Below are 143,508 nucleotides of genomic sequence, written 5' to 3'. Positions count from 1 at the left end.
ATCTCTCTGTCTATACTATAGTATACTATACAGGGATATAGGGATAGAACAATATCTCAGCTGTTTATCTCTCTGCTTACATATACTATAGTATACTCTACAGGGATATAGGGATAGAACAATAGCTTAGCTGTTTATCTCTCTGCCTATACTATAGTATACTCTACAGGGGTATAGGGATAGAACAATAGCTCAGCTGTTTATCTCTCTGTCTATACTATAGTATACTCTACAGGGGTATAGGGATAGAACAATAGCTCAGCTGTTTATCTCTCTGTCTATACTATAGTATACTATACAGAGATATAGGGATAGAACAATAGCTTAGCTGTTTATCTCTCTGTCTATACTATAGTATACTCTACAGGGGTATAGGGATAGAACAATAGCTCAGCTGTTTATCTCTCTGTCTATACTATAGTATACTCTACAGTGGTATAGGGATAGAACAATAGCTCAGCTGTTTATCTCTCTGTCTATACTATAGTATACTCTACAGGGGTATAGGGATAGAACAATAGCTCAGCTGTTTATCTCTCTGCCTATACTATAGTATACTCTACAGGGGTATAGGGATAGAACAATAGCTCAGCTGTTTATCTCTCTGCCTATACTATAGTATACTCTACAGGGATATAGGGATAGAACAATAGCTCAGCTGTTTATCTCTCTGCCTATACTATAGTATACTCTACAGGGATATAGGGATAGAACAATAGCTCAGCTGTTTATCTCTCTGTCTATACTATAGTATACTCTACAGGGGTATAGGGATAGAACAATAGCTCAGCTGTTTATCTCTCTGTCTATACTATAGTATACTCTACAGAGATATAGGGATAGAACAATAGCTCAGCTGTTTATCTCTCTGTCTATACTATAGTATACTATACAGGGGTATAGGGATAGAACAATAGCTCAGCTGTTTATCTCTCTGTCTATACTATAGTATACTCTACAGGGGTATAGGGATAGAACAATAGCTCAGCTGTTTATCTCTCTGTCTATACTATAGTATACTCTACAGGGGTATAGGGATAGAACAATAGCTCAGCTGTTTATCTCTCTGCCTATACTATAGTATACTCTACAGGGGTATAGGGATAGAACAATAGCTCAGCTGTTTATCTCTCTGTCTATACTATAGTATACTCTACAGTGGTATAGGGATAGAACAATAGCTCAGCTGTTTATCTCTCTGTCTATACTATAGTATACTATACAGGGATATAGGGATAGAACAATAGCTCAGCTGTTTATCTCTCTGCCTATACTATAGTATACTCTACAGGGGTATAGGGATAGAACAATAGCTCAGCTGTTTATCTCTCTGTCTATACTATAGTATACTCTACAGGGGTATAGGGATAGAACAATAGCTCAGCTGTTTATCTCCCTGCCTATACTATAGTATACTCTACAGGGGTATAGGGATAGAACAATAGCTCAGCTGTTTATCTCTCTGCCTATACTATAGTATACTCTACAGGGATATAGGGATAGAACAATAGCTTAGCTGTTTATATCTCTGTCTATACTATAGTATACTCTACAGGGATATAGGGATAGAACAATAGCTCAGCTGTTTATCTCTCTGTCTATACTATAGTATACTCTACAGGGGTATAGGGATAGAACAATAGCTCAGCTGTTTATCTCTCTGTCTATACTATAGTATACTCTACAGTGGTATAGGGATAGAACAATAGCTCAGCTGTTTATCTCTCTGTCTATACTATAGTATACTCTACAGAGATATAGGGATAGAACAATAGCTCAGCTGTTTATCTCTCTGTCTATACTATAGTATACTCTACAGAGATATAGGGATAGAACAATAGCTCAGCTGTTTATCTCTCTGTCTATACTATAGTATACTCTACAGTGGAATAGGGATAGAACAATAGCTCAGCTGTTTATCTCTCTGTCTATACTATAGCATACTCTACAGGGGTATAGGGATAGAACAATAGCTCAGCTGTTTATCTCTCTGTCTATACTATAGTATACTATACAGGGATATAGGGATAGAACAATATCTCAGCTGTTTATCTCTCTGCTTACATATACTATAGTATACTCTACAGGGGTATAGGGATAGAACAATAGCTCAGCTGTTTATCTCTCTGCCTATACTATAGTATACTCTACAGGGGTATAGGGATAGAACAATAGCTCAGCTGTTTATCTCTCTGTCTATACTATAGTATACTATACAGGGATATAGGGATAGAACAATAGCTCAGCTGTTTATCTCTCTGCCTATACTATAGTATACTCTACAGGGATATAGGGATACAACAATAGCTCAGCTGTTTATCTCTCTGTCTATACTATAGTATACTATACAGGGGTATAGGGATACAACAATAGCTCAGCTGTTTATCTCTCTGTCTATACTATAGTATACTCTACAGGGGTATAGGGATAGAACAATAGCTCAGCTGTTTATCTCTCTGTCTATACTATAGTATACTATACAGGGGTATAGGGATACAACAATAGCTCAGCTGTTTATCTCTCTGTCTATACTATAGTATACTCTACAGGGGTATAGGGATAGAACAATAGCTCAGCTGTTTATCTCTCTGTCTATACTATAGTATACTCTACAGGGATACAGGGATAGAACAATAGCTCAGCTGTTTATCTCTCAGTCTATACTATAGTATACTATACAGGGATATAGGGATAGAACAATATCTCAGCTGTTTATCTCTCTGCTTACATATACTATAGTATACTCTACAGGGATATAGGGATAGAACAATAGCTTAGCTGTTTATATCTCTGCCTATACTATAGTATACTCTACAGGGGTATAGGGATAGAACAATAGCTCAGCTGTTTATCTCTCTGCCTATACTATAGTATACTATACAGGGATATAGGGATAGAACAATAGCTCAGCTGTTTATCTCTCTGCCTATACTATAGTATACTATACAGGGGTATAGGGATAGAACAATAGCTCAGCTGTTTATCTCTCTGTCTATACTATAGTATACTCTACAGTGGTATAGGGATAGAACAATAGCTCAGCTGTTTATCTCTCTGTCTATACTATAGTATACTCTACAGGGGTATAGGGATAGAACAATAGCTCAGCTGTTTATCTCTCTGTCTATACTATAGTATACTCTACAGGGGTATAGGGATAGAACAATAGCTCAGCTGTTTATCTCTCTGTCTATACTATAGTATACTCTACAGTGGTATAGGGATAGAACAATAGCTCAGCTGTTTATCTCTCTGTCTATACTATAGTATACTATACAGGGGTATAGGGATAGAACAATAGCTCAGCTGTTTATCTCTCTGTCTATACTATAGTATACTCTACAGAGATATAGGGATAGAACAATAGCTCAGCTGTTTATCTCTCTGTCTATACTATAGTATACTCTACAGTGGTATAGGGATAGAACAATAGCTCAGCTGTTTATCTCTCTGTCTATACTATAGTATACTCTACAGGGGTATAGGGATAGAACAATAGCTCAGCTGTTTATCTCTCTGTCTATACTATAGTATACTCTACAGGGGTATAGGGATAGAACAATAGCTCAGCTGTTTATCTCTCTGTCTATACTATAGTATACTCTACAGTGGTATAGGGATAGAACAATAGCTCAGCTGTTTATCTCTCTGCCTATACTATAGTATACTCTACAGGGATATAGGGATAGAACAATAGCTCAGCTGTTTATCTCTCTGTCTATACTATAGTATACTCTACAGGGGTATAGGGATAGAACAATAGCTCAGCTGTTTATCTCTCTGTCTATACTATAGTATACTATACAGGGATATAGGGATAGAACAATATCTCAGCTGTTTATCTCTCTGCTTACATATACTATAGTATACTCTACAGGGATATAGGGATACAACAATAGCTCAGCTGTTTATCTCTCTGTCTATACTATAGTATACTCTACAGGGGTATAGGGATAGAACAATAGCTCAGCTGTTTATCTCTCTGTCTATACTATAGTATACTCTACAGTGGTATAGGGATAGAACAATAGCTCAGCTGTTTATCTCTCTGTCTATACTATAGTATACTATACAGGGATATAGGGATAGAACAATAGCTCAGCTGTTTATCTCTCTGTCTATACTATAGTATACTATACAGGGGTATAGGGATAGAACAATAGCTCAGCTGTTTATCTCTCTGTCTATACTATAGTATACTATACAGGGATATAGGGATAGAACAATAGCTCAGCTGTTTATCTCTCTGCCTATACTATAGTATACTATACAGGGGTATAGGGATAGAACAATAGCTCAGCTGTTTATCTCTCTGTCTATACTATAGTATACTATACAGGGATATAGGGATAGAACAATAGCTCAGCTGTTTATCTCTCTGCCTATACTATAGTATACTCTACAGGGATATAGGGATAGAACAATAGCTCAGCTGTTTATCTCTCTGTCTATACTATAGTATACTCTACAGGGGTATAGGGATAGAACAATAGCTCAGCTGTTTATCTCTCTGTCTATACTATAGTATACTCTACAGAGATATAGGGATAGAACAATAGCTCAGCTGTTTATCTCTCTGCCTATACTATAGTATACTCTACAGAGATATAGGGATAGAACAATAGCTCAGCTGTTTATCTCTCTGCCTATACTATAGTATACTCTACAGGGGTATAGGGATAGAACAATAGCTTAGCTGTTTATCTCTCTGCCTATACTATAGTATACTCTACAGGGATATAGGGATAGAACAATAGCTCAGCTGTTTATCTCTCTGCCTATACTATAGTATACTCTACAGGGGTATAGGGATAGAACAATAGCTCAGCTGTTTATCTCTCTGTCTATACTATAGTATACTCTACAGGGGTATAGGGATAGAACAATAGCTCAGCTGTTTATCTCTCTGTCTATACTATAGTATACTCTACAGTGGTATAGGGATAGAACAATAGCTCAGCTGTTTATCTCTCTGTCTATACTATAGTATACTCTACAGAGATATAGGGATAGAACAATAGCTCAGCTGTTTATCTCTCTGCCTATACTATAGTATACTCTACAGGGATATAGGGATAGAACAATATATCAGCTGTTTATTTCTCTGCCTATACTATAGTATACTCTACAGGGGTATAGGGATAGAACAATAGCTTAGCTGTTTATCTCTCTGTCTATACTATAGTATACTCTACAGGGGTATAGGGATAGAACAATAGCTCAGCTGTTTATCTCTCTGCCTATACTATAGCATACTCTACAGGGGTATAGGGATAGAACAATAGCTCAGCTGTTTATCTCTCTGCCTATACTATATTATACTCTACAGGGATATAGGGATAGAACAATAGCTCAGCTGTTTATCTCTCTGCCTATACTATAGTATACTCTACAGGGGTATAGGGATAGAACAATAGCTCAGCTGTTTATCTCTCTGTCTATACTATAGTATACTCTACAGGGATATAGGGATAGAACAATAGCTCAGCTGTTTATCTCTCTGTCTATACTATAGTATACTCTACAGGGGTATAGGGATAGAACAATAGCTCAGCTGTTTATCTCACTGCCTATACTATTGTATACTCTACAGAGATATAGGGATAGAACAATAGCTCAGCTGTTTATCTCTCTGCCTATACTATAGTATACTCTACAGGGGTATAGGGATAGAACAATAGCTCAGCTGTTTATCTCTCTGTCTATACTATAGTATACTCTACAGGGATATAGGGATAGAACAATAGCTCAGCTGTTTATCTCTCTGTCTATACTATAGTATACTATACAGGGGTATAGGGATAGAACAATAGCTCAGCTGTTTATCTCTCTGCCTATACTATAGTATACTATACAGGGGTATAGGGATAGAACAATAGCTCAGCTATTTATCTCTCTGTCTATACTATAGTATACTATACAGGGGTATAGGGATAGAACAATAGCTCAGCTGTTTATCTCTCTGTCTATACTATAGTATACTCTACAGAGATATAGGGATAGAACAATAGCTCAGCTGTTTATCTCTCTGTCTATACTATAGTATACTCTACAGGGGTATAGGGATAGAACAATAACTCAGCCCTTTATATCTCTGCCTATACTTACAGGGAGAGAGGGATAGGAAAATGAATGATACATTTATGTTCCCTTAATTCTTATATTCTTTTCTTACACTGTGAAATTAAGAAAGGTATTCTTATTTATTTAAGCGCTATGAACTTCTCCCTCCCTGATAATATACGCATATATATATCCCCTACTATTTTACTTACAACACGACATATTTATATCGAGATAAAAGAATTTGTCTAAATAATCTGTCATAAATATTAGAGGGTATCAACCAGGGAGGGAGGCTACATGGAATCTAATTTGTTTTTTGTAGGATAGAATGTTAAGACGTTTATTTTATCCCAGGTTTTATAAACTAGTAGTATCAAAACTTTATCATTTGGGTAATTTGTTTTTCATAATTCAACTTCCAAAGTCTGATCACTTAAAATCTCTTAAATCTATTCCATATTCTTGATGACAAGAAAATAATGTTTTTGGGGAGAGAGAGGACAATTCTCCAAACTAAGATTTCGTAAAAGCTTATACATAATTTAACTAGAATATTCTCTGAGAAGGAGTCTGTACAAAAATTGCATAACTCAGAATTCAAGAAACTTTGAATAAGCGGGTACAACATTTCGTTCATAAAATGTTTGAAATAGACAGGAACATTCTAACATTCTATAAAAAATTGCAATTATTCCTTTGAATTCATAAATTTTCAGGCAACTAATATTTTACCAATTTACTTATTTCTAAATTCTGTATTAAAGCTATGCATTATTTATTTATTATCTCGTCAGTATTATATTTGTACAAGTCCTACTAACATGTGGTGTTTTAAGTTATCATTAATTGCAGCTTTTATTCCTTTAATTTTATCTGCAGGTGCAAATATTATTAAAAGCGAAGCTTTTCTATAATTAGGGTCGATCCGTCCGTACGTCCGTTCGTAACGGATAGCTTTTTTCGTTAATTTAGGCATGTTAGAATTGTCCTATCGATTTCAAATTTTGTATGGTGATTCCTTTAATAGTTAGGTACGATTTAGAAAGCGTAGCAACTCTATAATTATCACAAAAATGTCCGTACGTCCATTTTAAACATGTTGATTTTTTTTACTTTCTTAACAACAAATTTTTATGTGATCTAATCATCCGATTAATCTGATTTTTGATATATTGATTCCTGGAACAACAAAGTATACTGTAAAAAGCGAAACAACTCTATAATCAAGTCCTAAAAATGTAATTATGTCCATAAACATTATCCTGAATCAAGCAGTTTTTTAACAAATTTACTTACAATTTGCTTGAATCTTATACATTTATATTATAATTATTCAGTTCTGACACTATACAAGTGTTAATGTCCGTTTGTCCTACCGTTTTAGTGCTTCTCTTTTATGGATGTTGTCATCCTTGTTTAAGTTAAAACATTTAATTGGTACTCTCCCTCAAAGTGCTTGTCGAACATTGACCCTCCTTTTTAAAGAAAAAATATAGGTGGAGGGTTATTTTTTAATTAATCTGTGCGGAGCCTATTTGGAGGTGTGAGACAAAACAAACAAAAAAACTACACCCAACCCCCATTATTTTAGATTTATTTCATAAACTGGGCTAAACAAGGCACTTTTAGGGTAAATTGCCTTTTTATTAATTAAATATTGGGCAAATATAAAACAACTAACATATCTTTTCTGTGTTCCAGAAAAGATAATCATTGCAGGTGTATCCCCTCCTTCTTTGCTTAATATATTTCTTTATATGTTTAGAACACTAGCAAAGCTACTTTACGATTTTTTTTATCTGTTATTCTGTCATTCGATTCGTTGGCAAGTCCGTCAGTCGGAAACGTTATGTAAGACATGTGATTTTCTCGGATCAAATTCAAGATAGACGGCTGATTTTTATTTGATTCCCTATACCTCTTTTTCATCCTTGCTTTTTATGTGTCGCTAACTATGGATGATATTATTCTTGTATCTTTGTTTATAACGTATATTCATTTTATTTAAGATGATGCTGGGATAAAATTTCACGAGCCAGCCATGGGCAGTTATGTTGAACAACATAAAGGTATGCTTTGCATATAGTACATCCTTGTTTAAAGAAAGTTAAGCTTTGCGTGTACACTTTCTTGTAAAACGAAAGTAGAAAGTTAAGACTTTTAATATATTGATTATTAAATTTTTGATTTTCACATAATTTTTGATGCACTCATCTAGTGGCCTGAAATAGGGAGGTGTCAACTCAACACCCCTTAAAATTTAAATTGGCGAAGTGTGCTTTCTGCTTTTTAACTCTATAATGATTTATTTAATGATTACTATTTGTAAAATGCCTTTCTTTTGTTCAGCTCGACGAAATGTAGGACCAGGAGTAGGACGACATTCAAACTTTCATTTAGACCTCAGCAAGGAACGAGAGTAAGTAATAAATTTACTAGCGGCTTCGCCCCTAGCCTCTAGGGGCTTTGCCCCAAGAGGAAATTAAAAAAAAATTAAGTACTACTGGTGCTACCGCCAGTAGTTTTATGTGAACTAACTTCCCCACAAGAAAAAAATTGTGGAAAAATAGGTACCTACGCAAGAAAAAGAAAAGAAAATGGGGGGGAGGATTTTTTATTTTTGGGGGGGTTAGGGTTGTCCCATTTCCCAGGAAGATAGCCTAAAACCACCACAGGACCAGTAGGTATATTTCCTGAAGAGTAGAATCGATTAAGTGGTTACCGAGATCTTAAGGGACAGACGGATAGACAGACGGACAGACAGACATCGTTCTACTTCGTAATATAGAAGGATAGTTTGAGATAGTTATCAGGTAGGTGTCGAGGTCGAGTTTGGATCAATATATGTCAAAAGAAAAATAGTACTACATGTGTTGGCTACAATAATTAGAGTAGAGTGAATACATAAGCAAATATACGGGCCCAAACTAGTTACATATTAACAGTTAGGACGTCAGTAGAAAGGTTTGACAATCAAAGATAAATAGAGTGTTACAATGAGGGAAGGGACCATCGCTAGTTTACTTAATTAGCAACCCTTAGTTTACTCTAAAATTCTTTCTACTATCCCTGAACAAACCCACATTAATAAACACAAATAAAGTAACCAATGGTTAACAAAACGTGATTATAAAACTTTGGTTATCTATAATTAATAGTTCATTGGGATCATGTTACTTGTAGATGCAGCGCTACACTTACAAGTAACATGTTTAACTTTGCTAAACCTACAAGTATCATGTTAAATGGAGATAAAAAAAGGAGATAGGCAGACAATGTTAGTTATATTTTTATTGAAAATACGCTTTTTAGTCATTTCTAAAGAACTTCAAAGCCCCAAACAACTTCCTTCATCTTGAACCAAACTAAACCAGAACCTTCTTACACAGTTATTTGGATGAATACATGTAAAGGGATCGCTATAATGATAATGAATTTTACAATTTATGCAACCAGATTGCTATTCAATATCATGTGTAATTATTTAATGATATTATTGCATATATTCAAAACCATTACTAATAAATGTTTAGCTAACGAATTAATCTTAATTGTTTCTATCTATAATCATATTAGTATCTCTATAGGGAATGGAGGGGGAATATTGCTGCACCTACAAGTAACATGTATGAATTTGCTGCACCTACAAGTAACATGTGATAAGCGCTGCATCTACAAGTAACATGATCCGTCTATTGTCCCCTATTTCCCTGGATTTTTTTCTGCCAAGTTGATAAATGTTTTTTTTTTGTAGGCACATAAAAGAACATATCAAGGAAGATTATCTAGACATGGATAAGTTGGATGATACTAAGCTTCTTATGCAATACTTTAGGGTAAATATCAGCATTTAAATAATTAGTATCCAGCTAAACTGCAAGGCTGGAGAGGGTGCCATGTTCACCGAAATATATTTAAATAAATAACTAAGAAGTATCAGAGACTTTTTCACTCATTGAATTTTTATTAATATTTAAATCTCTTGTTCATTATGTAATGTTTTCCAGTATGGCTTCGAAACTGATGAATATCCACTGGAATAGAAACCAGTTCTCAGCCATACTGAAAAATCATGTATAGCATCACTTCAAAGACAGTTTTCTACAAATATTAAAGTTGAAAACCTTTAAATCAATACCAGTTATGTTAGCCCGGGCCTTCTGCCTCTCAGATTGAACAAAATGTTAATCCTTTAATTTTTCACTTGATATCCGCGAAAATCTTTCCATAATACTATGCGATAAATAACTATATATAAAATATATAAAGAAATATCAAATAAATATATTATATATTTTGTAAAATATTAAGTAATTATTAGTAATAAAAAAAACTCCTTCGATCCCCCTAATGCTATAATAAATTTGCATTTAAATTAAATTTTCTTATTGCGATGCATGTTTTTTTTCTTTGAAATGCCCGCTTTATAATCATTTGATTTAGTAATTTTGTACTTTAGAAACATGATACAGATGGAAACTTTAGACTCGATGGTTTAGAAATACTAAAGGTATAGAATTTTTTAGAAATAATATGTATATTATACTAGCGACAATGCCCCTTAAGTTCATCAGTAGTTAGCGAGATCCTTCGCTGCTGACAACAAAGACTGACATCTTGTTACTTTTATTCAGGCAAATCTATTTTATTGGATGTTATTTAGGATATTATATACCGCAACTAAATTTGCCCCTAGTTGTTCTTTAAGTCATGTACAGAGAAATTAAACAAAGGAAGAGAATATAAATATGTAATTAATTAAAAGATTTAACCTATGAAATCTGACAAAACAGCATTGCATTCATATGGGTATGTCTAAGGTTTCGTGATCTACACTGAATTATAACCTGAAATTGTTAAAACTCAAAATACTTATGCTAATCGATTTATTTTTACTTGAATCTTACATTAGATTAAAATTAAAATGTGCTCTAATAAAGTAAAATTTGTATATGGCTAAAATAACTACCAATAATAACAACCAATAATTAGGTAACATTTATTCAAATGCAAAGTTGCGTAATTGTTATAGAAAACTAAAAATTGATAGTAAGAAAATCATCAAAGTTTTCAATGTTTTAGATACAATATTATATATACTAGCGGCTACTCCCCTAGAGGCCTCTAGGGGCACTTGAGGAGAAGAGAGTCAAATTTAATAATTGAATTTCTTATTTTAGATTTTAAAAGAAAAATTTTAAAAAAATTGGGGGGGGGGCAAAAAAAATTATTTTTGGGGGGGATTTTTCATTTTTTGGGGGGGTTGGGGGTTAGGATTAGGATAAAATTTTGCATTCTTTTCTTTGTAGATTATAATACTTCTACAGCCTATATACATGTCCTCTTATCCTTAACTTGTAACTTAAGAAATCAATAATTGCTTTTGTTTATGTTCCCCATTTTATAGAAGCTTAACATAGACCTTGAGATGAGATTATGCTATTTTATTCTTAAATCTAAGGCTTGTGAAGGTTTTGGGCTATTTTTCTGCTCTCCTCTATCTCCCCTAGAGGCTAGGTTTGCAGCCGCTAGTATGTGCAAATAAGTAAGTCAGTAAAGTTAACATTTCAAAAACATCCATTATAAAGTTTGAGTCTATTTTCTAGAAATCTAAAAGTGTTTTTGTCACAAAATTCTTTTAATAAAACTAATGGTTTTCCTTATTGGAAGGCTTGTAAGATAAATGTATAAGTATAGATATATAACCAGAATAACTACCTGGATCCAGTGTTGGGGACCTTTTATGTCTGCTAGCAAATTGCTTTTTTTTGCCCTGTTTTAGCGACTTAGCTGTGTTAATATTCCGGATGCTATCAGCTGATATTCAAGACTCAATAATAGTCGGGACAGTGTCCACGGGGTTGGGACATACAGTTATTTAACCCATTCCCACTCTATTGTTTTACTTTAATGTGTGTAATACCTTGGGCCAACATTTCACCAATGTCTTTGTTTAATTTTATGGTCAAGATTTTGCCGCAAATTGTCTGGTACTTTTAAAAACTGCAGATGCCATTTCTATAGAATGGTTACTATTCTCACGCTAGGATTTAAAATTTGAATATATTACGCAATATATTTTGTTTGGTTAGATAAGAGATTGTGTATCTTAGCTACACATGACTTATAAAGTATAAGATATAGGTAATTGTGTGTTTTTGTCTTTAAGATCAATAAAACGGCCAGACTGATTAAAATTGCATAAATATAATCTGATAATTAACATGTTGCAGTCAAAATCTCATATCTTCTAAATTAAATTGAAAATTGAAGGTTTCAGTATTACAATGAATGCAAAAGTATGAAACTATATAATTCAGACAACCATCTCACAAAAAAAGACCATTTATCTAACAGACGGAAATGAACTTCATTAACGTGATTTCTCAATTGGTTCTGTGTCGTATTTCCATTGTTTTAAACATTCAAAAAGTAATTTTTAAAACATTATAGTTCATATTATGCCAGTTGTTCTCTTTCATAGGCATAATACATAAGCAGGACAATGTTTTGCCCCCTTTATTCATTTAACTTATTAAATAATTATTATAAATATTATAATTAAATTTTATAATTTTTTCAACGTCATAAAAAACAATGTAGAAAATAGACATACTTATCATCTAAATAAGTTTTTGTTCACCTCTTTAGAAGTATTCTTTTACCTTCAGAATACATTATAGTAGGACTGGGAAAAACCATTTGTTATGTGGCAAACTCAATGCCAGAACAAAAGGAATAGGTTTATTTAATAATGTTTGTTAAATATATAGCTCTAAATTGAGATATATAAATGCCAGGGCTAGGCATCTGCAACTAAGCCAAACAGGCGGCTGATGTGCGGCTGGTAAGCTATGGTAGACCCATGTGTGTTTACATTTTCATATGGTTAGCTTATTGATTTTCAGCAGATTATGTTAATTATTTAGTTTCTGTCGTGAGAATTTCAAAGTATTCACACAAAAAATACTAGAATAACTGAATTAGACTAGATGAAAAGGTTACTAGAGTTAATCAAAAGAGGTTTTAAAAAATCTAACGTTTTAACAGAAACATATGAAAGGAATGGGGCAAAGGATGTTAAATATATATGTTCCCCAATAACTAATGCCGATTTTTTTTGGGAAGAATAGTTAACCATTTGTATAAATCTCTACATCTCTGCTTGCAAAAGGAAGTTGGATAAATAACCGTCATAGAGATAGAAAGTTATTTAACAAGGATGGCAACATCCATAAGTGGCGAAGCAGTAATATAAAAACCATTTTATAAATTATTCTGAAAAGTCAAACAAACGGACAGACTGACGAAGCCAAAACGGTGTACATTAATCATAGAAAACTTCACAAAAAAAGTTTTAGCTTTATACCATATACAGAAGTCGAGAAAAATGTGGTTTCCCTTTATCAGTTCGGTCAGAAAATTGTATGAACAAAATAAGTCATAGAGTAGCTTTCCTACAAAAATCATTACAATGTTTCTATGTTTTCTTTTCTGTCGCGCTGTGTGATAAAAGGAAAATTAAAGGGATTTTTTTCAGAAGGTTTTCACATTTTACAAAATCATTTGATAATTTAAATCTACATAAAGAGTATTGTATTAATCATAACTAGAGGATCCATTGTTCTAACATAACCCTCTGTCGGACCTTTATAAATCGGGAAGAGTAGGTGTCAAGAAAAAATACAAAATACGACACCCAATACCGACTTTTTAGGGTTAAGATTCAGAGGGAAAGGGGACAATGGGCTGTTAATTACTCTGGTCCGCAAAGTTTTATATTAACATTTAATTTTACGTTGACTTAACAACTTTGGGGACTTTGTAAATTTTGATTGGTCGATTAAATGTGTTCAATCGTTTCAAACACTAATTTCAACATGAGGAGGGGTATTTTATGTATCATCGTTGGGGTTGTACATCAATTTATCGGCCAATGTCTTATCCCTTTATATCCTTGGTTAAGATTCCAGATTAATTAAACCCATTTGTAATATGGTTATTAATAATTAAAAGCAATTAAAAAATGTAATTTGTACATTTAGATTATATTTTGTGATAAATAAATAAAAGGTACAACAGGTTTTCAATTATATTTTTCGATGGAAGTTTATTCCAAAAATATTTATTCATTAGAAATCTTTCTTTTAACATTAATTTGACATATAGGTCAACAGCAACAATTACGTGCGAATTAAAGGAAGCATTTTTGAGTTATAAATATTTAAATTGTTAAGAAACATGAATCAATTAATCAATTGTGAGAATGAAAATATGTCGATATAATCATTAGAATATTAATGAACTGGCGGATTGACGGACGGACAGACAGGCCTACATAGAAGATTTGAAGCGTACTTAATTCTTTTCCGGGGTGGGGGAGGGTGAAGTGAGATTCCTGCTATTTTGGAAACCATAATCTATAATACAAAGTAGTTTGATGTCTGTCCGTCTGTCTGTTTGTCTGTCCGTCTGTCCGTCTGTCCCTTAAGATCTCGGTAACCACTGAACCGATCGGATTCTACTCTTCAGGGACTATACCTACTGGTCCTGGGGTGGTTTTAGGCTATTTTCTTGGAGGTGGGACACACCCCCCCCCCAAAAAAAAAAAAAAAAATCACCCCGCCATTTTTTTTTATTATTTTAAATAGTTGTGAAGTGTGGGATCTCCAGGTAAAAAAAGATGTAATTATACCTCTTGGGGCAAAACCCCTAAAGGCTAGAAGCGAAGCCGAAGGTAAGTGTAAAAAAAAATAAAAGTAAAGTTGCCCGAAATTAAAAACAGAAAGATTGAAAGTACACAATGGCATCGTGATTTACAGTAAATGTACAGCTTCCTTAAATGGAGAACCCAGTCATGCATTAGTCATTCAAATCTTCATCTTCAGAGTCTGGAGTGAAAAACTTTGTTATTGTATATAAAACTAGGTGCTAGATTCTTTCCCTCTATGGAAGGACGGGGGAAGTCAGGAAAATAACTCAAAACCACCCCAAGATATTTATAAAGCCGTTCCAAAAAGCATAACCAAATCGTATTTTCCAGAATTTAAGCTTCAGACAAGAAATCCTATTACTTTATTAAACACTAGCTGGTTCGCCTCTAGCCTCTAGGGGCTTTGCCCCAAGAAGTAATTTTTAAAAAAATCAGTACCTCTGGTGCTGTCACCACCACATTTTAAATTAATTGCCTAAAACCACCACAGGACCAGTAGGTATATTCCCTAAAGTGTAATCCGATCGGTTTAGTGGTTACCGAGATCTTAAGGGACAGACGGACGGACAGACATAATTCTACTTTGTATTATAGATAGAGCGATCTACAGAGTTTATTTAAACATAAAATTTTTATTAAAGTCTAATACACAGTGTTTCATTGTTTAATTTTAACAAATCTTTAGTTGGTTTATAAACTTAATACATGGTGTTTGAATGAGTAAAAAATATACTCATCTTTTATTTAGGCTATAGGACGTATGTCATCCGAAGATGATCATGATCACCATGAAGGAGATGGGGAGGGTGAACTGAATGCAGAGCCCCTGGAGCCTATGCCTGTTGAGGATATCTTTGGGGTTGTTGATGCCATTCTTGAACAGGATGATAAGGTTTGCACAAAATTTTGTTAATTATAATCAAAATTCAGAATCATGGAAACGTCTGAACTTTGGTTTTTACTTGCGAAGATACTCTATAATTCGAAATTTCCCTGGAACCCATTTCTGTAGAGGATATCTTCGATGTAGTTGATGCCATGCTTGATCAAGATGATAAGGTTTGTTAATAACTAATTAAATTTAATAATCTGTCCTAAAAATATTCTTCATGATTTTTTGTCTGTTTCTGTATTTTAAAATTATTTTTTGAAAAGTTAGAACACTGCAATGTTAGAGAAGCCAATCAAGATTTGGTAAAGAACCTAAATTTGTAAAGATATAGAATGATAAAGGTATTTTAGAATGTTACTAGTACTAGTATGATATACAGTCCAATTTCCTTTCTATTCCTACACAAAAAAGAAACCTTATTAATTTGTTGAAATAATAATTAATGTATTCTTGACTTATCCAGAACATTAGATAACTTAATTTTACTCAATTAGAAGATATATTTAGGCGTTTGGAAAAACTGACTGACATGCATCCTGTTAGTTTTAGTTTTATATTAGGATGACTAACTAATTAAAAAAAAAATTGGCATCTTAAACAAACACCAAAGTTTTCTACTTGTCTTGAATATTTTGCTTCATTACATAAATTTTATATAATATTGATGAATCTATTATTTTAAGCAATGTACCTTTCTACAATAGTCTTCTGGTGTGTAACTATAGGTGCGTGTTGTAGTTTGTGGTTGTGTACACCCCTGATTATGAAAAGGGGAACTTTGCTAATTCAGTATTTTTTTAATACTCGTGAAGGCTTGTAAACCCCACTCAATTGAACGCAAATGTACGTTGACATTCTTTTTCAAAATTTCTTTCATTCTGTTTTTTTCACATTGATCTAATTTTCAACAAACTATTATTTAAGCTTTATGGCTGCGCCTCGATTTGACATAACTGTTCTTGTTATAGATACATCCTATTCAAACATTTTTAAAAATATTTTGTCACTTTAAACTTGTACTAGCGGCTATGCCCCTAGAGGCCTCTAGTGGCACTTTTTTTTGTTAAAGTCTCTAAGATAATTCTTTATGTTACGGATACCTCTTTATGTTACGTTGAAGTCTCCCTGATATTAAAAAAAAAATTCATTTTTTTGTCATTTCTCTTGGGAGGGTGATGGTACCCTCCCCCAAATAGTTATAATCCTTCCCAGGACCTATGAGAATCTACCCTGTTAAGGAGAACCCGATCGGTTCAGTGGTTAGCGAGATCCTTCGGTACAGACACACAGACAAACAAACAGCCTGTTACTTTAGTATAAGGATATCGTTTTTCTACAATTATACTGGTTATTGTTAATACTTATGATATACTTTGTGATAATTTAAATATCAGGGTTAATTATAATAGATTTATGATTCTATAGGAAACAAGTGAAATATGGACAAAGGGTTTAAAGGATGAAAAATAAATTCATCGACTTGATTTTTTTTCGACTTTTACTAACAATTAAACATTTTTAGTGAAATAAAACTTTGATGATATGAATACTTTTATGAAGAAAAATATAATATAAAATCATGAATTTTCAAAATCTATAACATCCTATATCCTTCAAAATATATAAACAAAATTACCCCTTCATTATCATTAATGGTGGAAAAGTTCAGACACTGATAGTACAACAACCCAATCAAGATTGTATTAAAGTATACAATTATTTGAGGTTGTACATGAGAGAGCGTGTTTTTAAAACTAACGGAACAAGCGTGATTTGCAGTCTAATTTCCTCTCCCCCCCTGAGTTTTATAGGAAGCAGCTTATAGTGCCAAATAATAAAATAACGTCATGAAAATTTTATGACGATATTGTATACAATTTGTATAGCGCCATTTTTTATTATGCACTAAAAGGAGGAGGGACAAAGTGACTAAAAAATCAGCCATGTGACGTCATAAAAATGAGGGAGATGAGAGGAGAAGTGGGAAAGAAAACCCCTAAAAAGAGATGGAAAATCACTAATTTTTATGACGTCACCTAGCTGATTTTTATTCACTTTGTCCCTCTACACTAAAAGCGGCTTCTTTTATAGACAAGTTGTTAGAAATAACAATGAGTAAAAAATTAAGTCGGAAGGGAAGCGAAAAGGGATGAACAGGTGATTGTCAACAAAAATAAGCGGTGCTAGTGACAGCTGAAAATTTAGGAAATTGTATAATTATGTTCAAAAGAAATTTCCTCAAAATTACAGAAAATCTATTCCGGGGAATTTTGAGAATATAAACTAAGATAATATCATTATAATATTTTTTTATTGTCCGTGGAAAACTATTATACAATGAAATAAGTAATTTTAAAATGAACTTGTATTTTGAATGCTCTCTGCAGCTTTATGTGCTTCTTTCCATTTTGATATTTTCATCCTTGTTACAGTTCAATAGTTGAAATAATTCTAAACCTCATATTTCATTTTTCAAATTTTTAAAGGATAAACAAATTTTGATATTTCGTTTTTTTTGACAAATAAAGGACCAGGGAGAGAGGGGTCATTGGGCTGTTTATTGCACTGGCCCTTAAAGTATTATACTAACGTTTTCTTTTTCTTTGACTTTACTATTTGGTTTTTTATTGAATTTAGTTTGGTTGGTTAATTGAGTAAGTTATCAAACGTTTCATCCACTAAATGTAATCTGATGAAGGGGTAATTTTGTGTATCCTCAATCATGATGTACATAATTTTATCGGCCATTGTATTATTCCTTTAGATCCCTGATGAAGTACAGTATATATTGTTTGAGAATGGGTATTCAGTTTCTATTTGCCGGAAATTAAATAATTCTTATCATATGAATATTCTTCTTCTTTTTTACATAATAATTGTTTTGTTAAAAGTGGAATATTATTGTTTTAATAAACGATAGTAGTAAATTATTGCATCCTATCATAGCCAGATTTCCCCGGAAGGTAAAATGAAAAATTTTGGTAAATTTTCGCAAATTTTCTAAAGATACATGATTTTTCTGTATATGGCTCATAACCGGTTTTAATACAGCGGGTATGAATCGGTTTCGAAGCTATGATAAAAAAAAAATTACCAGTGCATTGTAAAGAAGAACAATATCGGTTCAACGGTTAGCGAGATTCCTTGGTATAGTCAGAAATACAGACAATCATGCTTTTACTATAATATGAGAATCACAAATATACTAGCAGCATTAATTATCTGCTATACTGTCACTCAAAAATTGCATTATCTGTAATACAATTGTCCTATGGACGAAACTGTTCTTGTAAAATCCTTATATCAGAATGAAAATAAAACAAACAAAAGACAAAGAAATGTTTTAATTAATTAATGAAATGCAGCACAATTTCATAATTCCCTGAAGGACAGATTCTTGTGTAAAGAAATGTTTTAGGTGAAAGCTATTTCGTATCACGTTTTACACTAGTAGACAACTGCTAATAACCCCTCCCCCCAAAATTCTTACTTTTATGACAAAACTTAAGTGAGGCTAAAAAAAAGAAAATATAGAGAAAGTAATATAAATCGAAAAGTATCGGGTTAAGTCAATTAAAGGTGCTAAAAAATGGAATTTGTTGTTTCAGTTGAGATGTCTAATTAATTTTTTTTGCCAATTCCAAGCCTTTTGTGCCAAATGATTATTTAATTTTTTGCCTCCTGTTGTCATAACCTTGCAAATTTACCTAAAATTAACATTAATAAGGACCTGAAATTCAAATATCGGAAGAAATAGGGGATTGACTGAGTCTAATGTCATGTCGAGAGTTGTCATATTTTGATTTCATAAAATAGAACATTTATATAACCTTAAAAACCAGATAATCACAATTTAACTTCTTTTCAAGTTTATATTTTTATAAAATTTCTTCTAATTTATAATGTGGATTTATCAAATCGTTTTTATCCTATTATATAAAGTAGTAAGCGTTTTTTGTCTGTCCCGAAGTATCTCGCTAACTGCTCAACCGATATTGTTCTCCTTTACAGTGAAGCTTCTTATAGGTCCTGGGAAGGCTTTAAACTATTTTTGGGGAGAGTGTCTTCACCCCCCTCTCCCAAAATAAATATTTTTTTACTCTTTTAAAACTCAAATCTAAAATGAGATGAGGTAAACTTTTCCCTCTCCTATCTTAAGTGCCACTAGAGGCTTCTAGGGGCGTAGCCGCCAGTTTATTACAGGATCAAAGGAAGTTTGGCAATTAGACAAAACTGTCATATTGAGTAAAGATGTTTACACAAATCTTAACAAATCGCGTGCAGAAATCTGCGAATGGGAGGGTGGAATTAGTGTGTGTGTGTGGGGGGGGGGTTATGAACCTATACCGGAAGACCAGGGACGTATTTCTGTTCCAGAGATGTTTTACTTTTATACTGGTAGCCGAAGTATTTTAAGTTTTTTTATGGTCTCTTGAGGTGGGGGTTGGGGGAATTGACCAGACCCCCTTTTTAGTTTTTTCATAAATTGCGGGGGAAGGTGATTAAAGTCCCTCAACAGATTATGACGTCATACGACGAAATAACGAACACAGTAATAGTGTCTGACTGATTATGACGTAACAAAAAAAAATTAGCCAATGAGAGGCCGTTATTGACCAATGGTAAAATTTATAGTGGCCTCTCATTGGCTAATTTTTTTTGTTACGTCATAATCAGTCAGACACTATTACTGTGTTCCGAAATAACCAATTAGAGGCCAGTATGAATTTTACCTTTGTATACTGGCCTCTCATTGGCCCTTCTATCGTATGACGCCATAATCTGTTGAGGGACTTTAATCATCATCATTTTGGGGGTCATGTTTTAGGAGTGATTTCTCTTACAAAGTGGTGGTTCCCTCTTTTAAATTAGTTATCTCTGGACCTATGAAAAGCTTCATTGTAAAGAATAACACATTGGTTCAGTGGTAAACGCGATCCTTTGGTATAGACAGACAACTAGAGGGACCAACACTTTTAAACACTTTTGCTTTTAAATAAGGATGAAACAAGTGGATAATTATTTTTATATTTGTAGAATGGAGATGGCTACATCACCTGGCCAGAATTTGTACAGAGACAGAAAGCCATGAAGGCACAGGGATAACAACATATCATAAAGTATCGTTTTTACCAGGAATCTACAGGGATAAGACAATGACAGATAAATTGATGTACATCCACAATGATATTACACAAAATTATCCCTTCTGTAGACTTCAGTGGATAACTCGTTTGTACACTTAACATATTGAACCAACGATTCAAAATTTGATAAAACTTCCCAAGGGTGTTAAGCCAACGAATAAGAAAACGATATTACTGTGGGGACTAGTGCAATAAACAATCAAATGTCCCCTCCCTCACTGCGTTGTTACTCTATTATAGAAAAATAGCTTAAAACCACATACAAATATTTATAACACTTTCCTGAAAAGTACAACAAATTTGGACCACCAATTTTAGCGAGCTTCAGAATTGCTAAAATAAAACCCAAAGGAATATCCCGTTTTCCATGTCACTCTTTGATTAGGATAGGTTTGTACGTTTGTTTGTTTGTCAGGTTTAACTGAGACTATTTTACCAAATGATTGCTAGAGAAATGGATAAAGGATATATTGACAGTGAAAAATTTGTCATAAATTAAGCTTGCTAAAATGGATCTCATTTATAGGTCATTTCGTTCATCCAGTAGGATAGGGGAAATTGGGTAAATATGGTATATGAGGGGTACTGTTATTTTAGCCAGCTGCGAGGATCACTTTATCAGAGTACATGAAATCTGTTTCAACATTTAAGTATTAATATATTGCTTGCTAAATGGAAGTTTGAGTAAATTAATTTTCTAATGAACACATCTATGATTTGATCTTAAATATATGTTGTAATAAATTACAGGAACAAAACTAACATTCAACTATTGAAAATTATTATTGCTAATAATTATTATTATTTTTTAAATAAACATTATTCATTTATACTATGCTTTTATTATTTATTACAATTCTTTATCTTTTCCCAGCAGCCGCAATCAAGCTTCATTCTTTAAAGCAGCTAAAGAAAATTCAGTTCAAACTGCGTTAACTAAATGCGGCTAAAGGCATTTTCCGCCAACTTCTCATTTCCATACAAACATTTCATACTGTTTGATAACATAAAAAAGATAAGTTGATATTATGAGATAAAATACAGTGTGCTCATTAAAACCATATAGTATACTACTCAGCTAGGCCCTTGAGGCCTCTAGGAGCACTTTTTTATTTGCCCTGCCCCAAAATAGTTATAAACCTCCCCAGGACCTATGAGAATCTACCCTGTAAAAGAGAACCCTTCTGGTTCAGCGGTACAAACAAACAAACAGAAAGAAAGAAATCCTGATACTTTATTAAAATGACTAGCGGATTCGCCCCTAGCCTATCAGTGGTTACCGAGATCTTAAGCTTCATGCGGACGGACGGACAACTGGACGGACAGACATCATTCTACTTTGTATTATAGATATAACATATATATATGTATATATATATGATTTTAAGATATGGATTTCTAGGACAATTAAGTATAATGTTATATAAGTGAAACATCATTTTGAAGTTTTAAAATGAAAATACGTTAAAATTAAGCATCCTGTATTCAAGTAATTTTAATGAAACTTCTACAGAATGAATAGCTATTAACTTATTTGTTTCTCTAAATTGGTCAATGTTCGTTTGTCTGACTTTCCCATGAAAGACCCTGTATCCTACTGAAACTTCCGGTTAGATTTTTTGTTTTTATTCTTAATAAAAATTTACATGTGTGAATATTTGAATAATATGATAAATTTATAATACATAAATAAATATAGGTGATCTAGATAGTCAATCTGGCCCCATAATCCGTCAACTTAAAAAAGAAAAACTAACCCTTTTGTTTATTTATATTTATACTCACGGCTACGACCCTAGAGGACTCTGGGGCACCTAAATGCAACATTTATAGCTCATTATCATTCTAGTGAATTGAAAATTTAATATATCTGTACATTTTCTAACCAATAATTTGACGGATGTGTTCCTCCACTATTTCCCTATTGGTTGAATTATAGAGGATGTATCTAGATTATTATGCAGTATATATTCTGTGACAACAGGTGTCAATAAAAGTTTCCTTGTCATTGTAGTAAAGGGAAACTACACGAGGCTACTCACTGCTTCTAGATAAATTAACTGGAGAGCAGATTTAGTGACTTGTAGAAAAACTTTGGGTGCTTTCCCACAGTGGGCTTGTCGAGCAATAAAAAAACATAAAGTTTTTAGAAATCTCTTGAAAAAAGTTTTTTTTATTTATTCATAAACCCTGCAGGGAGTCCCTAACCTTGCAGCACAAATTCTTGAAACAACAAGCGACTATCTAGCAACAATAGCCGTTGTTATACTCAATCAAGCAGCTCATGCAAAACTGAAGTAGTAACTGCAATTAGCGGCACGGGTTCGAAAAAGCTAAACGGCTTGTATGAATAACAGTCGCCCTCAGTATATGCCAACCTCTGCCACCAACATCAAATGTTAATGCAGCCAATCTCTCAGACACAGCATACCAAAGCCACCCTCAAACACATCCCTCTTGTATCCACAGCCGCAACCTTGCATTCAGCAACTGCCAACCTCAGCAACAGCTGAAATCTTGCATGCAGCCGCAGGATGCCGAGCCCTAATTTTTATAGTGTGTTTAAACTTTTTGTATATCCAAGTTCAATGCAAGTAATACAAGCCTCAGATTGTCCTTCTTTTTTTTTAAATTCATACAAAGTTTGAATTTAGTTTAGTACATTGAATATAGAGTATCTTGTTATTCTTTATAATTTAAATTACAAAAATATGTACAAAAATCTATATAGATATGTTTCAGTTAAAAAAAAGTTACAATTGTGTTAATTTCAAAATTAATTACTAAATTAGTAGTGTAGTCAAGAAAAGTTAAAAGTGTACATATTTATATGATTTAATTGTATAATTATGAAATTTGGTAAGCATATTTAAAGAATTTATAATTTTTTTTATGGATATTTGGCCAAATTAATTTCTAACGAATCTCTATGAACAGAATTAACTAATTGTTCAACCCTTACAGATCGGACCCCACTTCTCACCTTAAAAGATCGGGCTCCTGTTACAGATAGAGACGTAATTTTTTTTTTAAGGTGGTTCATTTTTAGAGAAAATTACTTTTTCTAGTCGCAATGGTCAGACCGCTCCTACGCCAGCCGCTAAATATTAAAACAGATGCAGAGCGGCCAATTTTAAACTTAGGATAACCAAATTTTAGAACGAACTCTTATTTTTCATAACAAAAAAATAACTCTTTCTGACCATCGCCGAAAAATAGCAAATAACGGAAACTGCCATTTTCGGCGGTTACGGCGTTGAAACGGCGGTTGGCGGCGCCAATTAAAATTCTTATTTGTTTATGATCACAAAAAATGACATTGATAAAACTAGAGAGGGGGGGCTATTAGAGCTCCCCCCCCCCTGATCTGAAAGAGTTAAAGTGAAATATTTATCAGATCTCCATCAGAACTATCATTTTCTCTTCTTCTATTGAAGATAGACAGCTTATTTTCAGTGAAGATTCTTAGGGCATATGCACATATATTTTATGTATTTTTTCGGTCTTTCTGTCGGCCCTGCATGAAAAGACTTAAATCTTTTTAGTGTTCGTGATTTTCTTTGAGTTTTTCTCTATCTTTCTTTTCGTTGTTATGGAAACTGAACATCTGCTTTTAGTAATTTTTTTTGTGTTTTACTTATGGATGTTGACATTCTTGTTTTATAATTCCTTCTATAAACAATCGGTTTTTAGAAAAGTCTTGATGAATTTTATAAAAGAGTTTTTTAGAATTCGTAGTTAAATATTAAATTAAAGAAAGAGAGAAATATTTCAGGTTTAAAAAAACATTATTACAAACGTTTTGCGTTGTTTGATGATGGTAAAAATTACAATTAAATTGGTTGATGAGAGATGGGACACTTGTAAGTACAACAAGATACTTTTCCAACAGTAATTCTAATCTTTAAAAGATGTAATTGTGTTTATATTTTCGTCCATTGTCTTATCCCTTTAGATCCCCATATTTTATGGTACCCAATTAAGTTTACGGGCGCAAACAATATATCAAACTATTACTCACAAAATATCAACTTAACATGCAAAGAACAAAAAGGCAATGTCAACCAATTTTATCATAAATATTTTTGAAAGCAAAGCTTTTATGTAATTTGTATTTTACTTTTCATATACAATTCTTTTTTAAAAGTAACAGGATCTGTGTCCGTCTGTCTGTGTGTATCAAAGGATCTCAGTAACCGCTAAACCGATATGATTCTCTCTTACAGTGTAGCATCTCATAGGTCCTGTGAAGGTTAACAGCTATTTGAGGGGGGAAGGATCGCAGAAAAAAATCACCTCTAGAAAAAAAGGGTCGACCCTTCCTCTCAAAAAATAGTTATAAACCTTTCCAGGAACTATGAAAAGCTTCACTGTAAAGCAGACCCATATTGTTACAGTAGTTAGCAAGATCCTTCGGTTCATATAGAGAAAGAAAAAAAATTATGTAGGATACGATAGGAGATTAAAACAGGAACCGTTTTGCATTTTATGCTTGTAATATTTACAGAACTGGATTCTTTATATTTACTGTCGTGAGCCTATTGATATTTTATTTATGTTTATTTTTATTTGTTGTTAACTTTGATACAGGAATAGGTAATCTATATAAACTTTATACTATAAGGATTATATAGAAAATGGTGAAATTTTTTCTTAATTATTTGTTTTAAGTGGTTTACATTTAGGAACGTCCAATTTTTACTTTTTTTAGATGGGATGGTGGGAGGGAGGGGGGTAAAAATGTGGATTGCGAAGGGTTTATCAACCCTTTTATCAACAGTTATAATACTCTTCACCAAGTAGGTATGAATATATATAAATCTATGTTCCATTGACTTTTCCCTAAATCCCCGATTGTAAACAAAGCATTAAAACCAGGTAGTAAGGGAGGGGACAATAGGCAATTAATTCAATTTAAGAGTTTTCGCTGAAATGCAATGAAAACCAGATTTATCAAGAAAATTTGACCAAAATTGCAAAGGGATCATGGTAATATAATTTAAAACAAAATTAGTTCTAAGAAAAAAATCATTTACTTGAAAATTAAATTACCAATACATCACAATGTAGTAAACATTCTGTAATTAATCACTAGAAAAATCTTGTTTAGAACTTCGTCAACCCTTCTCATATATTTTAAACTGCCACCTAAATTCAAGAGGTTCTTAGATTGTTTAATACATAAATATCACAGTAAGGTTTCTATACATGAAATGACATTTTCTTGGAAAAAAATATTTGTTAAAACCAGCCATCAATAACAAATTTTTCTGTCTGCTATATTCAAAACTAACTCAGCTAGTTAGCGGGGCATTGATGCGCTTGTACCCAAAGTCAGTCAAAACCTGCTGAATTCGTGCACATTCCCTTTAAGCCAGTACCCAAAGTCTAAGACTCTTAAAAATTGAATATTCGATCCATTGTCCCCTCCCTTACTCCCTGATTAAAACAAAACCATTATGCAGTTGAAATAACTAGTTAAAAACTAGAAATAATGTTAACAAGAATAAATCTAAAGCATAACAATAACTAGACTATGAAAGTTCATAATAAACAGTAAAATGTTATAAAGTAATAAGAATTTAAAGAGTCATGATAATACTTATTAACCTTAATGTCTAGTTCACTAACTAGACACCACTAGGGAAACTCGGGGTGGGAAAGGGGGAGTCGCCCCCTCCCATTTTCAATTTTAGTTATTTTTTTTAATCTTGGGTGGGTCATTGTTTTCTAGGGGCGAATTCTCTTGAGAGGGTGGTAATACACTCCCCAAAAATAGTTCTAAACTTTACCATAATGATAGAAAGCTTTGCTTTGAATAAATGTTTTGCACAGTGAGCATGTTAGCCATTTTTGTCGAAAATTGGTTGATAGGCTGAGTCAAAAGCTTTTTTATATCATAAAATGAACATAAATTAATCCAACAACCTTTTTCTTCGCCTTAAATTTATTTTATTAGGCAAGTATAGTGTTCTAAAACATTACCTATTTTGAAAGGATTAGCGTATATTGATAATTTATTAATTGATGCGTCAAAATATGCACACGGAAGAAATTTCTTGCGTCAAGTTTAGCCCGTACACCACAACTCTCCAACCCAAATTAGCTCAACTTTTGTGGTTTCTATAATAGCATGGCATAGGCCTACTCAAGTTATATTTATACACGGATAGATAGATGGGTGGGGGAATATGACTGGAGAGGGGGGGGGGGGTTGAATAGAGCGTGGTTTTTCTCTGAGAGAGGCAACTACTATACTCCGATATAGACCGGAGAGGTATTCATAAACAGGTCTCACAACTTTGCTTTTTAGTTACATACAACCACTCTTCAAGGTGTATGAATATTACAAAATTTGATATATTTTTTTTTGTCATATTCATGTTAATAAAAGTGAAATAAAAAGATATGTTTATTATAAAAAATTTGAACTCTATTGTTTTATATATTAAGTTAGGTTTAACCTAGCCTAAGTTTCTTGATAATTTTCAATTGAACTTGTAAAAAATCGCCTAAAACCAAAAATAAGAAATTATTTTTTACGGAAATATTTAAATTTCTTAAGTGTAAAAATCTTGATAAAAGGTTTATTATACATAATTTAAACTCTGTTTTTTAATATATTAATTTAGATTTATCATTAGGTATTAAAAATATTATTACTGTTTATCATGTTTTACATAACCTAACCTAAGTTTCTTAAGTGGCCAATTCTAACATTTGTAAAAAATTGTCTTAAATATGTATTAGCTGAATGTTTATGGAAATATTGTATGTAAATTTCTAATGCTATACAAATCTAGTTTTTTTTTGTTGCATTTTATTTTCCCCAGAGACAAATTTAATTAAACAAATTGGACGAAATGCCTCAATAAAAGATTAAAAATAAACTAGAACATTTATTCATAAAAAGATTTCGAGGTGTGTAGTTTCAAAAATCCTTCTTTGTCCATTTTGATTTTTGACTTTTCATATAAAACTATTAATTTTTTGGTTTGATTACTAACATTTCCTTTGACTTTAGAAACATGTTTGGCCAATTTGTTTATTATTACAAAGTGGAAGCGTAGCTCCTCTATTATTTTAAACATTTGATTGTACAACTGTTAGTCAGTTCGTTCTTAATAGCATAGTGACTGGAATTTAGAAGGATTTAGATAAATTCTTTGTGAAGATTCCCTTTACAATCTTTCCTAAATCACTTTGTCTGTTTGCTTTTATTAATACTAGCGGCTACGCCCCTAGAGGCCTCTAGTGGAACTTGAAATGTTTTTTTTTTTTATTTTTAAAATATGGCTATTTTGCGTTTGACGTTTATGTTTCGTTGAACTCTCTTTCTAAAATCGAGAAATTTTAAAAAATTTAATTTCTCTAAGGAGGGTGGTGGTACCCTCCCCCAAAATAGTTATAAACCTTCCCGGGACCTATGAGAATCTACCAGGTTAAGGAGAACCCGATCGGTTCAGCGGTTAGCAAGATCCTTCGGTACAAACACACAGACACACAAACATTCTGTTACTTTAGTATAAGAATTTTTATTGATTGCTTCAATACCTACAGATGTTGCCATTCTTGTTTATGAAGTATCAAAGTTGGGTTACGTGACTCTATTAAATGGCCTTACGGAGGGAAAAAACGAAAAACAATTACTTTGCATATCATTCATTATATGCAAAATTTATTCTTATTTTTAGATATTTTGCAAAATAAAATAACAACAATGTTAAATTATTATTATTAAATGGGTTCGATTTTATAAACAAAATTATTCATAAAATATGCAGGGAGGGAGGGGAAATTGGGCTGTTTATTACACTAGTCCCCAATTTTTATATTGAAAATGTCTTAATCGTTGGCTTAACAACTTTGGGGACTTTTGTAGAATTTTGATTGATTGAATTTACAAACGTTTCAACCACTAATTGTCATCTACAAGAGGGGTAATTTTGTGTATTATAATTAAGGATTTAAAATAATCTATCGGCTATTTTCTTATCCCTTAAGATTCCTGGTATGCAGTTCTATTAATAAGTGTCTTAACCCAATAATCTATCAAATTATCAATTTCAAAATTTGAAAGAAACTACCATTTTTTACAATTTAAAGTTTTACACTTATTCAAAGTCAACCACTTTTCCGACAACTATAGTTTTCTATATTTTCAATTTTGAAGAACTGTACAAAAACTAGTGGTCAAATGTTTTGTTTAAATCAAAGCAAATTTAACCTGCGTAAATATTAAACATGCAGAATATGTTGTATAAAATCTAGGATAACCTGCTCTTTTAGTAGAAAAATGTTACGCATACCGTTAGAACCGCTATGAACTGTATTTTTTTGGGAATATAAGAACGGTTCCTGTGCTACAAATAATCTAGGAGCTACGGGGTAAAATGTCCCAAAATTTACTCGCAAGTCAAGTTTTAAGTAAGTTGGGACATTATATCATGTAGCTCCTAAACTATACGTAGCAGAGGAATCATTCTTATATTTTAAAAAAATAGACTTCTTAGCGGTTCTAACGGTATGCGTAACAATTTTCTACTATTAACACAAGCCACGCAATTTGAATTTTTAAAATGTCCGCATTTTTTTGCACACCCTTTTTATAACTAAAGATAGCTCTGATAGTTATTCGAGGCATGTTAGAATTGTCCTATCAATTTTAAACTTTGCATAACAATTCCTGTTATAGGTAAGATTTAAAAGGAATTGCATATCTATAATCATTACGTCCGTACGTCCAAAATTATATTATATTAAAAGTTTTGCTTCAAGGTGTTAGCTCAATAATGCTGTGGTAGTATAAATCTAATTTAACAATATTTATGATATTGCGCATTTTAAATTTAAAACTGCCCGTCCTTGTTTTGTGAGGTTAGAGGCACGAAATTATTTTCAGATAATGGATGTAGTATATGCGTGGATATCATGACAGGGGAAAAGTTGTCAGCAATTTATCTTGCTAACATGGAGCTCATTTGTTGGTCAGTTCGTGCATCCAGTGGAGGGGAGGAGATGGTGTAAAGGGGTTGGGAGAGTGAAATCGTTGTTTAAGCTCGCTGCGTGTTTTACTTTCTTTTAAGAATATAAAAAGCTGGTGTAAGGTCCAAGTAATAATATATCCATTTTTCAGATATAAACATAAATATAAAAATTCCACCTTCCCAACAACACAATAAGTATGAATTCAGACAATGAGGTAGAAACAACAAATGAGACTGAAATTCTGCAGGCAATGGTTCTACAACAATAAACACAATATTTTAAACAGTTTGGCTACTCTATAAGGCCTAAATGATGGCCTGTCTGTTGGTATGTAGTTTATTTGCCACAAATGCGCAAAAAAAGTTTAAAAGGGGATGTAAGACTTATTTCTAAACAAAAGAAAATGTTTAAATTTGTTTTATTTCGATCATTTAAAAGTTTTAATGGCTATTAATTAGTAATGGATATAAAATTTAGTTTGCTAATATAGTCCTCAGATAATGGTCAATGCTTTTTTTCAAAGATCAGGGTAGTGGAGTGGATTTGGATAAGTCATAAAAAAGGGGGCGGGGTATCGATATATTAGCCATCTGGGAGAAACATTTATATCAGGGTATTCGAGAATTTCTCACAATATTGTCGTATTCTATATAGGTAATTTATTTATTTTTGATTATACTAAAATGAGCCGTTGACTGTACATTTTTTGACCAGTGTCCTTCCGATAAAAAGATTACATTATATAATAGGACTAGATAAATCCATATGTAATCTTATTAGCCAGAGATATCATATGTACATAAATATTTAGGCAAAAATATTTTCCTGTACTGTACGCTTATCACCCAGGAAATTTGCGTATTAATAAAAAAAAGTGGGGTCTAGCGCAGTTTACGGTAAAATGTTCCTCGGATCGATTATCTCGAACCATCTTTGACCTTCAAAGGCTGCTAGCTGCCAAACGGCTGAACGTCCATGTTATACCCGCACATCGATAGTAGCCTGTAAGTTCTTAGATTTTTGGAAATAATCGATACTAGGAACATTTCACCGTAAAATACACTAGATCCAAAAAAGCTTATTTTGAACACATATATAGTGTTTTACATGTTACTAGCGTATTCGCCCCTAGCCTCTAGGGGTTTTGCCCCAAGAGATATAATTACATCTCCTTATTAGATCCCCCCCTATGTTAACCCTTTACAGTCGGGCCCCTTGCCGCACCTTAATCAGTCGAGGGGGGGGGGGGCGTTCAACGCCCCCCCTTATTATCTCAGTTCCTATTAGAGCTAGAGGGCTAAATTTTTTTGTGCAAGACCCCTGTTTGATAATAAATTTCCGACCTTTTATAAGTCTAAGTCAATTTTCGCTTCTTTCACCCTTTTATTTAACAACCTTTGTTTTTAGGTCCTTTTTTACTTAAAAATTTCAAACGGCTGTAATTTTCTTATTTTTGAAGCTAGAAGAAAAATTTTTTTCCAGAAAATGTTTATCTTTATGTAAATTTTACATTAGAAATATCAAAATATAAATTTCAGCGGCCGCAGCTGTACTTGGCAGCTGCCAGCCGCCGCAGTCGGCGGTTGGCGGGAAAACGGCGGCGGATCTTCATGAAATTTTATTACGTTATGTAGACATGTAAGAAAAGCTTAAGTTTAAAATTTGAAGTCTCTAAGTCGAAAATTGCGACCACAGGAGCCTTTTAAAGATTTCTGGAGACCTGGAGGATCAGGACCTGGAGGATCATACCTGGAACCTGAAAGTGACTTGAACACCTGTATTTCATATAAGGATGTACTATTAGAGGATTTTTTAGTATTTTGGTATGATAAAATGCTTTGTTTTAGTCAAAAAAATATTTTTGCTCTTTACCTGGATGACCCTGCCAGGTTTGCTGGCATCCTGTGCCCGCCAGGATGGAGATATTCAAAAAATTCCAACTCTCAGTTATGTGTCATACCCATACTTAAAAAGTCAAGCAGTTTGGGCTCTTCATCTTTCACACACAGAAAATGAGATAGAAAAAAACGGATGGGGGGGCGTTCAACGCCCCCCCCCCCCGACCGTTAAGGGTTAAATAATAAAAAAAAATGGTGGGTTGGGGTTGTCCCACCCCACAAGAAAATAGCCTAAAACCACCACAGGACCAGTAGGTATACTCCCTGAAATAGAATCCGATCGGATCAGTGGTTACCGAGATCTTAAGGGACAGACGGACAGACAGACGGACAGACAGACGGACGGACAGACATCATTCTACTTTGTATTACAGATTATGTAACTAGGTACTATATAAAGCCGTTTGGAAGCCATACTAAAAATGGAATCATTGGAATCTCCAGGCTAATAACGGCCTAACTCTTAAAACTATATAAAACACAATTTAAGAAAAGTTATAGAGTATCTTTTAACGTAACAATGAATGTAATTCTGTTTTAAAGTAAAGCTTTTAGACAACCAGGGATGGAGGAGTTAGGGGACTGCTATCAAACTAGCCCCCAATGTTTTCTAATAACGTTTTCTTATTTGTTGGCTTAATATAAACCACTGATTGTTATATACAGAAGGGGTATATTTGTATATCAGCATTAATGTACATTGATTTATCAGTCATTGTCTTATCCCTTAAAATCCCTGTTTTAAAAAACACACACAAAAATAGTTTATTTGTTTAGTTTAAGAAACTCATACAAGCTGAAACTTTAAATGGAAAATCTCTCATTTTACAGGTGGTTCAAGATTTCACTTTGTCATCCCTTTGACGTTGACAGGTTCTTTCTTACAATATGTGTCTGATCGAAAAATCTGCAAACTTTGAAATAATATAAAAATAAGACGGAATGTAGGTAGTCTTTTCGCACAACCCCTGCGATGCCTTAACACCATATTTTCATTTTCAAAAAAGAGATATAGAGCGAGAGTTCGACCTTTTAAAATAACCAAAACTAGATGTAGAATGTAGATGAGTCCAGCTACTTTATTCGACGATGAGATAGCATGCCTGCTACAGTTGCAAAATAATGAATTTTGGATCTCAAGGTTGGAGAACAACAAAAAATGTCTTTTACGTCTGTTGGAAAAATTTAATTACGTCTGTGCTTTGAGTGTTTTATATTTCTTAAACTAAAATTTAAGGCTTCGAATATTCTTTTTTATCTAAATAATTTTAGATATTTTTATTCTAAAAGCTACACTATAATCTTTTAAATAGTGATAATAAATAATGCCTAATGACTATTAATATTAAAATCAAATGTTTTTGGATAAATATTTAGCGACAATGAAATAATTTAATCCGAAAAGTAATTAAATTTTTATAATAAATAAAGGAATGTAGATGAATTTGATAGTTATATTAGTATAGACATTTTAAAGAAAATTTTTCAAATTTGTGTGTCAAATAAAAACAAGCATAACTTAGTCCATTAAAAGCGTATTATTATTAACAAGATTTGTATCACAGTCTTATGACATGTTAGGTAAATATAAAGTTTAAAAGACAAATAATCAATTGATGACAAAGAGTACCAAACATCATAAATGGAAAAACTGTTTAGAGACCGTAGAACGAATATTAATAATTACGTAGATCACTGCGAATTTTAAAAGAAAAAAAGTTGACCCTCAAAATTTCACCTTAAAGTGATACTTTTCTAATAGTTTATAGTCCACTAAGTTGTAAGTAGTAAGTATTAAAATCCATTAAGTCCCTTCTAACAAGATATTGGCAACTTTTTGCACACATTTTCGCAAACAGCAATTATTTCCTTTATTTGAAGTTTTGGTTAATAACATTTTCATAAAAGTTTTTAGTAATAATCATTTAAGATCCATTGTTGAGAAAAAATAACTGAAAAAATGTGTTTCCATGCAAAATAAGCTTAAAATTTAATGATTTTAAAAATTTGCGATTTAATGGTAAAAAAGAATATTTTTTGCTGTTTGATAGCCTGAATAAGTTTAATTTTGTTTTTTATATAATCTATTTTTGGAAAAGACATGCATATTCTTTAGGATTTGAAAAAAATTGAAAAAATAAAAAATCGGAATTAATCAAAATTAATCTATAGCCTTTAAAAAATACTTTTGATATTTTTAACCTATATAATCAATAAAATCAATGGAAAATAAAATAGTTTTATAAAACAAACTTTTGGAAAAGGTTATAGATAACATCATAAAATTAGCATTTAAGTAGGATATTTTTCTTGTCTATTTTAAAAATGCAATTTAAACATAGTTAACGAATATTTTATTAGCAAGAATAGTAATAAAATATTTCAATAACTACTTAAACCTTTTTGTGGCTATGTTATTTATTTAACCAGAAAATCTATTTTGTCAGAATTATAAAAATAATGAAGTATTTTCAATCAAGCTTGCAAAATAAACGTAATTTTATCAAACTTTCTCACAGTTTATAGAAGATATTGTTTTAAAATATTAATTATCAAAATAAAATCTTTAATTTACAATGTTTAAAACACCTAAAAGTAAATTCTAAGCAAAATTAGATTTATTCTCTAGATTTAGAGTAGCTGCGCAACTTAAAAATCAGCTGATCAAATTTCAATAGTCATAAATTGGTGGTTTACAGATATCTAAACATATGTCTTACAGATTTATTTTTAAGATGGAATGTAAAGTATATTATACGAGATGCCATTAAGTCAAATTTTAAACAAAATTTTTTTCATTAATTCATTAACAAAAAATAATGTTATAAATTTAAACTCACAAAGAGACTATTGTGTATTTTAATGATATGTTCTTTCTGCAATTTTAATCAAAACAAACAAAGTCAAACTTTTTCTCTCATTCAAGTCAGGGATGATTTTAGCACCAAAAAAATAAAACAAATTTAAATACTTTTGATTTAATTTGATATTATCGTACAATATTTTTTTTATATATATAATTAAAGAAATATATTCATGAAATATTTACCTGTCATAAAGACGACATATAAAAACAACATCCTTATAAGGAAATTAAAATCTAAATTCAAAATTTTCAAATTCATTTTATGCTTAAGAAGGGACGAGAAGGATTTGAATCTCAACATTAACTTGTTATTTTGCTTGTATATTTATCATATTTGTTTACAGTTTATTGGTAAAGTGTGGTAATACTTTATTTCGAGTCTATGCCATTGTGAGATGTTCTTGACGATTTAGTAAGGATATACACTGATACAGGTGACTGTCGGACTTACCATATTCCTAAAGTAGCTGAACTACTGATGTAAGGACAATTTTTATGAACAAGCCAATGGCCCTTTCCTCTGCCTTTGTAAAAGGATATAATTTTATAGTGGCTTCACTTCAGTTTGTAGAGTTTTTTACTTTTTATTGCAAATTCTATTCTTCTAAATTGACCTCGTATTAAGTTGATTCTTTTCCAATTATTTGAATATATCTTTTACAGTATAGGATATGAGTAGAGCCATACATACTTGAGTAGTTATTTTATTTTCCATATTGATAGTTCATCTAGCTTTCTTATTCTAGTAGTTCAATCAAGTATACATGTGTGAATTAAAGTGAACTTGCTGGTTGTATTTATGTACAGAATAGCCTTTTATACGGATAGCTCGATGAACCATAGATATTTAAGAAAAGCTTAATGATGTCCTTGATAGGTATTAGGCCATTTTAAAAGGGCTAGAAATACCCCTAAGAGACTAGACCCTAAGAAAAATGAAATTAGCTTTGATATGATAAAATAGTTACCTGATGTAGATTAGTGGAATGCTCAATATCATGTACATCCTTTTACATAAAAGTAACAGGATATCTGTCTGTGTGTGTGTACAGAAGAATCTTGATGAATTGGTATGTTTCTCCTTTTATCTCTCATAGGTTATGGGAAGATTTATAACTTTTAAAGAGGATGGTACCTCATCATTCCCAATAAAAATCGTCCTAATAAAGAACCCCCACAAAAAACTTCAATTACACCTAGAGGCCTAGAGAAAAAATGAAAAATTGTAAAAGACTGTCCGCATAATTAAACAAAATTGTCTTAAATATCACGTTTTTAATATATATATTCATCGTTCTTCCAATAAAACCAATAATACAACAATAAAAAGATATTCTTTTCATAGTATTACAATTTCTTTTAGAAGTAATGTAGAAGAATATACTAAGGTAGCCGCTAGTAGATTTTTCCCCAGATGAAATTCAATCTGGATATTAATTTTAAAAGCAATACTGATCTTTAAGATAATGAAATTAAAAGTAATTATTTTTTTTGTGTATATCATCTAAGATCTCACAAACGATTATTTGACAATTTTATTGAACTTTCATTATTGGTCCAGGGAAGGTTTGTGGCCCTTTGAAACTAATGTTTTTTTTAGAAAATGGAGAAAATGTAAGACAAATAATAATCTTTAGATTTGTACAGAAAATATTCGTATCTGACCATGACTTTTGTTGTTTTATTATGAGAATAGTATTTGTATAAATGATTATTGAGATGCTTCTGCATTAGAAGTTAATTAAAAACACTATTGAACCATGTTTAAATCTGTAGGGAGATGAGTTAACAAAATACATCACAGATATTCTTGGAGACTCAAGGAAAACTTTATAAACATCAAACTATGTTCCTATAAATTATGTAAGAATATGCTTTAACGGTGCTTTTCCACAAAGGGTCTGTCGAGCACTGAAAACACGTCATTTTTTAGGTTCTTTCTTTTGCCTAACCCCTTGCGGGGCCTAACCCGGTGCCCTAACACTGCGGAGCTACCAAGTACCAACTATAACCTAACCTATCTGACCTAAAGTAATACACAAAAAGCTACTCCCCCTTAATATAAATTTATTTTAGAAATAAGGGACAAGAGGTTTTTGTGATCAACAAGGTACCGTTGTTGGTCATAAAGTTGACGTAAATTATATTTTATTTCTAACATTAACAGTCCTTTAAAATGTCAGAACTATTATCAGCCATTCTATTATATAAAATAGTAAGAATTTATTTTTGTTCAGACAAAAATGATTGATTTAAGCTAAGTTAATTTAGGGAAGGTTATATATATTCTTGGTTTATTTATTCTTTCTGCTATTTTCCTCGCCTTCAAATACAGGGTCCTTAGGTGCTAGGGGCCCTACCACTAATATTTATATTTTCGACATATGACCCAAATCCAAAGAAATTGTTCTAAAATCTTTTTGGTAAATAAATGAATGTTATTAATGGATTGTTTTTGCACTCCATTTCAGCGCAAGCTACTCAATAACTAGTAACTGTACGTCCATCCGAGTATGCTTAAAACATTTTGATTTTATCTAAGGCTATGAGAGATAGATGATGACATTTCTGGTTTAAATTCCCTTTAATATATGCCATGTTTGGCCATTTAATGATATTGGCAACTAGGCTTCTTTTCTCTTTATCTGTAAAATAGCATTTTAATAATACTGCTAGCGCTACTTATGGGCAAAATTGTCCTTGTTTTAGCTAAATTAAATCGTCAATAAACAGAAAGTTTTGTTTATTTCTTTCTAAAAGACATACGGACAATGACCAGTCTAAAATTATAGAGTAGCTAAGCCTTTATAAACCTTTGTTAGTCTTTAAATTAAAGGGAAAATTTCCATAATTTATTAGAAAACTTGTAATCATCGATTTCCTGTTATTTTTGGCAATGATAACACCGCTTGCCAAAAACAGTGCTAAAAATTGCATCAAATTGGCAGATTCTGTTAGTAATTGGGTTGCAATGCTAATTTAAGAAAATCCTTCCTTATTAGTAACACAAATAACATATATATTGAAGGAAATTTATTTTAAATATTTTACTAAGCAAGGTAGGAAGGGAGGGGTTTCTGGACTGTAAATTTGACTAGTTCCCAAAGTATTATAAAGACGTTTTCTCAATCGTCAGCTTCAAAACATCAAAGATTTAAAAAATCTATTGAGTAAATGGTACAATGTAGTTGTGTCATAACGTTTTAACCAATAATCTTATAGAATGGTCATAACATAAACCTAGCTTCTACAAACTGAATCCTGTCTGTATGTTAAATCTTTAAAGCTACTTTTATAAGAATTATTCCTATTTCTTCATTATTATCAAAACGCGTTTTGACATAGCAGCAGTTACATATGCGAAAAAAAATACAAATTTTAAAATGTTTGAGATTTGTATACTTTTTTGTTTTAAGTAAAAAAATATTTTGCTTTTCATTTTGGAAATAAAATATTTATTCCATTAATTTTGCCATTTGTTATGTCGCTGTACTATGCTTATAGTAATTTTTCATTCCGTATTGCAGGGCTCGGCAATTGTCATTAGTAGTGCGGTTTCCTTCGTTTGCATATATTTTTAAAAAAGGATTGATTCGGGTGTTGAAAGTTGACTCAATGGCTGCTTTTATTGGCTGATTTTTATGCTTTAGCGGCCAATTTAGATGATAAGATATGTGCATGGATCAAAAGGGATAAGACAATGGCCCATAAATTGACGTATATCCCCAATGATTATTCACAAAATTATTCCTTCTGTAGATTACAATTACTTTTTGAAACTTCGCTTTATGAACCAACCAATCAAAATTCAATAAAAGTCCCCAAAATTCTTGAGCAAAAGAATAAGAAAACATCACTATAGAACTTTGGAGACTTGTATAATAAACATCCAACTGTCCCCTTCCACCCTGGATATTAAGCTGTTTTGGACCTTCATTTAAAAGATGGCTCCCCGCGGCTTGCTATTAAAAGACGGTTAAATATGACAGCTTGTGCTGAACCCCAGCTTATTTTCTATTTGGAAATAAATCATTATCTATGTATGTGGTATGTATGTTTAAGTCATTTAAAATGTTATTTCAAGTAAAAGGATAAAATACAACAATTTCATGGTAGAGGAGAGAGAATAAGAAAGAGAAAACTATTAAGAGAGCGAGGGAGACAGACAGACACAGAGAGAGAGAGAGACAGAGAGGGATAGAGGGGCAGTGAAAACGGTGGGACAGTAAATACATTTTAGTTTTTAGCTTTGGCGTCTTATATATTTTTTAAGATAGAGAAAGAGAGAGAGAGAGAGAGAGAGAGAGAGAGAGAGAGAGAGAGAGAGAGAGAGAGAGAGAGAGAGAGAGAGAGAGAGAGAGAGAGAGAGAGAGAGAGAGAGAGAGAGAGAGAGGAAAGTGACAGAGAGAGAGAGAGAGAAAGAGAGAGAAAAAAGGGAAGAGAGAGAGATAGAGAGACAGACAGACAGACAGAAAAAGAGAGAGAGATAGAAAGAACAGATAAGAAAACTTTTGTGCTTTAGAGAGTAAGTCAAGCAAAAAGTATAATTCTGGAAGGATTTTGTCTATAACCTCTTAGAAAATAGTCTCAACTCAATAGAACCTTCAAAAATATTCCCGATTCAAATGATTCTTTCTTTTAAAGATCAGACTGAAGAATTTACATGCATCCAGATACTTTAGTCTATATGGGTTTTTACTTTTTGTAACAGGATTTGATCAGCAGGACTATATGATATACTAGCAGTTGTACCCCTCTCATAAATTGGCACTTTGTTCAAATGGGTAAGAATAGCATACAAAAATATTCAAAAACTATCATTAGGCTTAAGTCTAAAAATTAAATATAGCATAAAACCATCCCAGTACCTATAATAGGCTTCCTTAATCGAGTCAGTATTTATCAAAATTTTAACACACAAACAAAAAACCTTACTATTTTATATAACAGGATTTCTCGATATTTCTGTTTCTTTCCTTTTCTCTCACTCTCTCTCCTGTTCTATTTCTCTTAAAGCCAATAGTTTACTTCATAATCATTAATCATATCATTATATGTAACTTTTAGTGGTTTTTAATCGACAAAACAAAAATGAAAGTGAAATCATTAGTTATACATTAGTGCATAAATCATGCATACCAAAATTAATTGAGAATCCCCCCACTGCTACATATTTGTACTAAATCACGGAGCAAAGCAACTCTTCGATTCATTAATCTTTATTAATAATGTGTTTTATTTGGGTTATAACAGTTTCAAAGTGAAGTTGCCAAATGAACCTTGTAGGATCCTCTGTCTATAGAATGTGATGTTTTATATGTATTGCTTCTGAAACCGATAAATATCTTTTTTAGCCATACTGAAAAATCATGTATTGCATCATATTATAGACAATTTTTTACAAATTATAAAATGCAATGCTGAAATTAATCTTATCTTTTTTTTCATTTTACCCCTTTAAAAAGACCATCAGGGGCGAGTTCTCTTTTTAGGGTGATGGTAATCTCCCTTAGAATGTATAAAAACACTTCCCATGACCTATAAAAGCTTCACTACAAATAAGAATAATATATGCGGTGATCAGCGATATCTTTCAGCTCAGACACCCAGAGATACAGACAAACAACCTACTTCTTTATATCCGGATATGGTTTACTAAAAATAGATGTTTATAAAGTTACTATCTGTTTTAGATTAGAGTTAAAAACTTTGATACCATTAACCACCATTTACATGTAAGTATATTTTTTTTATAAGCGCAGCTACTCTATATTTTTTAATAAATGTATGTTTTCTGAAAGCAAATTCAGTACGCTTTATAGTAATAAATATAGAATATACGTGGATATGATGACAGGGGAAAATTGTCGTCAATTGAGGTGGCTAATATGGAAATCACTTATTGGTCAGGTCGGTCATCCAGTAGGAGGGATGGGGATGTAAATTGGGTGAATTATTTACTTTATAAGAGTACATGATTGATAATCTGGTGTAAGAGCCAAGTAATGATAAATCCATTTTATAGTAAAAAAAATTCTATAGTATTTTTGCTTCTTTTAAAAAAATTTTGGAGAATTTTTCTGTTTCCAGTTTTTGTAAAGATTAACACATAATAACTTCGCAAAAAAACCGAATCATCCTCTTAGCCAATAAATATTTGATATGATTCATATTGCTGTAGTTTTATCTGCATTAGCTAGCACAGCTGGCATCAGGGAAATAGTAGATTTTGTTAAAAGAATTTCGCTGATTTGTTTATGTAAAACCTTTTTAATATTGTATTTTCTTTACCTTTATAAAAGTTTCTTTGCCCTTAGAATCTAGGGGAGGGCAGGGAATGTCATTCAAAAAGCCTAATTTCCCATAAGAAATCTATAAAGCAGGCAATTATGACCAGTATTTTCTGAGATCTTTAAAAAGACATTATTTAATTCTCTTCTACATTATTTTACTCTCGTTCTATGCATAAACTCGTGGCTACAAACCTTCTCACGACCTATGAGAAGCTACTCTATAAGTTAGAACCATACCGGTTCAGTGGTTAGCGAGATTCTTACATGATACATACACATAGGCAGACACAAAGAGATCCGGTTACTTTACTATAATTGGGTATACATTTGAAAGAAAAGTAGGTTTAGTTAGGACTAGCACAGTAGACACAGAATTAAGAATAAAAAACTTTTAAAATTATGTGTTTATTTACAGAACTCTTTATCTCAGAAAAATACTAATTTGCACTTTTGGGTTTAAAAGAAATAAGGAAAACAAATATAAATAAAATTCTAAGTTTATTAAAGTTTTTGCTTGCAATGAATTATATCTTTGACACTTCAAAATATTTATACATTTAGGGTGCTTTCCCTCAAAAAGACTATCGAGCACTGCCCCCCCCCCCCACTTTATTTTTTATATAAATTCAAAATAGGGAAGGAATATTTATATATTTTCATATGCCTAACCCTCCTGGTTATATACCTACCCTGCCCCAACCCAGTAGGGCTACCCAATAAGAAATATACAAATAAACAAAAATAAACATACGCCCCCCAACCTAATCATCCATTTATTTTCAAAAATAGAAGGGGAGGGAGCTTTATAGCTCAACAATATACTTTTAGGGAATGTGCCAAAAATTATTATTAGAAAAAGTACAATTTTAATGCTGCATTAGAAATGATTGTTATTAAATTGAAACTTTGCAAAATTTACTGGTAGTGACTTCATTCTATGATTTTATGATCAATATAATCAGACTGGAATTATTTAAATTTCCGTAGTTATCCTTTTAGAAATTTTTTGAAAATTAAAAAATAATCCTATACCGAATTTCCTTATTTTTCGGAAATAATGAAAATAGAAAATTAATCTAAACTATAATCTTTTAACACAGCAGTTGTTTACATTTTGCTGTTTCCGAGATATTACTGGATATTCAACTTCTTGAGTATTTTGAATCGGCAGCACTCATTGCATCATTTGAAATGAAAGGAAGGGGGCATAAAAATAGCCTAAACCCCCCCCCCCCCCCCCCAAGACTTTAATATCAAGAAAAAATAGCCTATATCATATCAGGAATATTCCCTAAAATGAACTTAATTGAATTAGTTCGAAAAGATCTTAAGAGACAAACAAAAACACCTACTAATACTTTATGCAATACTAGCGCCTACGCACGTATAGACCTGTAGGGGAACTGGAGGAGTGTGGGTCCTTTGGTACAAACAGACTCGCAGACATACTGTTACTTTTATACAACCATGTTACAGGATAAGATTTTAATTGGAATATTATTTTCAGTGTGTTTTTTGTGATTGGAGTATTTTGGAATGTTGCCACCTGTTTAGTTATACTTAAAAATGAATATATGAGGTAAGTAAAAAATTTTTTTTGAACATTTTATATTGATGATGGCGTGTGTATGGGTGACTTACGAACAGATAAAGTTACACAGACTTTCAAGTAAAACTCCTAACTGAATATAAATTTCCAACAATTTCTCTTCAATGCATTTAATAGTAATTTTCTTGAGTTTCTGTGTAAATTCCAATTAAAGGATTAGTTATAATCCATGTTATTTCTGTCTGACAAAAATGTTAATTCTTATTAAAAGTAATATTAAAACATAAAAGCGCTCCTAGAAGTGGACAAAAGTCATTAATCTTATTAAAAGCTTTACTTAAGTCAACTTGATATTATAATATTTTTTTTTTATAATTTAAATCTCTGCTTATATGACACCCAAAATGTATCTATTGGATATTTTTGTGGTGTAATATTTGCGTAAAAACTTGTTTTATACTGAAATTAAAGGGAAGTGGGTAAGATGAGGTGAAAAGAAGGAAGTGGGTTGTGGGAAAATCTCATTTATAATTATTTGTCAGAATCCTAGTCCCTTGTCCCTGGTATCTACCGTCTACAAAAGATTACAAAAATCTTTAAGATAGTATAATGAATGCTTTTCCTGTAAATTTTAATAGCTTTGTTATAAATGTTCAAAGTGTTAAAGACAATAAAGCTATAAATATCCCAGGCAGACAACAAAACAAGTCAATACTTCAATTTCTTAACTTTACAAGATTGCCTGATAGTCTACAAAATTGAATACTACAAAACAAATTAATTTTACATAATTTTCTGAAATAATAATGCATTTTTATGCATAGTACAATAAAGTAAAATAATAGAGGGGGCACGAGCTAAATGTAACTCTACTCACGGGGTGGCGTACCCTGTGTTGACTTTCAATTTGGGTCTTTGAATATCAGCCACTATAGACAGAAATATAAGCTAAGTCGCTAGAAAAGAGTAGAAAGCAATTTACTATTAGATGATAAAGGTTCCCTCCACACTGGGGCCAGGTAGTTATCTGCGTTATACATCTATACTTTATCTATACATCTATACATTTATTCATAGTACATTATCAGATTAGAATATGCAATTTAGAAACTGCACCACATGTAAATTCGAAATGGACAAAGAATTAAGGGATAAGATGTTTGTCAACAGTGGCGTGCAAAGGGATTCGGGAGTTGAAAAAAGGGGAAGGCAGGACGTCCTAATTTCAAATTTAAGGGGGGGGGGAGGGTGAAGATACCTTTCTATGCCCCTCCACAGCACGAAAATGTTATAAATAACCCTTACCTCTTTCACCTTAATACAGATATAAAGTTAGATATTTGTATTAGAATGTGCCAACAGTATAGGTAAATTAGCCATCATTATCCTTTCCCTCCCTGAAAATTGAATAATGGATATTCTTTACAGTACAGTACAATGCTATATAGAAATTCTTTTTTTTGTATTTTTAATGAGAAAATAACCTAAAAGGGGTGTACAGAAAAATATGATTTTATAAATAAAAAGCTTGTTCTGAACAATCTCGACTTCTGATTATTTAATTACAATTTGCAGTGTCTATTTTGGCATTCTAGAATTTTTCTTCAGAAGAAACTTTAGGCTTAAAAAATCTTAAAATAAAATTGAAATTTTTAAATGAATTTCTTTTGTATGTTTATGATTTACAAAAGAAGAATAGAAAATACAAATGGGTTTCTGATAAAAAAAATGTATGTACCATTCATATTTTTTTGTTGTATATTTATATAATTCTAGCTTCATAAAGGAAGTTTTTATATACATACAAAAAAATTTTAAAAGCAATATCAATTTATCATTTTAAAATTAATTAGATTCAACTTTTAATACTTTTTTTCCATTTTTGACTCTACTTGCAGATATTTTAATATCCTTTTGATACAAAAAAAAGAATAATAGAATTTACTCTTTTCTTCTTCTCAGTTTTAAATACGTTTAAGCCACAAGCTAATATATAAACTAAAATATAAAAAAAAAATTGTAAGATAGTTTAAGTTTAGTTAAGTAATAATTGGTAAGTTTCAAACAGTAGTCATGCTCCAACACGAGTTAAAAGACTTGATAAGAGACATAGGGGTCAGATCTTCTTGAATTAACTACAATTATAGTTTATTTCATGTTATTTGTATCTGTGGTGAAACAAATTAAGCTAATAATAATACCTCTCAAGGGAGAGGAGTCACTTCATGTTCTCTTTGTCTACGCACCTTCAATTATACCCCGTCTATTTGGATAGCGGTGTAAAATAAAAAACCACCAAACCTTTTTATTAAACGACTTTTGTCTGAAAGCTTTAACTGTAAATAGTAATGACTTGTGCCTGTTTATGGGCTAAGCCATTCCGCCTAAAACAGCAATAGTAGGAACATCTTCCCATCAACTCTTATGCCAGGTTTTCTTGCATGTTACATAAATAAAAAAATATCGAATATTGAAATTATCAGTGAAAGAAATATGGTCGAATAAAAGATCATAATCCTATTATATCCCCAACAAAAGGAATTTGTTTTCTAACAAATTATAGAACTGAGTGTCGTGTCCACAGTGATAAATGACAGAATTTACAGAAATGCTGCCACATTTTTCTTTTTACATAAATTTTGTATATTAGAGCGTTCCAAAAATGCATAGTCTTTTTGAAAAACGCTGCTATTTCTATATACAATGATAAATTTTATTATTTTTTTTACAATTACTTCCTTCCCTTTATATCTATGGTAATATTCTACTCGTTCCAAGTGACGGAGACCCTTTTCGTCTGCTCAATTGCTTTTATAGGGACTCAGCTGTGTTTATATTTCCAACGCCTATATTTTTTACTTTAATTTTTTCTAGATAAAAATTGGTTTAAGTTTGGAAGCTGCTTTAAAGCTTGAACCAATAAATTAAGATTTTATAAAAATACTCAAGTTGCTTAAGCTAACGGGTGAAAGATCTTGATATATTTTTTTTGGGTACCATCATAATTTGGATTCTAATATCTCCTCCATCTTTTGTGTGATGCAGTCTTTACTTTTAAATGGGAACATTCTAATGTACATTTCGTTAGAATACGGTTATAGAAAACAAATTACAAAATTATAGAACTACAGAAAAACAATCAGATTCATTTTAAAAATATATTGGTATTATCCTACTTACCGCAAGGTGAATAAAATAATCTCCCTCTTTCTACCTTTCTTTTTAATTCAATTTTTGCTGGAGACCTTGAAGATCCGGAGCTTCAGGATCATTTCTGGAAACTTGAATTGGCTTTGAAAACTATATTTTGTATTGTCGTTTAATACATTTTGGATATTTTCGTAATGAATGTAGGATTGCACTTGGATATATTGATAGGGAAAACTTATCGTTAATTTAGTTTGCTAATAGGAACCTCATTTAATAGTAAGTTTGTTCATTCATTGGGAAGAGATGATGTTGTAATGGGGTTGATGGGTGGTATCGTTATTTTATCCAGCTGTGAGTATTACTTTATCAGAATACTAGCGGCTACGCCCCTAGAAGCCTCTAGGGGCACTGGTAGGAGGGGGAAAAGTTGACCTTATCCCATTTTAAATTTGAGTTTCAAAAAAGTCAAAAAAACATTTTTTTTTGGGGGGGGGGGCTGAGGGGGTGTAGAACCCTCCCAAAAATAGTTAAAAACCTTCCCAGAACCTATAAGAAGCTTCACTGTAAAGGAGAACAATATCGGTTCAGCGGTTAGCGAGATCCTTTGGGACAGACAAAAAACGTTTACTACTTTATATAATAGGATATGAAAATCTGGTGCAACATCCTTGTAATAATATATCGATTAGTTTCGTGTTCAGGCAATATTAATAGCTTTGCTTAAGTGTAAAAACACTTTTACTTTTTACTTGGAGACCAAAGACCGACTTTAAGTTGGAGTAGCTTCGCTAATAAAAGTTTACAGATCACCAGACAAGTTACAAAAAAATAATAAAAAAAACTTTTTTGCCTTTTCAGAAACTCATCATTTAAAATTACATTATTTGGACATTTCTGTTTTCAGCATGGCTTCTAAACCGATTAATATCCGCAGGATTAGAACCGGTTCGCAGCATTCTGAAAAATATTTTATAGCAACGTATTACAACCAATTTTTACCGAATATTAGAATAAAAATCATAAAATTAATACCAGTTTTGTTTTTTCTATTTATATAAGCTGATATAAAAACTAGAAAATACTTATTCAACCTTCAATATACTCAGTGATTTAAATGGTAAGACAATGGCCGATAGATTGATATATATATATATTCCCCTTGATGTTACACAAAATTAACCCTACAGTAGATTACAATTAATGGTTGAACTCAACTTAATAAACCAACCAATCAAAATATATTATTAGTTCCCAAAGTTGTTGAGACAACGAATAAGAAAACGTTGGGAACTAGTGTAATAAACAGCCCAATGTCCCCTCACCCCCTAAATATACTTATAGACTATATGGAAAACTTACTTTTTTACTGCAGGATATGTATATTATGATACAACAGACATTGATGATCTGTATATTTATCAGTGAGGAGTTTGAGTTTATTATTATTTACGTAGGTCGATATTCTAATCTTAATAAGTTTAGAAAAAAAAATATATAAGAAAGAATGACAACATCCATATGTTGCAATGGACAAGCGGACAGAGTAAGTTAAAGACCATATGTTCAATGGTCATAAAAATATATAGTAAAACACAAATTTGTTGATTTATACTTTGGTGCACACCAACGAACTGATCTAATTATATAATTGATGTTCATAGGTAAAGTTAACTTTCAACTGAAATAGAAAAACTTTAGTTTAGTACTAAGCAGTACATTTATCTATATTGAGACATAATTCTTTATTCAACAAGAACTAAAAACTGGTTGTATTTTATGCCATACTAGTGACTTCGCCCCAAAAGGAAATAGGAAGACCTCCTGTTACATAGAATAGTTCTTAAAAATATTATTAAAAAATCTCTTATTAAATTTTCTCTCTTTCAAAATTAAACCCAGGATAAAAGCTTCTTTTTTTGTAAATTGTAAAAGTACTGAGATATTAAGCTTCAGACAGACAGACGGACATATACTGTTCTACTTTTTATCCTTATACTAAAGTAACAGGATGTCTGTTTGTTTGTGTGTCTGTGTGTTTGTATCGAAGGATCTCGCTAACCGCTGAACCGATCGGGTTTTCCTTAACAGGGTAGCTTCTCATAGGTCCCGGGAAGGTTTATAACTATTTTGGGGGAGGATACCCCCACCCTCCCAAGAGAAATCGCCCCTAGAAAAAAATTACCCCCCTCACAAAATAGGGTGGGGAGACCACTTCTCAAGTGCCCCTAGAGGCCTCTAGGGGCGTAGCCGCCAGTTATATATATTGTAAGTGATAAAAAGCTTAAGAATACAGTAATCCTCACTAATTCCCAAATGTTTATATTTACTTAGAAAAATAAGAATATTACAATACATCATTATCTTAAGGTGTCCAGGGAGAAAGCATAGACAAGAGTAATAAACTATGTTTTTAGTAAAAACATTCTGATAAATGCTTAATCCAAGAAAATATACAATCTTTATTCTATAAAAAAGCAAAGTTTTTTTTTGTCTGAAGCTTAAGATTTTAATAACTATTGAATTGCTTGATTTCTCCTTTATAGAGAAGCTTCATCTGCCGCCCTACTTACTCATTTGAATACAGAGTCCCTAGATGCTGGGGGCGCAGCCACTTTTTATTTGTAAAATAGGATACACAAAATGTAATGCATTATACAGATCATGAATAGAAATGATTCAGCCCTTTGATTGCACAACATTAACCTTTAAGGCAATACCGTAAACTGTAATGATTTTGACCTGATTTTAATTTTGACAAAGACCAAATTGTATCAACAATGATCCATGTGACGTCATAAAAATGAGGGATTATCCATCTCTTTTTTGGGGGTTTTCTTTCCCACTTCTCCTCTCATCTCCCTTATTTGTATGACGTCATATGAATCATTTTGACACAATTTGGTCTTTGTCCTAACCTTTTAATCAGTGTGGGGGAGATTATAATTTCACCGGGTAAAGGTGCAAAGACTAAACAAGTTAAAATTCTGACAATTAGAGGCTGTGTTACAATTTTTACTAAAAGACTTTAATATTCTTATTCCTTTTTCTCTAAACGTAAGTACCTTACCTATCATTCCTTCAATCAAACAAATTGTTATTAATATTATTCTTAACCAAACAATCGTATATATCATATATATTCAGAAAGCCAAATTGAGGAAAAGTCAAATTTTAATTTTGTACTGGCAAATGACGTCCACACTTTTTATTGAGTAAATTGAAAGTTTTATAGTTTAAACACCCCTTTATCCACCCATTTTTCGGTTTTGGGCTTTGCTTTTTTCTATGTACTATCTACCATTTTGTATATCATAAATATGTGTCTAATGAAAGTTTAGTGGAGAAATATATATGTATTTTTATTATAGCGTAAAAGCAATCAAAAGCTTAGCTCACTGTGTGATACTATACAAAAGAAGTTACAGGCTAAAGCAAAGATTACAATAAAAAAATATAAGCTTGTAATAAGTTTATTAATATTACATATATTAAATCAAACGTTACCTATAAGTCAAACTTACAAAAATATTACTACAAAATTTACTTTGGGTTAAATAATTTGTTATATACATATGTACTGTACATTTAGTGTTAAATTGATTCAGTTTACATGTTAGAACATGTGAGTTTTCTTTGTGGGTATTCTGCAGTATATCATGATGAACGCTAATATCTTAATATTCATTTGTTCTATACTTTTCATGGTATGGATGATATTCAATAAGATAATTATGTTAGTTTATCTGCTTGTAATGCAATTTTCATTCTGTAGTCGACTGGTGTAATTCACAAAAAAACAAGGATGACAACATCCATAAGTAGTAAAGCACAGGAATATCATGGATGGGAATAGGGACAAAGTGATTTAATTAAGCATACTGCATTAAGGAATGGCTAATACATATATATTATTGATTGAAGATAATTATTTTATCATATTCATCATATGAAAAAAATGTGTACTTAAGTTTTTTTTATACTTTCTTTAATTACCCAAAATAGTATTATAATTCAGAGATAGATGGGACAAAAGACTGTTTATTACTTTAGTTCACAAAGTTTTATGATAACATTTTCTTATCGTTGGCTTAACAACTTTGGGGATTTTTTTCAAAATTTGATAAGTTGGTTCCTTAAGTTGAGTGTCCAAACGTTTCAACTGCTAATTTCAATCTACAAAAGGGGTAATTTTGAGTTTCATAATAATATTATCTTGAGATGAAAAACAAATAATTAAATGAGTAAAATTTGTTTAATATTTTGAAACCATTTAATGAATGATTATAATATGCCACTAACATGTACAGACTGTCAAAATATGGTGATAAACTTGCAAAATAATATTATGTAAGTTTTATACTGTCACTTCTCTATACACCAACCAAAATAGTGTCGCTTTAAAAAAAATAAGACATAAGACAATTGTAAAAGTTTAAATTACAAAAAGCAAATTTAGAACATAATAATTAAAAATGACTAGATTAAGTTTTAAACTTAGCTTAAGTTATGCAAGCTTTGCCAGGGAGGGAAAAGGCATTGGGGCGTAATTTACACTAGTACCCAAAGTTTTTTTTAAAAATTATATTATAAATGATACTAATTATGTTTTGTTTTGTACAGACTATCAAAATATGGTAATAAAGTTGCAAAATAATGTTATGTAAGTTTGTATACTGTCACTGGATTAAACAACTATATCACCATCCAAAAGCATGAAAGATTTTTTTAATGCTCGAATAATTGACAAATAGTAAAAAGACTATGTTAATTTGAACACAGATCTTAAATTATGTAACTTTGCAAGGGAGGGAGGGGACATTGGGATGTATATTAAAACCTAAGTTTTACAAATATGGTCTGTCACTGGTTGTCTAAAACACTTCGGGTACTAATTCAATAGTTGACCATACTACCATACCTTCAGTGTCCAAACTCTTTAACCAATGATTCTAATCTAATGGATTGTCTTATCCATTAAGATCCCTATAACTTTATGGGCAACAACATTAAATAACAAACTTATTTTACCTTTATATGTATTTGATTCTAATTATGTTTTGTTTGTTTAGGACAGCAACAAATGTGTACCTGTTTAATTTAGCTATAGCTGATATAGCTACTATGCTCATAAGTAAGTAATTATACTTTACTGTTATATAGCACAGCTACTCTATAATCTTACTATAGCTGATATAGCTACTATGCTTATAAGTAAGTAATTATACTTTACTATTATATAGCACAGGTACTCTATAATCTTACTATAGCTGATATAGCTACTATGCTCATAAGTAAGTAATTATACTTTACTATTATATTGCACAGCTACTCTATAATCTTAATATAGCTGATATAGCTACTATGCTCATAAGTAAGTAATTATGCTTTACTATTATATAGTATAGCTACTCTATAATCTTATTATAGCTGTTATAGCTACTATGCTCATAAGTAAGTAATTATGCTTTACTATTATATAGTATAGCTACTCTATAATCTTATTATAGCTGTTATAGCTACTATGCTCATAAGTAAGTAATTATGCTTTACTATTATATAGTATAGCTACTCTATAATCTTATTATAGCTGTTATAGCTACTATGCTCATAAGTAAGTAATTATGCTTTACTATTATATAGTATAGCTACTCTATAATCTTACTATAGCTGATATAGCTACTATGCTCATAAGTAAGTAATTATGCTTTACTATTATATAGTATAGCTACTCTATAATCTTACTATAGCTGATATAGCTACTATGCTCATAAGTAAGTAATTATACTTTACTATTATATAGCACAGCTACTCTATAATCTTAATATAGCTGATATAGCCACTATGCTCATAAGTAAGTAATTATACTTTACTATTTTATAGCCAGTTACTCTATAATCTTACTATAGCTGATATAAGCTACTATGCTCATAAGTAAGTAATTATACTTTACTATTATATAGCACAGCTACTCTATAATCTTACTATAGCTGATATAGCTACTATGCTTATAAGTAAGTAATTATACTTTACTATTATATAGCACAGCTACTCTATAATCTTACTATAGCTGATATAAGCTACTATGCTCATAAGTAAGTAATTATACTTTACTATTATATAGCACAGCTACTCTATAATCTTACTATAGCTGATATAGCTACTATGCTTATAAGTAAGTAATTATACTTTACTATTATATAGCACAGCTACTCTATAATCTTACTATAGCTATTATAGCTACTATGCTCATAAGTAAGTAATTATACTTTACTATTATATAGCACAACTACTCTATAATCTTATTATAGCTGTTATAGCTACTATGCTCATAAGTAAGTTATTATACTTTACTGTTATATAGCACAGCTACTCTATAATCTTACTATAGCTGTTATAGCTACTATGCTCATAAGTAAGTAATTATACTTTACTATTATATAGCATAGCTACTCTTTAATCTTACTATAGCTGATATAGCTACTATGCTCATAAGTAAGTAATTATTCTTTACTATTATATAGCATAGCTACTCTATAATCTTAATATAGCTTATACATCAACTAATATATAGCAAAAGTAGTCTATAATCCTGCTCTTGCTATAATAAAATAGATCAATAATTTGAACGCTTTTAGATTTGAATTAAAATATTCAAAAAAAACTCCAAAATAATCAAAACAATTCCTTAGAACTTGTCAGAAAATGAATAAACCTTTCAGACTGCCAAGAAGATAACATTTGGTTTGGTAGAATCCCTTAATTTTTAAAGCCCCCCCCCCCCCTACCTTCCTGCTTAAGAATGAAAAAATCGTTACTCTAATGAAATCCTATATTGCAATATTAACTAGATTAGGTTGATATCACAAAAAAATGACAGTGTCTACCAGTTGCCGTAACTTTTCTTTGTTTTCTCTAGGAGAAATGTTTAGAACTTTTTAAGTGAAATAAATGCCAAACTATTAGATGGAAAAGTTTTGTCAAGTTTAATAAGCATGTTTATCTTTAAGACATGTAAGCTCTAACTGTACAACTTTGTTGTATAATATCATTTGAAATAAAAAATGAAACATATGGTGTAGTGTATACTTCCAGAAGTATAATTAAAACAAAGGAGTACATGTAAAAACTTTATTTTTTTAAAGGATAATAAAGGTTGTCGTATTTTAAACAAAAATTTATACATACACATCGATGAAAAACGATTTCTCTCTATTTGTACACCTTTTCTTTACAAAAAAGCATAAAAAACATTTTCCCTACATTTATTATATTTTTTTACGGTATGCTAAAAGTATAACAAATTTTAAATCACCATGATACGATTTTATTTTCAAATTTAAATTAAATGATATAGCTGAACTTATCAAATACTTATGAAACTCTCCTTTTCAACACAAGGTCTAAATATACAACATTTTAGCTAGAAACCTTTCAAATCTATAACTTTTTGACAGATTTTGAAGATATTCATCAATAAAAAGGTCAATAATATCATTTCCAGCAGCTCTCAGTATACCTATCTAAAAATCTTGATAAATCTAATCCCTTTAAACTTTTTAATCCTGAAAATTTCATTAGAAAATTGATTAAACTTGTCGTACTTTCTTTCATTGTTAAAAAACGTAATCTGTTTTAGAAAAAAAAATATAGAATAACTATTAAGAATTTGTTTTGTTATATTTTTAGACAAAAATCTGAACGATTTTACAAGAATTATTGGGAATAGTCCTTTTCGTAACATCGCCCCATATTGGGCGATTCGTCGTATTTTTAAATGGCTTTTTATAGATTATTTTAGGTTAGGTTAGGTTATATTGGGTTAGGTGATTGCCCCACAGGGTTAGAGCCCCCCCGCAGGGGCTAAAAATAGGAGAAAAGTTACTGTAAAAAATACGAAGAATCGCCCTATAAGGTGCGATGTTACGAAAGGGACTATACCCAAATCATTCAATTTAGTTTGTTGCTATGTACTCACATAATAACGAAGATAACAACATCCAAAAGCATCCAAGAACAACAAATCATGGATTTTAATAGCAGATGTTTAGTTGCCATAGATCAAGAACAAATTAAAAATGAAATCACAAAACTTTTCACTTATGTTCTTTAATTGTTTTAATATTAGTATATTTAGTAGCGAAGCTACGCTATAATTTGAAATGTCCGTCTGTCCGTCTTAGTTTGGGGGAAACGTAAATTTCACGGCTCCTATAAAAGATACAAGGCTGTTATTTTTTGACAACATTCCTATTATTAAGGAGCACAATCAACTATAAAACATCAATGGCGGTCGGACCGCTTTTTAGCAGGTTTTAGCGATATTTTCTCCATATCTTGGTGTTTATGGTCCGATTTCCAAAATTTTTTCAGTTAAAGATATAAAAATTAAATTTTCTATCGTTTAAAGAAAACAACTATGACGGTCAGAATTGCCTCTTTTCAGGTTTTTGGCTATTTTTATATTTTTTACATTTTTCCTCATATCTTTGGTGTTTATGGTCCTTTTTTTTAAATTTTTGTAGTTAAACATATCAAAATTAAATTTCCCGTTATTTTGAGCATCCACTATGTAATTTACTTTAACCATCAGCCAGTTTATCATAGTACTGAAATATAAATATTAAGAAATTAAAAACTAATGTTGAAAAGGTTTCGTGATTTTTTCCTAATATACATGCTTTTGACAACTAATATCTAAATTCTTATTTAATTGTTTGTGCTTCGCTACTTATGGATGTTGTCATCCTTGTTTTAGCCTGACTGACAGACCAACCGACCAAGTAAATAATAGTTTGTGCATTGGTATAGTGAATTTACGTTACTGACTCATAGACGGAAAGACGAAGTGAATTATAGAGTAGCTTCGCTACTAAAAAAACCTGAGGTATAGACGTACAGTCGGGTCTGATTCACGAATATAGGAGGAAAAAAATTGTATTAATCATCAATAGAGTAAATCAATTTTAAAGGTAAAAAAAACTTCACATACCATTTTTGAGATTATTCATCTTTTTTTAACGATATCTTATTGTAATAGAATGATTACAATAAGAAAAATGTTTTAAAAAATTTAGAAGACTGCTGAAATGATAAATATTTTCCAACCCAACTTTTTGTATATTAACCTATTCCATTATTTTGTGTTCATTTATTTTTTTTGGCTAGACTAGCTAAATATATATTTGTGAATAATATTTGATCAGATTATGTTACAAGCCTATTCGTCATAATTATGATGCATTTCCCTAAAAATCAGGAATAATAGATGTATAAACCCTAGATGCACTGTCAGACACTATAATTTTTCGAAAGCTATCTTTATCCTAAGAAATTCAACTTTTTATATGTGACTAAAGATTATGATAAAGTTGAAAATAATTGCCCTTTTAAAACAAAATATGTACACATTCTAACTAATTATTTGGCCGGATTGTTCCTTTAACCATGTTCATATTACTTCAATTTACTGAGTAAGAATTTACATCTAGGAAAGGTTATTTCAGTATGGCTTCGAAACCGATTAACATCCGTTGGATTATAGGCGGTTCTCAGCAATATAAAAAATTGTCTAGTATCATAATATTATATCCAGTTTTCTACGAATATAAAATGTACAATTTAAAATGGTTTAAATCTAATAATTGTACATTATTATCCGCGGAAAGCTGTCTATAATACTATATGCGATAGATAACTAATTTCAATAACTAATTTCTTTTTATTTAGTGATGCCAGGAGAGTTGTATCAGATGTGGCATCAGTATCCTTGGCCTTTTGGAGAACTTATCTGTGATGCTAAGGTACAAAGGGGGGAATTTTTCGCGTATTTTCTTTTGCAAATTTGTGTGTAACGGTGTATTCAAATGCTCTTATTAAGTCAAACTGTTCTTAATTATGACCAAACACTCAGTATAATTAAAAACAGTTTGACTTAATAAGAGCATTTGAATAAACCGCTACACACAACTTTGCCGAAAATAATGACGCAAAAATATGACCCGCTTTTTAACCAACCGTTTTATAGTAATTATTTACAAAATTTCTTAATTTCTTTTTTTATTTGCCTTTTTTAGCCAAAACTAGGAAAAAAGTAGAAAATTATAGTGGAAGTAAATTTGTTGAAGCAGCTTATAGTACCTATAAGAATTGACGTCATACAATAAATATGACCAATGATTGACAAGTATACATTTATATTGACCAATGGTAAAATGTATACGGGCCTATCATTGGCCATTTGTATTGTATAACGTCATTTATTACAGGCACTATAAGCTGCTTTAAAGATGTTGTTTACATTTTTTTTTACATATAACTGTCTGCAAGGAAATGTAAAAAAATGTATACCTTTACAAAGAAAATTCATTCTGAACTTATTGCATGAATATTTTGTCATAGTTGTTCTATTCTAAGGCACTTATTACATAACCTTCAACCTTTGTCAATATCAATATTAAAACTTTTACTACAGTTTAATGATATAAATATAAATAATTTAGGTAAACGAAGATTTTACTTCTCTTAACAAAAGTCTTCACAGCATAAAATTCTAAAGAAATAACTTTCTCGTATTCATTCGAATCCGGTGGATAGGAACCGGTTCTCATCCATACGAAAAAACTATGTCTAGCATCGAATATATCCAGATTTCTACGAATATAAAAATGTACAATCATAAGATTAAAACCAGTTTTTTAGCCGGTGCCTTCATAACTATTCTTTTTCTGAAATTTGGAAGATTTTTTTCTGACAAATGTGCAAATACATTTTTTTTGATCAAGTCGATACTACTAAAAACGCTGTATACTATCTCAATGGATATATAATACGTGGATATAGGGGCTATATCACTTACACATCCAGCAAATTTACAGTTGATGTTGTGACATGGCATTTTTTGTCATAATTTTAGATTGCTGATAAATTACTCAGGTATTGGTCAGAATTTTCTATGGTCAGAGGAGGGTATGGGGTGAAGTCATAAAGAGGGGGTATTTATATTAGTCAGCTGGAATAAAAATTTAGTCAGGGTATGCTAGAACTTCTAGAACAATATCCACGTATTCTATATCCATTACTATCTTGCAAGAACTGTACAAGTTTTCCCAAAATGAATGAAAATTTAAACATAAATTACCCATTAAATAGGATATTGAAGGCAATTATAGCAATTAACATGTTATTAAATGATAATGTACGTATTTGGATTTATTTAATCCTTTAAATATTAATTTTTAAAGACGTACATCGCAATTATAAAAGAATCTTACCGCAAACTTTTTTATATGTATTTATAAACGATTTGTTTTCCAAATATATTTATTAATCAATTGTTAAAAAACACAAATAATATCTCATCTAAATAAGAGTACGGTAAAACGAAAAAGCATAATAAATCGAAGCTAAAATTTGAAGACCAGATAAAAAGGTCGACATTACTATTCATTCACAGCCTAAAAGATAGCTAAAACCACGAAATGTTTTTTTCAAAAATTAAATCAGCACCTTTCTATCATTTAATTTTATTATTTTTGTGTCCGAATTTATATACAGGGATCTAAAGGGATAAGACAATGGCTGATAAATTGATGTACATAACCAATCATGGCTAACAAATAATCCCTTTTTGTAAATTAAAATTAGTGGTTGAAACACTTGACTTATTAAGCTAACCAAATTCAGTAAAAGTCCCAAAAGTTGTTAAGCCAACGAATAAGAAAACGTACATGTTGTAAAAATTTGGGGAATAGTGTAATAACCAGCCCATTGTCCCCTTTCTCTTTCTTAGTAATATAGTATTGTAAAACGCAAAAAATGGCAAAAATATTTAGACTTTTTGTATTTTATGTGCAGCAACTTAATTTGTTTGTACAAAAAACTGTCACTTTATATCTGACTAGTGGCTTCGCCCCTAGCCTCTAGGGGCTTTGCCCCAAGAGGTATAATTACATCTTCTATTACTTACCCAGCAGAACGGATCACAAATTTTCGCACCTACCCAGCAGGAAAACATTTTGCGATTAAATTCGCGAAATTCGTAAAATTCGTAAATTTCGTAAAATTCGTAAAATTCGTAAAATTCATAAAATTCGTAAAATTTGTAAAAAAAAAAAAAAAAATTGGGGGGGATTTTTTTGTTTTTGGGGGGGTTGGGGGTGTCCCACCCCCCAAGAAAATAGCTTAAAACCACCGCAGGACCAATAGGTACATTCCCTGAAGAGTAGAGCCCATTCGGTTCAGCTGTTACCGAGATCTTAAGCTTCAGACGGACAGACGGACAAACATCGTTCTACTTTGTATTATAGATAGTTAATGCTAAACAAACTTTTTAATAGCATTGTTCTACATATATTTATGCAGAGAGAAGGAGGGGACAATGAATTGTTTATTACACTAGTCCCCAAAGTTTTATAATAGCGTTTTCTTATTTATTGGCTTTACAAATTTAGGGACTTTAGTGAATTTTGATTAGTTGGTTTCTTAAGTTGAGTGTTCAAACCTTTTAACCACTAAATATAATCTACATAAGGGGTAATTTTGTGTAAAATTATTCGGGTTTTACATCAATTTATCGGCCATTGTCTTTTCCCTTTAGATCCCCAATAGTTTTACATATATGAGATTAGGATTGAATAACTTTTTTATTTTAGATAATTATCACTGAGAGTGTTAATTATGCTTCTATCCTCACCATTATGGCTTTCACTGTCGAAAGGTAGGAATTTTATTTGGGTATACATATCTTTAATTTTCTCGTATTCATTTAAATCCGGTGGATAGGAACCGATTCTCATCTATACGAAAAAACTATGTCTAGCATTGTATTATATCCAGCTTTCTACGAATATAAAAATGTACAATCATAATATTAAATCCAGTTTTATTAGCCCGTGACTTTGGCACCTCGGGGCTAAAAAACTGGTTTTGATCTTATAATTGTACATTCTATATCTGCGGAAAGCTTTTTATAATACGATGCGAGGAATAACTATTATTAGCTAAATTAGAGTAAACACTGGAGAGGGTTGAATAACTGTTTCTCCCCATCCTGGGTAAAGGGAATGCTATTCTGACAAACAATTATAAAGAAAAATTTCCCCACAACCCACGTCCCTTTTTCCTCCCCTTCTTATCCACCCCTCTTCAATTACATAAAAAAACAAAATATACCCCCACCATACTTTAAAAGGTTTTGTGATTTTTTGTAGAATTGATTGTTAGAATAGCTACCCCTGCTCCCCATCACAATGTCCTTGTGCCGTCATTCAATTGGGTCATTCAAAATAAACCAATATGGTGAGGTGTGTATTAACACAGCCAAGTAGAAGGAAATAGTTTGGTAGCAGACGAATGAGGTAATTGAAAAAGGAAGGGAGGTAGTTATCTGTATTTACATCTATACTATAGATCTGTTGGAGCTACTTCATAATATACATTTTCTGTCACCTCGTCATGCAGTCTGTTCATTCTATATATAGGATAGGCTGCTAATTTTTTAGTGAATTTACGTTTGCGAATTCTTAGCGAACATGTACAATGTACATACATACAGATAGACATTCTGATACTTTAGTTTATTGACAAATTTTTAAAACTAGCAGATGCATTCTTAACTAATGACGTGATAACAGATTTGACAAAGGATAGCAAAGTTTTTTAAAGGAAAAATAATCGCTTTTGTATAGTTTAGATAAGTTATATTGGATTTCATATTGTTTGTTATATTTTGTAAGTTGCAGAGTTATAAAGAAAGTTTTCTGTTTACTTTAATCCATTCCTTCTTTCTTTCTTTCAAAAATTGAATCATTAAGTTTGCGGTTTGTGTCTTTGTGTGCAGAAAAATTGAGGGATTTAGGGGATAGGACATTGGATAATATAATTATGTTTTCCGGTCCAAACTATGATAAGCAAAATTATTCCTGCTGTATGCAATTATTTGGATACTGCTACTTTAACCAGATTTAATGAAATTCTCCAAAGTTATAAGCCTACGAACGTGTTTATAAACATTACAGGACCTGTACAGTTTAGTATTCAATGTTCCAAGGAGGTAGGGGACATTAGGCTGTTAATTTCACTAAACCCCAAAGTTTTAAAATAACGTTACTTATTCGTTGGCTTAACAACTTTGGAGACCTTTATTGAATTTTGATGGGTAACTCTTTAAGTTGAGTGTGCAAACGTTTCAACCATTAATTGTAATCTTCGATGGAGTGATTTTGTGTAATATCATTGTCTTATCCCTTTGGGTTTCTGAGTATGTTCCCTTCCTCCCTGGGAAAGATTAGACTTGTTTCTATGTTCTTTAAAACTTTAGAAGAACATTCAGACTCATCATATTACTCAGAGATATAGATAACTATTCTCATAGTTTTATTTGCCAACTTGTAGTCTGAGACGTTAAGGGTTTGAGTCTTTCATTTTCTATATAGAGAGGTATGTTTGTAGTGGAAATGGGGTATTCCTGTCAAGTTTCTTTTAACAATTAATAAAAATTCTAAAATCTTCCAAAAAAAAACTATAAATCTTCTAAAAATGACTACCTCCGGGAAATAAATGAATATTTACATCCACTATTTAAGGGGTTGTTTATATTGGAATGAATATAGTATAAAATAAGTGGATATTATTACAGGGGAAATTTTGTCTTCAATTTAGGTTGCTACAATAGTGCTCATTTACTGGTCTGTACGTTCCTCCGGTAGTAGGGGAGGGTAAAAGTGGTGTAAGTTATCGTTATATTAGCCATTTTGAAGGACCATTTTATTAGAGTAAGTGAGAATCTGGTGCAATAACAAAGTCATATTGGTCTGGTCTTTTTTTCATTACTTGATTTGAGAAAAAATTATGGAAAAATATTTCATATCCCTATATCTGTAAGAGTATTGGACATTTTTTTGTTACAAAAGTGTCAATCAAAGTTGGAAGTACCTCTTATGTGATGCCCTTAACTTTTATGTAAGCTAAATTTTTAAGAAAGTACTTTTTGATCAGAAATTTTTTACTTGTATCTAGAAGCCATAAAAAACATTGGACGATCTCTCTCAGAGTGCCTAGTCGGGTCGCTGGATTAAAACTGGTTCTCAGCCATATTAAAAATCATTAAACTAATACTAGTTTTAGTAAACTAGGCATTCTCTTCCTCGGTTCTAATGGAAACTGATGGAATTTTCAACCTGTCAAAATATCTAAGTATATTCTATATCAATTAATCCAATTGTGTCAATGTGTATCCACGCTACTACAACCGTTTACAGCCTTGTTGCCTTACATAAATACCATATGAAAGAGTTTTTTTTTCAACTTTTCATATAAAATTCAAGTGGAGTTCGTTATTAACCGAATTTAAAATGCATTAGAAAGAAGGGCTTAGCAGCCGCGCGTCAGCCGCTTGTAGGCTTTAGGAAAATTAACTTTTTACAATTTTAAAAATCAGTTGGAAGTCTAAACCTGACCCAAATATCACAATACCACTTTTCAAAAAATAAAGCATCCAAGCAGGATTGGATTTTACGCTTAGTAGGTTCGAAATAAAATTATCCACCTAGTAATCGCTCATTTTTAGAGTAGCTCATGCAAAAAGTGGATGGCCACAAATAAGCATAACCTTACAAAAAAGGTATAGAAAATACGATAATTTAAAAGTTTTTTTTATGGTGTGGTATCCGCCTAGGGTAAATGGCAGACACCAGAGTTCGAATAAAGACTACGGCAGTGTGAACAGACGTGGACACCTTACTATAGAGAAGCTACGCTTCTCTAGCATTCACTAGACAAGAATCAACATCTATTTCAGTTGTCACTTTATTGGAGGTTTAAAGGATACTAAAGCTATATACAACAAACAATAACTACATGGATAGGAAATAAATGATCATAACATAAAAGCATTATAATACATATACAATAGTCAGTTTGGGCAATCATGATTCCCCATCCCTGGAAAGGGTGGGGGGAATTAAGAATACAGTTAACCATAATATAAATACATGTGGATTAGGAATAAAGATAGTTAAAGATAAATCATACAGTAAAACATAGATAATTGCAATGGTTAGGTAGATGGCTATCCCTGTCTGGGGCAGGCAGGATAGCCCATGGAGCAGCACAATAGGTAGATAAGCATAGAGGGGTTGAGTGGTAGGTCTGGGTACTGAAGAGGGAAGGTTTGATGATTACTTGTGACAACAACAGTCTGTGTGGGGGTGATTCTATCAGGTGAGGGCAGGTTTAGATCCTTTATCCTCAGGGTTGAGGTGGTGCTGATAACTTGGTGGTTGAAGGGGAAGGTTCCGGTGCTTAAGATGGGAGAGGGAGGGGTAACACCCCTCCCTCCATTTGCAGGACAACTGTGAGATGAAATCAGTACCGTTATCTGACATATTTTCAGGTGGCTTTATAATTGTAGAATAACAGGATTTAGCTAGGTGCGTAGCATCACTATAATGTCTTGGTTTCTGCATGGTCCAGAGCTGCCGCATACCACAACTCTCCCCTCGGAAGGCTGGAGGGGTTGTCTGCACCGCCAGACTTCTGACAGTGGTTGCGGCCTTCAGTTTGTTGTCCTTGTGGAATGGGTCCGCCAGGATACCAGTTGCTGGACGGTGGTGGACTCCAGCCCTCCCCAGGTCTAACGGAATCGGCTATATCTGCTGGAGTAGCTGGTCCTGTTGGATATTCTGGCCGTTGGATGTGTACCTCTGAGGCCACCCTGGCAACCTCCAGGGGTGGCACAGCACATGAGGGGGCTTGGACCAACAGCCGCCTGGTATACACCTCTTCAGGTTTCTCCACTGGGCTGGTGGTCTCCATCGTGTTGGTCACCTTGCTGCTGGCAGGCTGGCTACTGGATGCAGGCGCAGTTTCTTCGCCCTCGGGGCTGGTCAGGTTCATTCGGCTTCCAGGGTCTCTGTCAACGCGGGCAGGTGGTGGTTGCCATACTGTAGGAGCGTTGCCTCCTTCAGGCTCATTCTGGACATTGGCAGGGTGGTGCATGGCAGTCCGACCTGCGGGGTAGGGAAAGGTAACAGTCCATCCTTTATGCCGGAGGCTGTCTTGGATCTGCAAGGGTGGCTCCGCTCTAGTTGGCTGGGAGACAGGCCCATCCACGGACACTGCTGCTGGTGGACTGGAGGCACAAGGCTCCGGATTTCCTCCCCTAGCCTGAAGGGGTCCAGGCACATTGTCTCCATCTTGGGTAGACATAATTGTTGGGGATCCTCTACTTCTATGGTTAGGCTCGGCACTTGGCGCATCTAGTTGTGTTACTCCCCAGGCAGCGGTCAAAGCTTCTTCAGTTTGGCTGGTAATGGCTGATACCCTGGCTCCTGGGGCAGATGCAGGGGGCGCAGGCAAGTTTGGCCCAGCCCAAACTTCCTGGTACACCAGTGCAATACAATTACCCTGGCTTGGTTGAGGGAGGTAGACAGCTGGATGCAGTTGAGGGTGAGGGACAGCTGGACTCTCCCTGCTGGCTGGGGGCTCTGGCTGGCTGGGGGTGACGGGTGTCACCCCTTCCTCTGGGGCTGCGGGCTCATTCCGGGGTCCAGGTATCTCGGTGGCGGCGACGGTTGTCGCCCCAGGCACCAGTGTGGGGGCGCTGGATAGCACCCCCCAGTCTTCACAGGGGTCCAGGTCTCTCGGTGGCGGCGACGGTTGTCGCCCCAGGCACCAGCGTGGGGCGCTGGATAGCACCCCCCAGTCTTCACAGGTGGCGGCGACGGTTGTCGCCCCAGACATCAGCTTGGTGGTGCAGGGAAGCACCTCTCGTTCCTTCCAGGTGGCGACGCCGGTTGGCGTCCCATACATCGACTCAGACTCGCTGGCTAGCGCCTCTTGCCTCTCCCACTTGGCGGCCGCCAGGGCCTCCTCGTACACCGTCCCGGTGGCGCTGGGTAGCGCCCCTCGGCTCTTGCTGGGGGTGACAGGGGTTACGGACACCGGTCCCCTGTGGTTGCGGCTGAGGTCCAGGCCAACCCGGTTGGGTTCAGCCGCTCCTCCCAGCACGTTGATCCTGGCCACCATGGTCCCAATCTGAGACACAGACTCCTGGGTAGCCGCGGCCCCAGCGGCGGCAGCTAGTTGGGGTGACGGCTGGGCATCTCCCTCCAGGTGGACCTGGGTGGCAGACTGGTTGCATGCAGGTTGTTGGGCGGCCTGGTGTTTCTTCATTGCCCGGTCCCAACCGGTTCTACACTTGGCGGCTGTGTGGCCGTTGAAGCGGCAGCGCCCCTTCGTCCAGCTGGGTCCCATCAGGCCGGCTTCCCCAGGGTGTATCAACCTGCCAGGTCTCTCCTCCTCCAGTTGGGGCACCAGCTGACAAACAGGGTCTCCCCTACTAGGGGTCAGGCGGTGCTGGGCTGCTTGTGGTGGCTCCTTGGTTACATTCAGCCTCCTCCCCATACACACAGGTTCCTTCCATCCAACAGCGGCTCTCCTCCCCTGGGTGGCGAGGCCAGCCTCGGCCTTAGCTTCTGCAGGTGCTTCTCCACATGAGGGATCCTGCCTCTGGGTATGCCAGGTGGTTGGTAGCAAAGGCCGTTGATGGTGCCAGTCGGAAAGGGGGCTATGATCTCTGGGGGGTACCTGTGGCCAGTGTGTGGACAGGTACCCACAGGTGGACCAGCAAGGCCCAGAAGATGCCATACTGATGGTAGCCTGAACTGTATTCCGGACTGTCAGCAGACTGTTGGTAGCCACCTGAGTTGGGCCAGAGTCGCCAGCTGGTATTGCGTCCCTGCCAGGCTCCGTCAGCTGCTGGTGGGGAGCCCCTGCGGTGGTTCTGGTTTTGGCAAGGGGTGGCCTTCTTATTGACTTCCCTGGTTGGAGCTCTGCATCCTGGTGGGCCTCCATCTTCAGCAGCATGGGGGAACTTGGCTGGGACATGTGCAGTGGTTCAACAGAGTAGCGGCATCTGGTCTTGGAGTGTGGGGGAACAGCCTCACTGCTGCTGGTCAACCCTGCTCCCTCCGTGCTGGGTAAAGTCTTCCACTGCAGCAGGTCACCAGTCCCCATCCTTAGGCCAGTCCCCAGTCGTTCCATGCCTGGGGGCTCCCAGGGAGGCTTGGGTGGCGGCTCCCCCACCCCCAGGTACGCGTCGGGCATCTGGGTGAAGAGCCTATTCCCCTGGGACAGCTCCCCATCCTCCAGCTTGGTGAGGCCAGCGCCAGGGAGGACCTTTCCACCCCAGAAACAGGTGGTACTGGCCCTAGGGCTGGGCCCCGTTGGAGTCTCAGTTCTGGTGGTAGTGTCCATCTTGGGGCTGGCCACTAAGTCTCTGAAGCTTGTCACCTTCTCATTAGGCTCAGTTGCATCGTTCAACACCCCCAGGAGGACACCTACAGGTTCAGCAATCCCCAGTCCAGTATTGCTATTTCTCGTGCGTTGAGCACCAACTGAACAGGAGCTGTGCAGCGGACATTCAGTCACCCTTCCAGACAAGGGCATCTCAGGGACCAGGGGTCTGTGACCTGGCATGTGTTTGATGTTCACTGTACTCAACACAGTAGGCCAAAGTAATAACAGAAGTAGTATCTTGTAGATATAGAAGCAGAGTAGAGTAGCCGCGCCGCAAGGAGGTTCGAGCCGGCTCACCCCTAGTATAAATACTATAGCTGTGTAATTAGGGTGGTAGTCCACGTAGCCGTAGGCTCGGTCCTCCTGGCTCAAGAGTTTCTGTGGCTGGCGCGCCCCCATGATAAGTAGCAGGGGGTTGGTCTGTTGGTGCCAGCGTCTTGTTTAACTGTTGAGCCTGGGTTGTTCTCCTTTCCAGTATAGCTCTTGATTTCTGTGGTGACCAGCGGATCTTAGCTTAAAGGTAACAGGGAATATGTTAGGCATCCACAGATGTCTCTAGGAGCGTATCCGCTAGTAGATATATGGATAGGTAGGCTATCTATATATATACATGGCTACACGCCCATATATATATATATACGTGTATAGGAATATCCCCAGAGCTAGCTAGCTTTTCCTCCTTGCTCCAAAAAAATCACGCTTCCGCTGTATATAGTTCACAACTATGAGGGTCGATGGTCCAGGTACACACCACCACTGCCCAGTGTGGGGCAGCAAGTCAGGCTATGTCCACAGGGTGGGCGTACTTTCGTTCAGTTACCATATCAGTTTCCAGTGTTGTTTGGTGAGGTTAGTATTCACTTGCTTGTACCCATGATACAAAAAAAACAACATTATTTATCACTTGGGTACTTATATATACATATATTTGTTTCACTAACCACTCAGCTTTGAAGTAGGGTTGGCAGGGCTAGGAGATGTTGAGGGTCTGAGCGGGTTTAAGGAACTGGTTTAGTTTTCCTTATCACACTGTAGACAGGGAGGGAGGAGCTTGCAAGTTTTTCTCCTAAAAAAATATCTCTGTTGTAGGCTATAGAGTGGCCCCTCTCCTGTGTGTGTGTGTGTGTGTGTGTGTGTGCGTGAAATCTCCTTTCCGTGCAGCGCGCTTACGCACCGTCAATCCGCGCACACAGATAAAACGCGCACTTGTCCCTCAACTCGCTCTCTCGTTGGTCCGCTTTGTCCGTTGAACTTATGATATTTTCCGCACTCTGTTGCGCTACCCGTGAATGGCGCTTTGTGTTCCCGGTCGCTAGCCCCACACTACAGACGGACTTAGTCTAGTGTGGGTAGGGGGGGAGCGCGTGAGGGGACGGGGGTAACTCCGTCCGTTCCCCCTGTGAGGGAGGGGGGTAACTGTGTGCTGGTGTAATAGTGCCTTTTCTTCTTAATCCTAGGCTTATCTATTATATCACCCTGATTGTATTTGCCTTCAATGGAGAGGGGCTCCTCCCTTTCCCTTGGAATAAGGGGTGTATTGTTGTTGTGCTATAGGCTTGAGGTGATTTGATTGTATATCAGGGTCTTTATTATATTACATCTAGCTTCTATTTTTGTCCTTATCACAATTGCATAACAGATTTGTTTACTAACCCTGTTCTATTTTTAGCTGTTATCACAATACACAATAAATCCAAGCCTGTTCTATTTTTAGATTTATCACAACACAACAATTTGTTTGCCAAGCTTTGCTCATAAATCTATTGTTTAGCCATCACACCAGGGTGGTAATCCCTGCAATGTGACCTAATATCTGTTTTTCTAGATGGGTGGCTGCGTTGTAGCCTCTCAGGATACTTGGAGTTGACGTAGTTTTTCTCTGTTCTGGTGCACTACACTCGTATGTTGGCTCGCAGCTTGCAGCTATGTGGCGTGTTTCAGCCTATCGGCGGCAGGGAATGTCCCGTCCTGCTAGCGCCGCTTGCAGCTATGTGGCGTGTTTCAGCCTATCGGCGGCAGGGAATGTCCCGTCCTGCTAGCGCCGCTTATCCAAATCCAGCTGATGGCGGCAGGGAATGTCCCGTCCTGCTAGCGCCACTGGTTCGGATCCTGCTATCTCTTGCAGTAAAATTGGCCTATTTTCAGCCGTTTACACTTATTTGGCTTGTTTCAGCCGGTCCGCAGGCCTGTTTCAGCCTTTTGAGCGCTCAATTCTCCGTTAGATGTCGGCGCTTCTCGCGGTTCTTCGTCAAGTTTCACTTCCACAACTGCCGGATGCAGAGTTAGACTTGCTGTCCAGGGTGGGTAATTCAGGTTGCTTGTGTCAGTTTTGCCAGTTTCACTGCTGGGAGTACCTTAGCCTCAGATGCGCGTCTGCTCTACACTTGTGGTTCGCCGTAATCTCACACAGCTGTCACCAAAAGTTGTGGTATCCGCCTAGGGTAAATGGCAGACACCAGAGTTCGAATAAAGACTACGGCAGTGTGAACAGACGTGGACACCTTACTATAGAGAAGCTACGCTTCTCTAGCATTCACTAGACAAGAATCAACATCTATTTCAGTTGTCACTTTATTGGAGGTTTAAAGGATACTAAAGCTATATACAACAAACAATAACTACATGGATAGGAAATAAATGATCATAACATAAAAGCATTATAATACATATACAATAGTCAGTTTGGGCAATCATGATTCCCCATCCCTGGAAAGGGTGGGGGGAATTAAGAATACAGTTAACCATAATATAAATACATGTGGATTAGGAATAAAGATAGTTAAAGATAAATCATACAGTAAAACATAGATAATTGCAATGGTTAGGTAGATGGCTATCCCTGTCTGGGGCAGGCAGGATAGCCCATGGAGCAGCACAATAGGTAGATAAGCATAGAGGGGTTGAGTGGTAGGTCTGGGTACTGAAGAGGGAAGGTTTGATGATTACTTGTGACAACAACAGTCTGTGTGGGGGTGATTCTATCAGGTGAGGGCAGGTTTAGATCCTTTATCCTCAGGGTTGAGGTGGTGCTGATAACTTGGTGGTTGAAGGGGAAGGTTCCGGTGCTTAAGATGGGAGAGGGAGGGGTAACACCCCTCCCTCCATTTGCAGGACAACTGAGAGATGAAATCAGTACCGTTATCTGACATATTTTCAGGTGGCTTTATAATTGTAGAATAACAGGATTTAGCTAGGTGCGTAGCATCACTATAATGTCTTGGTTTCTGCATGGTCCAGAGCTGCCGCATACCACAATGGTACTTTTCGTTGAAAGTGTTATTACAATGCAATGGATATAGAACATATGTGTGTATTATGACAGGGTTGTTAACATGAACATCCTATTTTGGTCAGTTCGTTAATCCATTGGGAGGAGGAGAGGGGATGGGGTAAAGGATGTGGATGGAGGGGATCGTTATTTTTGCGATTTACAAATTTCACTTTATTAGAGTACATGATCAGATCATCTGTCTGGTGTAAGATCCATGTAATGATAAATCTGTTGTGTTTACCTGCTGTAATTCCGCCTACAAGTTGCAAAACTGCAGAGGTGTTTACTGCATTAGATTAGCATTTTTGGTTGCGGCTAGCAGTCCAATAACCTGCTGAATACATAATTGGTTGACGAGCCCTGTTTAAATGTTTAATGAAATGTTGAATGCATATGAAAGGCTTTTTATTTTTAATAGTATGAATTTAAATTTCATAATCGTACAAAAGAACTTGGTTCTCTCCAATATTTTGAAAGAATAATTATGTTCAGAGGTAGCGTATATAGCTTTCTATAATTCGAAGTAGTAATTAAAAATATAATAAATTTTAGGCAGTATTTAATTAACAAGAACAAGGATGACAACATCCATAAGTAGCGAAGCCCAAACAAATTTTTGGATGAACAAACAGAAAAAGTGAGTTACAGAGCAGATGTTTAGTTCTCACAACAAAGATTATTAGATATATGCAAAAAATGCCTAGAAAATCACGAAATCTTTAAAGAATAACGTTCATGTCTCTTAAAGCATAACCGACACACAGACGGACAAAGCAATGTATAGATTAGATGTGCTTATGTGATAGAAATCTCTACTAAAAAATCCAGCTCTCTATATTTGATAGCAGCCGAGCCAATCACATTTTCCCTTCAGACTGACTAACGGACAGATAAAGTTAATTATAGAGTAGCCCTGTGGTGCCGTAACCCAAATTAACCCAACCAAAGGTAAAACTAAAACCCCCATTACACCCCCATTCACAATTTCCAACAAAAAATAATGGGATAGGGGGGCTCTTATCTCTCGGAGACTTTGAAAGAAATCGCCAGACGTTATTACTTCATCAGCAAAAAAAAATTAATAAAGAATATATATTAGTTAACATTTAAAATTTTGGAATTTGATTAGCTTTTACACCTTAACGACATGAAATTTTTTTTTTGGCCAAAAAAGTAAATTTGTAGAATTCTAAGATTTTAATGGAAAATAAAATTATTATATAATCATGCTTACAATAAATATTTTATCAAAATGTAACAAGATAATCAACCTACACAATAATCTAATTAAGTTTTATAATGTATATAAAATCTTTCTTTAATATACTTAAAATCCTTCAAATTTAAACAAAGAAAAATAATTTTGTTTCTTAATATTACTAATTAACACACAGTTTTTTAGAATAAAATATTTTTTTTCTTTCAGCGCTTATTATATTAAGATTAGGGTCTGTCTATATGTCAGTCCATTTCTAGTCAAGTGTTATAGTGATCTCATTACGACAAAATAGTCTTAATTATAACCAAATGTATATATATATGAAATGGTTCATAATTAAAAAAAGTTTGAATTAATAAGAACATTTGACTACAACCCAACACCCAACTTTGCGAAATTAAGCGAAAAAATTAACCTCTTTGTATCATGGATCTGCAGTCGCGAGTCAGCATCGCATTAGCCGATAGTTTAGTAAATGTGCTAAAAATTTTACTAAACAGGTAGGTTGCTATTATAAGAAGAGACAATCATCCAGCTAAACGTTAAGCTTACAAAAAGCTTTGATTTCCCCGCTATTCACCGTATACTGTGAGTGTACTTACCAGTAAGAATGATAATGATGGCTCCGCTAATATTAACGTTCTTGTTTCAGGTATTTAGCTATTTGTCATCCACTTTGTTCGAGTGCCAGATCAACTACAGGGAAGGCTAAGCGGATAGTTGGAGCTGTTTGGACAGGTATACATTTTACTTTCATAAAATGTACCCTCTGGGGCTAACCCGTACCCTATATAACTAAAATCTCCTGAATTGATAAACAAAAAGAATTCCCCCCTCGGTTGTTTTCAATTTATTTAAAAATTTTGGGGTAGGGGTACTTTGTGTGAGAGCACCGATAATCGTAGATGGTTTAAGTATCTCTCTCCCCCCCCCAAAAAAAAAAAAAAAAAAAAAAAATATTGCAGACTAAAAGCTTCCCTGTGAATAAGAAATTCATTGGAAAATGTGATTAAATATATAGATAGACATTCAAACATGTATTCCATGGCTCGGTAGCCGCGTGTAAACCTCACTGAATTCGTCATATTATAGCTTTAAAATTCAGCTTGATGTCTAGATCCTAAACATACAATCCATATTTTGTCAAACTAGTGGGTTTTAAATTTGAGGCTTATGCGCAGATGCCGAGCCCTAATGTATTCATTTTTAAACATTTTGTAATATTTTGTAGACTAATTCAAATTATAAACAGTGCAGAGCACACTAGATAGAGTTTAAGATTTTATATTTGTTTCATCTGAATATTCATATAAGTAATGGAAACCAATTTTACATTTATGTAAATAAGAGTCTTTCTAAAATAGGAATAAAACTTTCTTCAATGGTGCATAGATTTCTGAAATGGTAGTTCCTATAATATTTTACTTTAATTGATTGGATTAATACCATGGAAAGTTTGTTTAAAATGGCGTAATTGGCTCAACAACTTTTGTGACTTTTCTTGAATTTTGATTGGTTGGTTCGTTAAGTTGAGTGTCCAACCACTAATTGTAATTATTAGGGATGTACATGCATAGGCCATTGTCTTATCCCTTTAGATCCCTCTGCAAATCACTGTTTTTTACTAAATGACATTTGGTAGAAGTTGTAGTTTATAAAAAAATGCTTTCTGTTCAAACTAAAAACTATTCTTATTATGAGTTTACAATATAGGTTTTTGTTGGTCTAATAAAATCGTTAGCATAAAGGTAAACAAATATTTTATAATGGCAATTTACCGATCCGTTTCTTTGTGTTGAGAAAATTAATGGTTTGAATTTGCAGCAATTAGGCACCAAATCATTTTCTTATCCAATTGCCAACAAATACACATCTCTTCTTGCATATATCTTAACATTTAAATATGTTTTTCTTATATTGAAGTACCTGGATGTGTGAGTGTATGATTGTACAAATTAGGACCTCGGGATATATTGGACTATTTCAGACAGGTTTTGAATTGGTAGATTTGTATTTTTTGTGTACTCATATAATTCCGAAGTTATTTATCGCATTGTAGTATAGACAGCCTTCCGCAGATATTAAAATAATAAATTGTAAGCTAAAACTAAGTTTTGAAAAACTTACATTAACATTATGATTTTTATTTTAATACTCGTGGAAAATTCTCTTGACCAAGGGGCCAAAGTTATTTGTTTAAAAAAAGAATTTTAGATTTTAAAGATAAATTAAATTTTGCAGAGAATGTACAAAATAGATTTTATCCCAGACAGAATTATAATAACTAGAAATTAGGAAGCTTTAATTTGATGGTATTAAATTTTAGAAATACAAGATCTTATATTTTAATTTTGTTATATAAACATGTTTTATTGAGCTTTTCTGTCTAATAAACCTTTACCTTATTAGTAGCGAAGCTACTCTATAATTTGAAATGTCCGTCTGTCCGTCTGTCCGTCTTAGTTTGGGAGAAACGTAAATTTCTCGGCTCCTATAAAAGATAAAAGGCTAAAATTTTTTGACAACATTCCTATTATTAAGGAGCACAATTAACCATGAAACATCAATGGCGGTCGGACCGCTTTTTAGCAGGTTTTAGGCTATTTTTGTGTTTTTCATATTTTTCTACATATCTTTGGTGTTTATGGTCCGATTTCCAAAATTTTTTCAGTTAAAGATATCAAAATTTAATTTCCTGTCGATTTAAGAAAACAACTATGACGGTCAGACTATCTTTAAGCAGGTTTTAGGCTATTTTTGTATTTTTCACATTTTCTTTCATACCTTTGGTGTTTATGGTCCGATTTCCAAAATTTTTTCAGTTAAAGATATCAAAATTGAATTTCCTGTCGATTTAAGAAAACAACTGTGATGGTCAGACTGTCTTTAAGCCGGTTTTAAGCTATTTTTGAATTTTTCACATTTTATTCCATACCTTTGGTGTTTATGGTCCGATTTCCAAAATTTTTTCAGTTATAGATATCAAAATTAAATTTTCTATCGTTTAAAGAAAACAACTATGACGGTCAGAATTGCCTTTTTTCAGGTTTTTGGCTATTTTCATATTTTTTACATTTTTCTTAACCCTTAACGGTCGGGGGGGGGGGCGTTGAACGCCCCCCCATCCGGTTTTTTCTATCTCATTTTCTGTGTGTGAAAGATAAAGAGCCCATAATGCTTGACTTTTTAAGTTTGGGTATGACACATAACTGAGAGTTGGAATTTTTTGAATATCTCTATCCTGGCGGGCACAGGATGCCAGCAAACCTGGCAGGGTCATCCAGGTAAAGATCAAAAATATTTTTTTGACTTAAACAAAGCATTTTATCTTACCAAAATACTAAAATATCCTCTAGTAGTACATCCTCATATTAAATACAGGTGTTCAAGTCAATTTTAGGTTCCAGGTATGATCCTGCAGGTTCTGATCCTCCAGGTCTCCAGAAATCTTTAAAAGGCTCCTGTGGCCGCAATTTTTGACTTAGAGACTTCAAATTTTAAACTTAAGCTTTTCTTACATGTCTACATAATGTATTAAAATTTCATAAAGATCCGCCGCCGTTTTCCGCCGACCGCCGACTGCGGCGGCTGGCAGCTGCCAATTACAGCTGCGGCCGCTGAAATTTATGTTTTGATATTTCAAACATAAAATTGACATAAAAATAAATATTTTCTGCAAAAAAAATTTTCTTCTAGCTTCAAAAATAAAAAAATTACAGCCGTTTGAAATTTTTAAGTAAAAAAGGACCTAAAAACAAAGGTTGTTAAATAAAAGGGTGAAGGAAGCGAAAATTGACCTTGACTTACTTAAGGTCGAAAATTCATCATAACACAGGGGACTTGCACAAAATTTTTTAGCCCTCTAGCTCTAATAGGAACTGAGATAATAGGGGGGGGCGTTGAACGCCCCCCCCCCCCCCGACTGATTAAGGTGCGGCAAGGGGCCCGACTGTAAAGGGTTAATATCTTTGGTGTTTATGGTCCGTTTTTTTAAATTTTTGTAGTTAAACATATCAAAATTAAATTTCCCGTTGTTTTGAGCATACACTATGCAATTTACTTTAACCATCAGTCAGTTTATCATAGTACTAAAATATAAATATTAAGAAATTTAAAAAAAATGTTGAAATGTTTTCGTGATTTTTTCTATTATACATGCTTTTGACAACTAATATCTAAATTCTTATTTAATTGTTTGTGCTTCGCTACTTATGGATGTTGTCATCCTTGTTTTAAATACATTTATTGCTAAATATGCTTAATTAGAGTGGGATGCTTTCAAGGTGAACACTTTTTCTCTTATCAATGTCACTGTGGCCCTTTTGGTGGGGGTTGACTCGGCAAAGACAAAACTTGGGTTAGCTTTTGTTCACCTTCAAAGCATCTCACTTAGTCCTTATCAACTGAAAGGTTTTTTAATTAACGAAGATTTTGTTTATATTTAGTCCCATTTGATTTAATATAATAATACGATTGAAAAAAACTTTATCATTCTGCTTTTTTATAGCTAACTTAATATGGGAGTTAAATGAATAAATAATTTCCCTTCCGTACTAAAATGCGTAACTATCTAACCAAATATATGTCCGAATTGTTCCTATTGATCTAAATAATTGGGTAATATCCTCTTAGAATTTTTTTTCAATTTTGAAAATTTGAGATCTATCCCCGACAGAACTATGAACTCTGGCCGCAGCGCTCGGCTCCCTAGCCTATAACCTAACCTAAAATAGTTGTTCTCTGTCAGGGTGGGGGGGGGGGGGGGGGGTTGAGTACTCAAATCAAAGAGGATAACGCCAATAAGTGAAAGAAGATCTAAACATTAAAGTAAAACAATAGAGAGGGAAAGGGTTAAATAACTGTATGTACCCACCTCGTGGACCCTGTGGTGACTTTTCATTGGGACTTTAAACATCAGACAATAGCGTTGGAAATATTATAACAGCCAAGTCCCTACAAAAGAGCAATAAATCTAGCAGACGAAAAAGGTCCCCAACACTGGATCCAGGTAGTTATCTGGATTATATGTCTATACTTTAAATATCTACTGTGTTTTAGGTGCTTTTATATCAGCTACTCCCTGGGCATATTTTACAAAGGTAAAGTTATTTTTGGTTGTAGTTATTATTCGCATCGTATTATAGACAGCTTTCCGCGGAGATTAAAATGAGAAATTATAAGATTTGTTAGCTACAACGAGGCCATGTGCCCGGGCTAACAAAACTATTATCAATTTTATGATTTTTTTAATATTAGTGGATAATGGTCTGAAATGCGATGCAATACATGATTATTCAGTATGGCTGAGTACCGGTTCTAATGCAGCTAATAATAATCGATTTAGAAGCCATACTACAAAAGATTAATTACGTTCTATTGAAAAATAAAAGTTTAGTTTGTTTTCCCTTTATTAAAAATAACTAGAAAGATGTACTATTGGATTTAATTAAATTGAATTCATTTTTGTTTTTAATCCTTTAAAATAGAACAACAATAACAGGATGAATGATTAAACTAGGGTTTGACAGCCGCGTATAAGCCTCAACTTTAAACCCGCTTGTTTACCAAAAAATAAATTCCGAGAAGATGGATAGTTTGTGTGGGAACAGCCGAGCACCAGCAAAAACTGTAACCGTTCATTAGAATTTTAAAGATAATCTTTATAGAATTCATAAATTGCACTAAAACTCTTATATTTTTCTTTTGCAAAACCTGCTCTTTTACTATGAAATGCAAAGTTGTCAAGGAAATCCGCATAGAAAAGTAACAGGATCTGTGTGTGTCTGTATATCTGTGCCGAAGAATCTCTGTTACCCTTTACAGTTTAGCTTCTCATAGGTCCAGGAAAGATTTATAACTATTTTAGGGGAGCTATCACCAACCACCAAAGAGAAATCAACCCCCAAACATTTTTAAAACTTTTTTTTAAAACGTATTTTAAAGTTGAGAGAAGGGGTCGACTTCCTCCCCCCCCCCCCCCCCACAATTAGAAGCGTATCCGCAAGTCCTATATATTTGAATTGTTCAGGTGAACTATGTGCAGTATAAGACTCATGACCTGATGGAGTCTGCCTGGTGCAGTATTCCTTTCCATGAATATTTTGAATTATTTATTCAGGTGAACTATGTGCAATACAAGACTCATGACCTGATGGAGTCTGCCTGGTGCAGCATACCTTTCCATGAAAAAGAATCTAAGGAAATTATCAAATTTTTATTTTCAAAATTATTTTTAAATTTCGCATTTATTTCTGCAAAGCAAAAACAGAATTGAACTGTTAAACTGTAAACGTTAAAATGGATTAGCATTACCTGGATCTTTCACCAGATTTCCATGTTTTCTGATAAAGAGAAACTTGCAGCGGGCTGAATTAATGATTCTCTCCTACCCCCTTAACTCCGTCACCTCCTTTACAACTGGATGAAAGAACTGGCCAATAAATGAGTTAGCAATCTAAATTAACGACAAAATTTTTTTCATGTGAAAATATCACCATGTATTTTTTTAAAATATAAATTAGATAAATGTTTTTTTTATAATAAAAGAACACAAATATAACCAAAACAAAAATTTCTTCCAAAATCTTTTGTAATAAAAGATAATCATATTGATATTTTTCCAAACATTATTATTTTGTGCATTATCTTATTTTTTCACCTGAAAAATCTCAGCATAAAAAGTACAACAAAGAAATATCTTAAACTTGAAATGAATAATAAGCTGAAATATTACCAGGATAGTAGGAAAAATTGGACTTTAAATCATATACTTTCCAACCTCCAAAAAACATTTTTTGGCATATAAACTTAGGGGACTTGATTGGGTTGAAAAAACTAAAATATTTTCTTAACATTAATACATAAAAGAGTAATTTAGGATGTACATCAACTTATCGTCCATTGGCATATTCCTGGGGATCCTAGATTATTTCAATTTTTTTGTTGTTTTTAGAAATGTAAAAAGATTTGTTTAGTATTCAGGAACACAGTAATAGTGTCTGACTGATTATGACGTAACAAACAAAAAATTAGCCAATGAGAGGCCGTTATTGACCAATGGTAAAATTTATAGTGGCCTCTCATTGGCTAATTTTTTTTGTTACGTCATAATCAGTCAGACACTATTACTGTGTTCAGTATTCAGAGATTGAGGGGAAATTTGGCTATTTATTACACTAAACCCCAATGTTTTATGATAACACTTTCTTATTCATTTGATTAACAACTTTGGGGACTTATATTGTATTTTAATTGGTTGGTTCATTAAGTTGAGTGTTAAATAATTTCAACCACTAATAGTAATCATATACAGAAGAGGTTATTTTGTGTAACGTCATTGGGGATGTACATAAATTTATCGACCATTGTCTTATCCCTTTATATCCCAGTTTAGTATTGCTGTTAGGAAAAACAGCAATAAAAAGTCTTAGTATCCTGATTTACACATCCATGTATAGTGTATATGTGTATATCATACATAAATTTTGCACATTTTATGGACAATCTTGCAAATTATTTGCCAACTTCAAAAGTTGGTCCACTTAGAATTAGAGATTAGGATTTGTGAGAATTAATACAGATTTAACTTTTTACCTACAAAATATTAACTAAATGGATGTAGAATATGCGAGGCTATCATGACAGGGGGAATCTTGTCAATTTAGGTTGCTATTACGAACCTCTTTGTTGGTAAGTTAATTCATCAAGTAGAAGAGAAGGATATTGGGTAAAGAAGATGGAAAGAAGGAATCTTTATTTAAGCCCGCTGTGTGTTTTACTTTATTAGAGAACATGAAAATCTGGTGCAAGATCCAAGTAATAATGTATCCATAATTATCTAGTACTTTCTTTATATGTTGCTCTCATATTTTCCCTCACTTATTTACTGATTCACTCAGTTTTATGTTTGCAGTGATCTCCAAGAAATATTATTTGAAAATCTATACATTTATTGTACAGAAATGTACAATACTGCTATTATATTTTCTCGTATTCATTCGAATCCGGTGGATAAGAACCGGTTCTCATCCATACGAAAAAACTATGTCTAGCATTGTATTATATCCAGTTTTCTACGAATCTAGAAATGTACAATCATAAGATTAAAACCAGTTTTTTTAACCCGTGCCTTCGGCATCTCGGGGCTAAAAAACTGGTTTTAATCTTATAATTGTACATTCTATATCCGCGAAAAGCAGTTTATAATACGATGAAAGAAATAACTATTCTGAAATTATATCTGTGGCTCCTGTCTAAGAAATTAAGATAAGGAAGGGACATTGGACTGTAAATTAAACTAGTACCCTAACTTTTTATAACCATTCATCTTATTCGTTGGCTCCAAAATTTTGGGTACTTCTATTTGTTGTGTTCCAAAGTTAATGTGTCCAAACTTTTCAACCAGTAATTCTAATCTATTGAGATGGGGTAACTTTGTGTAACATTAATTAAATCAAATTATCGTCCATTGTCTTATCCTTTTAAATCCCTGATGAAATCTCTGCAGGCTAAATAGAAACCTTTGAAACTTTTCCAATTTCATTATGCCATAACTTTTTCATTTTTGTCATATATTTATTATACAAAGTAGAAATATGTCTGTCCGTCTGTCTGTCTGAAGCTTAATATCTCAGTAATTGCTGAACCGAAGGGGCTCTACTCTTTTTTCTAAACAAACTTGTTCACAAAAAAAAACAGTTAACATTTATTGTAAACAGACGAGTTCACAAAAATTTTACTTAATTTCCTAGAGAAAAAACTATCAAACCTAGGTTCATTAGCGAAGCCGCTAGTAAAATAACTTATAATAAAGTTGACGTTTGTAGGTTTTGACATTTTTTTGAATAAGGTTTCACATGAAAATTAAGGAAAACAATTTAACACAAGGACAACAATGTCCAAAAATTAACATGAAAAACACTAGACCTACTTTGATTAGTGCTTTTCTCAATTACCTGACGAAGCACGGAACCATCTCCCATATTTATTTTAAAAATTGATAAAAACAAGGGAGGGGCTAGTAATTCCTGTACCTAACCCTTGCCGGGAACCTTTCTAACCCCTCTAGGACCTATTCCTGCAGTGGTGTTTCAACTAAGCAGGGCTACCCAGTAACCAAAATAACCTAACCTAACAATTCTGACTTAAAATAATAAACAAACAAACGAAAAAAATGCCCCTTGTTCATGACAATCTAAAAACAAAGTGCCCACATATAAGTTTACAGGGAATATTTAAGTTTTTCTAGGTAAAAGTTTATTACAGCGTTGCGGAGCCGTTTGACTTTGGTGCGGCTCCGGCTCCAGCTCCGTCTCCGACCTAATATCAAGAAAAACTCGACATATTTTTTCCCACGTCTATTTTTGACTTTTGAAGGTTTTAAAAGTTCAATTTTTGATAATTTTTGAATAATTTAATAGGGGCATTTGCACATGACAAAACAGAGTTACCAAATTATAATTTATAAAAAATCTCTTTATTTATCTAGTCCGGAGCCGGAGCCGTTTTTAACGAAAATTACGGCTCCGGCTCCAGCAAAACATGGCGGCTCCACGGCTCTCGGCTTCGGCTCCGCAACACTGGTTTATTACGTGACAAGTTAATTTCAAATGAACAAAAATAGATTTATTTATTACCCTAGATGGGCTGTTAGACATATTAATCCAATTAACCTAGAAAGAATCTTTATTCGACGGTTTTGGTTTATATTTAGTCCCGCATGATTCATTCTAAATAATACTCACGTTTGCCAGCTATAATTTACCGAAAGCCAGCTTTGTCGATTATTAACTTTTTGAAGCTGCTTTATTATATACTGATAAAAAAAATGCGCTTTCCAACCAAAATTTGTACAGAATCAATAATATAGCATAGCCGTATTTTTTTTATTAGCACAATTTACTGATTAGATATCTAGATCTGCTATAGTTATTTAAATATAAATATTTGATGAATTTAAAGATGCCACTATACTTGATGGCTGCATCAACTGTCCTGTATTTTGTCATTCCTCTCATACTTGTGGTCATTCTCTACTTGAAAATAGGTAAGCTTTACATGTTACCTGAGTCATTATAGTATTGATAATTTGCGTGTCCGGGAGATGTCGGGTTCGAATCAGGACAACGCTAATATTGTACCTACTGCTGCTATTTCAGGCTCATGAAATAAAAAATAGGAGTAGATGAAATGCTTTGGCCCATTAATGTGCACAGTTAGGACTTCCACACAAAAGTCGTTCAAATAAAAGGTTAGTTGTCTGTTGGGTAATACTTATTTTGCGAGGAGAAGGTTTCAAGGTTTGTTAATAGAGCTAGAACTTAAAGCGACTCCCCGCCTCCAAGTAGTAATTATAGGTAAAGGTTCACAATTTGTTTTTATTCTTTTTTTTATGCATTTTACTTGATATATAGTACTTGGTATAATTGATAAGAATCTTAAAACCATGGAATACAATAAATTATGGTTAAGTTATTCATATAAAGAATAGAAAATGAATAAATTATTGTTTTTAGTTGCGTAGCATCTCAACAATCATCTCTTATAACATATAATTTACATAAATATATATGATAGACAATTTTTCTCTTTCTTTTTTGTGGGAGGGGAAGTCGACCCCATCCATCAATTCAATTTTAGTTTTTAAAAGAAAAGGAAATTTGATGGTTCATATTTTTATCAAGGGGTAATTTGGAGGTTAGTGGTACTCTAATTCAAAATAGTTTCCAGGACCAATATGAGAAACTAAATTGTAAAGAAGAACCATATCGGTTGAGATGTTAGCGAGAATCATTACATAGGGCAGAAATACATCATGTTACTCTTATATAAAGCTTGGCCCTTTGTTGGTTTGACTCCCTTTCGTTCTTGCTACTTGTCACTAGCGATATTTTAAATTTTGGTCTTTTCTGTCCTTGTTTTCCAATATTTTGCAAACAGTGTCAGAATAAATCATATTTCATCTCTCTACCTCACAATATACAAACAATTGAGATACCATATATTTTCTCATCAGTTTAACCCAAACATCACATTAACTTTTTTTTTCAAAAGAAATGGCTTTGATTGTTATATCCTAATTGGTATTTTAATTTTCGTTTTGAAACATTAAAAACATGTGGCTTATTATTTTTAGTAGTGAAGCTACTCTATAATTTGAAATGTCCGTCTGTCTGTCCGTAAGAGAAACATTGGGGAAACGTGATTTTCTCGGCATCTTTTCAAAATAGACAGCTGAAACTTTTAGTGAAGATTCCTATGACATATGCCCATCTAATCTATACTTTGTTTTGTCCATTTGTCTGTTGTTTTCTAGATTTTCATGTTTTCGTAACTTTCTCAACTTCTTTTCAAGATAGATGGCTGAAATTTCAGGCATTAATTAATTTTACATTCTACATATTTTCACAAATTTTTATTAAGATTTGTTTATTAATTGGGGTGCTAGATCAATTCCTAGATTTTTTGGTTTTGGTGATTTTCTCGATTCCTATTCAGGTTTGACTACTTAAATTATCAGGGATTTAATATGGTCATATTCTACACATTTCCATCAAATTTCATGAAGATTTATTTATTAATTGCGGTGCTAGATCGATTCCTAGATTTTTTAAGTTTTCGTGATTTTAAAGGTTGCGTGATTTTACAGGTTTCGTTATTTCCCTATTTTATCAAGTTTCATGTTTATTGTATGACACTGCTCTGTAGTATTTTTTAAAAAATTTTTAGCTTCGCTACTTTTTAATTGAAATTAAAAATAAGCGATAGAGTATTTTTTTCTATATCCCCCTTTCCACCGTACTTTTAATTTATTTCATATTAAAAGAGGGTGAGGGGGGGAACAGTAAAACCTCTTTAAAAATCATGTATAATTTTCATTGTATTTACATTTATAGTTAAACATATTGTAAAAATTGTAAACCTAATTGGACATAATTGTTAATTATTTTTTTTATAAGCCAAATTTTCAAAAAGGATGGAGTGAAAGTAAAATTAGATGCAAAAAAAGTGATATTTAAAGTAGTACCTAATGGAACTTAATTTTGCTTCAGGGTTAACAATGAAACGGAGTAAGATGCAAAGATGTGCAGCTTCGTGTCAAGGAAATCAATGTAAAGCAGAAAGGTAATGAACATCTACTTGGTTCATTTGAAATGTCCGAGAAAATGAGCCGTGTGACCTCATAAAAATGAGGAGAAGTGAAAAGGAACCCCCTTAAAAAGAGAAAAAGAGATGGATTTATTGACACCACACGGCTCATTTTTTCGGACACTTTGTAGAGCTTCACAAAACCTTCCTGAAATTCTACTAATTTTCATTTGCATAAATTGGGAAGGGGGTTAATATATATAAAATATGTGTTTAATTAACAGTTTTAGTAAAGCTTAAAGTTCATGATTGTAATTAAAAAAAATATTTTAGGACTTTGAATCAAGGCCGAAAGACAGTAGTCAGAATGCTAGGTGAGTTTTAGATTAAACAATAGATAATACCTCAGAGTTGCCCTGGAGCATTAAACCCCCACCCCACATTTTTTTGGAAATAGAAAATAAAGGGGGGGGGGGGGGAGTTTCCTATGCCTGACAGCTTCTGGGTGCCCTAATACTGAATGGGCTATTCCTTCGGTGACCTAACCCTGCGAGAAAATGTAAGAAGATAGAAAGATAATAGATCAAAATTTTGATCTACTACAGACAAAATTTGGTAGTGTACTAACTTGCTAAGAATTAGGGAAGTGTAAATTATCTTCTATTGTTCTATCACTTTATTTCTTGGTTTAGCCAATACTTCATCATTAGTGTAACAATATTAGATATGGCGAAGACATATAATTTATTTTCCACTTTATCCATCTATTTCACGCAATGTCACAATGTTGTTGGCCAAACACTTCACAAAGCAAATATTTTTCATATAGTTAGGGGCAGTACGTCTTATAAACGTTATTATGTTGGACAGGTATGTTTAAAACCTAATCACTTTTACTTTAGGGCTAAAATATTGGTTTTTGAAAGATAGGTACGATTTTTTGTCTTCATTAGGTGGATGAAATACCCTCCATTAAATTAATAAAAATCTGTCGAAGCTATGAAAAGACAGTATAACTGCCTTCCTGTCCAACAATCCTATCCCTATAGCTGCTACGCTTCTAAAGGCCTTTAGCCAGATTCTTCGGTACATACAGACAAACAGACAGACAGAAATTTTTATATAAGAGTTTTGTTATGTCAAAAGAAGATTATAAATTGAATTATTTTGGTCAAATGAGAAAAGAACCAATTTGTTCTTTTGTGTTTGTTAATATGATTTTATTTTTTTCAGTTGCGGTTGTGTTTGCTTTCTTCATGTGTTGGTCCCCTTTTCATTCACAGGAAAACATTTTATAAATAACTGAGGATATCAATCAGGAATATCATGGATATTTCATATTACATAATATAAAGTAGTTAGTTTTTTTTTGTCCAAAGCTTAAGATCTCAATTACTGAACCGATTGAGTTCTCTGTTTTAGATAAATTTTCCACACGTCCTGTGATGGTTTTAGGCTATTTTGTTTTCAGATTTAATTCTTGGAATGGTTTTAAGCTTCGAATACAGAGCCCCTAGATGCTAGAGTTATTAATGCTAGATGCTAGTATTATATGAAGTGGTAAGGTCTTTTTTTTACTGTAGATTTACATTTTGATAATTACTGAAATTTGTAATATATCAAATATACCAAGCTTCACATGGGCCCCGTGATGGTTGTAGAATATTTAGTTTTTAGAATTATGTTTTGAGATAGTTTCAGCATTTTTCTACTTTCCCCGCCCCATTCGAATACAGAGCACCTGATAGGAGCGTAGCCGCTAATATATCAAAAAGCAAAGGTCTAGTCTTCTATGTAAACTCTTTTTAAAGAAAAATTTATGAAATATTGAAATATTCCTGAAATAATTTCTTACTATTGAATTAATGTACCTTTGAACTTAACAAAACATTTGATTAATCATACCTTAAAGTTTCTACTCTTATGATTCCCTGTATTTTTTTATTTAAATAGCCTAAAACCATCATAAAGGATAGAATATTGACTGACATACAACTAAGTTCTAATATTTTCGATCTTTTCCTTTTCCCTTTGCTAAGGAGGATTATACTTTTATCCCACAACATTATTTATGTAGCAAAGCTTCTCTAATGTTAGCCATTTATAATGTCTGGTAAGTTTAGAAAACTTTTACAACCCCAAAACTTTTATTTTCCCCTCATTAAGTATTTAATCCTATACCTTCCCCCATCCCCACATCCTAGAAAATGCTATGATGCCCTACCCTTTCAAAAGAAAATAATAAGATTTTCTACCTAATTAATTTTTGCAATAAAAAAGAAAATTTATTTGTTTTTGATTTTGATTTTCTTAAATTTCATTTCTAATTTATCTAATTAAAAAATACAAATTGCTAGTTTTGTTGTACTGACACAGTTGTACTCAAACCTTTTTCTTTAAACTAAATTAACTGCTAAGACCCTAGAGGCCTCTAGGAGCACTTGAGGTTGGGGGGGATGGGAAGTCGTCCCCTCCCCCCACTTTTAGATTTAAAAAGAAAAAGTAAAACATTTTGGTGTGGGTTAATTCTTTTAAGCGGTGATTTCTCTTGGAAGGGTTTTGGTACCCTCGCCTAAAATAGTTATAAACCTCTCCAGGAAGTTTTACTGCAAAAGAGAACCAAATCGGTTTAGCGGTTAGCAAGATATTCGGTACAAACAGACAGCCAGACAGACATCTTATAACTTTCATATAAGGATATAATACACTCATATATTATTTAGTAATTCTTGGAAACATTAAGTAACGGATATGTTCATTCTTGTAAAGAGCAATTTTTTATCTAAAAAGATATCTGTAATAATTCTTAGAACTCTTTAGATATACCATAAGAAAGTAATGGAAAAATATAAAAATTTCTAAATGCTTTTAATGAAGATTACAATCAACAGTTTTATACTTTTTGACTTAGTACATACTTCAAATAAGTATAACACCATAAAAAAGCGAAGATTATAAAATCGTAAAAATCACAAATGATAATAATAATTTTGGATTAGCATAGCTTAAACCCGCGGCCATAGCGTAATTGTTAATGTAAGGTTATTGGTTAGAGTCTGGACCAAACTGTATAAATCTAGAGACGTTAAAGATGTTATCTACTTTGACTATATGAGGCTTGTGACATCAATAGTAAGAGTAAGTAGAATGCCTTGGCTATTAAAAAAGGCTTTACAAAGCACAGTAAGAACTCCTAGCAAAAGATCTAAGATTAAAGTGCTAGTTACTTTACCAAGTACCACAATTCTAGACAATTTTTCCTTTGGTGACGGACCCGACAATAAGGTTATATTGACGGCAGTCTCCCTCATACGAGGTATTTACTAGACGTTGATCACATTTTAAGACGTATCTACACATATTGGTTAGATACTATCAAACTTGTATTATAGATAAGCTTTATTAAATGTTTTGAAAAATTATTCTAAGTAATATAAATAGATTAAAAGATACAAATACATGTGAATACAAATATAATAATAAAGTTAGTCTGATAAAGGTATAGAACTTTAAAGTTTGAAAATTCAACAAAAGTTTGACTAATTTGATAACTTTAGTATCTAATTTAGTTGTTCTTTTTCTTTTAAACTAATAATTTAGTATCTTTTAAAGTCAACCCGCGACTTGGACATACCACATAGCGCATTCACTAGTTGGCAAAAAAGTGATAGGGTTGAATCTCGGTCCAACACCGTGTCATAACTACAGAAGTTAAGTGGTTTCATACTGCTGTTATGTTAGTTGCGGGACATAAATAAAGAAAGGTAAAATAGAAAACGATATTAGTTAATTGTTAGAAAATCACGACACCTTTAAAAATGTTTTTGTCATTTGTTGCATGACGTTCAGACAGACAAATTAATTGTATAATTCGTTATGCTCTTTTAAAAAAAAAACAATCTATATTAAATAGCATGGAATAAAAAAGTCATTTTGTTTTGGAGCTTTATTACCTACTAGCGGCTTCGCCCGTAGCCTCTAGGGGCTTTGCTCCAAGAGGTTTGATCAACCTATTTTTGTGTTATTTAGATTTAAAAAGAAAATTTTGGGGGGAGGGGGGTTAGTCGACCCCCCTTTTTAAATTTTAGATTTGAAAAGAAAAACAAATTTGGGGGTGGGGATTTTTCATTTTTTTGGGGGGTTGGGGGTGTCCCATCCCCCAAGAAAATAGCTTAAAACGATCACAAGACCATTAGGTATTTTCCCTAAAGAGTATAGCCCAATCGGTTCAGTGGTTACTGAGATCTTAAGCTTAAGCTGCGCTGCAAAAAGATGAATATACTATTATACTATCTAAAACAAATAAAAATATTTTGAAGCTTTTTTATGCGAATAAGTGGATAAAATGTTTTTAAAAATGTGCAGAGATTGATGTTTGTGTCGGTTACTCTGTATGGTGAATGGACTCCAGAGCTGAGGAAAATAATGTTTTTATTACTACAAATATTTTGGTACCATCCCTATTATCGACTAACCAAGAAAGAGAGAGAGAGGGGGGGGGGACAATGTGCTGTTTATTGCACAGGTCCCCAAAGTTTTATAATAGCGTTTTCTTATTAGTGAGATGAACAACTTTGGAGACTTTTAAAGAATTTTAATTAGTTGGTTTATTAAATCAATTGTCCATACGTTTCAACCACTAACTTATATCTAAATAAGGGGTAATTTTGTGTATTAACTTAGGGGATGTTCTCCAAATAGTCGGCTATTGTCTTATCCCAGAACATAACCCAACTTTAATTACCTAATCCAATAATAAAGTAGAGATGGGTTTATTGGTGTTCTAATGGCGATTAGAAACACATTTCTACGTTTTCGAGATGCTATCATCAATTATATCTTTTTACTATATATCAGTGTTACTGTTGGTACGAAATCTACAAAATCTACGAAATTACAAATCAGCTTAAAATGAAAAAGAATCAAACATTTAACTACTGATTACACCGTGATAGTTACCCCAAATGAACCAATTAATAGTTATTTCTTTCATCGTATTATAAACGGCTTTCCGCGGATATAAAATGTACAATTACAAGATTAAAACCAGTTTTTTAGCCCCGAGGTGCCGCAGGCACGGGCTAAAAAAACTGGTTTTAATTTTATGATTGTACATTTTTATATTCGTAGAAAGCTGGTTATAATACGATGCTAGACATAGTTTTTTCGTATGGATGAGAACCGGTTCCTATCCACCGGATTCGAATGAATACGAGAAATATAATTATCTAACTAAACCCTAATATAAAGATTTTTTGGTTAGGAAACCTAACAACATGATTTAATAAACAAGTTTACCAAGTTTGTTTTGTGAAAACTATATATAAAATTAAGTTGAATATAATTCTAAATAAAAAAACATTATTTAAAATCAGGAAGGGTCAACACATACTATTCATGTGCTCAGGTGATTATTTTATATGTACATCATTAGTAATAGGATGTATGTGTCTGTGAGCGTGTGTCTTAAATGATCTTAAGATTGTTTTGAATGACAGATTAATTATTTCCAATTTCTAAGGAATAATTCAACTTATAATGGTATTATAAGCTAATCTATAGTAAGAAAGAATAGTTCAACGACAAACCTCCTGAAATGACAAACGTCCTATATAATATATCTTAAAAAAACTCGTAAAAAATTAAAAGAAATTAAATCTTCCAAAATTTTTGTAAAAATGTTCGAAAGTTAGGGAATACATTAAAAAAAAAAAAAAAATGTTATGTAGGGTTGTATCGGGTTCAAAACTATTCAGTTCGATAGCCAGAACAGACTTTGGAAAGACTGTCGGGCAGATTTTTAAAATTTAGCCTATGGATGCAGTTATTCAAGAAACAAAATTCACTTCAAAAATTTGTATTTCCTAATTAGTACGTTTTTCTCAATAGATGTCCCTTTGGGACCTTTGTCCCTTTAAGACGTTTGTCTTTTTAGGACATTTGTCGGTGTACCGAAAGAATTAAAACTACTATAATCTTTTTATCGTCTTAGGAAAAAAAACCTTACATTTCAATATACGCACATACAAGCTTAATCAATTAAATTATATTGAAACTCTGATAAAAAAAATGAACCTTCAAACCCCCAGTTAATGGAATTAGTAGTACAGGAAAAATGCATAACATGTTTTTTTCTCTTTCTTCTCTTATTATGCATAATTAAAGAGAAAGAATTACTAATGTATATGCAAAGAAATGTAGTGTATATTAGGACTCGGCAGCCGTATAAAAGACTTAAATTTAAATCCGCCACTGTGGACTTTTTTTTCTCAAAAAGATTAATTTTCTGTTTAGGAACAGGTTTAAACATCCAACTGAATATTAATGTTATAACATGACGATTTCTCTTACACTTTTTCTTACGCGCAGCTGCCGAGCCCTGGTGCTTTTTTAAGACGAAGCTTTTATTCGATCAACGTCGGTCAGTCCTTCCACAACAGATACCACTTATAGTTAATTTAGACATGTTGTTCTATTGATTTTAATTCGGTATTAGTTAGGTACAATTTCATATTTTGAAATAAGGATTCCTTACACCTTTTATAAAGTTTTCAAGTAATTTTAGTATCTTAAAAAACTTATCTTTAAGGTTGAAAATTACATGCGTTGTTTCTAATTATATTTGTTAATGTTCATTTGTTTGAATTTTTTAATTTTTAAAATTCGCTTTTACTAATGTTGTCATACTTGTTTCTTTCACGGAAAATACCAGTAGATTCATAGTATGTAAAATTAAATTCAAATTGAACTAATTTCTGGATTTACCAAGGATGACAAAATCTACAAAAACGAAGATCTAAAATAAGACCAGGACAAACGAGCATTAACACTTGTTGAGTGTAAGAACTTAATATGCAGAATATATGTATGTATATTAGTTAAATACAGGATACTATTTAAGGACAAATTTTTCACTTTTTCAAAATCAGATAAATAGGACAAAACATTGCTGTCAAAAAAGTTAAAGAATCTACATGCTTTTGTAACGATTTTAAAGTTGCTACGCATTATAAAGCGTACATAACTGATACAGAAATTATCAAGTCTTTAAATTTATATGACAATTATAAAATCATTAAATCAACGTTTAGAGCTATTACTTTATTTTATTGATGAACAGATGTTTAATGTCTTTTTGACTTTTGTATAGCATTTAACTTTACTGAAACAGCTTTTAAAGATTTAAGCTATTCTTTATTTGAATTATTATGATGTGCATAGGACATTCACACAAAAGTTGTACAATGCATGAGTTGATTGTATGTTGATCATACGAGCGTGACGCAGGAAAATCGACGTTTTATTATTTAGAATGTCTCTACCTCTTCCTAATATGTCAATCAAACCCTTCATTGAAACTTTTTAAGTGCCTAAACGAGTTTAAATTGGTTACTGACGGACAGCTGACGAGCCCTGTTTGAAAGAATAGACTGTTTTATAACCAGAGCTCGATCTTTAAATCGTTTTTATAGTGCGCTGAATCGGGGCGATTCAGAGGTGAACCGTAGGTGCGCTGGTGGTAAGCCACAGCGCGCCTATAAAACATGGATTTTTATAAGATTTTCGGCGCGGTGTTGTTAAATCGCCTGCGCACTAACTAAAATATCAAATATAAAATTTATTTTAAAAATAACTATAAAATGTTTTCACGATAGTTTTGCAATAAAATATTAAACTAATTTTTAAAAAATATTTATTTATTAAATATGAATCACCCCGATTTAGCGCGGCAATGCCACTAGTTGAGTACCATTGCCGCGCCGGTTCGGCGCAACTGACCGCGCTGAATCGCCCATGCCATTTCAATTTATAGATTAGTATTTAATAATTTGATGGCGCGCTGAATGAATCGCCCCGGTTTAAATCACCTACAAACGATTTAAAGATCCAGCTCTGATTTATCTTTAGGAGTTTTTTACTACTTCAACACAATCCTTAATCCTCTTCTCTACTCAGTCATGTCGAAAAGGTAAATCTACATTTTAAAATTTTTTCAAGGGTTTTTGGGAAACTTAAGAAATAATATTTTGTATTATTTACCATGGGTGGAGGGGACATTGGGCTGTTATAATATTACTAGTCCCCAAAATTTTATAATAAAGTTTTCTTATTTGTTGGCTTAACAACTTTGGGGACTTCTATTAAGTTTTAATTGGTTGGTTCATTTCGTTTCAACTATTAATTGTGATCTACAGTAATTCAGGGGCAATTCTGTTTATCATCATGCATTGGAGATGTACCTAAATTTATCGGCCATTGTTTTATCTCTTTAGATCCCCGATTATTTGTAGAAAATTAGCTTGAAAATTTTAACAAATTGGATTTTTAATGGTTTGAATTTTAGTAAACACAAGTTGTAAATTTACTTTTTGTGTTTTGTCGGATAGTTGAATTAAAGATTTTTGATGGAGAATCTCTTATATCCCTGAATTATCTGTAAAAATTTACTTATAAATCTGCAATTTTTCACTTCTTAGAAGAAATTTAATAAAACTCTTGCTTACAATTGATAAAAATCTTGTGTGATGGAATTTGAATATAATATAGGATTTGGGTGGAGTTTGGTTTTCTAAATCGGTAAAAGAATTGGAGGACAGGGGGTTGAGGCTAATTAAATTTTAGAACGCAAGAAAATCCTTTAAGGATGGAAAGGGGTTTTATAAATATTTTTTTTTCGTAAAGACTTTAAAATAGTCGGGTCTAATATTTTGCTACATAAGAAAATGCTCTTTCCCTAAATGACCCAGAATGGTTTTCTGGCAGCCTGCGGACGCTATGATGATGATATTCAACAAATTTGAAATTAAATTACATTTTTATCCCTCACTGTTTCAGATTCCGACGAGGATTTGCTGATATGCGCAAAAATTTCTGGGGGATTCCTGTGCCGAGACAAACAGAACAGAACCGAGGTAGAATAGAAAGACCCAGGTGAGAAAAGAATTAAATTTCAAAATTTAACATTAAATTTTCACTAATGCAAAAGGAAAAAAAATAATTGTTTGCTTTAATTTATCATACAATTATTAGTGACTATAAAATTTTATTAATTCTACGTTAGTTATAACTGCTACTAGTTTTAAGTTGCTAATGCTAACGTTTCAGTTTTAAGTTAGTAAATGGACAAAATCATTTTTTTATAGATCCTTATATACGTACAAGTAAGAGGATACCTATCTTTGTTCGTAAAGCAAATTCTTGCTATCCCCATATTCATTACTGTAAAGCTTCTAATACTTCGAGGGAAGGTTTAAAACCTGGTTTATATTTTCTGGAGGGTACCCGAAACCTCCCAAGAGAATTAGCCTTCAAAAAAAGTGACCCCCAAGAAAAAAGAACCCCCTGTTTCCAAACTAAAATTTGATTACAAATTTTATACTATAGACGGAATTAAAAAAAAATACATTACTTTTTAGAATATATGCGATTTGGAAATACATTTCTCAAACACATATAGAGGTTTTATGAACAAACAGTTCCCTTACATAAAGATATTATGAAAGGAAATAATATTCAGAATTGGAAAGAAAAGAAAGTTTATTTGTTTTATTCAATTAACTTTATTTGAACTGTTTTCAATGTACTTATATCTCATATGAAATGCATATAACTTCTAGTGGTATGCAAAAGGTTTTATTTTCTTTCAAAAGTTTTGAAGAAAATTCACCAAAAAAAAACATATATCTGGAAGGTTTAAGTAGATTTTTAAGATCAGATAAATTTAAAATTAAGACATAACATTGATTGAGGGCTCCTATAGATCGCAATAATCTTACCAACAATAAATTTTTGGGGTTATGAAAATGGATAAATATCTTTAATATGTCCTTAAATTGATGTGAATTGGAAATTGGAGTTTGTTAGTTTGTACAAACCAATCAAGATTTATTGCACCTTGCATTGATAATCTTGCAAATGATAGAAAAGGCTTAAAATTGTTGGGGCATTTTAATTTAAACTAAATTGTTTCTGATATTTAAATTGTTGAGTATCTTTGCAATCAACAAATAAATATAATACAAATTGCTTTTTAAACAATGGCAGTTCTTATTTGCAATTATTTGAAGTGCACAAAACAAGATGCATTTATTTATCTCCTGATAAAATATGAAAATTGAAACCTTAAAAGGATATTATTAAGTTTGATTAATTTTCTCGTTTTTATCTCAAAAAGATAACTTTCAGTACAAAAATGTTATTTTTTGCTGTTAGGATATTATCAAGTGAGTTAAACTTTAAATAATTTTCCAATAGATAAACCTATTTTCTTGTTGGTCTTAAAATACGCACTAATTATACCTCTTTAGTAACTCTTCAGCGATGAGGACTGTTTCGATGATTTATAATACGTGTCGATAAACCGCTCCATATTTGACAGGAAAAACACGCGATCCTCCTCTTTTTGAGTCCTAAGTACTCTTTATATTTAATTTTCATTTCTTTTGCTAAATTGACAAACAAAAAGTGCAATAGTTTTTCTTTATTTAAATTAAATGAATCAAATAATTCTTAATAATGATCTGCACTACATATTTGCAATTCTAGAATTGACGTACTATTTATTAATCTGGAAATTGATTTTGAATTTACATTTTAAGATTTAAATTAGATAAGTTAAAATTATTTTCTATTTTCAATAATAAAAAATATTATGAAAGAGGTTTTATGAAAGTTGACGTCTTATATTTGGATTTTTTTTTATTAATTCAAAATTGATTTCAGAAAGTTGTATTTTATAATTAATTCATAACAGAGGGGGATTCCTAAAATTTTTTTGGCCCACTTCCTCACTAAAATTAGTGAGGCTTGCTAAAACTTATTTTGATAAATCCTCCAAAATAGCATAAAAATCTACAAAAAATGAACAAAATTTTAATAACCCTTTAATGATTTTATATAAGTTTTGTAGATTTTTTATGCGAGTTTGGAGGACTTTTTAAAAAAAAGTTTAGCGATCCTCACTAATTTTAGTGAGGCAGTAAGCCAAAAGTTTTTTTTTAAGAATCCACCTCAGATTATAAAACTTCACAATAATACAGATAAGATAAAATCACCTAGTGACTGTAAGAATTGCAAACTTAAGAACGTGTCCTAAGTTTTAGGGTAGCTGTGCAATCTTGAATTAATATTTTTAAGAACAATTCAATTTATTTCTATGTGAAATTAAAAAAGTTCATATATATTTTTACATCAATGACCATTTTTGATATTGTTTTTTAACAACCAATTCATTTCAGACATTGGATTCCCAAAGATCAGAGAGACAAAATCTTACAGAGGTAATTACTACAACTTATATTTATACCTACTAGCGGCGGCTGCCCTAGAATTTAGACAATCTGTAGAGAGCATACAAAATAGCATAAAACCAACCCAAGGTCTAATTCTACAGTCATAAAAATTAAACAGCCTAAAGTCATCCCAGAACCTAGGTGAAACTGAAGCTTACCTCAAAAGGAGAACTCAAACAATTCAGTAGTTATTGAAATCTTAAGCTTCAGAAAAAAAAACTTTCAGGGGGGGGGAATGAAAAAAAGCAGTTATCTTTTTGCTTTAGGTTGGTGTTAACACCCACCCACACCGCAAGCCCGTCTTTGCTAGATTGAAAGATCTCACAAATGAATGGTTTCTGCTTTTTCGAGACGCTTTCCTCCCGAGACTCTCTCTGAAATATTATATGAAGGGCTAAATTTTGATTATTAACTTTTCAACCATTCATTTTTTACCTAGAGCCCTTGGTAATGGCGAGTTATCGTGTGAGAGCTCTACCTCCAGCGGACACCAACTCAAAGTGAGCAATGGAAAGCCCAGCTCAAACAAGGATGAATCAAGTAATGGCAGCAGAGCCAAGATTGCGGTCAGATTTCATGGGATGGACAGGTTAGTTTTATCGACATGTTATCATTTGGATGTTGCACAAGATTTTCATGTATTCTGATAAAGTGATACTTGCAGCTGGCTAAAATAACGATAACTCCCATCCTCCCCTTTACCCAATTCCCTTCCCTACTAGCTTATGAAAGAACAGACTAAGTATCAATGTTAAAGAGAATCTTCACTCAAATTTTAGCCTAAAATTACAGCTAGATTAACTGAAAAATTAAATTATAGAGCAGCTTCGCTACGCTACTTAATCAACGATTGCTTAATCTTATTGAGATTTTGTTTCAGCCGTGGTCAGATGATAACAACTACGAGAATAGCGGACAACCTGACACTAACCACTCATATCAAAGATAGTTCATTCTGTCACCAAGAGATGTCGCCACTGAAGAAGAAAGGACGGCTAGGCAACAAGCAGAGGGGAAGCCAGGCGGGCGATGATTCTCATCATAAATATAATAGTGTAGCCACATCAAATTTTCAAGGTAAAATTTTTGAACATTGAAATTAAAGGGGAAGGGGTTTCCTATACTTAGCCCCACTTAGGGGGGGGGGGGGGTTAACCCTGTGGGTTAACCCTGTATTCAAAATAGCTTGACCTAAAGTATAGACAAACACTCGAACTCCTATCTTATTTTCTTTTATTTTAAAATAAATGAGGGAGGGTTTCTCTGCTCAACAAGATATTTCAATGAAATAAAAGCCAATTTTTTATAAGGTGGACATAACGATACTTAATACTTTTTTTAAATACAATATTTCAAATTAAGCTATTTTACCTAACAACAAACAAAAGAAACATGTTTCAAAGGTTAGGATGGTGATAGTGTTTTTAACAGGATCTTTACAAATAGTTTTTAAGATTCACAAATCCGTATATTTTGAACCTAGATACTAAACATTTACAAAGTGTTTTAATCATAAAATTTACTCCTTGCGAATAAAGAAGAGTTACATGTACTTATAACAAAACAAGATAAGTTAAGAGAAAACACTGGAACTGGGTACAAAATACAAATAAATAAGTGTTTAATAAACTGAAGTCCTTTTCACTAGGTGTATTAATATCAAAGAAATCAGGAAGGAGGGGACATTGGATTTTTATTATAGTAGTCCTCGAAGTTTTATAATATTTTTTTATTAATTGGCTTAACAACTTGTATAGAAATTTGATTGGTTGGTTCATTAAGTGTCCAAACGTTTTAACCACTACATAAGGGGTACTTTTGTGTATCATCATTGGGGATGTACATCAATTTATCGGCCATTGTTGTATCCCTTAGAATCCTTGCAAATGAATCTCTTCTATGGAATTAAAGATAAGAGGTGAAAAAAAGAACAATGATGACAATATCTAAAAAGATCAAAAAGAAAAGATTTGAAAAATCGAAAATAAACAGAAAAAAAACAAAGTAATAGAAGCAATTTAATTCAGCAACAAAGCTGCCTGGCTTTTTAACAATTAATTATCATCCATTAGATCGCCTAGAAATAAAATTTTAATTTTTTAACAAACTAACAAACAATTAAAATATACCTATTAAAAATAAAAATTTCATTTTCTTTATATAATTTTTTCTCTTTAATATGATAATTTTATAATTAAATTAATTAAACAAATTTGCGTGGGTTCAGCTTAATTATCAAAATTAACAGAGGCTGAAATTCTTGATTAATTTTTTTCTTAAAAATTAAACTTTTGTACCTTATAAATTTTTATAACACTATAACGTTTTTGTTTACGGATCCTTACTCTTAGGAATCTATTCATAGCATCTTTGGATTTACTTTGCCCTTTCAGTATTAGATTTTTGTGATTTTCTCGATTCCTATTCAAGATTGACGGCTAAAATTTTCACGGAGAGAATATGTTCACATTCTACGTATTTCCATCAATTTTTGTTGAGATTTGTTTATTGGTTGGGGTGCTAGATCGGTTCCTAAATTTTCAAGTTTTCATAATTTACTCGACCCCTATTTTAAGTTAAAATTCTAAAAAATTTCACATAGATTTGATTGCTAGTGTTTTAAGTTTTCGTGATTTTCAAGGTTTTGTAATAATAAAATTTAATATTTATTTTTATGACCTTGTTATGTTTTTCCCGATATCCATCAACGATTTTTTAGCCTAGCTACTTATGGATGTTATCATCCTTGTTATAACACTAAAACGTTTTTGTTTACGGATCCCTACTCTAAGGTATTTATTCAAAATATCTATAGTATCTACAAAATTTCTATCTATAGTTTTCAAAGATTTCCTTTGCCTTTTCAGTATTACAAACTAAAGGCTACAGATTTTTAAATTGCTTAATTTATACAAATAACACGAATGACAACATTTATAAAAGCAAAGCCATGAAACAGTAAGACAAACGAACATTATTTCTTGTAAAGTTTCAGAACTGAAGAAAGATTTACTTACATTTTTTATAATTGATTATAGAGATGCTTCGCTTGTAGTATTAGATGATTACAAATAAGTGCTTACAGTTACGGACGGACGGATTGGCTATTATCATAGAAAAGCTTAATAAATATTTTATTTCAGAAGCTCAATGGAATTGCTCACTAGATGAAGTTAGAAGCTCCGGATTTTAGTTACAATTTTAATAGTTTTTTTTATGGCTTGCAAAATCATTTTAAAGTTGTCTTCTATAGTGACTCTATTAGAAGAGCCACTTTTATAAATGATTTTTTGCTTTCCTTGAAAGTGCCTGCTGATCACTGAACTCCCTCCCCACCCCCACCCCTTCTTTTAGATAAAATTTAAATATTGCATCTGTGTTATTTTCCTATGCCTAAACCCTGCAGGAGGCCCTAACTCTGTGGGGTCTATACTTGTGGGGACCTTACCCTGTGGGACTACCTGGTACCCAATACAACCTAAAGTAACCTTATCTATATTGATAATCCTAAAAACAAACTCTACCCCCCCCCTCTCCTATTTATAATGTATTTCAAAATAAAAGGGGAGGGTTATTCAGTGCTTAACAGGGCACTTTTTGAGAAAACACCTAAGATTTTGTAAATAAATGAATTGTCACTCAGTATTATTGTATCATTGTAACCAGTACCTAGATATTGTATTATTATATTATTGTATCACAATTATGTTTATATGTAGAACAGCAAAAACAAGAAGCATTTTCAGAGGGGAATGGATTTAAATTGGTAACCCTGGTTGAGATATGACCTTCAAACTTTGATATGTTCTAGTACATGTCCCTAATAGTATCTGTATACATTTTTAGCTCTATATCTCAACTTTGAAGTGTTTAGCAGCCATTCTTGCAAAAGGTTGATTATTTGAGCATAAGAAAAATGCGCTAAAACCATTTTTAGATGTTGACACCTAAGTTTTGAATTTTAGATTTTACTGTACTTTTTAAATAAAAACTGAAATATGTTTTGTTGTTCTATTAATTGCCTTAAAAAAACGAAGAAAATAAGCCATTAATCATTAAATTCTGATAACTATAAGTGGGGTAAAATTGCTTTCAAAAAAGTTCTCATAAAAAAACACACTGTATATATATTTTGAAAGAATGTACCTCAAGTTAGCCAAAAGAAATCGCCAATAGAAAATTTTTTTTGTGGGAATGGTTAACCTGCCCCCCTCCTCCCCCTATCAAAAAGCCTCTAAAAACTAGAGGCATAGTCGCTAGTAATTTATGAATTTACAAATTATACATTTATGTTTTATGTTGTATAGATATATTTTGTCAGAAATAGAGATGATTTATTTTTATAGATACTCTAATATGCTTTATTTATTGTTAAACTGTAAAATAATATATGAAATATTTTAAAATTATATTAAATAAATGTACTTTAACTTATTTTAACTGATATAAAGGTTGGTTTTAAAAAGCGAAGCTTTTCTATAATTAGGGTCGGTCCGTACGTCCGTAACGGTTAGCTATTTTCTTTAATTTAAACAGGTTAGAATTGTCCTATCGATTTCAAACTTTGCATTTTGATTCCTGTAGTAGTAGGTATGATTTAGAAAGCGTAGCAACTCTATAATCGTTACCAGAATGTTCGTACATCCATTTTAAACATGTTGATTTTTTTACTTTTTTAACAACAAATTTTGATGTCATATAATGGTCCGATTAATCTAATTTTAAAATACTGATTTCTAGGATAATAAAGTACAATTGTGATTTGAATTTTATTCTATTTAATAAATATTTTTATTATTCAGTTATTATGACACTCTACAAGTGATAATGTTCGTGTGTCCTTGCTTCGATTTTTTGGATGTTATCATCCTTGTTCTAAACAATTTTCTTTGGCATACATAATAATATGTAAATCCACCTCCTTAATTTTGCCAGATGGGTTGATACAACCCCGACCCCCTAAACCCGATTCTTCACGCTTCTGTTAAAATTTATTAAAAATTGTAATCTAATTCAATAGCATAACAAGATTTTTTAAAAACAATAACATTTGTACATATTTCTATCTTATATAAACTAAAATTTTCAAAAACAAGGATTATAGCTCTGAAACGGTGTGACAGACGAACATTAACTCTTGTAGAGAGTCAGAACTGAATATACAAAATAAGAATATATAAGTTTTGACAAAATTATACGTAAATTTGTTGCAAAATTTCTTAAATACAGAATACTGTTTAAGGACATACTGACATTTTTAGGACTTGATTATAGAGATGCTTCTCTCAAAACATTATACCTTATTGTAATTGGAATCAGTAATCCAAAAATAAGATCAATCGGATAATTATATCACATAAAAAATTGTTGTAAAAAAGTTTTAAAAACAACATGTTTAAAATGAACTTACGGACACTCTGAAAACGATTATAGAGTTGCTACGCTTTCAAAATCATACCTAACTACTACAGGAATCACCATGCAAAGTTTGAAATCGATAGGACAATTCTAACATGCCTAAATTAACGAAAAAAGCTATCCATTCCGGACGAACTGACTGACGGACGTACTGACCGACCCTAATTATAGAAAAGCTTTGCTTTTATAAATCTATGAATAAGCCTGAATGAATGAGGGACTTTGGTAAGCTGTTAATTATTAAACTTTCTATGAACTTTAATCTTATAATTTTAACATGAGGAAAGGAGTATGAAAAAATTTTATTTCAAAAGACTGTAACTTTTATTTTTGTAAATGGCTATTACTGTGATTTACTCTATCAAACTGTTTCCTTTAAAAGTAACATAATTTGTGAATCTATATTTACTGGCTAACCGCAGGTCCGATCTAATCCTCCTTTACAATGAAGCTTTTTAGTAGGTCCTGGGAGAGTTAAATAAACGTGTTTATTATTTCTATAATATAAAGTAGAAAGTCTAGAGTAAATGTCTGTCTGTCTGTACCGAAGGATCTCGCTAACCGGTGAACCGTTATGGTTCTCCTTTGCAGGGTAGTTTTATGTATAGTATACTCACATAATAAAATGTAAGTTGCAATAATGATTTACTGCTTACTTTTTCTCTGCAATAAGTTTACATCAAAGAACTTTCAAACAATAACTTTTTAAAGCCTTTTGTTTTATTTCTTTTTTTGTATAGACATATTGTAAAGTTTTAACCACTTTGATCGATTTGACTTTATTAAACTTTTTAAATATTTAATAGTACGCATTCATTAAAATTTACAGGGATAAATAATCTTGCCTATTCCAACTTTGAGGCCAATTAGAACAATTGTTTTTTTCTTTCTTGGATGAAAAGTTTTGTGGCTTACATTTTTTTGGTATTGTATCCATATCGTTAGTGGAACAAACAATTCAACCCCCCCCCCCACTCCACACAACTCGCACGCCCTGTTTAGATATCATCCAACTCTATCTAAAAATATAAAAATGAAGATTGTGCATAAGTGGCATAGCATAAGGAAATATACAGTAAACAGATTATACAAAGACCAATCGATAGGCCGACCGGCCGAACGACAAATTGTGACAATAGTGCTTATGGTAATGGAGTAACTCATAAAATTTCAAAATATTTTTTTTTCTCAAAGGACTTGTAATCATGATATCTATTTAGGACTACAAACTATCATTAGAACAAAATATGACAATTTTGAGCACGGAACTTTTTGTCAATAATTCTAAAGAATGGCTTTTAATCAACCTCATTAATCTATAAGTTGAACGATATTTTACCTGTGTTGTGCAGCCATAATGGATGTACAATATACGTGGATATTATGACAAGGAAAAATTTTCTTTAATGCTGTTTGCTATTTCCCTTGTCATTTATTTGTCGGGCAGATCATCCACAGTAACAGGGCAGGGTATAGGGTAAAGGTGGGGATGGGGAGATCGTTATTTAACCTGCTACAAGGATCACTTTATCAGAAAACATAAAATTCTGGTGTAAAATCCAAATAATAATATATCCATTGCGGCACGATGTCTGCTGGAAGTAATTGGATTGGGCGAAGCTTGTCTTAATTGTGTTCTGATTAATAGCATTTACACAATATATATATTACTATTTAGTGTCACTTCAATTCCGCATACTATCAAATTCATAAGTGTTTAAACATATTTACAATTTTTTTCAATATTGAACTTTAAATGTACGATTTAAAAAAATTATCAATTGGTTGGTTTAGTCATATTCTAGCTTTAAGCAAAGGGGGAAGAAAAAATTGCTATTCCGGTGGAGAAAAGATTTTTTGGCGGAAAGGATGAGACACCATTACTATCAATATATTTACTGAAACTGCAAAAATAAATTATACAACTGTAAATAACAAACCATTCAATAGTTTAATACAGGGACATGTTACTAAAAGATAAAAGATATTGGTCTTTAAAGGTTTACAATCCAAGAAAAGGTTAAACAAAACAGACTTACGAATTGTCATGACCAATATCTATGTTCCAGGCATCTCCTTAAAAAGAAATCGAAACTATTTTACTGAAAGGTACTAAAATTTTGTTTTGTTTTGAAATAAAGTAAAACTGTTGTTAATGAGTAATTTTGTGAAAACATTGTGATTAATCGCTTAATTAAGTATTGTTCATTTGAGGTTAGTAAGAAAAACAAAAAATATGTACAAAAATGTTTCAGTATAGATGTATAATCCAGACAACTACCTGGCCCAAATGGTGGGGACCTTTTAACTTACTGCTCTTTTGAAGTGACTTGGATGTAATTCATTCGAATCCGGTGGATAGGAACCGGTTCTCATCCATACGAAAAAACTATGTCTAGCATCGTATTATAAACCGCTTTCTACGAATATAAAAGTGTACAATCATAAGATTAAAAACTGGTTTTAATCTTATGATTGTACATTTTATATCCGCGGAAAGCGGTTTATAATACAATGAAAGAAATAACTATTCCGCCGCTATTGGCTGATATTCAAAGAACTAATTGAAAGTCGGCACATGGTTCCCACCCCATGGGAAGAGTTACATATTGTTCTTGTCCCCTCTATACTTTAATTGTATATGTACAATGCCTATAATTCTACATTTGTATTGTAAACCAATGATTAATATTACAAATACAGTATGTATATATATAACCTTTATAAAAGTATCAGGATATCTGTGCGTATGTCTGTCTATACCAAAGAAAGTTGCTAACCATTTTGGACCGATATGGTTCTATATAATATGTAGCTTCTCATAGCTTCTGGGAAGGAGAGTATAACAATGCTTTGACGAAAAATCGCCCTTGTCAATTTCTTTATGAAACTAAAGTTTAAAATAGGAGGGGATTCCCCCCCCCCCAAAAAAAAAAAATTAAGGGGTCAAACCTGGACTTAAAATTTATATTGTACACTAAATTTATAATTGTTTAATTCTATTGGAATAATACACGGCAGCGATGTTGAAAGGAGACTATCCAAGGAAAAACACACAGCTCAATTTGTAGGAATATATTTCGATTAAATCACATCTAATCCTTCTATTATTCTTTACTGTACAAAGGTTTGTTTGAAATTAATTCTATTTTGGGTTCTATTGTGAAATCAATATGCCAATAAATTTATTTTCTGTAGTATATGATAATAATTTATTTATTGTGCAAAAAATCATACTAGTATAGCTATTTATCACATCGTATTATAGACAACTTTCCACAGATATTAAAATTGAAAATTATATGATTATAAACCAGTTTTGATAATTTTAATTTCATCGAAAATTGCTATACATGGTTTTTCGGTATGGCTGGAGATCTGGAAAACTTACATAAAAATATTCTCATAATTTTAGGGAAGGCATTATTTTTATTTGCCTTACCGTAATTGCATTGTTTTGTGTGCATTTTTTACATCAGAAACCTCCATCTACATAATAAATCTAAAAAAATGCATAAATTATAACAAAAACAAGAATAATGAATAGCGATGCAATAAAATGCTAATATAATTCTGTTATAAGAGTAACAGGATGTATGTATATATCTCTGTAACTTAAGACCTTGCAAACTGCTGGTACTATACTTCACTGTCAAAAATCTAGATTTTATAGGAATCTAAAGGGATACAACAATTGCTGATAAATTAAATACATTCCCAATGATGACATTAAAAATTACCCCTTTTGCAGATATAATTAATGGTTAAAATGTTTTAACATACAACTAAATGAATAGACATACTATATCTTATTACTAAATGAAGCAACTAGTTTAAAATCAATCCTAGTCCCCAAAGTTTAGAAAACGTTATTATGAAACTTGAGAAATAGTGTAATAAACAGCCTAATGTCTTCTGCCTGCCTGAGTTTTTTTAAAACTGTTAAGGAACTGTGGACTGTGGAGTAAAGACAACTGAATTGTTATGATATCTAGACTGCACCGGGATTGTAAAAAATGCCTATAAACAAACTTCCTAACGAAGGGGACATAACCACGGTATCTTATTCGTTGGCTAAGACATTGGGTACCCTTATCTTGGAACAGACAAGTAGTGTTAAAAAAATTTCACTGAATCTACTGAATTTTGTTTTTATTTAAAGCATAATTGATGTTTATTGTAAACAGAAAAATGTGTTATTTAAACCAACCTGTAAAATAGTTGCAAAGTTGTAAAAAAGGTTAAAGGACAAACAAAGGAGTCCCAAACGTCGGAGTGGACAAACGCAGGAGTGTTAAAATATTTATTTTGTTAAGTATTTTTATACAGATTAGGTTAGGTTAAGATACGAATAAACAAATAAGCCCCCCGCAAGGGTTAGGCATTTAAAAAACCTATAAGATGGTTTAAAATAGGTTAGGTTAGGTTAAGTGCTTAATCCGACGTTTGTCCACTCCGACGTTTGGGACTCCTGCGTTTGTCGTAGGACCCTTAAAAACTAAATGCAGGGCTTACTTCATCAATGGATATATTATTACTAATTTACTTGGATCTAGTAAATAAAGTGAAACATGCAGCGGGCTAGAATAACGACTTCCCCTTCCATCCTCCCTTTACATCGTCATCTCTCCGCCTACTTGAAAAATGAACGGACCAATAAACGATAGGGGAAATAACAACCTAAATTGACGACATTTTCCCCCTGTAATAATATCCGCGTATATTCTACATTCATTACTTCATCTCATGCAGTAAGCTTGAAATGTGACGAGACAGCTGACAAAGTTATTTTTGTACTGTCTGACATGTCATATATTATATTAGCAAATAAAGAATAAGTTTATAAGCACAAAATTTCAAAAATTAGGTCTCTTAAAAAATTGCCAAATCAGGCCTCTCCATATTAAAGAACAGACAAACTAACTTATTTAAAATAAAATGAAAGTGTAAAAGTTGCAAAACAAATGTTTTATAAGCCTTTTGTTTTATTCAAGAATAAAACAATAAAGTTGCAATGAAAAAATCTTAAGATTTATTCTACTCATAAAACTTCCATAAAATATTCATAAGCAAGGCCAGGTAAAGCTCTTGCAAGGTTTGATTACCCATTTCTATAATATTTTTCTTTGTGCTTTGATTTATTTATGGATGTCCTACACCAGGTATTTATAGTGTCTGTGTCCCTAGAATATAGGGACTCCATATTTTAAAGGGAACAGCATAAAACCAGCCTATTAAATAAAATGTAAAATCCTAAAACCATACAATGTTCTCAGTTTTTGAGAAATAACCTTATTACTTTATATTGTAAGCTTTATTTACAATATTGATTATCTCTACATCCCTGTATATATGATAAAAAAACAAGCTGTGGAAGAATTCCCAACGGATCTTGTCTCTAAAGGCTTTAGCAAATGTAACTAGTGCTTTCTTAATACCACACAACTTTAGCTATGTTAGAAAATATAATAAGATGTTTTTGATGCTCTAGGGTAAGTTTTTCCAAATTTAATTAATTAAGGGCAATCCTTTTTGCAAGTTCCAGGTAATAATTCATTCTCTGAATTTTCTAGGTAATTGAAAAAATAGTAATGTTGTATTTTTTGTAATTAATTCAAATACTTAAGTCTTTTCAGTTTCTTTAATGTTCGTAAATCTTATTGATTTTTTTACTGGCAGCTTTTTTACTCTTTATTATATTTCCACTTTGAAATACACTAAGAAAAAAAGAAATGTTACATCTGTATTAAATTGGTTTCATTGGGATGAATGTTAGTACAAAATGTATTTAAACGTTAGCCAATTCATTATATTGTTTTTATATCACCGACTAAAGTACACCAATAAGTCTTGCTTGGCCATTTAGATACAGAGCAAAAAAATGATATGTGTATGACTTTAACAAAGCATTTGATTTGATATTATACTGAAAAGAAATATTCAATGATAGTAAAGTGTGGAAGCCAACCACAGGTATGTCTCTGCAGGTCCTGATCTTCCAGCTAATCATAACAGATAGCTTCTGTGATCTTAATTTTCTAATTAAAGTCTTAAATTTGAACATGACATATTTTCTTACAAAATTATTGTAATGTGAGGTTTTTTATGCTTCACCACCTATCCATAAATTTATTTAGATCACTATTTTTTATTTATTTTGCTGTGTCTTTCCGAAGTCATATTTGCAATTCAATTAGCAATCCTTTAAAAGAGTTTATTTTATTACCATATATATTAAGGCGGGTTGATTTTCAACTTTTTTGGAATTTCCCATTTTCCCACATTGGCAAGGTTTACTGGGCCTATATAAAACCCTGTGAAACTTGAAACAGGTTTTTTGATCCAAAAACAACGGGCGCGCGGGGGGGAATAAAAAGTGCCCACCCCCTTATAAAACCAAAAGTTGAAATTCCTTCAAACACAGGCATGTTGCATATCAAAATGACCGCATTGAAATGCTGATTACAGATCTGAAAACTGTTTTGAAAAATATTGATTCAGTCTGAAATAATTTTTAAATAACCTACCAAAATGAACAATTTTGACTAAATCAGCCTTTTTAGGTACTTAATGAGCTCTTATTCGAACTAGGAGCAATATTTTTCAAAACGGTTTTCAGATTCATAATCAGCATTTCAATGCGGTCATTTTGATATACAACATGCCTGTGTTTGAAGGAATTTCTATTTTTGGTTTTATAAGGGGGTGGGCTTTTATGATTTTCATTTTAATGATTGTGGAAAATTGTCTGTAATAAAATGCTATACATAACTCTATACCGGTTATAATCCAGCGGATTCGAAGCCATACTGGAGTTTGCAGTTATTATAATTAATCATCAATTTTTTCAAGCTTCTTCTTTAAATAATTATCCACAAAATTGTTCACAAACTTTTTAAAATGAACAACAGTTTCCTTTAGCTTTTCTGCTTTGGATTTTTGTGTATAGCCTTTTTTGTCTTCATAAGATTGATTATTATCCTTTTTATATTCTGCAGTTCTATGTTTACCATATCCAGAATCAGAATACTTTGTTTTCTTGTCATAACTTGATTTTCTTTTTCTTCTACATTGACAAGTCTTTTTGCACATATCTTTGTAATCCTGCTTGCGACACATACCATCACAACCACCTTTAAACAAACAAAAAAAAATAAAAATGGTAACCAAACATATTTTGTAACTCTATTTTGTCATTAATGCAAATTGAATACAAAACTAAATACTTAAATATGCAATTAAGCAGGTTTGTATGCTCAAAATCAAGGTAACTTAAAATAACTTGGGTTGAAAAGTCCGGTTTAAACCAGTTAAATCGTGGAAAAAAAAAAACAAAAAAAGTTAAATTTTACTTAGTAAATTTTACAGTTTTTTATGTACATTTTGATTATTTTCTTTTTTTCAAATTAAAAATATTGCCTCTAAAAATAAGTCCTTTTTGTTGTAAATTTAATGTTCTTATACTGTTTGTACAGGCGTTTTAAGAAAAAATAAGAAGTTTCTTAAGAAAAAATAGTAATTTAGGACCTTTTTGGAGGCGAGGAGCATTTTTTTCAAGGTGGACTTTTGCTATGGATTTTTATTAGTTGTTAAAAGCGGAAAACCAACCCTGCTTATTTTAATATAGTTTAAATTAAGAAATTGATTTACAAATGGAAGTATATGAAAAAAACCTATCCAAAAATATCGATGAGACTTGTTTTTACCTTTTTCTCTTGGATCACAATATGATTGAAAGTCTTCTTTCAGCTCCTTAAAAAAGTTAAAATCATTTTATTTGAAAATATATACATTAATCAAAACAAAATTTAAACATTAAGTTGTTCAATAGAACCATTAAGAATTTTCTCTTTAACAGACTTCAAGATCAAATAGAACTTCCATACAAATATAATATGAATCATATAATGTAATATTTTTCTCTTGGAAGCTCTTGAAATTTCTTCCATGTATAATCACAACATAAAGTCAATTAATTACTTCTTTCTATATTGTACTACACACTAAAATGAGCGGTGGGCGTTCTGTAACCCTCCCCCCCCCCCCCTCTCCCAAATTTATAGGGGTTATTAAAATTACCTGACAATTAGTCCATCTATCCGCATAGTAACAACTGTTTTTACATAACTTTCTTAATTAAACAAAAATATTAATGTTCTTACCTAAATTTTGTATTTTTTGTATATGTCCTTTTTTTATTTAATAAAATGTACAAATAACGAGTAGCATAGCAAAAAACAAATTTAACAACATTAATTCAGTCATCTATTAGTAAGTATTGCCAAAGTATTAGATACCTAACTTAAATTAAAATGATAAAGATTACATTCCAATTCTATAATATAACTTGTATTCACATTTTACGGACGGACGTACCATGATTTAAGAGAAGCTACACTACAGAAAATTGCGAGGAAAATTTATACTAATAAACATAGTGGGTGAGATTAATTGCTTTTAACATAATGAATTTAATAAAGCCAATTATTTATAGAGTGTGTTTAAGGTTAACATACCGTACAAATACAAATACATTAGGCAAAATCTTGTAAACTTTATTAGTGCATCCTAAGCCTTACACTATGCTTGTATAGGTGTTGGCCTATAAATTAGAAAAACAAATATCCTTATGTAAAAGTAACAGGATGTCAGGGTGTCTATCTGTCTGTCTGTCTTTTTTTGTTAACTGCTGAAACGATATTGCTGTACTTGTCAATGAACCAGTCCAGGAGAGATTTAAAACAAAATTGTGGGAGGTTACCAAAAAAAACAACCTTTGAACCCTCTGATCTCCCTAATTCATTTATTTTTTTTCTAAAACTAAAATCAAAAGTAAAATGTCTTTGATATTTAATAACTGGATACAAGAAACTAAGCCCCCTAGAGCCTTTACCCTATGTTATTGCATTATTGTTTTTTTTTCAGTGCATTGGTATGAGATATGGTATTGACTCAAATAGTTGTTATACGTGAATGTGCTGTATTACATATTCTGCTATATGTTAAAATTAAAAGCATAATGTAATTAAAATTTACCTACTTGTTTACACATTTCTCTTTACACTTGGAACAGGGCTTCCCAACTGTGTACGGACGATTCAGTCTGTGCACAAAATTTCCTCTAAATTATAGGATTTGGTTTACTTATTTATAATTTCCAATAAAACAATTTTATTTCATTGTACTAAAAAATGTAATTTAGGACATAATTTTATTTTAAACGGTAACCCCCTTCGCTTTTTAAGTTAGCTATATCAAGGGTTGGATCTGGAGGTGTATTCGTCATTTTACTTCTTCCAGAGGATGGATCTAGGATATATAAGTTGGAAGGAATTTTAATGTTAGAGGGAGATTTGAAATCTGCATAACATTTTAAGGATTTTTTTTATAAAATTCGTTTTTTGTATAATTCTTTATCTAAAAGCGGAAATACAATTCAAGTTAATTAATTTTGACATCTGTAATTGGTAGATTTAAAACTATCTTTGCTCTGATTGGAGAAGCTTAAGTGTCGTACATCATCTAACCAATTAGAACACAGGAAGTTTCCAATCCACATCTCCTATTGGTCAAAATTAATTAACTTAAATTGTATTTCCGCTTTAAGATAAAGAATAATACAAAAAAAAATTTTTTAAAGAAAAATCCTTAAAATTTGATGCAGATTTCAAATCTCCCTCTAACATTAAAATTCTTTCCAACTTATATATCTTACTGGATACACTTCTCCATATAATTTTTGTACATAACAACATTATAAAGTCAACACAGCAATGTTTGCATTAGGACACATAATTTTAAATACAGTCAGACTATCACGTTAACTTTGAAAACATACGTTTTTAAAAAGTTGCCAAAATAAACACGATTTATTTTTGTGAAAGAAAACAATTTGTATATCGACATACTGACACGGTGTCTTCTAAGGTAGCACCGATGTTGGACAATAGTTGAAGATGTACATATGTTTCATCTTTTTGGTTGGAAAACAATTTATAAGAAGACATACTGACAAGATGACCTGTTGAATAGCGCCGATGTAAACTTACGTTGGACATACTGACAAAGGGAACTGTAGAGGAGCACCGCTGAAAAACTTACGTGGGACAATAGTTTCAGATGTACACATGTTTCTACTTTGTGTTTGGACATAATGTATACACCGACATACTGACACAATGACTTGTAGAGTAGCATACCTGACAACTTACGTTGGACATACTAACACGGTGACCTTTAAAGTAGCAACGCTAAAAACTTAAACTGAAACTTACGTTGGACAATAGTTGCAGATGTACACATGTTTCATCTTTGTATTTGGACATAATTTATATGCACAACCGACCCTGCAGTAGAAAACAATGATGACAACATCCATAAAAGCAAAGCTCTAAAATCAAGAGGAAGGAAAAACGAACAATAACTCTTGTATAATGTCAGAACATAAAAAGCAGAAGTTCATTTTGTAAGTCTGAACAAAATTATGATGAATGCAAAATTGTGTAAATACAGGATACAGTACCTAATTGTTATAGGAATCATTATGATATTGAAATTGATAGGAAAATTCTAAAATGTCTAAAATAACAAAAAAAGCTTACTGTACTAAATCATGGACGGACCGACCCTATTTCTAGAAAAGATTCGCTTTTAGAAATAATGAAAAACGAAAAATGATAAAAGTCTAATTTATGAGCATTCACACTTTATAACAAGGACAATTAGGTAGTTGGTTTAAAAAAAAAAACATTTTTTGGGAGGATGGTATATTTTTTCTAGAGGCGTTTTCTCTTGGGTAGTGTTAACCTCCCAATAAATAGTTATAAACCTTCCTTCGACCTATAAGAAGCTACAGTATAAAGGAGAACCATATCAAATTAGAGGTTAGTGAGATCCTTTGATACATACAGATAGACATTCATTTTACTTTTATAAAGGACATTTACGTCTTAGACCTTGAATTTTGCTCTTTCTTATTCGAAGAGCCGTACGGACATTCCTAGTTATAGAGAAGATTTGTTGCAAAAAATGAATGTTTCTTATTGAAAGAAGTAAGAAAAGAATGATGAAGATAAGGTTTTATAGAATAACCCAGTTAATGTATTTATGTTAGAAAAAGTACAGCAGTAACATCTCAGATCTTAGCAATGGCAGGTCCGATTGAATTATGTTTTTTCAGAGAAGTGTTTTCTACCTCCTATTGTAGTCTATGACTAATTGAATGTCTGGTCGTCAGCGGTTTTAAGACTTGGGATAAATTTTAAAACATCCAGAGGTGTATTATACTCATAAAAATCATTTGCAGATCCCCGCTTGGCCTCAGAAAAAATGTCCAAAATCGACCCCCCCCCCCCCCCCCCCTTATATACATCCCAAAATAATGATACACAAAGTGTTTGAGCCAACAAATAAGACACTGGGATTATAGAACTCCGGGTGCCAGTGTAATTTACAGACCAATGTCCCCTCACTCCTTAGTGAATACCTTACTATCGCCCTCTATAGCGTAGCACTCTTAAAACTATGGTTGTCTTACTCTTCTTTTTCTTTCTTATTAAGTATTACTTACCCATGAGTACTGTTCCAAACCATCTGGGTGTAATGACCAACCTAAAATTATTTTTTCCATGAAAGCGAAAATGATTAGGTATCATCTTGTTTAAGGATTATTTCCCATAAACATGTTGGTTTAATAATTTGATTACGTTCAAATTAAGTGTCCGAGTTTGTACATTTCCACTAGGTTAACTTGAGTTTTCAAAAAAAGTTTGAAATGAAATAATACTGATCCAGTGATTACCCAGATACTTTCAGACAGACACAAATACAGTCCTCTTACTCAGGGAGTAAGGGAGGGGACAATGGATCGAATATTCAATCTTTAGGAGTCTCAGACTTTGGGGACTGGCTTAAAGGAAATGTGCAAGAATTTAGCAGTATCTGACTGAGTTTGGGGACTAGCGCAAGAAATGCCGTTACTCGCTTTGTTAGTTTTGAATATATATAGTTTTGCAGACAGAGAGTAGTTCAAATATAAATACACGGCCCCCCTCCCATACTATATTTCACTCCCTTCATCCCCACCTCCTCTTTAAAAGTAGACGAGAAAGGGAAATGGAGAAGGAAGGTGGGGGAAATAAACAGGATAAAAAGGGGCAGGAAGGCGTGCGGGTCATATACTTGCCCATCCAGCTACACGCCTGCCTGCCCCTTTTTTCCGTGTTTACATCAGTTGCCCCCAAATCTTTTTTCTCTTTCCCTGTCATCTGAAGAGATCCAGGGAGATATTTCTAGTAATTAATTACAGAATGGTTATGTCAGTCTGTAATACTGGTAATCTTAATTTCAAATGATTGCTTTTTTTCTTGGAACTTTTTTCTTAGTTTATGGTTTTCTAGATTTAATCAACAATCACTTTACAATTTCCACCATATTTTCGGGATTATTCTGGTTTTCATGGCCTTTCTTCAAAAACTCTTAAATTGAATTAATTGCCCATTGTCCCCTCCCTTACTCCCTGCCTCTTACTTGCATATAAAATAATTGAGCGGATTTCTTCTATATATTTTTTTCTTACCAGGGATAGTTCATTCTCTTTTCCAAATGTAAAATCCTGAATAGAATATTATCAAACAATTTTTTTTAGATTGATATAAATCTGTTTCAATAATAGAGATTTTTTTTAGCATCAATTAAAAGAACGATCGGCCGCTTTTTATCCAAATAATTTGCAGCTGGCAGTACAGTCATACCGAAAACAAGCAGCAGCAGTCAGCCGATTTCTATCATTATGGACATTTTGCGGATCAACTCAAGTTCTGGCTTTAAATTTCAGTATAAAAACTTAGCCATAGCTACTTTGAAGCTGTGTAAATACTTTTCTCGTATTCATTCGAATCCGGTGGATAGGAACAGGTTATCGTCCATACGAAAAAACTATGGCTAGCACCGTATTATAACCAGTTTTCTATGAATATAAAAATGTACAATCATGAGATTAAAACCAGTTTTTTTAGCCCATGCCTTCGGCATATCAGGGCTAAAAAACTGGTTTTAATCTTATAATTGTACATTTTATATCCGCAGAAATCCGTTTATAATACGATGCGTGAAATAAATATTCTCGTATTCATTCGATTCCGGTGGATATGAATCGGTTCTCATCCATACGAAAAAACTATGTCTAGCATCGTATTATATCCAGCTTTCTACGAATATAAAAATGTACAATTATAAGATTAAAACTTTCAGTTTTTTAGACGTTGCCTTCGGCACCTCGGGGCTAAAAAAAACTCGTTCTAATCTTATATAATTGTACATTCTATATCCGCGGAAAGCCGTTTATAATACGATGCGAGAAATAACTATTATTTAATAAATATTTAACTGTAGGCAAGGTTTTACTGCTATGATTTTAATTCAAATTTTTAAGGATGTTAGAAATTTAAAAATTGTTAAGAAATTAATATTGAATAATATTCCTTATGTTCTAGAAACCAGCTTTCAGCAGCAAAGTACCATGGCACAGGATGGGAAGATATGAAAATATTTTGTCCACAAGAACCATATCTGAAAAAAAATACATATTTGGATCATGAAAGGAAATCCAAGTAGTAGGTTTAGTCGTGTTTTCACAGCAGCTTTTCTTCTATTTCTAGCCCCTGCAGGGGACTTTAACCATGCAGGGCAATTGTTAATATTTATCTTACCTAACCTAACCTCTTAAAAGCTACTGTGAATATAAGACGAAACTCGCTAATTCGTTTTCTTTCCATGATCCACATATGATAATCAAACTGTGCGCATGTATTTTGGTTTTAAACAATCAAACATCGTGGTTTACTGGAAATTTTAACACATTAATATTAAAAAGAAGTTGTACAAAATATAATAAATGACCTAATATCAAAATATATGTCATCTTAAACTAGGTGAAGCATTAAATTCATCTTCAATATTTGACCGATTTTTTAAAAATAAATAAAAATAGTAAAACGACAGATAATTCAATAAATGTTTCATACCAAAGTTAAGTAGTTTTACTAGAACTTTATGACGATACTAGCAGCTATGCTCCTAGAGGCCTTTAGATTTTCTTTAAAAGATTTTTTCTTAAAAAGCAAAAATAAAATTATGGAGAGTGGATTTTTTTTGTGGGGGGAAGGTGGGTAATTTGTTAGGGTGATTTCTCTTGGGAGGGTGGTTGTACTCTCCCCTAAAATAGCTTTGAATCTTTCGGGGACCTATGAGAAGCTAACCTGTAAAGAATAACCATGTCGGTTCAGTAGTTGGTTAGTGATATCCATCTTTACAAACAGACAGAAAGACAGACAAACAATAAACATCCTGTTACTTTAATAGCATGGATAACGGCATCAAGTAAGTCTAACAGAGACAAACCTTTGGCTAGGAATAGATAACGGATGTTGAAGCCCCCGGCATCCTTCTATCCAACCCTGCGCCTGTTTGGCTGCTTCTTTATTCCATTTCTATAGAATATATATAATTGAAAACTCTATAGAATAATTTTTTGTATTTATAAAAAATTAGGTTAAGCTGTAGTGACGCTGACGTACTGTATTTATGTTTCATGAGTTTAAACTATGGCCTTATTCTATGGTTTTTGAAAAATTCATATAATTACAAGGATAACAACATTCATACGTAGCTAATATAAATAAGTAATAAATGACTATACGGAAAAAGTAATTATTTTTCGTATGTTTTAACTTTTTTCATGCTTGACTGTCAGACTGACGGACCAAGTACATTAAATACTTGAAGCTCGTTAGTATAGCAAAGAAAATCACATTTTTTCTTACAGCGTTACAGACGGACGAACAGCCTATTTGAATTATAGGTTACCTTTGCTGATGAAAAAATTATCTTTATCATACAGCTAGCTATAAAATTAATCTTTTATAGTATTTGTGGATTCAAAATTTTTTTCCGTTTTACTTTTTATTCATGAATAATACGGATGTGGTTTTTTTTTTCCTTACCATTTTCATCATATCAGCCGCTGGAGGCTCAACTTTTGATCTGAATCTGTTATGCATCCTTGCTATCTGCTGCCTATGAAAATAGTTGAAGTGATTCAGTACAGCTATCTTAATTACGATTAATTGGGATGATACTCAAGTTTTGTTTTTAGATAAAAAAAAATTTCATGGGGGGGGAATGTATGGCAAAAAGTTTTCTTGAAAATACGGCTCCTCTGTTCTTAAAAACAGTAAGACAGGATAGATGAAGCTATATAGCTAATCTTTTTTATTAGACTTCTCTTTCAATAGTTTTTATTAAAACAAGAATGACAACATCCATAAAAGCGAAGCACTAAAACGATAGGACAAACAGAGATTAACACTTGTATAGTGTCAGAACTGAATAATCATGTATATAATTTTTTTTTATTTCAAATCTAAAATACGAAAAATTGGTTTGATCAAACCTCTTGGGGCAAAGCCCCTAGAGGCTAGGGGCGAAGCCGCTAGTATGATATAATGTATATAAGAGTCAAAGCAAAATTGTAATTAAATTTGTTGAAAAACTGCTTGATACAGGATAATGTTTATGGACATACTTACAGGACTTGATTATAAAGTTGCTTCGCTTATTAAGTTATACTTTGTTGTCCTAGGAATCAATATACCAAAAATCAGATTAATCCGATGATTAGATCATGTAAAAATTTGTTGTTAAAAAAGTAAAAAAATAATATGTTAATATGGACGTACGGACATTTTGATAATGATTGTAGAGTTGCTACGCTTTCTAAATCGTACCTATTTACTAATGGAATCGCAATGCAAAATTTGAAATCGATAGGACAATTCTAACATGCCTAAACTAACGAAAAAAGCTATCCGTTACGGACGTACGGACGGACCGACCCTATTTATAGAAAAGCTTCGCTTTTTAAAAGTGTTGTATTATACTCTGAGGGTCGCAATCATCTTTGCTTATTAATACTTTTATTATGTGTATTGAGTATAAACTAAAAAAAAATTAATATTAACTTGAATTAAAAAAAAAATTAGAAAGGTAAGAATTATTACTTGAGGTTGCACCAGATTTTCATGTACTCTAATAAAGCGATACTTTAAACTAGCTAAAATAACGATACCCCCATCCATCACATTTACTGGATGAACGAACTAACCAATAAATGAATATCACACTAGAAACCTAAACCGACGAAAATTTTACCCCGTGTTGACATATATCTAAATAGTGTATACCAATTAAGGTGATGATAATAATTTTTTGCGGATTATTTTCGGTTATCACGTAGCCATAATAATTATTTGTTGATTAGTATAAACAAGATTAACAAGCAATATTCAGCAAATTAATTAAATATACAGGGTGCGCCACATAAATCCGGACTTTTTTTAAACGGCCATAGCGCCAAAACTACTTGACCAATCAGGACGTTTGACCCCACTATAAAAAGCTTAGGTAATGACATTTTTGCCCATGAAAATCTTTGGACGATGGAGGACGTGTACGCCGAGCTGGCCGCGCATATATTCAACAAGGCAGATTCGAATTGCGCAGATAAATTACCGTGGATTTATGACTTGGGCCTACTAAATCTGACCTCAGCCCATCTGTAGGTGAGATGGACTAATGTAACTTGCTGGAGATACTAACAGATACCTAGTGAAAACACTAGAAAAGACTAGAGCTCTCTATCCCAGCTGACTTGGCTGTAGTGCTCCGACAAAGTGGATCGTGTTAGATTTTAAGATGTCAAAAACGTCAAAAATCTTGAAAATTACTCGGTTCTTGACTTCAGGGGCCCATATGGAACCTTGAAACTTGATTTAGACTATGTATTGCGCTGATAACCCTATCTTAATCTTCATGCCATTTTTAAAAAGGTATAAAACGTTGTTCTAGCTTAACTGTGGCCCAAATGAGAGCCGCCGTGTCAAAGAGTAGCTTAAAAGATGGGTTAATTTGGATCCTGTTGTTACTCACTCCTTAAGGATATGTGGCCTCCCAGCAGCCCCGATCTTAATCCAATGGACTTTTGAGCCTGGAGCGCCATTAAAGCATGAACCAATAGACGCGCATACCAAGAAGACCTCTCTCACTGCTCCTATCATGGAGAACTTCGCCTGCTTGAACAGGGATATGGTGACCAGGGTCGGCGGGCGGTTCAGGGGGCGGGTAGAGGCGATGATTGAGGCTGGCGGCGATTTTATTGAATATTCTAATAGTCATATACCTAGTTTGCTTTCCAGTTTTTAAAATTCCATAAAATCTTTAAAATTGACGATTTTATGTTCATTTGTTTAAAAATAAGAAAAAGTCCGGATTTATGTGGCGCACCCTGTAAAAGGTTGCGAGAAGTATATCTATATTTAAGATTATATTTTATTTATAGAACTCATGAAACAAATTAGGTTTTAATATTATTATATTAATATAAAAGGATCTAAAGTGATAAGACAATGACTGATAAATTGATATATCCATAATGATGATACACAAAATTATATAGATGTTGTCATCCTTGTCTTTACAAAAAAAAACTCTAGAAACAAACTTTCATCTAGGTTTAAGTTTTGACACTGTTAATCCTTATAAAAGAAGTTTTCTTATCTTCTAAGAAAAGCTGAAGTACCCTTGGTAAAAATTTAGTTAAAAGCAAGATATTCACAAATTGTTACTTTCAGTAAAAACAAAATTGTTAATATATTTGTTGAAAAACTGCTTAAAAACAGAATACTGTTAAGGGCATACTTACATTTTATTACTTTAACATTGTACCTTTTTGTAATAAGAATCAGTATTATACAATTATCTGCCAGTTGCAGGAACGGCAACGTCCCAATTAAATCATACAAAACTGTTTTGCAAAAAAGAAAAAAAAATAGCATGCTTTAAATGTACGTACGGTCTTTCTGGTAACGATTAATGAGTTGCTACGCTTCATCAATCGTACCTAATTGTTATAGTAACCATCATGCAAAGTTGAAATCGATACAATTCCAACATGATTAAATATATAAAAATTTATATAAAAGCTTTGCTTTAAAAAATAAAAATGTTATCTCTGACCTGAGTTTTTTGTTTATCCTCGGATCTAATTTCTTTGTGTTCTTGATCTTGTGAATACCCAATCTTGGAGCTGAATAAAGTAATTGGTCAAAGAGGCAGACATGATAATTAATAAGTTGGTGCTTTCACAAAAAGTGCCCGTTGAGCCCTAACAACTCTACTGGGGTTCCTAGAAACCAATATAAGCTAACCTTGTCTAACCTAAAGTAGTAAACAAACAAACTAAAATCAACCCCATTCCCCTTATCTTCAATTAGTAGTGCTCAACATGATACTTTATGTGAAATCGCCAACAAATGTATGAAACTCTTTAAACTATAAAAATTTGGTATGACCACATATTAAAATGGACTCTAATAGTTTTAGCATTTATTATCAACTTTCACGTAGAAATAGACCAAAAGGACATAAACGTGAAACAGTAGCTGCACTTGTAATAATCTACAAATTTATAAAATATATGTAAATATAGCTCTTTGTTATCTAAGAAATGTATGAAAAATAGAGGAAGTTAGACACAATGCATCATGTAAATATTTATAGGGATATAGTAATAGGTCAATGGACTTATTCACTTTATTCGGTATAGCTGACTACGGGGCCTCTTCCTGTGGTGCCCTAACCCTGCTGGGCTAACCAGTACCCAATATAATCCTCCTTACCTGAGCTAATGTAATAAACAATCAAATGAAAAACTATCCCTCTAATATTTTCAATTTCAAGTTTTGTCTTTTCAAGACTTTAACTTAATCAAAGCCTTAAAATTATAATAATAAAGTAACAGGATGTCTGTTAGAGATAACACATTACGGCATTTGTACACCAGCACTTCTACCCCGAGCCCCCCTTCATCCATTACTTTATACAGCTTATCATATCCATTGTCTTATCCCTTTATCCCTGAGAATATTAACATAATTTATTCATCATCTCGTCCATTTAGGCTTAGCTTACTAATAATATTATCATTTTTTTTGTAAAAAGAAAGATTATTATGTTGTTAAAAGATACAAAACACTTATCTTTAAAAGATGTCAATCATCTAAAACTTTTGTGAGGATATACAAAAAGTTGTATAATTTCAATGAATGTATTAGGACTAGAAGGAATAAGGAATAGAAAAATCATTATCCTGTATATCAAAGTATAATGTGTAAATTAATGACTTAAGAAAAATGTGTACAAAATAGGCAATATACAATACATGTGAAGTGAATTGAATAATGTAGTATTAGCTAACAGACATAAATATTTCATTCTAATACAGTACATTGAAGGGATACTCTTCAACTTAAATTTATGGCAATTCTCTTTTTTTTTTTAATTTAATTTTCTTTACAATCAGTATTATATATTTGGAAGCATAACATATCTGTAGGTAAGTTTTTTGGTAAATGCATTTGCATATGTAATTCATAGAAGTGAATCAACATTTTCAGTGTGTGTGTCTGTCTAACCCTTATTCATCATATAATAACTTTAAAAAGTGTATCCTAATGATGGTATGCTCAAATCTCACTATTCTGAGTTTTGGAATAGAATATCCTCTTTCTTACTTTTGTTTTTTTTCTCTTCTTTTTAACTAACTTAATTATCTTAATTATTATAACTATCTTTTTTCTCTTACTCTTTTTAAATATCTTTTTTCCCCTTTATTTCACTAACTCTCTTACAACAGTTTTATCATATCACTCCAATTAATCTTACAAAGGTCCTGTTTTTATTTGCTGTAAAAGTTACAATTTTCCTCTTAGAAAAGTATATTTATTTTCTAAATATATGCGAATAAGTATATCTATAATACAAAGTAGCTTGATGTCTGTCCGTCCGTCTGTCTGTCTGTCCGTCCGTCCGTCCGTCTGTCCGTCTGTCCGTCTGTCCCTTAAGATCTCGTTAACTACAGAACCGATCGGATTCTACTCTTCAGGGTATATACCTATTGGTCGGGGTCCTGTGGTGGTTTTAAGCTATTTTTTTGGGGGTGGGACACTCTAAACCCCCCAAAAATGAAAATCCCCCCCCTCAAAAAAAAAATTGGGGGGGAGAGTATGGTTCGAAGCACCAGAAATTTTTATTTTTTTTAAACTACCTCATGGCTGGGGCGAAGCCGCTAGTGTAGTATAAAGTACTAGACATTAAAATTTAATTAGTTTGATTTTAAATATGTAGATGTGCCTCAATTTGCTTATTTAATTAGGTGGAAAAGTAAAATCTAGACACTAAGTTAAAATATTCCTTTATTTACTTTCATCCTTTAATTTTACGGCTTATAAGCTTTGTGGGACTTCATATTATAGCAAAAGCTTTCCCTTAGTATGGTCTTACACATAAGCTCTGTTCCAAAATTTGCTAACATAAATTTTCCAGTAATTTCTGATTATTATGGCAAATAAAAATGGGCTATATTTACTGACATAAATGTTCCATTAATTCCTGAATATTATGGCGCAAAAATCTGGGCTCTGTTGTTATATTTCCTAACATAAATGTTCCTTCAATCCCTGATTATTATAGCACATACACCTGGGCTCTGTTGCTATTTTTCTAACATAAATGTTCCTTTAACCCCTGATCAGTATGGCGCATACACCAGGGTTGTGTTGATATATTTCCTAACAAAAATGTTCCCTCAATCCCTGATTATTATAGCACATACACCTGGGCTCTGTTGCTATTTTTCTAACATAAATGTTCCTTTAACCCCTGATCAGTATGGCGCATACACCTGGGTTGTGTTGATATTTTTCCTAACATAAATGTTCCCTCAATCCCTGATTATTATAGCACATACACCTGGGCTCTGTTGTTTTTTTTCTAACATAAATGTTCCTTTAACCCCTGATCAGTATGGCGCATACACCTGGGTTGTGTTGCTATATTTCCTAACATAAATGTTCCCTCAATCCCTGATTATTATAGCACATACACCTGGGCTCTGTTGTTTTTTTCTAACATAAATGTTCCTTTAACCCCTGATCAGTATGGCGCATACACCTGGGTTGTGTTGCTATATTTCCTAACATAAATGTTTCCTCAATCCCTGATTATTATAGCACATACACCTGGGCTCTGTTGCTATTTTTCTAACATAAATGTTTCTTTAACCCCTGATCAGTATGGCGCATACACCTGGGTTGTGTTGATATATTTCCTAACATAAATGTTCCCTCAATCCCTGATTATTATAGCACATACACCTGGGCTCTGTTGTTTTTTTTCTAGCATAAATGTTTCTTTAATCCCTGATCAGTATGGCGCATACACCTGGGCTCTGTTGCTATATTTCTTCACATAAATGAATAATTGATTATACCCACCTAGATGTAACTATATAACTGCATACTATATGGATATTGGCTTAGATACAACTTTTTGATTGCTAAAGAGAAATGGCCAGGTAGCAAAGAACATCAAGAAAATAAAGTTAATAAATATAACCAGTTTAAAACTTTGGAAACATTTGAACTTTAGGCTGACTATATTAACTATTTAAGTGACACTATAACAACATGCTAAGGACATATTTTTTTTAAACTTTTGAATTGTTTCTTTATTTTATAAACATCTATCAATATAATTATTTAGTTTTGATAATTCGGGTCATGAACATAAGAGCTCTATAACTTTCTTTGCTTCTTAAAATAGATATGCAGCCTACTATGGAATAAAAGGCATAGGAAATATATGAAAAGGTATAGGTACATTTTTCCATTTTGTATTTTGCATATTATTTCAGGTAATTAAGCATAGTTGTTCACTATTATACGGCCTAATGAAGTAAAGGGCTGAAAGAAAAGAAGAAATGGCATTTATCATAAAGTTTCAAGGAATGTTTTGCATATCTTGTTAGAAAAGATCAATTGTTACATATTTTTTTAAAATCTTTTCTATAATAAAAGATATAGAGCCCTACCCAGTCAGTCCTTTGTTTTAACAAAACAGGTTGTACTCTGAATGCATAAAAGTATATGTACTTAGGTCCTTTGAACAAACAAGAACCTTGAAAAGACATAAAATGTTCACAAAGATAGGAGAAAATACAATATACAAGGATTTACAATGTTTTCTTAAGGCCCCAAAAAACATACTAATATACCAGGAAAACGGAAAATAAATAAGGTAATTAGTACAAACTTATTTCGACAAACTTTATTACAAAAATTGTTCCCTTGAAAAAAAACTAATACAAAGAGTCTACCTTGAAGTACTTACCTCTGTTTGAAAAAGGCTTAAAACTATAAATTTGCTGGAATGTGATCATAAAGAGCACAAAATGGATAAACCATTTCATATTTTTCTGAAAGAAAATGTATTCATGTGAGAAGCTTAAATAAATGAGAAGGTGAAATATTGTATAAAAATACACGGACAAAATCGCTTGACGAAGAAAAAAATATAAATAACCATTATAAGACTAAACTTTTGCAAAGGTGTTTGCTAAAAACAATTTCATAAGAAAAGTTGGGTATTTTTCCATTCAAGAATACTCACATATATTGTGATAAAATTGTGATGAAATAAGGATGACAACATCCATATATAGCGAAGCTCAAAAATTACGAATAGATATCGGGATAAAAATTAATATAGAGCAGTGTCATACAATAAACATCAAACTTGATGAAATAAAGAAATCAAGAAAACCCGAAAAATCTTAATGAGACTTTATGGAAATATGTAGAATATGAGCATATTCAATCCCTGATGATTTCAGTTGTCGTCAGAGAAAACAACTAAAACTTAAATATCTAGGAATCGATCTAGCACCCCAATTAATAGACAAATCTTAATTCTGGATATATGTAGAATGCATAATTAATCAATTGTAAAAATCACGAAAATCACGAAAACTTCAACATCTAGGAATCGATCTAGCACCCAAAAAAAACAGACAGATTGACAAAACAATGTATAGATTAGATGGGCATATGTCATAGGAATCTTCACTAAATAATCAATCTTGAATGAGAGCCGAAAAAATCATATTTCCCAAAAAACGTTTCTTACGGGCAGACGGACATACGGCCGGACGAACATTTCAAATTATAGAGTAGCTTCACTACTAAAAATATCATTTTTTAGACAAATCATAAAAAAAATAATTGATCAAGGAAAGAAGGCACTTTTATTTGTAAAACCTGAAAAACATTTATAGCAAGTTTACAGTACCATAAGCCTTTTTTGTCTAATACAATTAGATTTTTCAAGTGTCATAAATTTAAATTTCCTTATTTTATATTCTTGAAAACAGGGATAGCCTAGGTAGCAATATTTTTAATAAAATTGAAAAATTTGGTGGTCAGACCTTATTTGGACTCAAATATCAATATATTTAATTTAATGGGTTTAAATATTAAATTTTTCGTTCACAAAGGAAATATTAATTAACACCTAAATTTATAATTTTGTTCAGAAAGGAAGGGTTTATATTTAATTTCAATATTAATATTGAAATAAAAATATTCATTTTTTTGGTCAGTAAAGGTAATAAAAAATAATAAACAAATTTATGAATTTCTTGACTTGACCATTTTTCATTACGTGGGGAAAAGGGGGAAATTTTACGAGCTCACGGAATTTTTATGACTTTCATGTGAATTGAAAATTAAAATATATTTCAAAAATTAATCACAAAACCTTCATAACAAGAAATCTTTAATACGATGCGATAATTATATTTACATCAATTTATCGACCATTGTCTTATCTCTTGAATAAAAGTTTTAAAACAAGAATGACAACATCCATTAAAGCAAAGTTTATATACAATTGAATCTATACATATTAAAATATTACTGACAGTAATATACACATTAATTTATCATCCATTGTCTTATCTCTTGAATAAAAGTTTTAAAACAAGAATGACAACATCCATTAAAGCAAAGTTTATATACAATTGAATCTATACATATTAAAATATTACTGACAGTAATATACACATTAATTTATCATCCATTGTCTTATCTCTTGAATAAAAGTTTTAAAATAAGAATGACAACATCCATACATATCAAAATATTTCTGACAGTTCATTAGTTATAAAGCAGATATTCGGGGTAACAACAAAAGAATCTATAATATGATGCGATAATTATAATTTGGCTTCCATTTTAATAAATATTTATAATAAAGCTTGCTAAATTGATCCTTTAAATTTTATGCATTCTATTAATCAGTCGGATTGACGTACTGACAGACCTTTTTCAAAATGGTTATATTTATTACATTGAATAGAATTATGTTAAAACTTAACTGTCTGTAATACGATGCAATCAATTGTCTTCTTAACTATTATATTTTTTTAAAGATACCAAAACTTATGGTAATTAGTTAGCATATAAGTTTGATAAGGGTTCGATTTATCGTACATTGTCCTATCTATTTCAATTATGAGAAGTAGGAAGCAGTTTATACTAATGGATTTATTATTACTAACAAGATTATCATGTACTCTAATGAAGTGAAACTTTTAGCTTGCTAATACAACGATACCCCTTTAATCCATCCCATCCCCAAAATAAAGAAAATAATTGCTATATGTCTAAATTCAATTGTAACAGCCGTTCTCCGCCCACTTTATACAACTCCCTTAAAATTATTTAACCATATTTCAGTGTTGGTTACGATATTAATCTCTTTTTAAACCCTCCCCCCATCACACCTAACACACATATATTTTTGTAGTTTTATAATAGATACTAGCGAATGCTACCCTAGCATCTATTTTTGCAGAACATAGTAGTAAATCATATTCAATTGAATATGGGGGGGGGGGCAACTCTGTTTAACTTTAGCCATATAAAGGAAATCGGAGGGTTTATCAACAAGGATGACAACATCCATAAAAGCAAATCAGTAGTACAAACAAACATTAACACTTGTAGGTTGTCAGAACTGAAAAATAAGAATATAAATGTATAAGTATAAACAGAAATATAAGTTAGTATTATAAAGTTGTTACACTTTCTAAATCGTACTTAACTCAGTTCTAAGTAGAAAGACAAATAAAATGATTTGATGAGCAAACAAGAATGACAACATCCATAAAGCTCTTAAATGAAGGACAAACGAACATTAACACTAGTATAAACTGAATAGTAATGAACAAGCTTATATGTACAAAATTGTTAGTAAATTTGTTGCAAAACTGATTAAATACATGATACTGTTTCAGGACATACTGACGTTTTTAGGACTTAATCATAGAGATGTTTCGCTTAACACATTGTACCTTGTTGAAATAGGAATCAGTATTCAAAGAATCAGATGTATAGGATAATTTTAACATTCAAAAATTTGTTGTCAAAAAAAGTAAAAAATCTGCTTCTTTTAAATGGACGTACGGAATTTTTGGTAACAATTATAGAGTTGCTACGATTTCTAAGTCGTACCTCATTGTTATATGAATCAGCATACAAAGTTTGAAATCGATAGGACAATTCTAACCTGTTTTAATTAACGAAAAAAGCTAACTGTAACGGACGGACCTACCCTAATTGTAGAAAAGCTTCGCTTAAAAAAATAAATTAACCCCATTTGACCAACCCTCCCCCCATCACACCTAACACATGTATTTTGTAGTATTACAATATATAATTAAAAAAGGTTACCCCCCCCCCCCGCCCAAATATATCTATCTAACTTTTGAGAAAATTACAAGGATGACAACATCCATAAAAGCGAAGCTCTAGAATGGTAGGACGAATATTAACATTTTTAGAGTGCCAGAACAAATTAAGCATAATATAAATGTATAATTTTTAACAAAATTCTACGTATTTTTTTTGTTAAATACAGAATACTGTTGAAACGAATGACATACCGACCCTAATCACAGAAAAACTCTGCTTTATAAAAAGTAAGGTTAGACCTCAGCTCAGATGAAAACCTCAACTTCCTGTTTTATTAGTAAAGATATATGGGAGGGATATTAATTATATCTATTGGAAATAACAAAATTTATCTAAAAATTTATACGTTTAAATATTTTCTATATATTAGGTTTGTCTGCCTTAGTGCCTATAACAAATTGATTTCTAGGGTGATAGATAAGTCCTATTTGTTTCAAACCTTTTATGATGACTCTTATCTTAACATATCTTCAGCTTTTTAATTTGAATTTAGATTGCAATTTCCATTATTTCTTATGCTTATTAAATGGATGTACTATTACTTTGATCTTACACCAGATTTTTATGAGCTCTAATAAAATGAATTATGCAGCTGTCTAAAATAACGATTTCTCCCTTCCACTTCTCTTACCCCATCCCCTCCCCTACTGGAGGATAAAAATCCGGAATCTAAAGGGATAATACAATCGCAGATAAATTGATTTACATCCCCAATCATGATACACAAAATTACTCCTTCTGTAGGTTACAATTGGTGGTTAAAATGTTTGGACACTCAATTAAATGAATCAACTAATCAAAATTGAATAAAAGTTCCCAAGGTTATTAAGCAAACCAATAGGAAAACGTTATTTTAAGACTTTGGGGACTAGTTTAATAAACAGCCCAATGTCCATTGCCTCCCAGATAAAACTATTGTTAACTATTGGTAATATAGAGACTAGGGGCGAGTTAACTAATACTTTTACTAATTCATATGTGTAGCACAAGAGAGGGAGTGGTTAGATTCATAGATAGAGGGTACAATGAGCGGTTTATTACTCTAGCCCCCAAAGTTTTATAATAACGTTTTCTTATTCATTGGCCTTAGTAGAACCTTGGGGACATTAGTGAATTTTGAATGGTTGGTTTATAAAGTTGTGTGTCCAAACATTTCAAGCACTAATTGTGTTCTACAGAAGGGGTAATTTTGTGTGTCATCATTGAGGGTGTACATAAATTTATCGCCCATTGTCTTATCCCTTTAGATACCTGGGTTAGATTTAAGTTAAAGTAAAGGAAATAATAAAATCAAAGGGGTCAGTGTCATAAATTTAATTTTCCTTATTTTATATTCTTGATGAAAATTTAAAAAAGGAAAGACATGTCGGGATTCTTAATTTAATGAAAAACTTTCATGTTATTTTTCAAAATTATTATTTCAAATGTACTATGGATTTGATGAATGAAATGTTGGTGGAAAATATTTTTTCCCCAATGGGTATATACTGTGTATTTTATTGTAAAATATGCCATTTAAAATTGTGGAAAATAGATACTTACAAGAATATGACAAAGAGAAAATATCTAAATTATATCACCAGTACATTCTAAGGTGCTTTGACTCTTGTGTTAGAACCTAAATTAGGACATAGTGCATTTAATTACCCTAGGTTAGGTAACTTCATTTCACTTTTCAATAAAATCTAAAATGTAGCCGTTTTTGAGAAAATTAGATTTGAAAATTTCAAGTTCAATTGTCATCCCCTAGAAGTTACCGCATAATCATGACAAGAAAAGCAACGATTATTTATTTTGAACAACTTTGCTTTTATGAAGTCTTTCATAAAACCTTTCTATATATGAATTATTTAAGGCTGAATTTCCGTGACCTTAGCAAAGCAACTGATAAAAATGGCCATGAATCAACTCACTTCAGGAGTGGTTTTATGAAGAACTTTAAAAAGCAAACTTGTTCAAAACTTTAAATGAATAATCTTTGCTTTTCTTGTCATGATTATGCGGTAACTCATAGGGTATGAAAATTGAACTTGAAATTTTTAAATCTAATTTTCTCAAAAACGGCTGTATTTAATATTTTATTGAAAAGTGAAATGAAGTTACCTAACCTAGGGTAATTAAATGCAAAATGTCCCAATTTAGGTTCTGACACTAAAGTCAAAGGAACACAGTAAAGTGTCTGACTGATTATGACGTAACAAAAAAAATGAGCCAATAAGAGGCCACTATAAATTTTACTATTGGTCAATAATGGCCTCTCATTGGCTCATTTTTTTGTTACGTCATAATCAGTCAGACACTTTTACTGTGTTCAAGTCAAAGCACCTTCGAACGAACTGTGATCAAGCTGCCGTCAAAAGTGTCATATGTATCTGGGTTTATTCATAGTTTTCTATTTTATAAAAAATAACATAGTCAAAATAATTAGAGGATTGGTGTTTTAAAACAAAATGTATCATAAATTGATGGAATTTCACTATTTTATAACCCTTTCCCGTTTTAAAGAAATTAAATAAATAATATTTAGTAAAATTAAATTATGAAATGCCAATATGTATTGCTGTAGAAATTGTTATATCATTTATTTTTATCTAAACTATGTTTTATGTAAAAAGTAAAATTTGGATTATAAGTAGCGCCGCAATAGTGGGTAATTTATTCAATTTTGGACACACCAATTTGTAGAAAATATTGGTCATATTAAACTTTACTTTCTGCTAGTGTTTGAGTTGATTATTTGCAGTAAATTTGCAATCATTTTGCGGCATTCTACTCTATTACCTAAAGTTGTGTTGGTTCTAGTAAAACATTTCCATTTAAAAAATATATTTTAAATCCATTTTATGATCCCTATAATCCTGAGTATAAGTAAAGTAGATAAAACTTAAAAAGGTAAAATAAACACGAAACTTTTAAAATGTATGTGCTCTCATAGAGTACAAAAATATTTTTCCTTACACAAAAAAAGAAGAAAACCTTTTTTTCACAGGGGTTGAAAGATACTAGTTTAGTCTTCATACACCAAATAGAAAATATCTTGTTTTTTCTACATATTTCAAATTCACACTAAGCAAACTTTTACAGATTTTGTTAATCAATTAAGAAATAATTCAAAATGAAGGAAATTGAAACATGAAACACAAATATTGTTTATGAAATCAGATACAGTCATAAAGAAAACATTGTTTATAATTTAAAATATTCTAATTCCTTAATTTACTCTTAGAGAGATGGGTCACTTTAAAAACTAAAATTAATTGTAAAATTTAAGTTTTAGAGTTTTTATTATTTATTCACTTCAGCTCTATGACATTTATATTTAAAGTGGAAGTAACACCATACCACCATTGACAGTCAAACAGCTATGAAAGCTGTCATGAATTACTAGATCCAATAAAAAGAAAATTTGAATGTATTTACTATTTTTATTTGTTTTAGTTGACACCAGGGATAGTTGACACGTTTGTATGCAGAAATAGTAAAAGGATTCTATGCACTGGAGTTATAAGCGCGAAACCAAGTCTTACAATGTAGAAACATAATAGAAGATTAGCATGTCTTCCCTTTTAGACAAAAAAGAACTCCCTGTTAATTAAATTGTGTTGTTTTTTATGTCAATATAAGTATGTAGTTATAGTATTATTATTAAGTCAGTCATAACTAGTTTTTGCTTAAAGCATATAGTTAATGAAAATATTGTTAGAAAAAAAACTATTTTAAAAAGCATGTTGATATTATGACAGAAATTACTAAATCTTTTATGAAAGTCAACAGTAACCACTGAATTTGAATACTGGTAGAAAATGCCAAAAGTTTTGACAGGATATGCACATCTCTATAAACAATGTAAAAGAAGGGTATTCATTGCAAGTTTTAATTCATCAGAAATTCTAATTATATTATTGATAATTGCCACTTAATGTTACCTGTTATCACAATTAGATTTGAATACCAATTGGCTTCAAAAAAGACTTTTATTAGAAGACTTTGGACTTTTTTTAGTTTATAATATAACTATTGTAAGCGCTCCTCACTGGGATAAATGTTTTTGTTTTGAAATACAATTATAAAACTATCATTTAGTTACAAAACAAATATTTGTAAGAAAAATAAAAACAAATAACAAAAGGTTTATTCCACGCAAAAATTATATTATATTTGTTTGGTATTGTTCTAAATGAATACAAGCAAAATCACATTTATAATTAGACATTTACGAAATTGAATAAAAATTTGAAAAATGCATTCATTAAATATGTATTTGGGAAATTGGTATTTTAATTTGTAACCAAATATCATTTTGCAAAAGTTAGAAAAGATAAAAATTGATCTAACCAAAAATTTTACAGAAAACTGATTTTGGAATAGAGTAACTAACAGGATATAATACAATTTGTTTGATAACTAAATCAAATTGAAAATAAGAAATATGTTTATTTTAATGACATCATTTAGAAACCCTATTGTATATTTAATATGATACCTGGTAGAAGTTATAAAAAAGCCATGAAAAAAATACACAACGTCAAGTTTTTGGATGACTTTATAAAATAGAATTACAATTTGTTAGCTCTTTACATATGTTTTTCAAATTAAATCATTTCTACAATTAGAGCAGCCAATCTATTTACTTTACATCCATAACAAATAGCTCTTAATTATTTATATAGAATTAGACACTAAGATCCTTGCAAGAAAGTCCATATGTCCATTAATATGATTTCTTGTATTCATTTGACCGGTTCTCATCCATACGAAAAAACTATGTCTAGCATCGTATTATATCCAGTTTTCTACGAATATAAAAATGTACAATCATAAGATTAAAACCAGTTTTTTTTAGCCCATGCCTTCGGCACCTTGGGGCTAAATCTGGTTTTAATCTTATAATTGTACATTCTATATCCGCGGAAAGCTGTTTATAATACGATGCGAAAAATAACTATTCTTTCACAAAATTATTCCCAAACTTGAATATGTTTCCTAGAACATTGTTATTAGCAAAGCATTAAGGCTTATAATAGTTGTCCAGAATATTAGATTTTTATCACATTTTATTTAAACTTTCAATAATATTGAATCTTAAATATGTTGTTACTCAAAATTTGTTACTGTTTGTCTAATTGGTAATCAAATTTGTTAAGCTATACTTGTATTGATGTTGTCATTATTGTTTTCTTAACTTGTAATTTATACTGATGAAACAGGAAAGATTTGGCAAATGATGAAAAAATATTATAACCGGGGGGGGGGGGGGGGGAGGAGGGGTCCATACCTTGAAAACTAAGAGTTTTGGAACATACTAAAAAGAAAAGTTGTTCATTTGTAAAATTTAACAAAATCACCGATGTTATTTACCGTTAAAAATCGCATTTTTTCAAAGGTCATACAGTAAGAGGAAAACGATTTATAAAAATTAACATTTCCTGAAAGTTATGAACATTTTAATTCAATTGAATGAGACATATTTTCTCGCTCCCAACTGTAAGTATTCTTGTTACAAAGAAGCAAATGTTTTAAAAAATTGTAATGTTTTGATAAGTTTGTTAAATGTTACAAGGTGGGACAAGCACTGGCACTGCACTCTTGTCTATAATTTGTCTGACTAAAGAGAACAAAGGCAATCCTTAAGAATATAAGGATTGCAATTTAGAAAAAATATCTCGTGAAGCGAAAACAGTTAATGGCAACAATTAAATGCAAAACTACGATAGGAGTAACTTTTTTGTCTGTATCAAGTGTCGCTATTGGTTATTCTATTCCAATTTATTTTCTTTTACTTTTATATAACTTTTCTGCCAGATAACTTGTAGGTGATCACATTATGGTAGAGGGGGCGGTTTACTCAAAATTAGGCATTTTGATACTTTGGATATTACACAAGAATAATTTCAAATTGGAAAGGGAAAGAGAGAAGGGGGGGGGGTAGACCTGAACCCCTAAACTTCCTCATAATAATAGTTTAGAATAATCAAAATCTTTCAAGAAATATTAAAATCAAAAACCTAAAATTAATATTCTTTTTATATTATATTTCTAATAATAACCAAAATAGAATAAATCCTGAATTAACCAATCATTGTATTCCTGTAACAATGCTTTGAGAAAATTGGGTTACCCATGTTGTAGTATTTTTATAGTAAATATTCCATTAGGCTTTATATGAAATTTAATGTTTTTAATATCCCTTTTAAGGAAATAATTCTTTAGCACAGTTGCCAGTCGTTGTCAAGCATCGCAGTTTGTCAGGCTGACATGGCAGCTGGATGTTAAGAATAAGATGTCAATCTTTTTAAGTCTTAACATTTGTATTATTGGCCAGCCGCTTGATTTTCTTAGATTTATGTGTGGCCGCAGCCATTAATAATTCTCAGGAGTAAGCTGGCTGTTTTTTTTAACAATTTACATTCATAATGTTTTGCCTAGATGGGTAGTAAAATAGCCTAAATACATTCGAAGCACAAAATTTAAAAAGCAAAAACCTTCCAGGATATTTCAATTGGTTCAGTGGTTAGCGAGAACTGAACGGACCAACAATAAACTTTTTTTTATAAAAGGATTGTCCTATTAGTTTACAGGTATACTAGCGACTACGTCCCTAGCACTAATAGACTCTGTAATTAAATGTGTTGAGGAGAAAAATAGCCTAAAACGATCCCAATACTAAAGTATAGAAATTGAATAGCCTAAAACCACCAAAGCAACTATTTGAACCTTCCCTATTGTGGAGTACCCAATCGGTTGAGCAGTTATCAAAATTTTGCGTTACGAACAAAAAAAACCTTACTACTTTATTAACACTAGCGGCTGCGCCCCTAGCATCTCGGGGACTCAGTCTTCAAAGGGGTAAAGAGGTGGCAGAAAAATAGCCTAAAACCATCCCAAGTCTTAAATCTAAAAATGAAATTGCATAAAAACCTCCCGGGACCTATGTGAGGCTTCACTATAAATAAGGACCATATTGGTTCAGTGGTTAGCGAGATCCTTCGCTACAGACAAAAAGGCTTACTACTTTATATAATAGGATGATTTAAGAAGAAAACTAGTCTAAGTAACTCTTACTTGTAGTGTTAAAAATCTGAAGACAGTTATACTGTTTAAAGAAATTTGTCTATGTTTTCTCTATAAACAAAGTATATGTACACAGATTTAGACAAATATAATAAACAAAAATCTAATTTGTATAATTTCTTGTATTAGTGTTTTTTCTGTTTTATAGTAAGATATATTGGCGCTTTTCCTCAAAGTGCCTATTAAGCACTAACCCCCCCCCCCTCCGCGTATCCTTGAAATAAATCGGAAATAATGGTTTGTCAGTTGTTTTGCTATATCTGGGGGTTGTTCTAACCTAGCTACCCAGTACCCAATATAACCTAACCTAACCTGATCTATAATTGTAAGTAACCATACAGGCGAGTAAATTTTGGCCTTTTTTAAAATTCATTTCAAAATAACAAGTGGGGTTACTATGCTCGACTAAACTTTTTAAGGAAGACCGTCGATGAAAAAACTGCTGGTTCGATTTTGTTTTGCCCTTTTTTGCTCCGTGCTTTTCATAGTTAACTAAAATGAAAGGCAAGAATGATGCTTCTATTAACCTCCTTTTGGGCTAAAGGAAAATAAAGGGGTTTCTACATTTTTATAATTATTTTACAGAAAGCATAGCTTTGTTCAAAGGTGCATGGATATTTATGTGCTATACGCATTTTAATTTTACATTCTAAGCTTTTACTTTTATCCATAGAATAACTCGATCAAGAGCTTTGAACTTGAATGTAAGATGATATAGTTATGTTTTTAAGTCCCTATAATTTCCCCCGTTATTTCGCCTCTTGTAGATTTGTCAATCTTGTTTAAAATTATTTCATTCTATCATCCCTATATAAAAATGCCAATATACCTTCGTTAACTGCTGAACCGATATGGTTTTCCTTTACATTGTAGCTTCTAATTGGTCCTGAGAGGGTTTATAGCTTTTTGGGGGGAGGATAACACCCTCCTAGAGACAACACCCCTATTAAGAAATTACCCCATTCCCCCCCCCCAAAAAAAAAAAAATACTTTTTTTTTGAATAGGGGGTTGGTCTAGCCCCTTTCTCTCTCTAGTACTTAAATAAAATACAATGGTTAATCTATTCTAGTTCTATCTGCATTACTTTACTAACCTTACAATTTAGGCCAATACAATTGTACATATATTATATTTTTTTTACAATTTACATACATATACAACTTTATACAGTGTGGTTTCATTTTGTATTTTGCTCAAAATTAAATCTTTTACTTTAAATCCAATCGTTCCAATACTGTAGTAATGTTTTTTTTGTCTGAAGCTTAAGATCTCCATATCAACTGAACCGATTGGGTTATCTATTTTAGGTCCTTTGGTGGTTTTGGGATATTTTATTCTCATATTGAAGTCTTTGAATGGTTTTGATCTATTTCTAAAGCCCCACTCTGCCCCTTTAAATACTGATACCCTTATTGCTAGGGCAAAGATGTTCTAGGGGCATAGTCAAGTGTCCATTTTAAGATCTTTCGGTTCACACAGACAGATATCCTGTTACTTTATATACGGATAAAAAGAAACATACTGTAACAAGAAATGCAAGTTGATTATAGTAATAAATTTACACTTCAAACACAAACTTTCCTTTCTGTTAGTTTTACAAATAAAAACAAAAAACAAAGGAAAAAAGTATATTCTTACATAAAAAGTAACAGTATGTCTTTTCATCTCTACCAAGATCTATCGCTAACCGCTGGACCGTTAATACTCTCCTTTACATGAAAACTTCATATGTCCTCTTATACACATATAATCTAAAAATAAAATAGGAGGGGGAAGGGGGTTATTTAAATTAGGTTTCATTGAGAATTTGAATGTTCCACAGGGTTAGGACAGATGACGGCAAATTCCCTAATAGACAAAATCAGCAATAATTGCATGAAAGAATTGGATAAAATGCCTCTATTGTGTTTTGCATATTTGCAGTCATATTGAAATTCATAATTTTAACGGGGCTGAGTCAAATAGCGGGCAGGGAGAAGGAGGGGAAAATGGACTGAAAATAATATTGACTTCAAGTTTTATAATACTTATTCATAACTTTAAAACTTTTGGGGGATTCATTGAATCTTGCTTGGTTGGTCCAAACGCTTTAACTACTTAATTGTAAGGGCCCCTTTGCAAATATTCGTAAATGCAGTATACTTTTAAACTAACACATATCTAATTTATTAATTTTTTTAGTTCGTATTTTACTTATTTTATCATGTATGATTTTTTTTTCTGTAAGAATAAATCATTTCAACAACAACAAAAGACATTCTTACATTTTATGGGCTTGATTATAGTGATGCCTCGCTTAAAATATTGTACCTTGTTGTCCTAAGAATGATTGTTCCAAAAACTAGATGAATAGTTTAATTATATCATAGATAGGTAGATAGATAAATAAATAGATATGTAGGTGATAGATAGATAGATAGATAGATATATAAGTAGTTGCTGGTTTTACTTTATTAAATGGACATAAAAATTTGTACTTGCAATTTCCATTACAATAACAGGACAAAAAATTCCTGTGCTATCTTTTTGTCAAGACCAACATTTCATATCATTTGTCTGTGCAATGTCAGGGAGGGAGGGGACATTGGGCTGTGTATTACACCAGTCTTCAAAGTTTCATAAAAATGTTCTCTTATTCGTTGGCTATATAAGTGTGTGGACTTTTATCTAATTTCAATTGGTTAGTTCATTAAGTTCAGTGTCCTAACGTTTTAACATATAATTGTAACCTACAGAAGGGGTAATTTTACGAATCGTCATTGGAGATGTACTTCAAATCATCGGCCATTGTCTTATCCCTTTAGATCCCTGGTGCAATGTGCATGGTCAAAAGTATTTGGTAATCATCTTCTTTTTTTGTTTTATTACACCCAGGGAGGGAGGGGTCATTGGACTAATTATATTAGCCTCCAAAATTTATAATCTGGTTCTGGAACTTGTTGGCTTAAAAACTTGAATGGCTTATTCTTTGATCTTGATTGGTTTGTACAAACTAACAGTGTCCTAACTTTACAACCAACAACTTCTCGTGAGATACACCTTTTAAAGTCTATTGTCTTATCCCTGATGTGTTATTACTCCATACATTGGAATTTTTAATAGAGAAGCTTACTTAAATAAAGGTCTTTTTGATTTAGTTATATTAAGAAATGGTTTCAACAAAAAAAATATATAAAAATTTCAATAAAAAATCTATAAAATCAAGCCGTTCTGTTTTTATTGTAGACAGTGGTTCAAGAAGAAAACTTATTTGCTATTACATTAATATTTCAGCCAATAATACTAATTCATTATCTTAATGTAAGAAGTCATAGTAAAATAATATTTACTACTTATTTTAATGGTTAAAAATAATCATATAAATGAATGAAACCTTGAGTTTTACATCCCAGCATTGGACAATTATATGAGTGTTGTACCCTTTATTTTGCCATTGGATCATCTGATCCATTTCTCCCCCTATTCCATGATTTTAGAGAACAATAAAGAAAAAAAACCCCATAAGGAATAAAAATACTGCAAGGACTAAAGACAAAATTTCATAAGTATGATTATGGTCTGTCCATAGGTTAGTCTTAATAAATAGAAAAGAACGGGGAGGGGGAGTATGGGGGGTCCACAGCTGAAAAATAAGATATTCTAATGGATTTACTATTACTTGGATCTTACACCAGATTATCATGAACTTTAATAACGTAAAACTTGTAGCTGGCTAAAATAACGATACTCCCCATCCACCCTCTTTACCTCATCCCCTTCCCTCCTACTGGATGAATGAACTGACCAATAGATTATGTCGATGTTAGCAACCTAAATTGACGACAATTTTGCCCTGTCATCATCTGTCATATTAGCCACTTATATTCTATATCCATTGTGAAGAGGGAGTAAAGGTGGCCCACAAATGAAAAATAAGTGATTCTGCTGATAAGCGTCAAATATTGTCCGCATCTTTTTGAATGAGGAAGCAGTGATAAAAATGGTTCAAAAATATGCAGAAAATTTATTTAATATTGGGGACAGTAGTCCCGTAATCATGTTAAATCTTTACAATTCACAATGGTCTAAAATGTTTGTTTATTTATCACATTAGGCTAAATTTGTAAAAATTTGTCAAGTTTCGGCATGTTAAAGGATGTAAATATACGCGAATTGGATATCATGACAGGATAAAAATTGTCATCAATTTAGCTTGCTACTATAATACTTGTGTATTGGTCAGATCGTTTATCCAGTAGGAGGGGAGGGGATAGGGAACATTGGTAGAAGAAGTAATAGTTATTTTAGCCCGCTCCATTTTTTACTTTATTAGAGAACATGAAAATATGGTGTAAGACTGGCATATAAAGAAATGTGTGATAATTTGATTTTTTGCTGTAGGTCAAGAAAGTAACAAATTGGGATAAGCAAAAATATCAGACATCCATTCGCCCTATATAAGGTGACATAGTATTAGTTAATCTATGTTGCAGTAACATTATTAAAAAGATGACAACATCCATAAAGGTAAAGCTTTGAAATGGTAGAACGAACGAATGTAGTGAGCCGAATTTTAATTTGTGTAAATACAGGATTTTGTTTAAGGGCATACATACATTTTGGCACTTGGTTATAGAGATACTTCGCTTAAAATGACATTGTTGTACAGTAACTGTTTATAATTAAAATGCATGAAAGGATTGTAGTTCTTTTTAAGTTGAAGTAATTGCCAAGAAAGTAAAGTTTTTTAGGACCAGTCCAGGCACACACACACCTCACACACACACACACACACACACACACAAAACCCCACACACACACTAAATTGTTCATTTTTGAAAAAGTTTAAACTGTGTAAAGGAAACGGCCACAGAGTAAGGGGATGGGGTGGAAAGAAGATGCCTACATGGTCATGTACACAGGTTTAGTTTTAGTAATGCGCACTTGCTAATATTGCTTTGTATTTTTAGCAATTTGTAGTTGGACTAAAAAGAAAATAAAAAAGTAAAAATAATTAAAACTAAAGAATTACTGATATTTACAAAAAAAAAATCTTCTTGAGAATCTTCTTAGAAAAAGGTATGTACTAAGTTTTTATAACACCCTTAATCAAAAAGTAGAGTATATCTCAATCAAGATTAAATAATTAGCCACTATTTTATTAATCAATAATGATATTTTTATGATCCATAAACATTAAAGTACAAATGCACATAAATAAAAAAAGTGCACTGTTTTCACAACCTTGAGGGGATGAGCTTCACTTGCAAAGAATCTTCCACAACTATGCAGTGTCCAGTTAGGTGCTTCAATATCAGGTCACCTATACTTGGACCAAAGTAAGTGTTACTTTTGTACTTTTGATATTTCATTATTTCACGGAGTAAGCAAAAACAAAAATCATATTATTACTATAGCTAGGGGTTACATAAATATTGTTTTTTTTATATTAGATATTTACTTGTAGATTAATAGACGATTAACACTTTGATTTGATTGCAGGGTTTATATCGAAAGTTCTAAAAAAAACAATCTTGGTTAAAAGTTGCATTTGTTGTGGACATTGGACAAAGACATTTTTCTGAAATCTTGCCTTTGAAAAAGAAGCAGCAGGAACCATTTTCTATATAAAAAAAACATTAAGGAAAAGGGTCAAAAATAACATTAAAAACATGTACATAAATAGAATGCCGCCTGTTGTTCATGTTACCGAAATACTTTAAAAGTATAAAGTTGCTTTAGATACTCTAGATAACCACTTACTGACGAAATTATGTCTCAACCAAAAATGTACATTTTATAGTCATACAAACATGAAACATTTTAAAAGTGATTTTACACTATAACGTCTATCAATAAATGTATAAGAATAGATGCATAACACAGAAAACTATTTGGCCCAAGTAGTTTGGACCTTTTTCGTCTGCTATCAAAGTGGCTTTTGCTTTTTTTGTAGCAACATGGCTACGTTAATATTTCCGACAATGTTTGGCTAATATTCAAAGAACCAATTGAAAGTCGGCACTGGGTTCTCCATAGTGGCCGGGTAGAGATACATATAGCTCGTGTCCCCTCTAATCGTTTACTTTACTTTACTCGTCTATCTATGAATATTATAAAATACCTATTTCTATTTTAAATATTCAGACTCTTGAAATTACACGACATGTCATATTCAGTGATTTATTGACAAATCTATTTGTTCGAAGGAAATATTGTTTTGGGTTTCTCGTCAATAATGGGGCATAACTTTTGTAGGAAGGATAGAAAGAAAATATGACCGAGACCTTCGTAGTGTGTGTCTTATTTTATGTGTATGTAACCTATATGGACATTAGAGGGATGCAAAATCAGACTATTTTCAAAATAGAAGCAAGTTTCTTAGGCCCTATGCACTTAAACGTAAAATTTAACAGAAAAAAAACGTTGAAAACATTCGCTCAAGAAACAAAAATTTAAAGCTTAATTTGTTCCTTTAAAAGTTCATTGCTGATGTGTATAAGAATATTATTTCTCGTATTCGTTCGAATCCGGTGGATAGGAACCGGTTCTAATCCATCGTATTATAAACGGCTTTCTACGAATATAAAAATGTACAATCATAAGAATAAAATCAGTTCTTTTAGCCAGTGCCTTCAGCATCTCGGGGCTAAAAAAACTGGTTTTAATCTTATAATTGTACATTTTATATCCGCGGAAAGCTGTTTATAAGAAATAACTATTTCAGTTTGGTTCCGAAACCAATTAATATCCGCTTGTTTGGAACAAGTTTTAGCCATACTGAAAACTCATGTATAGCCTTGTTTACAGAAAATTTTCTACGAATATTAAAATAGATAATCTTAAAATAATACCAGTTTTGTTAGCCTAGGCCTTCGGAATGCTGTCTATAATACGATCCAATACATAAATACCTATTAATTATATTCGTTTAATTGATATTTTAATCTATTACTAAACAATATTTACAGTTCCAACTTTCTCTTATGATTGGATTTAAATTAATAAAGTTTTACCTTTTAAAAAATCACTTTAAAAAAATCATTATATGTTTTTTGAAACTGTCTAATGGACTTACATACATACATGGGTACTACAATATGTCACCACTAGACCAAATATAAATATATATAAGGTTGCTTAAATATGGACCGTTTCATTTTACTTTTGACCACTCAACATGAAAGTAAGTGAGCTTCGTTGCTATTGAAAACCATTTTTTCATCAACATACTATAGATATTATTTTTAGCTAAAGAGCATTTTTAATTTCGCGTTTTCAGCTAAAGTGAATAGGAGCATAATTTTTCCCTAGCTCTGTTGGCTATTAATGATAATTGCAACAATTATTTTGCAAGAAAAATTTATTTTAAAATACTTTTGCTAATTAAATGTTACCTTCCTTCTCAACAAAGCGCAACTATATTCAGCTAAAAAAGAGAATGAACGTCAAGTGAAATCTATTTAATTTTACTGCTAAACATGTTTGTTCCATTTATGTAACTACGACTCCCTCTAAAAATAGCTGACGGTTGTGTTCGCTCTGTCGAACAGCCATGTCCTTGTTATAGAATAGCTGCGCTACTAACATAAGAATTTTACTAAATTGGTTTTTATATTAGAAGATTCATTAAAACCTATTATTCTTTTATATTGATTCTTTATAAAGTAAACTAATTAAAAAGCAACTAAAAATAGTTATATAATTATATTTAATAAAAAAGCGAGGCTTTTCCATAAATATAAAATGTTGCGCTAGATTTTCTTGAACTCTGATAAAGTGAAACTCGCAACTGGCTAAAATAATGATACACACCAAACTCATCATACTCATACTGGATGAACAAACTTACAAATAAATGAGGTCCATGTTAGCATCCTACATTGACGACAATTTTTGATGATAATAAAAAAAATCATTTAAAAAGATAGATCTTTGCATATAGAATATTTATTCGTACGTCCGCGCCGTAAATGAATGATTTTATCGCTTAGTATTGTACTATCGATTCAAAACTTTCGTAACCTATTATCATAGAAAGCTTATGTGACCAGTTTTAGTCTTGTAAACTTATTACTTTTAGTAGTTGTCCTATGCCTAATTGTTTTTTTTGTGAATCCTAAAAAGATTATACACCAATCATTGTTTTAATTAAGTCTAATAGCTTATGATGTACGTCAGTATCAGACATCATGTATTGAACCATATTTTTAAAAATAAAATTAATGTTTCTTAATATTTCAAATTGATTCGTTTTATTTATGAAAATTGTTTTATTAGTAAGATATTTGGAAATAATACATATAAGAATATTCATATTTTTTTAAAATCAAATTTTTAATATTTTCAACCAATTTACTTCACTTCACTTGGCGTCTAGGGGCTCTGTGTTTAAAAGAATAAGAAGAGAAAAATAAACGAAAACAATTCCTTCACCTATATGAAGTTTCCCTAATTAGTAGTAATTGAAACCTTAAGCTTCGGACAAAAAAAAACATTACTACTTTATATAATAGAATTAAACACTTGCATATGTATATAACCCAAGCAAAGTATTTTCAAATGTTAGTATTTCGAATAAACCCCTTCTTTGCAATGTCTGTGGCCATTCAAATCGATTTCAATCTTGAACTTTGTTTAGGTTTTTATATTGAGTTTGTGTTTGGCGGCTGCTGTATGCCAGGACAGCTACCTGGCCCCCCTGGATTCCTCTGGCAGTGCCCAGCAGGCAACAGGTCTCTACTCTTCACCTGACTATTATGCAGGAGAATCACAGCAGGTAGAAAATATTTTAACCTGCACATATGTTACCTGTACCTTAAGGATTATGACAATTGATAAATATTGATGCAGAGCCAAATAACTATGAATATAATTAGCCCATCTATACATTAAAATCAATGGTGGAAAAGTTTATAAACTGCTATTTTGAACCAACTAATCAAGATTTTATAACAGTTTGTAGGCCAACGAATTAGTAAAATGTTGGATAATTTACAAGTAATAATCCCCTCATTCTCTACTTATGTATACTATGATCAAGTTGTTGGTTTATCCAAGTTATTAACTTTTTGCTCAATTTATAATTAAATTTTCTTAATTTAAAACAAATTTTAATAAATTACTTTTTTCATAGATTACACAAATTACCTTTACATAAAAATAAATTAAAATTTAATTTAGGCTGCATCCTTATACAACGGCCCTAATGAGGCCTTTAACGATGTTGATTATCAGTTTGACCTCCCCCAAACTTTCGGGTATGCCAGCGAGTCAGTTGCTTCCAGCTATGGTTCTCCCGCTGAATCTACCATTGATGAGGTAAGTGGGAATGACAAATGGAGAGATTCTCTCATACCTGAAAAAATGTTTCTCCCAGTTGGCTAATATAAAGTATAAATAAGTGTTCCCCCCCCCCTCAAAAAAAAGATTGGAGGTTCTTGCCCTATCCCATACGGGAAGTATTGCCCAAAATCAGAGGATTATGTTAACAACCCATGTTTCCATGTATTCTATATGTATTCGTTGGACAGACAAATGAAAAAGTCAGCTGTAAAATAGCTGCGATAAAAATCTATCGTGATTAACCCACTTCCTCCTCCATGTTGTAAGGACAAATATTCCTCTTAGCTTGGGGTCAGCTTTGTATCTCATAATTCTTACATTGTCCTATCCCTGTATCCATTAGTATAATATTTTAATTTTTTATGCTTTTAAAGTATCATCGAGGTTTAGTAATCCATACGTCAATCTATTTATTAAAGAGCCATAAATGATAATAATTGAACTAGCCATAATACACCAGACTCCACAAGGTTCCGTGATATTTTATTCACATTTTACTAGCATTGTAAGTATTATTAGCATTCCTTTTGTCCTAAATATTAATATCTATATTTTACCCAGGTGTATACAGGATATGGTTCTCCCTCAGAGCCTGTGGTTACTTTTGTCTCCGACAACTCTCTGAGTGGCTACGGAGATAGGAGCGGAGCTGCTAGCACAACCTTTGTATCCTCTGCCCCTGCCAACAGCTTTGCCCAGGTTTGCTTGTTGAAAACCTTTGTTAGTAACGTAGCTATTTTACTACTAACAGGATATTTCTGACAATCAACCACCTTTATTTTACCTTTATTATACCTTTATTTAAATATTGACACTTTAGATGTGTAAAATCAAAAACACCCAAAAAAAAACATTATTATTGGATATAAATATGGAGAATATGTTTGCAGGCAAAATAAATTGACATACCTAATAGGGACTTCTAGACAATTTCAGTCGTGTAACTAGTACCTGAGCGTTATTAGATCAATGAGAAAGACGGAAAAATCATTTAAATTTTTACATGTTAGTAATACTATTCTATTAAGAACAGGGCCGTTATGGAATTGATGTACTGGTGTTACTTTTACATTTTTAAAAAGAAACTTATGTTTAACCCCTAGGGGGATCCAACCCAACAAAATTATATGTATAGGTTATTTTATAACCTAAACCAAATAACTCGTTTTTTTGTACAGAATTAGGGAAACCACCAATGAACTTTCTATTTGCAGGCAAGCAGTGGACTCGGTCTAGCCAAGAATGTTGACCCCATTGGTCTGGTGAGGTCCACCCACACTAATGACAACCATGGAAACTGGAACTACATGTATGAGGCTGATAATGGAATCTTCCAGGAGGCCTCAGGAAAGATGAAAACTTTGGGAGATACTGAGGTGAAAATATTAACATTTTCATAATAGTTATTTATTGCATCATATTATAGACAGCTTTTTGTGGATATTAAATAAAAAAATTATTGGTTAAAACCAGTTTTGTTAGCCCCAAGGGGTCCAAGGCTCGGGCTAACGAAACTAGAATTAATTTCTTGATTATTATTTTATTATTCATAGAAAAATTGTCTCTAATACGATGCTATACATGATTTTTTAGAATGGCTGAGAACTGGTTCCAATCTAGAGGATTTTAATCGGTATCAAAGCCATACTATAAAAATTAGTCCTGCCAGTTACTATTGTTTTTTTTGTTTTTTTTTGGTAAATTTGCATTTAAAAGCAGAAATACAATACATTTTGTCTTTACAATAAGATATTTGACTTACAAAATAAACATAATCGCAGCAATTCCAAAACTTTAAAATGATTATTTTTATATTTAAGGTTCATGTTATGTCCGGTTCCTACTCTTATGTTGGTCCCGATGGACTCACCTACCAGGTAAAATTATACAATACATTGATATTTTTAGATTTATAAAACAGTAAAGTATTATATAGATCTTTTTAAAAAATCATTGCCATCGTAATCAATAAAACATTAAATTTTACACTTTTGGTAAATAATATTTCCTTACAAGAGAATTTCTATAAATAATATTTTTACAATACATTCATATGATAAAGAAGATGCTAATTTTTTTATATGTTCTAACTTATTTTATGATACTCTATGTAAATTGAAGTACTTTTTTAATTGGTGTACTAAAATCACGAAACCTTTCAATATAGGTTGACTGGTATGCTGACGAAACTGGCTACCACCCCTCTGCCCCTCACCTCCCCAAGGATGTTGAGATCCCCTACCCCGAGATTGCCGAGGCTGTTGCTGCCCAGAGGAGACTGGCCGAGGAACAGACCCTTGCTGCTGCTTCTAATAACAATGGGTAAAATAGTTTTTTTTCTATTCAAGTAAAATATCTTCAGTTTATGTTGTTCTGAAAATTTAAAATTCTAGTTTTGCTGTATGTTATCGATATAATTTAATTTACATTTATTTTCTATGGCAATGAATATCTTATCGTTAGGCCATCCACAATGGTTCATGCTTTGCTACATATGGGTGTTGTCTTCCTTGTTTAGTGTCTATTTCAAATTATACATACATATGTAGTAAAACAAAGCTGACAACACCCATAAAATCGAAGCTCGGAAACGGTATAGTAGGACAAACGAACGTTAGCACGTGTAGAGTGTCAGAACTCAAAAGCAGAATATGAAAATAATTTGTTTTGAATTGCCTAAGTAATAGATACTGTTTAAGGACACACTGATAGTATGAGGATTTGATTAGAGAGATGCTTTGCCTATAGTATTAAAAAAACAGTTGAATAGGATAATTATATCACATAATAAAACGCCTTTAAAAAGATTTTTGAATAATTGTGAATTTTTAATTTAGAGTAATCATCAACCTTGGAGACTATGACTACAGCAACGACCTGGCAGGATATGGATCAGATCTGGCCGGGTACAGTAACTAAATAACCTTACCTGGAATCCCATAAACATATGTAGGTATACCTATCTAATAATAGGAATACCTAACTAACCAATAAGGATATCTATCTATTTCATACATAGTTTAATATATCAGGTGGATATTTATACCTAATTTCTATGTGATTTCACTATTTATGTTTCTAAATCCTGTGATTCTGTTTATTCTAAAGATGTACATTATAACATAGTACAACTTGCTTCTTATTTATCTATTTATTTATTTACTTATTTATTCAATAAATTGGAAATACCTTGAGTTCTATTCTTTTTTTTATGAAACATTTCGCAGTAATATTATTTTGTAACAATAAAGAAAAATATAAT

General features: G+C 32.4%; 6 protein-coding genes across 7 annotated transcripts; 5 read left to right on the top strand and 1 right to left on the bottom strand.

Annotated features, from left to right (window-relative positions):
- The first annotated feature begins 6,856 nt into the window (after window positions 1-6,856).
- Window positions 6,857-21,650, top strand: LOC145322030 (multiple coagulation factor deficiency protein 2 homolog). 2 transcript variants are annotated; one of them, XM_080163777.1, is made up of 8 exons: window positions 6,857-6,945; window positions 8,076-8,135; window positions 8,416-8,485; window positions 9,821-9,902; window positions 10,526-10,576; window positions 15,528-15,671; window positions 20,709-20,765; window positions 21,569-21,650. In XM_080163777.1, exons 1-8 carry the CDS (start codon window positions 6,888-6,890, stop codon window positions 21,578-21,580), a joined length of 534 nt encoding a protein of 177 aa, XP_080019903.1. In that variant the 5' UTR covers window positions 6,857-6,887; the 3' UTR covers window positions 21,581-21,650. The 2 variants fall into 2 exon arrangements, with proteins under 2 accessions (XP_080019903.1, XP_080019902.1); XM_080163776.1 differs by having other exon boundaries at window positions 20,709-20,772; window positions 21,570-21,650.
- Window positions 21,651-36,377: 14,727 nt separating this feature from the next.
- LOC145323007 (neuropeptides capa receptor-like) lies at window positions 36,378-75,622 on the top strand. The gene is made up of 9 exons (XM_080165394.1): window positions 36,378-36,393; window positions 40,264-40,305; window positions 42,371-42,442; window positions 50,632-50,693; window positions 55,289-55,362; window positions 58,213-58,277; window positions 70,001-70,086; window positions 74,407-74,447; window positions 75,467-75,622. Exons 3-9 carry the CDS (start codon window positions 42,438-42,440, stop codon window positions 75,620-75,622), a joined length of 489 nt encoding a protein of 162 aa, XP_080021520.1. The 5' UTR covers window positions 36,378-36,393; window positions 40,264-40,305; window positions 42,371-42,437.
- Window positions 75,623-79,308: 3,686 nt separating this feature from the next.
- LOC145323006 (neuropeptides capa receptor-like) lies at window positions 79,309-86,720 on the top strand. Its single transcript, XM_080165393.1, has 6 exons — window positions 79,309-79,393; window positions 81,399-81,471; window positions 81,769-81,809; window positions 82,669-82,718; window positions 85,801-85,862; window positions 86,699-86,720. Exons 1-6 carry the CDS (start codon window positions 79,309-79,311, stop codon window positions 86,718-86,720), a joined length of 333 nt encoding a protein of 110 aa, XP_080021519.1.
- Window positions 86,721-86,814: 94 nt separating this feature from the next.
- On the top strand, window positions 86,815-96,064 carry LOC145323297 (uncharacterized). Its single transcript, XM_080165726.1, has 7 exons — window positions 86,815-86,842; window positions 89,344-89,404; window positions 90,271-90,366; window positions 92,673-92,714; window positions 93,166-93,315; window positions 93,607-93,803; window positions 95,870-96,064. The coding sequence occupies exons 1-7, from the start codon at window positions 86,833-86,835 to the stop codon at window positions 95,917-95,919; spliced, it is 606 nt and encodes a 201-aa protein (XP_080021852.1). The 5' UTR covers window positions 86,815-86,832; the 3' UTR covers window positions 95,920-96,064.
- An 8,388-nt stretch (window positions 96,065-104,452) lies between these two features.
- Window positions 104,453-120,509, bottom strand: LOC145323296 (cysteine-rich secretory protein 2-like). Its single transcript, XM_080165725.1, has 12 exons — window positions 120,429-120,509; window positions 116,217-116,286; window positions 113,147-113,219; window positions 112,545-112,633; window positions 111,628-111,713; window positions 110,722-110,759; window positions 109,714-109,754; window positions 108,419-108,490; window positions 107,185-107,265; window positions 106,224-106,275; window positions 105,851-105,896; window positions 104,453-105,277 (listed from the first exon to the last, which is right to left on the bottom strand). The coding sequence occupies exons 1-12, from the start codon at window positions 120,505-120,507 to the stop codon at window positions 104,976-104,978; spliced, it is 1,029 nt and encodes a 342-aa protein (XP_080021851.1). The 5' UTR covers window positions 120,508-120,509; the 3' UTR covers window positions 104,453-104,975.
- Window positions 120,510-138,049: 17,540 nt separating this feature from the next.
- LOC145323295 (uncharacterized) lies at window positions 138,050-143,440 on the top strand. The gene is made up of 8 exons (XM_080165724.1): window positions 138,050-138,087; window positions 139,543-139,680; window positions 140,085-140,222; window positions 140,808-140,945; window positions 141,461-141,622; window positions 142,067-142,123; window positions 142,414-142,568; window positions 143,084-143,440. Exons 1-8 carry the CDS (start codon window positions 138,082-138,084, stop codon window positions 143,163-143,165), a joined length of 876 nt encoding a protein of 291 aa, XP_080021850.1. The 5' UTR covers window positions 138,050-138,081; the 3' UTR covers window positions 143,166-143,440.
- The last annotated feature ends 68 nt before the right edge of the window (window positions 143,441-143,508 follow it).

This window comes from Acartia tonsa, chromosome 6 (genome assembly GCF_053477335.1).
Source record: "Acartia tonsa isolate MP-2025a chromosome 6, ASM5347733v1, whole genome shotgun sequence".
Taxonomy (NCBI): domain Eukaryota; kingdom Metazoa; phylum Arthropoda; class Copepoda; order Calanoida; family Acartiidae; genus Acartia; species Acartia tonsa.
The sequence above is the reverse complement of the archived record's forward strand: the minus strand, read 5'-3'. Positions and strand labels throughout refer to the sequence as shown.

Coding starts and splice junctions, on each gene's coding strand:
- LOC145323295 (XM_080165724.1), top strand. Junction 142,124..142,413: donor CCGATGGACTCACCTACCAG/GTAAAATTATAC, acceptor CTTTCAATATAG/GTTGACTGGTATGCTGACGA. Junction 142,569..143,083: donor GCTGCTTCTAATAACAATGG/GTAAAATAGTTT, acceptor TTTTTAATTTAG/AGTAATCATCAACCTTGGAG.
- LOC145323296 (XM_080165725.1), bottom strand. CDS start 120,507: ATGAAATGGTTTATCCATTTTGTGCTCTTTATGATCACATTCCAGCAA. Junction 111,714..112,544: donor TTATCTATTCCTAGCCAAAG/GTTTGTCTCTGT, acceptor ATTTTTTTTCAG/ATATGGTTCTTGTGGACAAA. Junction 110,760..111,627: donor AAGCTGGTTTCTAGAACATA/AGGAATATTATT, acceptor AATATTCTATTC/AGGATTTTACATTTGGAAAA.
- LOC145323297 (XM_080165726.1), top strand. Junction 90,367..92,672: donor GGTAGAATAGAAAGACCCAG/GTGAGAAAAGAA, acceptor AATTCATTTCAG/ACATTGGATTCCCAAAGATC. Junction 93,804..95,869: donor AGCCACATCAAATTTTCAAG/GTAAAATTTTTG, acceptor ATTTTATTTCAG/AAGCTCAATGGAATTGCTCA.
- LOC145323007 (XM_080165394.1), top strand. Junction 58,278..70,000: donor ATGGCTTTCACTGTCGAAAG/GTAGGAATTTTA, acceptor TTCTTGTTTCAG/GTATTTAGCTATTTGTCATC. Junction 74,448..75,466: donor CCTGGGCATATTTTACAAAG/GTAAAGTTATTT, acceptor TTATTTATTCAG/GTGAACTATGTGCAATACAA.
- LOC145322030 (XM_080163776.1), top strand. CDS start 6,888: ATGTGGTGTTTTAAGTTATCATTAATTGCAGCTTTTATTCCTTTAATT. Junction 6,946..8,075: donor TCCTTTAATTTTATCTGCAG/GTGCAAATATTA, acceptor ATTTTATTTAAG/ATGATGCTGGGATAAAATTT. Junction 8,486..9,820: donor GACCTCAGCAAGGAACGAGA/GTAAGTAATAAA, acceptor TTTTTTTTGTAG/GCACATAAAAGAACATATCA.
- LOC145323006 (XM_080165393.1), top strand. CDS start 79,309: ATGCCACTATACTTGATGGCTGCATCAACTGTCCTGTATTTTGTCATT. Junction 82,719..85,800: donor GGTCCCCTTTTCATTCACAG/GAAAACATTTTA, acceptor AAAAATGTGCAG/AGATTGATGTTTGTGTCGGT. Junction 85,863..86,698: donor CCAGAGCTGAGGAAAATAAT/GTTTTTATTACT, acceptor TTTTTTGGTTAG/GAAACCTAACAACATGATTT.